Below are 104,758 nucleotides of genomic sequence, written 5' to 3'. Positions count from 1 at the left end.
ATTAGTATTACATAATTGCATATTTGAGGTGCATATTAGAGGGGAATGGCAGTAATAATAGACAAGAATAAACTGAACAAAGTCCATATACCACATAATAAAACAAAGCATAATTCTGAGTTTTCTCTTTTTTTTCAGCTACGTGACAGCCTCCAAAATGCTACTCCTGTGCAAGGGTCTGCAGAGAATAACAGCCCACCACCAGACAGGAGGAACAGTAACCAAAGGGAAAGAGAGAGAGTTGGTGACTGCTCTCTGTGCATCTATGGAAAGAAAGTTCCACAGAATGGAATACAATACCGTTCTCTCAGAAACCACCATAATGGACCCAAGGTTCAAACAGCTGTCCTTCAATGACAACAGAGCTGTTGATGAGGCACCTCAAAGAGTAACAGCAGCAGCAAGATGCAGCCCCAGCAGCCAGCAGGCTACACCACTAGGAGGCCAAGAGGGAGAAGAGGGAGCAGGGGCACTAGAAGTGGAGCCACAAACGTCTGCTGTTTGGAGGTTCTTTGATGAAAGAGCAACAGGAGACACTGCAAGAAGGAATCCCACAGCAGATGCTATACTGGAAGTAAGATCCTATCTTGAAGAGCCCCTTATCCAAAGAGCCACAGACCCGCTGAGCTGGTGGGAGACCGAGGCTTCAGTCTACCCACGACTGGTCAAGGTGATGGCAGGGAGACTCTGCATCGTAGCAACATCAGTCCCTTCAGAAAGAATCTTCTCCAAAACAGGGCAGATAATAACAGAAACCGGATCAGCCCCTGTAAGCTGAGGCACTTAGACTTTCTTAATGCCAGTCTGCACTAAAGACAAGGTCACTGGTAATATATACATCTAGAACTGTTGGATGCTGCCGTTATGCGCATTGTAATTCATTTTTTATTTGTTATATGGTTCCATTTTGAGTGTGGTTTGCTTGGAATGGTTTGTGTTTTGGATAGTTCAATATAAATAAAACGTTCAATACACATGTGTAATAGTGTTTGATGTTTTCACATGATTTACGTTTTTTTTTTAATACAAAACATGTAAATTATGGTATTCTGGAAATTATAAGATTAAGTATAATTACATTGAATAAGTGATGTATGTGCACACATACCAATCATAGGTCCAAACATTGCTAAATTTGCCTGAATTATAAAAGCCAGAAGTGGTACTAAATGAAGAGCCATTTGGGAGCCGAAAGAGCCGGCTCTTATTGCTGAATTGAGCCAAATGGTCTGGCTCACTGAAACCAGCCGGAATTCCCATCACTAGGACAGAAGCAGAGAGAGATGGATTCCTCTGGAGGCTACAGTGAGTGCACCTTTGGTTTCGCTGATTTCCATGGAGTGTGGAAACGTAGAGAAGTTTAAGACGCCAAGCTGCGAGTGATTTCCTGCTGTGCCCACCCCTCTCCCCTCCTTGGATTATAAGCGATCGAGGAAAGACATTGAACATTACAGTGTCTGTTTACATACTGGACCTACTAACCTGGGCGCTGTGTTGCTTGGGTATTCCTCCATGCAGTGGGCAGGGCAGCTGGAAACCGGCAAACAGGGAAACCGGCAAACAGAGAAAGCGAGAAGAGGGTTAACATTAACGTTAACGAGGCTGACCCGGCAGTCCACTGTCCAGATTCCGCCCTGCAGTGAGATGGTGCTGTGGGCACAGGTGCCAGAGTTCCCCCACATAGCGGAATACTGTGTCCTGATCGAGGCTTGGGATGAGGAGCGAGAGCGGCAGGTGGCACGGACCATCACGTGGGTATGCCAGGGTAGGGTCCCGTTGCCAGTGTTAAATCTTTTCCCCTACCCTGTAGATGTGCCCCAGCGCTGCCCACTGGCTAGACTCTCCCGTATAGACCAGCAGGACATTATCACTGAGGATGAGGCGACATTCCAGTTCCGATATCCAGACATGGTAGAAGTGGGGGTCCGTCCGGTCCAGACACAGGGGGTGACAGGGACCGTGGACTGGACAGGGGGAGCCACCGACTTGTCCAGGGAGCAGTGAGGATGGTTAGGCCCTGTTGCAAAAGTGGTGTTGCGTCTAGTAATGTAACCATTCCTTATATCCCAGGACATTAGTTTATAGACACTGTTGCACCGTTTGTAGTAGAACACTTGCATTTACTCATAAGGCAGTTCCCTAATCTCAATCCCTTACACTGGTTTATTTATGGACTTCCTTCCTAATTGATAGGGTATTACTGTTTGTGAAAGAACTATTTCCATACAGTCAAAGTTTCATGACATTAGACTTTAAACTAACTCATATCTCATTCAATTATTTATTCATTTATTCTACATCAAGTTATATCTTCAGTAACGTCCGTATTTTCCCACGTTTCATTCAATCACCATCAGAAGCTCTCTGTGCTAAAAGTGGCAGCACATTTGTCTCACACACATCAAACTCGCCTTTTCCTGCTTCCCAAGCCTTATCAACTTACTCAGACCCTCGTCAACTTACTCAAACCCTCTTCAACTTTGGTCAACATTGCTCTGCATTCTAACAGCTATTCTTTCTCCTATTCTTAATTTCTTACAAGAAATGTATTCAGGTTTTTTTATCAATATGTTTTATTTATATTTATACAGATGTCACTCCATTATTCGTTTATTGAAGTCATATATGTACCTAACAAAATATTAGCCAATAGGCCATTGATCTCAATAATGATTCCCATAATCCTAGGACACCTTCTCTTTTACTCTTCCTTTCCATTCTTACTTTTCTCCTGTAAAGCATTTTATATTACTTGAGCTTACTTATTCTATAGTTGTAATCTTATACTTCTGCGGTATCTTACCCTTTTCCTACATCACTCATCTTAAAACCATGGTCTACTTTGACTTTCATTTCAGGTATTATATGCTAGGCACCAATAACCAAACATTTTCTGAAAGACTGTAACATGTCACCAGACTGTTTACATTCTCCTGCTTTCACAGGCTGCACCAGGCTCTCTTCTAGCCTTTCGTTTCCTTGAATTTGACTTTTGACAGAGCTTGTCCATAACATGATGTTTAACAAACAAATTCTGGTTCTTCTTGTGGAGACACCATGACTATTTATGTATTACTATTATTATCCATCTGTTTATTCAATGTATATTTTGGATTACTTTTCTTATAATAGTCTTTCTTTCTGATTTCTGATGCTTGAGGCACTCTGTATAGAGCCAAAGATCCTCATGAATATGATAAATCTGTTGTTACATTTTTAAATATAATTCTAAAATGATTGCCAAAACATAGACATTTACCTTATATCACCTTCAAACTATACATATACATAAACACACAAAGCACATACACATTGATATCTAAAGATAATTCAGATATCCGATCTGTGGCATGTTTTATTGACCCTGCAGTGTCTCAAACAGCCCTTATAACTTATTATTTAAGCTTATGATTATTTAGAATAAAATGTCAAATAATCCCACTCGATTATTTCATTATTTCACTATCTCAGTTTTCTTGATCCATTGTGAAAAAGTTCTGTTATTTCCTCCTCATCTGTAGAGGCTACATTAGCCCACTCCCCGGTCTGATATTCTCGTAGTAACTGTATCCAAATGTTGGGCGGACATTTAGCCTTCACGATGATGTGTACATCGTGCGGGTGAAGGAGGTGAATAACCATCTTTTCATCTAGAATATCCCAAAAAGTTGTGTTACCCTGGTTTGGTTTTAATTTTGGGAGGGACGCCCATATCATTTCTTTTTCTCCTGGGGAGAAGGGGACATGGGTTTTAGTCGTATAGACTATTGATTGACCTTCCTCTTTACTCTGTCTAGTTTTGACTTGCATGGGTGCAGCTGGGACCGTTTTCAGAGCGGTCAGATCTGGATACAATGTATTATTATAACCAAAATCAGTGATTGATTTATATTCCGGATTATATGGGGGAGGAGCGCTAGCAAAACCTCCTTTTTCATATTCCCATGCTTTGCGATCTAAATCATCCCAATCGGGCCTGTCGTCCTCGGAGTGATCTGTGTCGCGACGCGCTCCTAACACGGCAGCACATCGCGCACCTACACCTTCACCTTTTCTGACCACTTTTCTTGCCCTTCTAATTTGCCTTGTAGTTCTATTAATTCTATCGTATTTTTCACAACTTCTGCTCTCAATTCACATTACTGTTTATGATGATCTTCCATTTCTGTTATTTTCTTTTCTTGATTCTCACCAACCTGACACAATATCACAATTCCTTTCTCTGTCTTATCTGGTTGTTGTTGCTTCCACCAGTCCCGGTGCTCCTTCGAAGACCAGTCTTTCTCCCAACTTCCTTCCAACATTTTCTTCTCTACATTCTGTTTTTTTATTTCTCAAAAAACCAATAATGCTGGTGTCACTCATTGTGACGATTTATCTGAAATATTACATTATTATATATTATAATATATATATATATATATATTATAATAAAAACAAACACTCTAGTAAGGTACGGACACCCGTACATGACACTGGCTAAGGTAAGGGAACCCATAAACAACCATAAGCACCCCCGGACCTAGGACAGCCTGTAACTTGCTAACTTGCTGTTTTGTTTGCTTCTCATCGCTTGCTGCTAGTTGCATGCCAAACGAGTTCGTTCTGTCCAAAATATAAGCTTTTTTTCTTCTAATAAACTCAATACAAATACAGTGCACTAGCAACTATTTCCCTTTCAAAAGTTGTAGTCCCGTTTCAGTTAAAACAAAATGTGTGCTTCAAAGAAAGAAAATACTATTGCTGCTGACTTGTGTTTCTTTTCCCTCTTTACCTGCTCTTATCACAAAGCTTCTCAACACAATCTCAGGTGCAGGTGCACTCTGCGCTATCCTTTGCCCGAGCTTTGTCCAGGAAAACTCACTGTAGCCATCTTAGTTCAACACGGGCTCTCCTTACCTGCGAGTCACACGGGTCCAGTTCACTTTGCAAGTGAACAGTCTCTTCTCAGAAACAATAAGGAAACTTGGAAAGAAACACAATCCCAGGTCGGTGTTAAAAAAAAGTTCTTTGTTTTCATATTAAAAGAAAACATTTGTATTTTCTCTGCACACTTCACAGCTCCAATTAGCACACTCAACTAATCCCTGCCCCCCTCAGAACCGTCACTAAAGAAAGGTACTCACAGTCATTTTAAATATGACATCCTGTAGTGTTTCATTTCAAAATATGATCTTATTATCACTTGAACCAAATAAATCCTTTGACCCACTAATACCAAATTACAGTTAGGGGGGCCACAGGTGTGATTTGAAAATACGATCTTCCATGTCTTTCTGTTGTGTTTTGACCTGGGGATCTGTAATTGTCCAAGTGGCTACTGCACATGTACTTATTTAATATTAAATGTGTTATTTAATTAGGCTTGGTTCTGGTGAGCATGTACAAGACGTCAGCTTTTTAAATAACTGTGTGTATTGGATCATACACATTTTAGAAATACTCTCACAAACTTCCCGCATTGGTACCTCACCAGGGAGGTAGAAAACAGCAATAGCATTGAAAAAGTGTGATTGTAGTTCTGCTCTTCTGCAATATATTTCTACAAGATCTTTAACATCTTCTTTAACATTGTTTTAAAGGCTGGGACCAATATGGTGGAATATCTCCAACACACGGACATTGAGAGACTCGACCCCTTTGTGCTGCTGCTCAGAGACCAACTCTCAGTTGTCTCTGAGTAGGCTATGGATCAACTTCCTTTCCTAATATGAAGGAGACAATGGATACAAAACCTATAGGCAACTATGAAAAACAGGCGATTATTGTTATTCTTCTCATTATAAACTACTTAATACATCTCTCGCATAAAGTACAACAGGATAGTGGTGACGTCATTCAGGATTGGATTGCCACTGGTCAAAAGCCCTCTGAGAGAAATTGTGTGGCGACACTCCACACTCTTAGAAGAAATTGTTCTGCACAGAACCATAAAGGGTTCCTCGAGTAATCGCTCTGGTGGATCCCTTTATGGTTCTATGTAGAACCCCTTCAAAGGGGTTACATGAAGAACCCCCAAACATAGCGTTCTATACAGAACCATTCGTTTTAAAATGTTATATATAGAACCCATTCAAAAGGGGGACACGTGCTATACCTGAATTTGTTTTCCAAATACAATCTTTAAAAAATGTATGAGTTCATATATACAAACACACATACACAACGTAGAAATCACACTACTAGTGAAGTAACTTCATTTACATTATATGCCACAACTCTTCAATTTGGAACGCAAAAACAAGACATCTGATGTAAAAGTGTAAACTAATTACGAACAGCACTTTTGATTTTTATCTTCAATTCAGGGGCTACTTATTCGAACAGTAAACTGTATTCTCTCTTCAGAGTGACTGGAATGTTTTTGCCTACATTCAACTTAAATATGAAAGTTTCCAAAAACGGCATAGTTTTCTTTAAGGCTATTCAATGCCAAACACAAAATTCTCTCTGCTTTCAGTGCTTGTCCTTCAGCACAATTACACAGGTTCATGATGTTCTCATTTCAATACATTGTTTTCTTATTTAAACTATTTGACTTTGAGCTTACATTGAGAATAAAATCACTTTTGCAAGTAAAACCTGGCCAAGAAAGGAAGCAGCACTACAATAAAACAATACACAGAATACAAAGCAGTTCCTTCAAAAGTGAAAGTGATAAAGAGTGATGTCTGTCAGTAAATTACGTTGAGATACATATTGGTTATTTTGAATTAGGAGTCCAACTTCAATATCTTCTATTAACAAGCCAAAATACAGATCAGAATTACGGGTAATTGAAAAGAATATGTAGCGCCTAGGTAAGCTTGGATGTGTTCAGAGAAACACTAAAAACGGATTGGCTTTATTTGTGGAATGCAATCCTGGAGAGTATTTGATATTTTGGGTAATAAGCTGACCGAAAATATTAGGAGAGCCATATGCACAAAATAGTATAGTCTCCTAGTGCACGTCACCGCCCTCTATTGCATAATCTACAACACCTTATACATCAAACCCAATTTACTAATATTATTGTTATGCATTCATTTGTCACATCTGCCTTTGTTGGTTAGGATAACAGTACAGGATCATCAAAATGTACTGTAACGAAACCTGTCCTAGTAAGGTCGTGTCCTAACTGGATTTGACAGAGGAGCGTGTAGCTGCCACCACCTTTGGTTTACCGGACGGTCCGGTCGAATAACCCTGGAAGCTAAAATTAGTGATGTTAAAGGGAGAGTGAAAAGCCAAGAGGAAGTATATAACCAAGTCTTTTTAATAACCAATTTAATACGCTGGGTACACAATGTGCAATTTAGGCAAATAGAATAACAATCACAGTATCACTAAACAATCCATAAAAAGTAAATATCCATTAAACAGTTAAGTTAATTTCTCCCTCAAATACATACGACCAATTATTATAATAAAACCGCAATTGACCTTCATTAAAGAAATACTAAAATAAACCATACAATAAACACCAATGTAAGTGAAAAGAAACCACAATATAAACATCAGATAAACCATACAATAAACACACCAATATAAGTTACCACAATTACAACAGCAATTTCAACTATAAAAGCAAAATACAAACTCTTCAATGTAAAGCCAAAAAAAAACAAAAAACGGGTTAATTGTTGTTTTAGATCAATTGATTGGAATATAGCTAATAGGATCAGCACAATCCAATCAATCAATCACTCACTTGGCCCCGTTACACAGACTGATTAATAGCAGTATGTTTAAGTCTAACCATAAATTCATAAATTAAAGCAAAGAAACTGTTACTATGTTTAAACTTGGTTTTATACAAGTCCTTGCCCAATGAAAACATGTAATCAAATACACATAATCCCACAAACAAACACATATAGATTTAAAATAGAGTCAGAGAGCTCCCGTCAACTGAACAGCTCCCCAGCATTTGGCGCACAATGCACACTGCACACTGCACACTGCACACTGCACACTGCACACTGCACACTGCACACTGCACACTGCACACTGCACACCGCACAAACAAGCAGCCCCCTATTATCTGCACACAAACCAACACAAGCAATGCTAGCCGTAGAAAGAGTCTCTCTTGTGTCTTCTGAGCACTGCTTATATCCCCATCTGCTCCCGGTATGACATCCCGTGATTGGTCGCAATGCTCAGTCCAATTAGGGTTAATAAGAGCCAATTCAATCAGTGACAGAGCCGACTGGCTCATCACAGTACTACTATATTTACAGCATGACATAACAGCGCGGCGCTGGAGCGGGAAAGTGCGCTTCTTTTTGCACATCGTCTACATGCGCGAAAAGCCTGGACACTTGGGCTAAAAAAAAGACAAACATAGAAAGTGTGAAATATGAACGTTAACATTGTAGCGCAAACATTGGGCTTCGAGCCACGTGTAACAGACAGTGCGATTCAGAACAAAGTCAAAAATAGCTTCTGCACAACAATACAACTCTTAGCTAGTAAATTCATGTGGAAAATGGACGCCCCGTCTACAGGGCTGCGGCAAGTCGTGGCCTATTTGTTGGGGAAGGATGTTGAGCTCGGTTTTCCAAACGAGCCGCTGCATATTGACCTATGTCTATTGTCTAAATGTCTATTTATTTATTGATGTATTCATTTATTTCTTTCAACATGTATTGATTCATTGATGATTTTCTCTGTGTATTCATTTTTAATTCTGGCATGGATTATCCTGCATACAAAAGCAAAGGCCCGGGACAGTGCGAGCATGACTTATACAGCGCAGTGCAATCATGGTCGCTGCTTGACATCGTCCTGCAAATAAAAAAACATTGGCTGGATGTCAAGTCACACATTGCCGGGCCAGACCTCGAACCCGGATCCTCCGGATCGTCACCCTGCTGCTCTCCAGCTGAGCTACTCCGGCAACGGAACATCGGCGCGGAAGGGCGCTAGTAACTGTGCGCTGTTTCTGCCGTCACTCATCTCCTGCAATGCCGTGTTTATGTGAGAGCTGTGACGCGCTGTAGCAGCAACTACATGTTTACTACATCTCATCTCCTCTGGGGTTTCAGTGTTTGTGAGACGGTGACACTAAACGCTGAAGTATAATGTCGGCCAATAAGCGCACTGGACACCGCCCACTGGCTGTGATTGACACAGCGGGCTTGTATGACGTCATTCACTGCTACAATGATCGAGCGCAGAAATACACCGTGGTCGTGCAAAAATGCTTTTTCTACTCTTGCGGTTTTTATTTTACACTACAGGAATAAATAACTAAACCAATATTAAATACATAGATACATGTCCCTGCCGATTCCAATGTTGGCGATTCATTGAACATGTAGCACTATTTGCACATGCATGTATTTATTGTCTCACATTAGAGATGAGATGTAGAAAACATGTAGTTGCTGCTACAGCGCGTCACAGCTCTCACATAAACACGGCATTGCACATGCCTGTAGCCAAAGTCCGTTTTTTTGTCTTCATTAAAATGATCCTTTACAGGAGTATTACATGCGAAGCCAAGGCCGGCCCTATCGGAACAGGCAAATGCTAGGGGCGCCCGAAAGAGTGAACATTTGTACGGAGGTTTGTTGCACTCAGTGCTTGTTATTGTGTGGAACCAAGTCACAGCAATTCCTGGTTATTAGCCAATAGGATGTGAGTGTTAATATGGGATGTCCTGTATAGAGCTGCTGTTAGGGAGTCAGTCAGTGAGTTGCACTGGGCAACAGCGGCACTTTGTACTGTCAAAAACAACACAAACACAGCTATTGGGTTTTGCTGATTTCTATACATAAGCAGCTCAAATTGGACATTGTCAACCTCGCCTCTAAAATATAAAAGTGCGCACACGACCGGGGGTCACGGTGCCATAGCTTGTGTTCACCTAGAAACTCGTCCGGCAGCGGCGGACGCAGCGGATTTCAGTGCAGACGCGTTTCAGCAGCGACACGTTTCCATCACACCCACCGGCACCGCGTCCAGTTTGCATATATAATGTTGCTTGATATGGGATTTTCCGCTGCTGATGTGTGGTTGTGAAGCAAAGATATGTTTGAGTCCAAATCTGCCTGATTTCATGGAGATTTTGAGCTGTTTTTTGACTTGTCTCCAGTTGTTAAAATCTTCCCCAGAACCCGCACCCTGAATTACTCAATCGTCTTCGCCCTCATTTTTCAACACTAATTTTGTGCAGTGCACAGTGGGACAAAGGGAAATGCTACAGACTTTAATCTAATAAGACACAAAATGCTTGAAAGTTTCTATTATGTTTATCTATATGACTACAATAATCTTTAACAAATTAAAAAATGTAAGTGGTCTGAAACCGTTTTAATACAAATATATACATTTATTTAACCAGTTGATTTTTGTACTTTGTGAAATGAATGTACTAAATATAAGCAACGGGGTAAATGACTAATTCACAGATTTAGTCCATGTCTGGACCTTGATTATACCTTGACCAAGAAATGTGGACCCTGACACAACATAATTGACTACCCCTGCTGTAGAACATTGCTACATTATGCATATTGCACTAAGGTGTCTGTAATATCGTTTTTTCGTGCAATACTTTTATAATACTGTATTTATAATTCATTTTATGTCACTTGTTTCTTTAATACTGTTTTTATACTGTTTGTGTGGGGGTTTTGTTTCTAAAATAAAGAAGATCTCAAAGACATAAAGCTATGCAGTCTGTGAGTGTATGAACACAATGACCCTGCGATGCAGGGGGCACCACTTAAAATCTTGCCTAGGGCACCAAATTGGCCCTGTGCGCAGCAACTGACGTTATGCAAACGACATCAAGCTGGATAGTGAGTATGGGGTGAAAAGAGCAGGAGAGACGGGAGAGAAAGCAGGCAGCGGCGTCATTGTCGCAGAATATTGAACATATGTTCAAAAACACTGCCAAACAGGGTAAGGTTGTTATATTTACTACCTAATCTAACAGTTGAGATAGATAACGCTAACTACGTGCTAGCAAACAGTCGTCAACTCCACGCAGAAGGTAGCTAATGTTTTTACTCGTGTGTGTCTGTGTCTGTCAGATTACACAAAAACTACAAGACCGATTTTCACGAAACTCAGTGGAGGGGTGTAGCATGGGTCAAGGAAGAACACAGTAAATTCTGACCATTATCCATCCAGTGGGACTAGCTAGCTACAGTGACCGATTCAGAAGATTTTTACCCTGAATATGTGTGATGTGTCGGCGCTCCATTCACGTGTGTGTGTGTGTGTGTGTGTGTGTGTGCGCATGTGTCTGTGTGTCTGCGTGCGTGCATGCGTGTGTTTGGACTGAAAAAGGTGGTACATGATCTTGGTAAGCAATTTGACAACATTGTAGTAAATATTTTCGGTGCATCAAAAAGCGTCCTCGTTAAGATACCAGCAGACAAGCTAATCCAGCACAAATTAGTGCATAAAAAGTAACCAAAATGAAGTATTTAAACCTCATAATTGAATACAAAATGAGGGGAAAAACTGCAAAAAGGTCCACTTTTTGAAAAAAAGAACCCCCCTTCCACTAGGCTGGCTATGGGCCTGTTGCAGGAGATGAGTGACAGCAGAAACAGCGCACAGTTAATAGCACTCTTCCGGGTCTTTCCGGAGTTGCCCGAGTAGCTCAGTCGGGAGCGCGTCAGACTGAAGGTATGAAGCCCCAGGTCCGATCCCTGGCTCTGGCAATGAGCTACACTGTTTCCACTTCCACACTTTTACTCTGCACAACAATCTGACGCAGAGCAACCATGATTTTACAGCAAAGTGAAATCATGGTCACTCTGCTTCAGATTGTTCTGCAAAGTAAAAGCTTTCATTTCATGTTGTGTAAAAAAAGTGCAAAAGTCCAAAAGTGTCTTGACAAGTGTTGAAATTAAAGCTAGACCCACGCTAACGCGATTCTTTAAATCCCAGACGATATTTAAAATGGTGGGCTGCTCACATTTAACGACAGGCAGGATTTCACGGAATTTAGGTCTTTTGCATCATGATGCCCCAAAACAACTATTGTTATTTGAGGTATTTGAATCAATACTTATGAAAGTCAAAATCAAAAACTCAAAATAATGTAACTTGTTTTCGTGGATGTGCTCGACTCTCATTGGCTGCTGCCGGTCTCGGACCCGAGTCGCATCTTTAATATGAATTGTGTTGGATCTACTCGCCTGCCTGGCGAGCTGCAGGTTTGAGCAGAGGGCAGCGGCTCATCGGTTAGGCCCCGACCTGCTGCTTTCTGTTCAACCGGACACTCAATGACTCCATTGAATGAACAACCGGCTTAGATTGTACTTTTCAAATTGTGTAAAAAATAGTTGGTTCTTTAATGTTATTCATACAATTCTATGCTTAACTTAAACCCTCTACAGTTAAAAATAATGAAAATGCTCTGATTAAGGTTCAATTAAGCAATCGAGAGCTCTGTTGGAACAGATACCACAGGCAGTGCCCATCTTGCCCATCTTGCCAAAGACTATCAACATCAATATTATTAGCATTAGTAATGTAACTATTCTCAATTTCCCAGCTGAGCTCACAGACACTTTCACTGACCCCCCCCTCCTTCCTGGGGGGTGAATCCCTTCCTAATTGATAGGGTATTTCTGTTAGTGAAAGGACTATTTCCATACAATATCATGACTTTAGACTTTAAACTATATCTCATTCAATGATTTATTTATTTTACATTAAGTTATACCTTCAGTAACTTCCTTATTTTCCCTCATATTCCATTCAACCACCTTCACAACTCTCATGCTGAAAGTGGCAGCACATGTCTTTCACACATATCAAACTCCCTTTTTCCAGCTTCCCAAGCCTTATCAACTCTTAAACCCCTCGTCAACTTCCTCAAACCTTCCTCAACATCGCTCAGACCCACTAAATTGCTCTGTATCCTAAAAGCTGTTCTTTCTCCTTTTCCTAATTTCTTACAAGAAAATTCAAGTTATATTTATTGACATGTATTATTACTATTTATACACACATTTCACTCCATTATTTTAACTAAAATATTTACTTAACAAAATATCTTTTAGAAAATAAGCCTTTTAATTGATTTCAATAATGATTCCCAGGTACCTCAGGAAAACAAAGTTTCAAAAAATGTGTCCAGTCAATGATTTCCCCAATGAAGAGTTTGCGTGGGCACTAAGACTGTCCACCTGCGCGGCTCATATGTCCTTATTGTGTCAACTTCCTCCTATTGAAGTCCAATCTACACCGGTACATGTTCAGAAGAACTGTTCCCGAAACTAGGTTGAACTGATCAATAGTTAATTTCTTACCTACACATTGTATTTAGGGATCTTATATCTGGGAATTTCAAAAACTCTTCATTGTGGAACTCACAGCTACCAAACGACCCTTTAATTTCCTGGAGTATCTGGTTATCTATTGAAGACTCTGTATAGGAAGTTGAAGAAAGTGTTTTGTGATAATTATATAATGTTTTATATTAATACTAGCATTAGAAGTAGTTTGTATACAGACTGAGCAGATTAGATTTAGCAGCACAAGTAAAGGGTCAACAAGGTTGATTTGTTAGAAACTCCTGTCAGAAATGAAAGATCACCCAGTGCCGAAATAGCCTACAGATGTCTGCTGAGAATTTGTTTATGACTTAATCGTTTCTCCAGATAGGCAGGAATTGTTTCTGTTAACGAGCGATTGACACTAGGTAAATGACGACCGTGGGATCGCATCTTCCTAGTGCACATCAAAGACGGACATCTGCTTTGGATCCATCACCTCTTCACGGGAGGACAGATCATAAAACGGACCCGGACCTGTATCTTCTGATTGGATGAACGGCCATAAGATGTTACGTCATTTTCCTATAAAGCTGCACTCATGTTGGTAAACATTAAGTTCTCACTGAAGGAATTATTCCTGACGTGGGGCTTCCGAGCGGCTTGATTAAAGTTCTATTTGCTTTATCTCCACGATTTCTCCACTTATTTGCGAGACGGTTCTACATCTATGTATTCATATCTTCACCATATTTTACTGTTTCCTCAGATTCCCATTTCAGAAATTAGCTCAAATTCAATTTTCAACATTTTATTTTGTATTTCTGGGTTGTAAAATAGTATTTTATTTTTATTTTCTCCTTTAAATGGTTCAATGTTAATTTAGCTCACTTCTTCAATGCTTGTCATTTTATATTTCTATAGTATCCTTCAAATTCGTACCCTTTGACTACTTCACTCATCTTAAATCCAAGGTCTAATTTATTTCAGGTATTTTATGCTGGCCCCAAACATTTTCTGAAAATAAGACTATAATATATCACTATTCTGTTTACATTCTCCTGCCTGGATTTTACATCAGGCTGTCAGGGCTGCACCAGAGTGCTGCTCCTGTGGATGTCAGCCTTTCATTTCCCTTTAATTTGACTTTATAGAATTTGTCCATAATATGATTTTTAACAAACAAATCCTTGTCCTTCTGGGTCTTAGACGACACCATTACTATTTATTTACTTTATTATTACTTTATTTTTATTATTTAGTGTATATTGTGTATTACTTTAACATTATTCTCATAATAGAATATATAATTTATTTATAATTTGTGATGCCTTATGCACTCTATATACAGTTAAATGTTTAGATCCAGCCTGGAGCTGAACCTCTGGAGCCACTGGGGAGCTGTTCAGTTGACGGGAGCTCTCTGACTCTATTTTAAATCTATATGTGTTTGTTTGTGGGATTATGTGTATTTGATTACATGTTTTCATTGTTTAAACTTGGTTTTATACAAGTCCTTGCCCATAGTAACAGTTTCTTTGCTTTAATTTATGAATTTATGGTTAGACTTAAACATACTGCTATTAATCAGTCTGTGTAACAGGGCCAAGTGAGTGATTGATTGATTGGATTTTGCTGATCCTATTAGCTATATTCCAATCAATTGATCTAAAACAGCAATTAACCCGTTTTTTTTTTTTTTTTGGCTTGTTGTGAATTTTGGCTTTACATTGAAGAGTTTGTATTGTGTGCTTTTATAGTTGAAATTGCTGTTGTAATTGTGGTAACTTATATTGGTGTGTTTATTGTATGGTTTATCTGATGTTTATATTGTGGTTTCTTTTCACTTACATTGGTGTTTATTGTATGGTTTATTTTAGTATTTCTTTAATGAAGGTCAATTGCGGTTTTATTATAATAATTGGTCGTATGTATTTGAGGGAGAAATTAACTTAACTGTTTAATGGATATTGACTTTTTATGGATTGTTTAGTGATACTGTGATTGTTATTCTATTTGCCTAAATTGCACATTGTGTACCCAGCGTATTAAATTGGTTATTAAAAAGACTTGGTTATATACTTCCTCTTGGCTTTTCACTCTCCCTTTAACATCACTAATTTTAGCTTCCAGGGTTATTCGACCGGACCGTCCGGTAAACCAAAGGTGGTGGCAGCTACATGCTCCTCTGTCAAATCCAGTTAGGACACGACCTTACTAGGACAGGTTTCGTTTCAGTACATATTGATGATCCTGTACTGTTATCCTAACCAACAAAGGCAGATGTGACAAATTAATGCATAACAATAATATTAGTAAATTGGGTTTGATGTATAAAATGTTGTAGATTATGCAATAGATCTCAACGTAATTTACTGACAGACATCACTCTTTATCACTTTCACTTTTGAAGGAACTGCTTTGTATTCTGTGTATTGTTTTATTGTAGTGCTGCTTCCTTTCTTGGTCAGGTTTTACTTGCAAACGTGATTTTATTCTCAATGTAAGCTCAAAGTCAAATAGTTTAAATAAGAAAACAATGTATTGAAATGAGAACATCATGAACCTGTATAATTGTGCTGAAGGACAAGCACTGAAAGCAGAGAGAATTTTGTGTTTGGCATTGAATAGCCTTAAAGAAAACTATGCCGTTTTTGGAAACTTTCATATTTAAGTTGAATGTAGGCAAAAACATTCCAGTCACTCTGAAGAGAGAATACAGTTTACTGTTCGAATAAGTAGCCCCTGAATTGAAGATAAAAATCAAAAGTGCTGTTCGTAATTAGTTTACACTTTTACATCAGATGTCTTGTTTTTGCGTTCCAAATTGAGGAGTTGTGGCATATAATGTAAATGAAGTTACTTCACTAGTAGTGTGATTTCTACGTTGTGTATGTGTGTTTGTATATATGAACTCATACATTTTTTAAAGATTGTATTTGGAAAACAAATTCAGGTATAGCACGTGTCCCCCTTTTGAATGGGTTCTATATATAACATTTTAAAACGAATGGTTCTGTATAGAACGCTATGTTTGGGGGTTCTTCATGTAACCCCTTTGAAGGGGTTCTACATAGAACCATAAAGGGATCCACCAGAGCGATTACTCGAGGAACCCTTTATGGTTCTGTGCAGAACAATTTCTTCTAAGAGTGTGGAGTGTCGCCACACAATTTCTCTCAGAGGGCTTTTGACCAATGGCAATCCAATCCTGAATGACGTCACCACTATCCTGTTGTACTTTATGCGAGAGATGTATTAAGTAGTTTATAATGAGAAGAATAACAATAATCACCTGTTTTTCATAGTTGCCTATAGGTTTTGTATCCATTGTCTCCTTCATATTAGGAAAGGAAGTTGATCCATAGCCTACTCAGAGACAACTGAGAGTTGGTCTCTGAGCAGCAGCACAAAGGGGTCGAGTCTCTCAATGTCCGTGTGTTGGAGATATTCCACCATATTGGTCCCAGCCTTTAAAACAATGTTAATGAAAGGTACTCACAGTCATTTTAAATATTACATCCTGTAGTGTTTCCTTTCAAAATATAATCTTATTATGACTTGAACTAAATAAATCCTTTGACCCACTAATACCAAATTACAGTTAGGGGGGCCACAGGTGTGATTTGAAAATACGATCTTCCATGTCTTTCTGTTGTGTTTTGACCTGGGGATCTGTAATTGTCCAAGTGGCTACTGCACATGTACTTATTTAATATTAAATGTGTTATTTAATTAGGCTTGGTTCTGGTGAGCATGTACAAGACGTCAGCTTTTTAAATAACTGTGTGTATTGGATCATACACATTTTAGAAATACTCTCACAAACTTCCCGCATTGGTACCTCACCAGGGAGGTAGAAAACAGCAATAGCATTGAAAAAGTGTGATTGTAGTTCTGCTCTTCTGCAATATATTTCTACAAGATCAAGAACGGGCTCTGAAAACACTGAGGGTACAGGACGAGGACAGCGAAGCAATGAGCAACACTTGATACAGGATAAGAGCAACGGATACTTATTTATATAATATATAATTTATAGGTGTAGGCCCCGTAGTAAAATATTCCCATCCGTTTTCATGGTACAATACTTTGATAATGACCCCCAATAGTCTTTCAAATGCCTGAATATCTGATAAACATTTTTTTTTCTGAATTGAAAACCCCAGCTGGCTATGCATTCGTTTGGCACCATATAACATTTCGGAATCTGTGCATTCTTTACCCTTCCACAGGCGGTACACACTGGCAGCAAAACATAAATTGTTACCTTGGTTTATGTCTATTATTTTACTAAATAATATACCTTTTAAGCGCCTCCGCGCACCACCACCACCTTGCATATTTCTAATCACAGTGACCGTTATTCGCAAACTCACATGTGATAGAATTTTGTTGTGACTTTGTAGTAAATTAGCTATGCTCTCTAAGAAATCTGCAGCGTCCAGCTCCCCCACATTTCGCCTCCTCGATTAGAAAGGATTATTTAATGACCCCGAGCTCGGTCTCAGCTGTACAAAATCATTAGGACCCACATTGTGTGATATTTCATTTAGCAATCCTTGCACAGCTCCATGCACAATACGGACAGCATTCATATAAGATTGTACCAGATCCAGGTTCACAAACCTGAATTCTTCATAAAACTCCATAGCCCGAAACCTATTAATTTCTCGGTCATAGCGACGAATAATCTCCAAAAACCCCCGAGGAGGGTCCCCGCCAACGCCACCCTCAGCCATTTGTTCATCATTTTCATTATTCATCTCTAACATTGCAGCATCACCACCCCCGAACTGATTATCATTGTTATTAGCTACCGATGCTAGTTCCTTAGATACATCCTGATCTATATATTCCTGAATTTCCAAGTTTACCGGATGGCCTCCCGTCTGGAGAGTGTGCAACAGTGTCTGTGACCGTGCTAATTGTGACACATTTGTTCTAAATTTAAGCCTACGCAGCATTCTTTTCGCAGCATTAATTTTATTTCGCATTACCCCCCTAATTACACAAGCAGACTGACAGTTTTTGCGCTTCTCCTTTTTCATTGTTTGTCAATTGTTGTTTTCAGAATTGGTTGTTTTTTGTAACAACCCTTCTCGATCTTGCAGAGACTGATTGATTCACAGTGTGAATTACAGATTCATCAAACTCTCATCAGAAACGGGTCAATTCCCTATTTGTTTTAACAAATTTGTCAAAACATGTATTTTGCACTGAGCGGTGTTTAACGCCTCCACAAGCTGACTGCATATCTTGCTAAACACCAGGGCCCTACAATCACCAGGGGTCTGTATGTCAACACAGGGTGATTGATCACATTTCATCTCAGTATCCCCACTAGTGGTGGCTTTAACCGTGCTTTTACCCCGTTTACCTCTTTTTACAGTAGCGGAGCTCGGTCGGTTCACTTTCACACATTGCACCCCCACATCGGTGGTGTCGTGTGCCACCCGGTTTGTCTTACTCAGGGCTTTTCTGGGCGCTGTGTTTCCCCTTTGTGTGACTGGTGGCTGTCTCCCCCGCTGTAGAACGGACCTCCCTTTATCAGCACGATCGGATCTCTTCAGCTGTTTTCCACTTGACACGCCTCTCAAGCAGGGCAATGCAGGCTGTGCCGCATTTTTAGCTATAATAAAACAAACATGTCAATTACACTTTATACAGTGACTTTTCACTACATTTCGAACAAATACAAAATATAATATTATTATTATTATTATTATTATTATTATTATTAATAACATTGGTAAAAACGGTGAATGTTACACACCTCCATTCAAAGTTTGCTCTGTGACTTGGGGTGGGTGGGGGAGTGTGTAGTTATGTGGGTTAAACAACTGTCAAATCAAAAAACAAACATTGGTCACATAAATGTACACGATATTATGTTTTAGAAGATGTAATTAATTCATAATATGTAACAACTTGTTCTATGGCATACCATGAAATCTGAATAAAACTGGCCATTAAACACATTGCTTTGGCCCACCTTCAGAACACGTGTCTCCTGCGGTTTGGAAGGCGCTGTTCGGGACGTAGGCGTTGGGGGTTGTGAGTTCCACTCTCCGTGGTCCCCTGCGGGGTGCTCGGCCCGACAGTCTCGGCTCTGTTATTCTGTGCTGTAATATCTCGGTTCTCTCTCACCTTAAATTATACAAACCATGAACTATGCATGATATACTAACACTTTTAAACCCAACTCTATTACTATAAAAAACATGTGTTTAAAATGTTGTAAAATGCATTGACAAACATATCTGAAGGCGAGTAGATTTCCCACTACAGCTGGTCATGTTGTTTTTAAATGCTGCCCGTGAACTGAACAATGAACGAAGTCACCATATCTAAATATTCACAACAAACACCCTTTCGACATGAAACCAAGAAATGAGAGCAATGCTTTCACTGCTCGCCATAGCGTCTCAATGTTAGTGTCCCTCAGCAGGATATGTCGCCCATTTTAGGTTTACAGGCATTCTATAAATTAGCAGCCTGGCATTAGTACTGTCAGTAAAATATTATGCATGGCTAATAATTTTATGTCATAATAATATATTCATCTGTAGCCTATGGAGATGGCTTCCATCTCAAGACACCAATATAAATCTAAGCACAACAGCAATGCTAAAATGTAATGTATTATTGTGTCTGTAAAAGTGAAAGGAGCATACAGGTAGATGGTGGGGTGGGTTGTGAACACTAGCTTTAATCTTGATGAACATCCTGGGAATTAATAACAGTCAAAACAGCTTGCCATATTGTTGAACAAGAATATCAACATTTAGAGTAAAACAGGTTTCTTTTGGTACACACTTTGCTTATGATCACTCAAATTTGGATTCTTTCCCATTTGTTACAGAATACCAACCAATCAAACCTGGTGTCTTCAGGTCCCTCAAATGACCATGTCACAGATGCCAGTTGGCTGAACATCCTCGCATTTTCCATGAAGCACAATGTAACAGAGGCTTTAATGGAGGACCTACTGAAGCTGTTAAGGTTATGTAGTGGGGATGCTGCAAGCATCCCAAGTAGCAAGTACATGATAGAGAAGGAGTTTAAAGATTATGTGGACAAATCAGAATACCATCTGTGAGACAAAGTTTAGAGCTGGGTCAATTTTTTATTTGTATACCTTTGAGGAATCAACTTCAAGCTCTTTTGGAGAATGAGCCTATTCCAAATATTTACAATGACCAAAACAGATGGAATAACAGATTTTTCAGATGGGAAGTTGTACAAATATCTGAAATCAGTTAGTGATTCATTCTTTTCCCTGTCTTTCAATTGTGATGGAGTGCCAGTGTTCCAGTCATCTAAATACAGCATATGGCCCTTACTATGCTCTGTTAATGAATTACCCCCAGAGGAAAGAGATACAAATGTCATACTATGTGCCTTGTGGTTTGGGTCATCAAAACCACAAATTACTAGCTTCCTCAAACCTTTTGTGGAGGAATGCAAAAGTCTTGGACAAACAGGTCTTCAGTGGCAGGATCCAGTAGATCACTCAATCAAAACGACAAAGGTCTATGCATTATGTGCCATATGTGATGCTGTTGCACGACCTTTACTGCAAAATTTCAAGCAGTTTAATGGAGAGTATGAGTGTGGGCACTGTCTTCATCCAGGTGTTCCTTAGATATCATGACACAACTGTGCAAATAGGTGAGATTGCCAAAAATAATGAACAGAGCATTTTGGGCATAAAAGGGCCATCTCCAATTGTGGACTTGCCAGATTTTGACCTGATCAATGGTATGGTCCCTGATTACATGCATTGTGTGTTGCTGGGGGTTTGCCGGCAAATAGCCACTTTATGGTTTGATTCCAAAAGCTATAGTAAACCATGGTATGTTGGTTTGAACACTGTAACAGTGGATGTAAATCTTTTAGCAATCAAGCCTCTAAGCATTTTTTCCAGAATCCCACGGTCTATTGTTGAGCTAAGGTTTTGGAAAGCTCACGAATGACAGAACTGGCTTTTATATTACAGTTTGCCAGTCCTGGAGGGGATACTTCCAAACAGGTATCTTTGCCACTGGGCTCTACTTGTGGAGGGTGTGAGCATTTTGCTAGGTTCAGACATTAGCCAAGAGGATATTGACCATGCTCATGAGGCTCTTGAGCTTTATGTTAAATCAGTTCAGTCTTTGTATGGCGAAGATCAGGTGACCTACAATATGCATTCACTTCTGCATTTGACTAAGAGTGTTGAGAATTTGGGTCCTCTCTGGGCCCAGTCTGCTTTCATGTTTGAGAGCTATAATGGCTACTTGCTCAAGCAAGTCAAAAGCAGTAATGCAGTGCCTCAGCAGCTTTGCAAAAGAGTAGCATGGTCTCGGGCATTGCCACGCATAGCTAAGGCCTGCTCATCCAATGATGTTTCACCTGAAATTAAATCATTCTACACAGAAATGACCTCTGGTAAACGTCATGTAAAGAATTATACTAGATATGACTTGCACTTGGAGTGCCAAAGATTAGGCCAGTGTCTGAAAATAATATGAATGCATTGCATGCATTGCTAGATGTACCTGGGACCTCTATTGGCAGGTACTACAACAGAATAGTTATCAACGGAGAGGTCATTCAAAGCCAAACATACACAAAGACAAAGAAAAGGAACAACTCGGTTGTGATATTGAAAGATGGCAGTATTTTCACGGTTTCACACTTTCTCTGTGTCAGTGATGACCAATATCACTTATATGCAGTTGGCAAATTTGGAAATTGTACAGTGCAGAAACTGGTTCGAGGATCTGCTGTCAAAATATCACTGACCTTTATGCGGACTGTTCATTTTCCTACAGGATTTGAAAGAGCAGTTGATCTACGGTTGATTATACAGTATATGACCATGTTTGATTATAGGCATAGGGCTCCACTTAGGACAAGGCAAGAGCATGAGTTAAGTACAGCCTTATACTGCTAAACTGCACTGTGTTTTATACATGTCTTCATATGCTGGACATTCATATTAAATTTGCACTATTTTCCTATGTTTTTACTTCATCAAAAACTATATGCCTTTAGTTGTATGTAGGACATATATGATTAAAAATACATTAATATTATGCAATTTATATATGTGTTTTTTGCAGCATATATGTCCCTTACAATATTCGGTTTGAACATATAAGAATCACAGGTTTTTTTAGGAAAAGGAAAGGATCCAAGTGCAGGCTTTAGAGTTGAAGCAGATAATCCAATAAGGGCAAAACGAGAGAGCATAAACAGGGACAGTCCAGGTCAAACGATCAAGCGAACAGGCTAGTAGAGAGATCCGAAAGGGGTAAACGAGAGAAGGAAGCAAGAGGTCAAAAATACACGGGAAGGCAATCAAGAAACAAGGCTTAGAATTGATTCAGGAGAGAATGCAAGACTTCGCGATGAATCTAGGAAACAGAGGGGTACTGTGTACTGTGAAGGAGAGAGGGATTGAACGAGGTGAATGAAGGATTGACCAATGATAGGAGAGGAGGACAGAACAGGTGCACCTGGTAGGGAAGAATGTGGAAAGACTGGTTTGACTGGACAAAGGACAAGAGAAGCACTAAACTAGTATTTGGGAGAGGGAGACCTCTGGTGGTGAACTAAGGTAGAAGCAGGGGAGACCGTGACAGTCTCCAAGGTTCTCATCGTAAATAACAAACAGAAATCAAACTACCTTCTGGCCTGACCTTCTAGCTTGACCTTATCTTTCTTAAGTATACAAGAGAGATTAACAGGTGTGAGAAAAGAAATTCTAACTTTCCTTCCACACATACATACATACATACATACATACATACATACATACATACATACGGAAAATAAATAATAGAATTTTGAATCACAATAAGATGTTATCAAGTACAGAAAAAGAAAATGTAATAAAATGTGATCTTAAATACATACAAATAAAGAAAATTGGTTTACTATTTCCAGATTCCTTTTTTGAAATACAATGACATGCATTACAAATGAGTATTTACATTATATTTACAGCCGGTGCTCGTGTGTCACTGTGTCCCTCAGGCTGTGGTAGGCGCTGACATATTGGGCAGCCAGGGTGGCTGTGTGTCCCTCCCCCAGGAGGACTGACCGTTTTTCTTTTTTCTAAGTTTTGTCACAGGTTGGGTGGGCATCCATTATGTTGTTACAGAATGTGTCCCTTATTTTGGGCTAAAGCTTTCCGTGGAGGGGAACGTGGATCAGTTTGTACCATTTTTGGGAAGATCTGCCTTGTTGGGGCGGAGCTGTGATCCAGGTGAACAGCAGATCGGGCATAGGTGGGCATGTGGGCAGAGGAGTAGGAAGGCCGGTCAAGCAAATAAGCTTGCTAAGGTACGCAGCAGCAGCAAGCAGCCCCCCCATCCAGCCAGCCAGCCAGTCTGGCTAGCAGTGACTGAGTGGTTGACAGACGGCAAGCAACGGAATGTACGTGCTCTGTGATGTCATAGCAGTCAGCTGAGAGAGGCTCGTGATGTCATCGCTGAGCTGTCTGTCTGTCTGTCTGTCTCTCTCTCTCTCTCTCTCTCTCTTCCTCTCAATTCAATTCATTTGTATTGTCAAAGCAATTGGACATACATACATACATACATACATATATACACTCACCTAAAGGATTATTAGGAACACCATACTAATACTGTGTTTGACCCCCTTTCGCCTTCAGAACTGCCTTAATTCTACGTGGCATTGATTCAACAAGGTGCTGAAAGCATTCTTTAGAAATGTTGGCCCATATTGATAGGATAGCATCTTGCAGTTGATGGAGATTTGTGGGATGCACATCCAGGGCACGAAGCTCCCGTTCCACCACATCCCAAAGATGCTCTATTGGGTTGAGATCTGGTGACTGTGGGGGCCAGTTTAGTACAGTGAACTCATTGTCATGTTCAAGAAACCAATTTGAAATTATTCGACCTTTGTGACATGGTGCATTATCCTGCTGGAAGTAGCCATCAGAGGATGGGTACATGGTGGTCATAAAGGGATGGACATGGTCAGAAACAATGCTCAGGTAGGCCGTGGCATTTAAACGATGACAATTAGCACTAAGGGGCCTAAAGTGTGCCAAGAAAACATCCCCCACACCATTACACCACCACCACCAGCCTGCACAGTGGTAACAAGGCATGATGGATCCATGTTCTCATTCTGTTTACGCCAAATTCTGACTCTACCATCTGAATGTCTCAACAGAAATCGAGACTCATCAGACCAGGCAACATTTTTCCAGTCTTCAACTGTCCAATTTTGGTGAGCTTGTGCAAATTGTAGCCTCTTTTTCCTATTTGTAGTGGAGATGAGTGGTACCCGGTGGGGTCTTCTGCTGTTGTAGCCCGTCCGCCTCAAGGTTGTACGTGTTGTGGCTTCACAAATGCTTTGCTGCATACCTCGGTTGTAACGAGTGGTTATTTCAGTCAAAGTTGCTCTTCTATCAGCTTGAATCAGTCGGCCCATTCTCCTCTGTCCTCTAGCATCAACAAGGCATTTTCGCCCACAGGACTGCTGCATACTGGATGTTTTTCCCTTTTCACACCATTCTTTGTAAACCCTAGAAATGGTTGTGCGTGAAAATCCCAGTTACTGAGCAGATTGTGAAATACTCAGACCGGCCCGTCTGGCACCAACAACCATGCCACGCTCAAAATTGCTTAAATCACCTTTCTTTCCCATTCAGACATTCAGTTTGGAGTTCAGGAGATTGTCTTGACCAGGACCACACCCCTAAATGCATTGAAGCAACTGCCATGTGATTGGTTGGTTAGATAATTGCATTAATGAGAAATTGAACAGGTGTTCCTAATAATCCTTTAGGTGAGTGTATATATATATATATATATACATACATACATACATCCATACATGCTAGAAAGTCATTACTATGTTATCTTAAAGGCTAACTAAGCAGAACATATATCATTATAGAACAGAGTTCATAGGTCAACACATGGTTTTAGGGAACAGGCACATAGGTCAAACCGTTTGACATTGTCTCCAAGGTTCTCATCGTAAATAACAAACAGAAATCAAACTATCTTCTGGGCTGACCTTCTAGTTTGACCGTATCTTTCTTAAGTATACAAGAGAGAAAAACAGGTGTAAGAAAATAATTTCTAATTTTCCTTCTACACATATATACATACATACATACATATGTAGCGTTATGTTGGGTGTATTTGGATAAGAGCATTTGGGCTCTGAGCTGAAGCACGGATCTAAAGAAGACCTCTCCCCCCCCAAAGTTATCAGATTTCCTTAGCTCATCAGCTTGGAACTGGTTTGCATCAAAGTGACAGTTTTGGGGAGGATGGCACCGAGAAGAGGCCAAATAGTTTGGAATTCTGCTATGAGATGTCTGGAGAAAGGGGCCTGTAGGTGATAAAAACTCTTTGAAGTGGATGAGAGCCGAAATCCCGACATAGAGCTACGAACCCGGGCCAACCGGCATTTCCAAAAGATGGCATGGATTGACATCAGTCATAAATCAAGCCCCCCTCCAATAGGACACTGGGGGCTGAAACCGAAATCCAATCTCAAGAACTCAGGGACCAATCACCTACTGATCTGACAGACTTTAAGGAACAGCGGACAGTCTTTCTCTCTCTCTTTCTCTCACCTGAACCAGAAACTCGCTGCCACAGCTCAACCTGTAGCTCTGTTGCCAGAACCGGAATCAGAAACCAACCTAGTCTTTGCCGGCAACAGAAGAGTTAAACTGGGAGAAGGAGATTGAGCCGTACGAAGAATTCTTTTAAAGGACTTTATTAAATAAATAACTTTACAGACCCACCTGATCAGTGGAGTTTTACAGCTGGACAATTGACTAAGTCGACTGAATACGAAAGTGTCAGTCACTTAAATAGCTATTTGAGTCTTAAGAAACTTGACCCTTGGAACAAACAGGGCCCTGCTTTCCTCAAAGACTTCGTCTTCAAGTAACTACGGTGGAACCCTGCTTACAAAGAAGATTTTGTGCACAGTCTTGGAGCCTTCAAACCAGTGGAAAATCTGTTTGGAAAAGACTCTACATTCCCGAAACCCCAACTTCCAGGTGCATCGACTGAGTGGAAGTTCATGGACAAAGCCGAACCAGACTGCCTTTGTTCCAAACCACACAGACCTCGTGCCGTGTGCTGTTATCTGAGCCCGAAGCCAGAGAGGCCTCTCTGCGACGAAGTTCAGATAAGTTTAACAGTTTGGAGTTTGTGATTCATGACATTTGAGAAATCAATTAGAAATGTTAATCTGTGATTCATAACTCTAGAATGTGTAATATCATTTAGTTTTCTTAAATATAAATGTGTGTTGCATTAAACTGTTTTGTTGATAATTTTAGAAATAAAATCTGTCAACGCCGAGAAATATCTTCTCATTCCTGTTTAACTGTTTAGTCTGAAATTGACACAAGTTAATAGACATTAGATTATTGGTGGCCCTGCCTATCCTTAATCATTGAATAATAATCAGTTAAGGGAAATTGTGGTAACAAATAGGATCTTTCTCGGCACCTAAACGTAAATGAGACTGATATATATATAACGAGAAGTTACCTGACATAAATACTAACCTGCGTAGTTATTTAATGTCTGACTAATAATACTAACGAGAGACTCACCTTCGTCTTACTAACCGGTATTGTAGTCAATGTGTTTATAACCTTTTTTGTTTAACGATTAGTTAAACGGAATGTACGTGCTCTGTGCTGTCATAGCAGTAAGCTGAGAGAGGCTCGTCATGTCATCACTGAGCTGGCTGGCTGGCTGGCTCTCTGTGTGTGTGTGTGTGTGTATGTGTGTCTCTCTGTCTGTCTGTCTGTCTCTCTCTCTCTCTCTCTCTCTCCCTCTCAATTCAATTCATTTGTATTGTCAAAGCAATTGGACATGCATACATACATACATACATATATATGGAAAATAAACAATATGTGTACATCTCTTTCGGCATTAGTGGTGCCCTCACAGATGTGCAAGTTACATGACAGACAGACAGACAGACACACACACACTTTCACACACAGACAGACAGACACACACAGAAACACACACACATACTTTGACAGACAGACAGACAGACACACGCATATTATGGGTCTTTGTTGGGTAGTGAAATGGATAGCATCAGTCGCAGTGTGGGTAATGTCAGGGAGCCAATCATAGTCCCCGTTATTTGCATATCGTGGCGCAAAGCATTCTGGGAAAAGCAACTAAACACGTTTAGTCATGTATTTGTCCATAGTTTACACATGAGATGAAAGAGACAGTATGACATATTGAGCACCTGGGATTCCTCATGTGTATGTGAGGGGCAGAGGAACCGGATCCCAAGTGTGCGTCCCAGGTGCTATAGGTTTCAAAGCATGCAGGGGAATAGGCACCCCACCCTGACACCTATAGAAGACTGGATAGGGAGATATAAATAGCAATGGGGAGACTCTTGTACTTGGTGTGGCTCTATCCATATAGTGGGGCCAGCAGCCACTTAGCAGGTGCAGCAATAGAAGCTCAGCCTGGGGAGACTGGATTTAGCATTTCCTCTCCATTTTGATAACTATCCATAATCATTTCTGCAAAATACTTCTATGATACCTATGTATGTTTTTTACTTGTACTATATTATACTATCAAGTATCAGTGTACACATACAATGTGACCTGTTACATTAATACAGAGGCCAGATCTCTAATAGCCACTGTCCCCTGATATTACACTTTTTTACAATCACTTTGGCACTCATTTCAGAACCTTGATGTCATTTTTCAAAACTCTAGACACTAAACTCACACCCGATGATCAAAATTCACATTTTTCAAAACTCTAACACTTTTTTACAATTGCTTGGATACAATACACATCAACCTCAGATCATTTGTTCATTGAACTAAAATGACACAACTTAACATCAAAGTATTACCATTTCAAAATGCAATTCACACATTACATCTGAGATCACTGTCTATTCATTTCATTACAAAGATCTAACTATCAATTGATACAGCTGCTCAAAATGATAAGTGACTGTTGCATTACTCTTAATGCATAGTTTTATGGAAACTGACAAACAGTATTCCATGTTTCGATCATGAAAGTTTCAGGATAATGAGATCCATTGACACCAATAACCGAGGAGCATGGTTTCTTAGGGTTACCATAGACTTGACTGTGTCTTCTTGTTTGTGAAGGAACAGGACTGTGTTTTCCTGTCTGGGTTCCCGCAGGCTTAAGTGTGTTTGTAAACTGCAGCGTAGGTTTGACCTACTATTAGAAAAAAAAAAAAAAAGGAGCGCTAATTAATTGTTCAATATCTGATACGCCGGTGATAATATAAAATAACGTGTTTATAGTTTATAGAAGTTTATAGTGTTTATGGTAAATGAAGAAAAGTCATTAAGTTATATACAAGTTCTATAAATGCAAACATTGAAAAGCATGTTTGTTGTTATTCCTATATAGGATTTAGTATTATTTGTGTTTTCTTGTTTTTTGCTATGTTTTCTCCCCTGTCGTTTATTGTTATTTTGCGGGCTTGCACGCCTTGGTTGTTGTGTACAAAACGATACATAGAAAATGGGAAAACGTGTTACTGTGTGGGAACAGCTCTAGTAAGACGGGCGACCCGCCACTTAAAGGTACACATGTAAGGTACATGTATGATAACTATGGAGTGAAGCGGTGCGTTTGACTGGACAATAGGTGACAGAAAATTAAGGTTTCCAGAAGATGGGACTTTTGATTCAGATAGACTTGAGCACCTAAAAACGGTTTTGCAAAATAGGAATACAAAGCATTAAGAAATGAGAAACCAAAGCTAGCTATCTTAAAACATTTGTTAGAGAAAAGAAAGAAAAGACAACAGGCATAATTCAATCTGAATGCCCCGAAGACAAATTAAAAATATATATATATGTTTTTCAGTATAAATGACAGTCCTCAAGATACTGAAGGAAAATTACTAGATAAGTAATAAATAAGGGTAGTTTGAGACACTGCAGGTCAATATAACATGCCAACCAAAACCATGGTATCTGAATTTACTATGGATATAAATTAATATGTGTCTCTTTGTATGTTTGTACGTTTTCAGTTTGCGCAAGGTAAATGTCCATATTTTGACTTTTTCATGTACTGTATAGTCCAGAATATGACTAAGAGAGTCATAAGTCACAAATAGTTACAGAATGATAGCTAAAAAACGCCAGTTAAATATGTTGTAATAACAGACCTACAAGAAAGTCAGCATTTAACTGTACACAGAATGCTATTGCAAACAGAAATAATAATACAAAATTAAGTTATTTAAATAGGTCTTACGAATACAGAAGTTAAAAGTAACATGTTAGAAATGGAATTAGAGCCAAATTTAGAAATAGGAATCCGAGGCAACCACAAACATTCGGTGAAGGTTTCTTACATATTGATAAATAGATAACCAGATACTCCAGGAAATTAACGATGTGCTCATTTGGAAGCTATGAGTTCCACAATGAAGAGTTTTTAAATCCCTAGAAATAGATCCCTAAATACAATGTGTAGGTAAGAAATTAACTATTGATCAGTTCAATCTGGATTCGGGAACAGTTCTTCTGAACCTGTACTGGTGTAGATTGGACTTCAATAGGAGGAAGTGACACAATAAAGACATGAGCCGCGCAGGAGGACAGTCTTAGTGCCCACGCAGGTTCTTAGTTGGGGAAATCATTGACTGGACACATTTTTTGAAAATGTGCTTTCCTGAAGTACCTGGACATCATTATTGAGATCAATGAAAAGGCTTATTTTCCAAAGATTAAATACATTCATTAACTACAATAATGTAGTGAAATGTATATAAATAGTAATAATACAAATCGATCAAATATAACTTGCATTTTCTTGTAAGAAATTAGGAATAGGAGAAAGAACAGCTGTTGGGATGCAGTGCGATGTTATCCAAAATTGAAAGCGGTTGAGAAAGGAGAGTTTGTTCTGTGTGAGACAAATGTACTGCCACGAGAGACTCTGATGGTGATTGACTGGAATATGAGGGAAAATAATGAAGTTACTACAGGTATAACTAAAGGTGTAACATAACTAATTTAATGAAACATAGTCATGGCAAGTTATAAAACTGTTTGGAAATAGTCCTTTCACAAACAGAAATACCCTATCAATTAGGAAGAGGGGGGCAGGGGGCAAGGGCCGTATGTGCTCCTCTGCTCCCCCTGTTCGCCTGAGCAGACAAGCAGCCTGAGATGAGAGAGAGAGGGAGAGAGAGAGAGAGAGAAGTCAGAGACAAGGCAGAGACTGTAAGTACGTGTAAGGGTTCATAACTTATTACAAACAGAGCAAGAGTGTAATGAATGGTAATTTACACTGCTTGTATTAATAATGATAATAATATTGATGTTGATACAGACGAATACATCACATACTAGATGACAACCGCATAAAACTAATAATAATGAAAATAGGAATAATAGGAGTATGGAAATAATTTCAAATTATGGTTTATTGGTAAAAAATGAATTGAGAAACAAAGATTAATAACTGCCATCATTTACCCAACTACTATTAACTATGGTGTTGAAGGAGCTGCTGTAATAGTTATTGTAATGTTCTCAGGTATTTAAGTTAGATAAAAGGACAAAGATAAGCACATTGTTTTGAAACTTTGACAACTCCACACAAAAAGAGTATCTACACTAGGAAGTAAAGCTGATTCAATAAACACAGGAGATATGATGCTGCTGACGACAGCTGAGTGCTGTACTGAAATAATTTGATAAATGAGATAAATTGGAATCAAGATTATTATTATTTTGAATTGTCCCTTTACTAGAAACCTTATAGATTGTGCGAATGTCAACTAATGTGATAGAGATGCCTTTTATAAGGACGATCTCTGATGTTGTGTGAACCACACATTGTGTCTTCAGACTGATTTATTCCACATGGCAGATATGCATATTATGAATCGTGTCCTGAAGGAACCGATGTCTGACCCATATGGAGAAGATGCTGGTGTTCTTGTTGAGACACAGTAGGCCGAGGGCGCGGCTTTAAAGACAGCCTCACAGCAACTTGAACAGACCAATGCTGAGGTCCACTACGCTGAAGTGATGCTTGACTCAGTGGAGAAATAAGTTAAAATACTATAATTAAAGGTTTTCCAGATTATAGGAATCTACAATATATTGTGAAACTGCTCAGATGACGTCCGCAGTAGCACATATTCTTCTATTGATAGTTTAATTTATAATGTACTATTAGTGGAGATGTCACATTATTCAAATGAATAGAATGACAGCCATGAAGTCAGAATCAGTCCATTGCCCTTCACTTAAGATTTGTACAATGTATAATGTTTATAAATCAAAACGCAACAAATATATGTACAATACAGTTTACAAACTGAATTTGTAAAAAAGAATGTTTTGCTGACTTTTGTATTCTCTTTGAAGCAACAAAATGTATGTGTTATGTATGTCGTAACTAGGGTTTGACTTTTATGACCTGGGGCTGGATGAAATTTAATTTGAGATGCACTGTAAAAGCTCCAGGAAATTGCAACTGGCCACTGCACCTTCCATAAGAGAGCTCAAACATTTGCTAATGCATTGGTTGCCTCACAGGCACTCTTTCCCTGGTTTGCCCATGTGGCGCATGGTGTTGGCCACACGGGCAAAGGGGGGATGTGTGCATCAGTCTTTTAAATTGGTTTGCCCCAGGTTTTATAGTAACAGCTTAGCAATATTGTAGAACTTGCCACATTTGTCAAGCTCATAATCCTGCAATATGCAAATAGATTGTGTTCAAAAGCTTAAATGTTGTGGATATGAATATATACTTGTAATAATATATAGGTGTTCTAAATGGGTTGAAGCCTATCCCGTAGGAAGGCTGAAGTAGTAAAAGTAGCAAAAATACAGTTAAGGGATGTTATATGTAGATTTCGCATTCCAGGGAAATTTCCAGTGATAGGAACACTCACTTCACTGGGACAATAGTGCAGGAACTATGCAAAGCCCTGCGAGGTAAACAACATTTTCACTGCCCCATCAGGCTCAGTCAGCTGGAGCAGTGGAGAAACAAAATGGGATATTAAAGAATAAGCTGTCTAATATATGCAAACAAACAGGACTCAAACGTCCAGATCCCCTTCCTATAGTCCTAATGACAATGAAATCGTCAGCAAATTGAGAAAAACAGGTCTTTCTCTGTGTGAGATTATTATGGGATGACTTATGAGACTCTCCATCACTCCTCCATTGTCTGTAAGGGAAATGGACATCCACTTGATGGATGATGCTCTGTTGTCTTTTTGTATGGGACTAACACGTGCTTTCGAAGCTGTCCATTCACAGATGAAAGCCGCCCAGACTGAACCATCCCAGCAGGTTTACCACCCCTTCCAGCAAGGTGACTGTGTATATCAAAGCACACAAGAGAAAGTCCTCCCAACAGCCCAGGTGGACAGGGCCCTACCAGGTGCTCCTGACCACCCACACAGCTGTGAAGTGCCTAGGAACGACGACATGGATCCACTCCTCACACTGCAAACTTGCCAATCGAGGCGAACAGCACAACCCTGGTGGAGAACAGAGGGATAAAGGAATTGTTCTTCCACATCAGATTTGACATTACTGTATGTATGCAGGCCCTTGTAATTGCTTTTCCAATACTGCCAACTGGTTATTGATGATTGATTTCACATTGTGGTACGAGTATCGAGTGAAATGAGTGCTATCCACCTCAACAACACAGCGATAACATGGAGCCGGCAGGTGATCCAGGTCACAATAGAGGTCAAGCAGTGGGAGGAGGAAGACGTGGTGGTCAAAGGTGTAGCGTAAGGTACACTTATAAAATTCAATTAAAGAAGTGAATTTATAGTATCACCTTATCACGAATCCTGGAATCTTGTAGAACTCAATTTCTGTAATAATTGGACGCAGACACCAATTCCAAAGATATAAATTGTCAAATTTATTCAAAAACAAAGACTAAATGTAGCACTACACTAATTATACAAAAGGGAAAAACTAATTAAAATTCAACTCTAGATCAACAAATCAAAGACAAATCACTTCCGTGACCAAATCAAAGACCATGGGATCGCATATGATAACACACAAATCATTAAACAAAAAAGGTTATAAACACATTGACTACAATACCGGTTAGTAAGACGAAGGTGAGTCTCTCATTAGTATTGTTAGTCAGACATTCAATAACTATGCAGGTTAGTATTTATGTCAGGTAACTTCTCGTTATATATATATCAGTCTCATTAACGTTTAGGTGGAGAGAAAGATCCTATCATTACTTGTTACCACAATTTCCCTTAACTGATTATTATTCAATGATTAAGGATAGGCAGGGCCACCTATAATCTGGTGTCTATTAACTTGTGTCAATTTCAGACTAAACAGTTAAACAGGAATGAGAAGATATTTCTCGGCGTTGACAGATTTTATTTCTAAAATTATCAACAAAACAGTTGAATGCAACACACATTTATATTTAAGAAAACTAAATGATATTACACATTCTAGAGTTATGAATCACAGATTAACATTTCTAATTGATTTCTCAAATGTCATGAATCACAAACTCCAAACTGTTAAACTTATGTGAACTTCGTCACAGAGAGGCCTCTCTGGCTTCGGGCTCAGATAACAGCACACGGCACGAGGTCCGTGTGGTTTGGAACAAAGGCAGTCCGGTTCGGCTTTGTCCAAGAACTTCCACTCAGTCGATGCACCTGGAAGTTGGGGTTTCGCGAATGTAGAGTCTTTTCCAAACAGATTTTCCACTGGTTTGAAGGCTCCAAGGTTGTGCACAAAATCTTCTTTGTAAGCAGGGTTCCACCGTAGTTACTTGAAGACAAAGTCTTTGAGGAAAGCAGGGCCCTGTTCGTTCCAAGGGTCAAGTTTCTTAAGACTCAAATAGCTATTTAAATGACTTTCGTATTCAGTCGACTTAGTCAATTGTCCAGCTGGATGGCTGGGCACAGGCGGGCAGCGCAGTCTGTAAAGTTCTTTATTTAATAAAGTCCTTTAAAAGAATTCTTCGTACGGCTCAATCTCCTTCTCCCAGTTTAACCCTTCTGTTGCTGGTAAAGACTTAGTTGGTTTCTGGTTCCGGTTCTGGCAACAGAGATACAAGTTGAGCTGTGGCAGCGAGTTACTGGTTTAGGTGAGAGAGAGAGAGAGATGCCGTGCGTTACCCTTTATACGCCTGTCAGATCAATAGGTGATTGGTTCTTTAGTTTGTGAGATTGGATTTCGGCTTCAGCCCCCAGTGTCCTATTGGAGGGGGGCTTGATGTATGACTGATGTCAATCCATGCCATCTTTTGGAAATGCCGGTTGGCACGGGTTCGTAGCTCTGTGTCGGGATTTCGGCTCTCGTCCATTTCAAAGAGTTTTTATTTCCTACAGGCCCCCTTCCCCAGACATCTCACAGCAGGGATTCCAAGCTATTTGGCCCATTCTTGGTGCCATCCTCCCAAGACTGTCACTTTGATGTAAACCAGTTCACATGCTGATGAGTTAAGGAAATCTGATAAATTTGGGGGGGAGAGGTCTTCTTTAGATCAGTGCTTCAGCTCAGAGCTAAAATGCTCTTATCAGAATACACCCAACATAACGCTACACTGGTTAATTCTGTTCTGGGAAAACCACAATCCTGCAGGTTTAATAAGTCTCTCTACACATCAGTCCCTGAGTACCTTCAACCAATGGTCATTTTGACCAATTAAGCCCAAGAATTGAGTCAATTAAGTTGTCATGGACTACCCAGTGAAGACGTGAACTCACGACTAGGTCACACTGTGAGCTCACCAGAGCAGACATTACACTGAGCTCACTGTGAGCTCACTTAGCGCTTTTCCAGCGACATGGTGCCGGTGCTGGAGCCGGAGCTGCTGCTCGGCCTGGGATCCAGCTGATCTTTTTTGAACCGGCCCGCTTTTCCACCGGTTTTGACGTCACTGGATGTGGGCGTTCCCAAGCATGGAGTAGAAGTGGAGAAACACAGCAATAGTAATCAGCACCGAGGCGACTGCGTCTTTAAACCCCATTTAACATCACAATCAAACTCATTCCGCGTCTATGGCAAATCGTAACCCTAATGTTACAAATGTTCCCTAAACACCTATTTTGCAGGATCAATAAAAAATTATTAGGATTTTTTAAACTTTTACTGACACACATAGTTAATAGCAATGTGTTATAACTTTACCGAAAATAATAATCTGTATATCTTTAATTGTTTAGACGTTATTAAGATATAATGCATCTTTCACATAGGGAACATTTGTAACATGTTAGGAAAAACAAACAAATGATTTGAAAATATTCATAATTACAGCATACAATTTGTCAGGCTTCATAACAATGGTATTTATAACATACTCTGTAAAAATCAAGCAAATAGCATTTGTGGTTCACGAGAAAATATGTATATATAATCAAAGCTATCAGACTATAGCAGCCGGTGTATGAAGACACATACGATTATACAGCATTATTTGGCAGCTTCGCAAGACCTAATTTTAAACGTTGTTGGTAAGTTAGATAATTAGTGGGGACCCGCTATTTGCAGTTCTTCCCCTCCATAATTGCTAAAATAAAGTTTTACTGACATTTTATTGACCCTACCACTGCATAGGGCACATCTGTAACATGAACGCTACTGAATGGCACATACATTGAAAACTACGGAGAACTGAGACAAATCCACTTTACACTTCATAAATAATCTTAAAACGTTTCCAACCAAGGCAACACCCACTTGAAATACGTTCATTCTCATTTTTGGTAAACAAAAAGAGAGATTGTTACATATGTTCCCTATGATGCATCTACAGAGAGAGAGAGACAGACAGACACTAACTCTCTCTCTCTCTCAGCTGGGAGTGTGTGGGAGGGGTCTGCAGTGAGCGGGAGTGCTGCTGAGAGCTCTGTCCTTTGGCTGCGTTTTTTTGTTGCTTTACTTTTTTCAGTTTGTTTATTTTGTCTTCTGTTTTCAGTGCTTTTCTTATTGTGGGGGAACAGGGGAGGGGAGGGGGGAGTACCGGTAGTTCTTCCCGGGTCGGGGGGTCGGACCCCCTGAATGCGTCTTTTGAAAAACTGACCCGACGCCATGGAGTCAAGATCGCTCCGTTGCAGTTCTGCCCCCTAGAGCAGTGTGTGTTAGCGGTTGGGGAGGTAGCAGGGTGTGAAAATATCAAGTCTGCTGCCATTGTTATCTTCTTAAAAACCACTGATCTGGTCAATCAGCTAGTGGCTAATGGCACAGTGTTAGACGACACTTTCACCCCGGTGTTGCCGCTCGCTGCTCCTGCCCGGAAGGTAACGCTGTCTAACGTCCCTCCGTTCATCCGCACCGGCTCGGGCAGCTGATGTCCGGCATTAAGAGGGTCCCGCTGGGCTGCAAAGCCCCGCAACTGAAACACGTCGTGTCCTTCCGAAGGCAGCTGTATATGATCCTCAATAACATCAATGAGGATCTTAATGTCTCCGAAGTTGGATCTCTCTTGCTGCCACCACCACGAAGATTGCTCTTTAGTAATGTTGGAAAGTCAAAGACAGCAACCGTCAGGGTTCTTGCATATGACATATTCGATGCTGCACCTCTCTGCAAGGATCCAGGACAGTTTGTCAATGTAAACTCCAGTGCCTGGGAATATTTCCACCTAAAAGACAATGGTAAATAAAAAACAAGTTTATCCCCAAACTATTCTTATATTATGTTAAGTGGAATACATTATCAGTAAGGCTGTGATTTTGTTACAGAAATGTGTTATTAAAGACCACAGTATGTCTCAATTCTAAGTTTATTAATTTACAGACATAATAAAGTCAGTGAATCTGTGACACCCATAATTCAATTACATTCTTATTATCAACTATAACTATGAATATAACTGATAATGTAGCATCATTAGATTGTTTACAACCAATATTTGTTTTCAATATATATATTTTTACCTTGTCTTTGTAATATTGTAGACCAAGAGTGTTATACCTGTTTTGGTGATTCTTTGTCAGATTCAGAACAATTTGCTGTGGGGCTGTCAGAACCACTTGATGGTGACACACTTTTGTCTTCATTGCTGATAAATGTGGCTTTTGTTACAATTTTTTTCAGATTGTCCAAAAGGTCTGGAATCTCTGGAGAAAAAAACCTTAGTATTAAATGATAATCATTTCTAGTAATATATTTAATGCAAAGTGAAAACAAAACCATCAATGCCTGCAATTATACTTGAGAGACTTGCTCTATGTTATTGGCAAACTGACCTTTTTGTGGGTCATTAACATTAGCTACGAAAAAAATAAAAAAGATAAAACACAAGAATTTCCAGGTCTAATGTAATGCATATAGTCATTAATGTAGGATTATGAAGTTATGTTGAAAAACTTTATTTAATAATCAGTATTATTAAACTATTAGACAGTGCACATTAAGAGTCTGTATTGTGGTTCTAGATTACTTCAGTATGATCAACTATAATACATTACTCTGGAATCTAAATTACTGAAGAATAACATTTATCAAGGTAAGGAATTATTTGCTATAAATAAAAAAACTTACCATCAACCATACGGTTTCGAAGACATTGGTTTTCATTTTTAAGTCTTGTGTTTTCCTTTTCGAGCTGCTTAACGTTTTGCTGTAGCTCAACTTCACTGGACTCTTTAAATGTCTGTAGAATATGACGGGATCTAATTCTTGAAGCTCCATCGGTTTTCTTTCTTATTTTGTGCTGTATTCAGAGAGGAAAAGAGTTTAAAATGAAAATATATATATATATATGAATATGATTAAAAAAAAACAATCCTGCAATACATTTATTTAATATTTGCAGTAATTATCTCACCGGTAACTGTGGTTCATCAAGGTCACTATCATCTGAAACTTGAAGTTTTTTGTTTGGTTTAGGTACTCTCTTCATTTTAGGACAGGGCATTTTTGTTAGGTCATTAAGTTTTCTTCTTAGTTCGCCTTCTTTTCCTAAAATAAAAATAAAATAAATAAAACCCTGCATTATGTCCACAGATATTTGGGGATTATATTTATTTGTCATAAAAATACTGTGCTTTGACCATACAAATTAAGATGAACAGCCAACACTGAATCAAAACTGAAGTTAAATTATATCTGGTTTAATTTATTTTGTGATTTGGGGGATTTTATTGTAAAGCACAACACACAATAAATCGTTCTTACAAATGCCAGTCAAGTATGACGAGTTTTTAGCGCCCTCACCACCACCTACCATGTTATAAGAGTATGTTAGACGTACAACACATTAATAACTTAAACATTCATTTCAAATATACTGTGATTGTATATATCAAATAGCATGTAAAGACTTTAATGTTTTTTTTTTTTTTAAATAAACATTGTTACCAGTCATAATGATCTGCGCTTCATGGACAGGCCATCCACCTTTTGGAGGTTTGTTCGTGTCTCTCCACTCTGCTCTGAAGTTTCGAGTCGTCTCTTCGTCATCATCAGCAATGCTGAATAAATCAAAATTGCGAAAGCAAGCAGTGGGAATCACGCTGTAAGAGTCTTTGTCGACCCCGCTTTCCCACTTCACCAACGCGTGCATCACCGCCATACTACCTTCACCTTCTCGTCCGTTTTTCCCCCGACAAGTCACGGCACAAAAAACAGTCCCGCTCTGCATTCTGGTACTTGGCGTTCTTAATAACACCAACAGGGTGTAATCGCATAGACCACTCGAGTATAAAGTACTACATATCCCATCTGTTACAGTTTTTTTTCTTCTTCTGAAACTGCAAGCGCACTACATAAAGTTTGGCAAATGAAGAAATTTGGATGATGAGTTTACAATCTTATAAACAGTATTTAAGTAAACCTAGATATGCAATTCCAAAAAGAACAGCATCGAGATGGAGAAACAGGATACAAAAATAATAATACAATGTTTATACTTTTTGTATTTTAATTACAGTATGTAATTATTGCCTTTTGATTTACATTTACAGAAAAAGAACGGCGGCAAACGTGGACTACCCAACAAGAAGCAACAAAGTTACTAAAATATCAGATTCTCAGGTAAGCTTCATGCAGCCATACATGTATAATTATAAAATCAATCCAAAAAATAGACCTTGTTTACCCTACAACTGATTTGAGTGTTAATTCTATTTAAGATATAAAAAAATATTTTATTTTCTGAACTAATAATCTGTGAACATTCTATTATCTCTATAATTTTAATTAATACATTTATTTTATTATTGGTGGAACATTATGTTTTTCAGCTCAGATGATTTCACGTACCATCAATTTTTCTGTTAATAAATGTGCAAAAACAAATCAGATGGATAGGCCCCTACATATGAACATTAAGTTAAAGGTCTAGAGTGAGTGTTCTTCACTTCCAGTCATGGCGGGCCACAATCCAGCTCTTTGTAACTCATCAACAACCAAAGACCTGGGAAAAGGGTTAAATGGCTTCAGTTAAGCCAATTAGGTAATTAAGAGCTCAACTGGAAAAAAAACAGCAGGCATAGGGGTACTTTAGGACCACAGTCACTGATATAACCTACAATGTTGTTGTAATGAAAATCAGCAGACAGTGGGCCTCCTCCAGGACTAAGGTTGAGAAGCACTGGTCTTGAAGACCACAATAACAATCGACCTCAAGGGCTAGGGATATTCGAGGTGATGCTAAACCAGTCCTGAATGTTTAAATATAATGTTATTTTCTTGTAGTGTGCCGTTGCTGTTAATGCAACCAGTTATATTGAGCCATCAAATACAGAAGCTGACGAAAGACATCAACATGTAAATTTAGTTGTAAATTTAAAGTGTGTGTGAAAAGTATTTTGTATATGGAGATTAACCCATAGTTTCACAGATAAATTGTGGACCAGTGATATTCAGGATCTTCAAAACAAGTCCTGAATGCTCAAACTTAACACTTCTTTTTTTAGAGTGTCGTTGCTGTCAATCCAGCCAGTGATGTGGAGCCATCAGATACAGAAGCTGATGAAAAACAACATGTAAATTTCCTAAATTAATATGGTGCATCAAAATACTTATTTAGCACTTTCAACTGTTTCTTTGTGATTCCTAAAATTACTTTACAGGCTGGGGCTGGGGGAAGACACTGCGCCCGCCTGGAGAAGCCTGTACAAGCCCCCCTCAATAAGAGAGCTGGCAATCTGCAGTGGAGGGTGTTACACACCATTATTGCTGTCAATTCTTTTATTACTGTTCTTAACCCTGCTGTGTCCGACGCCTGCCCATTCTGTGCTCAGAGAGAGACCGTGTTTCACTGTTTCAGCACTTGCTCTCGGTTGTCACCCATTTTTAGTCTTTTAACTCGTCTTTTTACTGATCTTAACCTGATTTTTAACACAAAGGTTTTTATTTTAGGGGCGCGATACACCAGAAAGACCAAACATGTGGACCAGCTGGTAAACTTCTTGCTGGGCCAGGCTAAAATGGCCGTCTATAAGACTAGGAAGAACAGAGTGTGTGGGGAGGGCAGTGAGGATGCAGTGAGAGTGTTTGCCATGCTGGTCAAGTGCAGAGTCAGACTAGAGTTTAACTATTACAGGCTGATGAATGATTTGGAGAGTTTTGAACAGGTCTGGTGTATTAATGATGCCCTTTGTGAATTGTATGACGGGGAGTTGGTTTTTATTATGTAATTCATTTATAGGGTTTAGTATTTGATGGTTGTTTTGTTGTGTGTATTGGGTTGCTTTCTTTAAAAGTGTACAGATCAGTGGCGGAGTTAATGCTTGTTGGGGGGAGACAAACAAAGGGGAACACTATTTTTTATTTATTTATTTATTTTCTTTTGTATGAATTATTGCGTGTTGCAAACAGGCAATGAAGTCTGATAAAAGTCAAAAAGTCTCTCTCTCTCTCACACACACACACACAGCCAGCAAGACACACAGAGCCAGCCAGCTCAGCGATGACATCACAAACATCTCTCTCAGGTGACTCCTATGACATCACAGAGCACGTACATTCCGTTGCTTGCCGTCTGTCAACCACTCAGTCACTGCCAGCCAGACTGGCTGGCTGACTGGATGGTGGGGCTGCTTGCTGCTGCTGCGTACCTTAGCAAGCTTATTTGCTTGACCGGCCTTCCTCCTCCGCCCACATGCCCACCTATGTCCGATCTGCTGTTCACCTGGATCACAGCTCCGCCCCAACAAGGCAGAGCCTCCCAAGAATGGTACAAACTCACCCACGATCCCCTCCACGGAAAGCTATAGCAAAAGGCAAAAGCATTATACGTAATGAAGAGGAACCCGAGTCCAAGACGCATCCGACCAGCCATACATATTTGTGTGTATTAAAGATCACATTTTATTACATTTAGATTTTCTGTACTTTATTACATCTTTTTGTGATTTTTAAATGTATTGTTTCTTTTCCTTATATATGTATGTATGTATGTATGTATGTGTGTGTGTGTCTGTGTGAAAGTGTATGTGTTTGTGTGTCTCTGTGTGAAAGTGAGTGTGTGTGTGTCTGTCTCTGTGTTTGTGTGTCTGTCTCTGTGTGAAAGTGAGTGTGTGTGCGTGTGTCTGTCTGTGAAAGTGTGTGTGTGTGTGTGGGTGTGACAGTGTGTATGAGTGTCTGTCTGTCATGTAACTCGCACATCTGTGAGGGCACCATTTTTGCAGAAAGAGATGTACACATTTTGGAGCAACATATGCTGCCATCCAGACATCGTCTTTTCCAGGGACATCCCTGCATTTTTCAGCAGGATAACGCCAAACCACATTCTGCCCAGATTACAAGCGCATGGTTGCGTAGGCAGAGAGTGCGGGTGCTAGCATGGCCTGCCTGCAGTCCTGACCTGTCTCCGAATTGAGAATGTGTGGCGCACTATGAAGTGCAAATTAAGACAACGAAGGCCCTGTGCAGTTGCGCAGCTGAGGAAATGCATAATGGATGAATGGGGGGAAATCCCACTTGCTAAACTTAACCAAGTGGTGTCTTCAGTGCCCAAGTGCTTAATAAGTGTTATTAAAAGAAAAGGTGATGTTACATAGTGGTAAACAGTCGACTGTCCCAACTTTCTTGGTTTCTTTTCACTGCTAATGAGATGCTGTAGAGTGAGTTAGTTATATTGCTTTCAGGAGCTCTAATCGTATTGATGAGTTCATGCAGCATTTGTAATTGAATTTCAAAAAGAAATCCTTGCTGTCTGGCCTGTGTGTATGAGATGTACTCTGTCAATCTTTGGCTAACAACTGAAACATTGGTAGAACAGAAATGGCAACATAAAAAAGAAAAGTACATTTTAAAAGAGCACATTAAATAGGATGAATATACAGTTTTTTACAATCACTTTGTCACTAATTTCAGAACCTTGATGTCATTTTTCAAAACTCTAGACACAAAACTCAAAACGGTCATCACTTGTAACACAGGCTGTCCAATGTTCAAAACATTGCATTGTGCATTCATATCTTTAAAGAAACCTTGCACTTGCAGACTTGTTGGTTCAAATAATTCATTTATCATGAAATACCATAGTAACATTTATTTAGATCACCCACACAGAAGATACCGATAGTTTCACTGTGTAGTTGTTCGTACAATCATTAAATATTGTAGTACAAAATATGTGATACATGTTTCATTATGGTACTACACATAAATACATCACTGTAAAAGGACTAGTAGAGAGAATACTACAGACACAGTGGAATCATTGAACAAAATCTGAAATGTATTGATGCAATACAATCAAATCACACCATAGGTTTCTTTGAATCCATGCAACAATAATTAGCTACAAAAAAGAACAAAACTACAGTAAAATGTCAACTGCAGTGTTCCTCACCTGGCTTAGTGTAAAACAAAGGATTGATTACTGTACTTCTGAATTTCCATCAGCCCTGTGTTCAGGTTCAGGTTCTCACAACCATTTTTCACAAGAGGCATCTTGAAACTGAACATACCTGAACATACTCAGTCATCAGCTGCTTCACTCTGTCTGCATTTCTTTCAAAAGGCACACTATACTCTGTGCTACACATTGGTATGCAGTATACAGTCATTTGACAATTGAGAGTAGCCTAATGTTTAGTGCATGCTGAAGACTTGCCGCTTCTCAGTACGGAAATTTCTGATGATTGAGGCCACAGTTGATCCTGAGTTGATTCTGAGGTTTGATTGAATCATTGTAGCTGCCTCAGTCATGGTCATGCCATGATTTACAACATGCTCTACAACTATTTCTCGGATTTCACTGGACACTATTTGCTGTTGCTGCCGCTGTCTGGTCCGTGGCCTTGTCCTCTACCACGTTCCCCCAACACCTCTCAAATGAGGCCCATGGCTGCCTCTCTGGTGAGGCCTAAGCCCTCCTCTATGACGAGGCCCACGACCACCTCTCAGAAGGGGTGCATGTCCCCTTCCATTCCTTTGACCACCACGTCTTCCTCCTCCCACTGCTTGACCTCTATTGTGACCTGGATGACTTGCCGGCTCCATGTTATCACTGTGTTGCTGGGGTGGATAGCACTCAATTCACTCGATACTCGTACCACAATGTGAAATCAATCATCAATAACCAGTTGGCAGTATTGGAAAAGCAATTACAAGGGCCTGCATACATACAGTAATGTCAAATCTGATGTGGAAGAACAATCATCTTCAACCAGGTTGGAGCGTTAGTTGCAATGCCTTTAATACACGCAGCGTGGAGAGGAACAGTGACTCAAGTAGATCCCAAAGTCGCTCTGCCTTCATTTTAACAGTCAGAGCTTTTATACACAAAAATCAAAGAGCTGGTTATAATCAGAAAGTCATTACTATGTTATCTTAAAAGTTAGCTAAGCAGAATTTATATCATTATAGGACAGAGTTCATAGATCAACACATGGATTAGGGAGCAGGCACTTCAATCATACTGTTTGACATTGTCTCCAAGATTCTCATCGTAAATAACAAACAGAAATCAAACTACCTTCTGGCCTGACCTTCTAGCTTGACCTTATCTTTCTTAAGTATACAAGAGAGAAAAACAGGTATTAGAGAAAGAATTTCTAACTTTCCTTCCACACTGCAAACATGGTGTGGAAAAGTGCTACATGATGATGAATGATGATGAAATATTACATCCATAGATAATGTAGTCCAACTGGTTCATGCTCCTCGTTTATTGATGTCAATGGATCTCATTATCCTGAAACTTTCATGATCGAAACATGGAATATTGTTTGTCAGTTTCCATAAAATTATGCATTAAGAGTAATGCAACAGTCACTTATCATTTTGAGCAGCTGTATCAATTGATAGTTAGATCTTTGTAATGAAATGAATAGACAGTGATCTCAGATGTAATGTGTGAATTGCATTTTGAAATGGTAATACTTTGATGTTAAGTTGTGTCATTTTAGTTCAATGAACAAATGATCTGAGGTTGATGTGTATTGTATCCAAGCAATTGTAAAAAAGTGTTAGAGTTTTGAAAAATGTGCATTTTGATCATCGGGTGTGAGTTTAGTGTCTAGAGTTTTGAAAAATGACATCAAGGTTCTGAAATGAGTGCCAAAGTGATTGTAAAAAAGTGTAATATCAGGGGACAGTGGCTATTAGTGATCTGGCCTTCCATGGCCTCTGTATTAATGTAACAGGTCACATTGTATGTGTACACTGATACTTGATAGTATAATATAGTACAAGTAAAAAACATACATAGGTATCATAGAAGTATTTTGCAGAAATGATTATGGATAGTTATCAAAATGGAGAGGAAATGCTAAATCCAGTCTCCCCAGGCTTAGCTTCTATTGCTACACCTGCTAAGTGGCTGCTGGCCCCACTATATGGATAGAGCCACACCAAGTACAAGAGTCTCCCCATTGCTATTTATATCTCCCTATCCAGTCTTCTATAGGTGTCAGGGTGGGGTGCCTATTCCCCTGCATGCTTTGAAACCTATAGCACCTGGGACGCACACTTGGGATCCGGTTCCTCTGCCCCTCACATACACATGAGGAATCCCAGGTGCTCAATACGTCATACTGTCTCTTTCATCTCATGTGTAAACTATGGACAAATACATGACTAAACGTGTTTAGTTGCTTTTCCCAGAATGCTTTGCGCCACGATATGCAAATAACGGGGACTATGATTGGCTCCCTGACATTACCCACACTGCGACTGATGCTACCCATTTCACTACCCAACAAAGACCCATAATATGCGTGTGTCTGTCTGTCTGTCTGTCAAAGTATGTGTGTGTGTTTCTGTGTGTGTCTGTGTCTGTCTGTCTGTGTGTGAAAGTGTGTGTGTGTCTGTCTGTCTGTCTGTCATGTAACTTGCACATCTGTGAGGGCACCACTAATGCAGAAAGAGATGTACACATATTGTTTATTTTCCATATATATGTATGTATGTATGTATGCATGTCCAATTGCTTTGACAATACAAATGAATTGAATTGAGAGGGAGAGAGAGAGAGTAAGAGAGAGAGAGAGAGACAGACAGACAGACAGACAGAGAGACACACACACACACACACACACACACACAGAGAGCCAGCCAGCCAGCTCAGCGATGACATGACGAGCCTCTCTCAGCTTACTGCTATGACATCACAGAGCACGTACATTCCGTTTAACAAATCGTTAAACAAAAAAGGTTATAAACACATTGACTACAATACCGGTTAGTAAGACGAAGGTGAGTCTCTCGTTAGTATTATTAGTCAGACATTAAATAACTACGCAGGTTAGTATTTATGTCAGGTAACTTCTCGTTATATATATATCAGTCTCATTTACGTTTAGGTGCCGAGAAAGATCCTATTTGTTACCACAATTTCCCTTAACTGATTATTATTCAATGATTAAGGATAGGCAGGGCCACCAATAATCTAATGTCTATTAACTTGTGTCAATTTCAGACTAAACAGTTAAACAGGAATGAGAAGATATTTCTCGGCGTTGACAGATTTTATTTCTAAAATTATCAACAAAACAGTTTAATGCAACTCACATTTATATTTAAGAAAACTAAATGATATTACACATTCTAGAGTTATGAATCACAGATTAACATTTCTAATTGATTTCTCAAATGTCATGAATCACAAACTCCAAACTGTTAAACTTATGTGAACTTCGTCGCAGAGAGGCCTCTCTGGCTTCGGGCTCAGATAACAGCACACGGCACGAGGTCCGTGTGGTTTGGAACAAAGGCAGTCCGGTTCGGCTTTGTCCAAGAACTTCCACTCAGTCGATGCACCTGGAAGTTGGGGTTTCGGGAATGTAGAGTCGTTTCCAAACAGATTTTCCATTGGTTTGAAGGCTCCAAGGTTGTGCACAAAATCTTCTTTGTAAGCATGGTTCCACCGTAGTTACTTGAAGACGAAGTCTTTGAGGAAAGCAGGGCCCTGTTTGTTCCAAGGGTCAAGTTTCTTAAGACTCAAATAGCTATTTAAGTGACTGACACTTTCGTATTCAGTCGACTTAGTCAATTGTCCAGCTGTAAAACTCCACTGATCAGGTGGGTCTGTGAAGTTATTTATTTAATAAAGTCCTTTAAAATAATTCTTCGCTCAATCTCCTTCTCATAGTTTAACTCTTCTGTTGCCGGCAAAGACTTGGTTGGTTTCTGATTCCGGTTCTGGCAACAGAGCTACAGGTTGAGCTGTGGCAGCGAGTTTCTGGTTCAGGTGAGAGAGAGAGAGAGAGAAAGACTGTCCGCTGTTCCTTATAGTCTGTCAGATCAGTAGATGATTGGTCCCTGAGTTCTTGAGATTGGATTTCGGTTTCAGCCCCCAGTGTCCTATTGGAGGGAGGCTTTATTTATGACTGATGTCAATCCATGCCATCTTTTGGAAATGCCGGTTGGCCTGGGTTCGTAGCTCTATGTCGGGATTTCGGCTCTCATCCACTTCAAAGAGTTTTTATCACCTACAGGCCCCTTTCTCCAGACATCTCATAGCAGAATTCCAAACTATTTGGCCTCTTCTCGGTGCCATCCTCCCCAAAACTGTCACTTTGATGCAAACCAGTTCCAAGCTGATGAGCTAAGGAAATCTGATAACTTTGGGGGGGGAGAGGTCTTCTTTAGATCAGTGCTTCAGCTCAGAGCCCAAATGCTCTTATCCAAATACACCCAACATAACGCTACATATGTATGTATGTATGTATATATGTGTAGAAGGAAAATTAGAAATTATTTTCTTACACCTGTTTTTCTCTCTTGTATACTTAAGAAAGATACGGTCAAGCTAGAAGGTCAGCCCAGAAGATAGTTTGATTTCTGTTTGTAATTTACGATGAGAACCTTGGAGACATTGTCAAACGGTATGACCTACGTGCCTGTTCCCTAAAACCATGTGTTGACCTATGAACTCTGTTCTATAATGATATATGTTCTGCTTAGTTAGCCTTTAAGATAACATAGTAATGACTTTCTAGCATGTATGGATGTATGTATGTATGTATATATATATATATATATATATATATATATGTATGTATGTCCAATTGCTTTGACAATACAAATGAATTGAATTGAGAGGAAGAGAGAGAGAGAGAGAGAGAGAGAAAGAGAGAGAGAGAGACAGACAGACAGACAGACAGCTCAGCGATGACATCACGAGCCTCTCTCAGCTGACTGCTATGACATCACAGAGCACGTACATTCCGTTGCTTGTCGTCTGTCAACCACTCAGTCACTGCTAGCCAGACTGTCCCTAAGACAAAGTGTACAATACTTCAATTATATCTCCTCCAGACAGATAAAGAGTATTAAGAGCTACGATGAAGATACCCAGGAGACGTAAAAAGCTTGCATCACCTGGTATTTCCTGGAGGTCACCCATCCAAGTACTAACCAGGCCCTGGCCCGTTTAGTTTCCAAGGTCTGACGAGACCGGGCACGTTCAGGACGGTGTGGCCGCAAGCCGAAATGCCTGGCTGCATGATGTCTCTTAAAGGCTGACGGGTGTTGACGGAATTTCCAGCAAAAAATAAAAAATAAAAAAATAAAAAAATGGAGGGAAAAATAACAGTGCAGGAAAGGGTGTTGAAAGTAGCCGGGAACGTGTACAATTCTTCAATTATATCTCCTCCAGACAGAAAGAGAGTATTAAGAGCTACGATGAAGTTACCCAGGAGACGTAAAAAGCTTGCAGCACCTGGTATTTCTAGGAGATCTCCCATCCAAGTACTGACCAGGCCATGCCCCGTTTAGCTTCCGAGATCTGACGAGACGGGGTGCGTCCAGGACGGTGTAGCCGCAAGCCGAGAGGCCTGGCTGCATGATGTCTCTTAAAGGCTGACGGGTGTTGACGGAACTTCCAGCAAATAAAAAAAGAAAAATGGAGGGAAAAATATCAGTTCAGCAAAGGGTGTTGAAAGTAGCCGGGTACGTGTACATTTCTTCAATTATATCTCCTCCAGACAGAAAGAGAGTATTAAGATCTACGATGATGTTACCCAGGAGACGTATAAAGCTTGCAGCACCTGGTATTTCCAGGAGGTCACCCATCGAAGTACTGACCAGGCCCTGCCCTGTATAGCTTCCGAGATCTGATGAGATCGGTCGCGTTCAGGACGGCATGGCCGCAAGCCGAGACACCTGGCAGCATGATGTCTCTTAAAGGCGGGCGGGTTTTGACGGACCTTCCAGCAAAAAAAAAAAGAAAAAAGAAAAATGGAGGGAAAAATATCAGTGCAGGAAAGGGTGTTGAAAGTAGCCGGGTACGTGTACAAATCCTCAATTATAACACCTCCAGACAGAAAGAGAGTATTAAGAGCTACAATGAAGTTACTCAGGAGACTAAAAAGCTTGCAGCACAAGGTATTTCCAGAAGGTCTCCCATCCAAGTACTGACCAGGTCTTGCCCCGTTTAGCTTCCGAGATCTGATGAGATCGGGCGCGTTCAGGACGGTGTGGCCGCAAACCTAGAGGCCTGGCTGCATGATGTCTCTAAAAGGCTGGCGGGTATTGACGGAACATCCAAGAAAATTTAAAAAAAAAAAAATAGAAAAATGGAGGGAAAAATATCAGTGCAGGAAAGGGTGTTGAATGTAGCCGGGTACATGTACAATACTTCAATTATATCTCCTCCAGACAGAAAGAGAGTATTAAGAGCTACGATGAAGTTACCCAAGTGACGAAAAAAGCTTGCAGCACCTGGTATTTCCAGGAGGTCACCCATCCAAATACTGACCAGGCCCTGCCCCGTTCAGCTTCCGAGATCTGACGAGATCGGGCGCGTTCAGGACGGTGTGGCCGCAAGCCAAGAGGCCTGGATGTATGAAGTCTCTTAAAGGCTGGCGGGTATTGACGGAAGTTCCAGCAAAAAAAAAAGAAATAAGAAAAATGGAGGGAAAAATATCAGTGCAGCAAAGGGTGTTAAATGTAGCTGGGTACGTGTACAATACTTCAATTATATCTCCTCCAGACAGAAAGCGAGTATTAAGAGCTACGATGAAGTTACCCAAGTGATGTAAAAAGCTTGCAGCACCTGGTATCTCCAGGAGGTCTCCCATCTAAGTACTGACCAGGCCCTGCCCCGTTTAGCTTCCGAGATCTGACGAGATCGTGCGCATTCAGGATGGTGTGGCCACAAGCCGAGATGCCTGGCTGCATGATGTCTCTTAAAGGCTGGAGGATATTGACAGAACTTCCAGCAAAATAAAGAAGAAAAAAGAAAAATGGAGGGAAAAATATCAGTGCAGCAAAGGGAGTTGAAAGTAGCCGGGTACGTGTACAATTCTTCAATTATATCTCCTCCAGACAGAAAGAGAGTATTAAGAGCTATGATGAAGTTACCCAGGAGACGTAAGAAGCTTGCAGCACCTGGTATTTCCAGGAGGTCTCCCATCCAAGTACAGAATAGACACTGCCCCGTTTAGCTTCCGAGATCTGATGAGATTGGGCGCGTTCAGGACGGTGTGGCCGCAAACCAAAAGGCCTGGCTGCATGATGTCTCTTAAAGGCTGGCGGGTATTGACGGAACTGCCAGCAAAAAAAAAAGAAATAAGAAAAATGGAGTGAAAAATTTCAGTGCAGCAAAGGGAGTTGAAAGTAGCCGGGTACGTGTACAATTCTTCAATTATATCTCCTCCAGACAGAAAGAGAGTATTAAGAGCTATGATGAAGTTACCCAGGAGACGTAAGAAGCTTGCAGCACCTGGTATTTCCAGGAGGTCTCCCATCCAAGTACTGATCAGGCCCTGCCCCGTTCAGCTTCCGAGATCTGACGAAATCGGGCACGTTCAGGACGGTGTGGCCGCAAACAAAGAGGCCTGGCTGCATGATGTCTCTTAAAGGCTGGCGGGTATTGATGGAACTTCCAGCAAAAAAAATAAGAAAAAAGAAAAATGGAGAGAAACAAATCAGTGCAGCAAAGGGTTTTGAAAGTAGCCGGGTACGTGTACAATTCTTCAATTATATCTCCTCCAGACAGAAAGAGAGTATAAAGAGCTACGATGAAGTTTCCCAGGAGACGTAAAAATCTTGCAGCACCTGGTATTTCCAGGAGGTCACCCATCGAAGTACTGACCAGGCCCTGCCCCATTTAGCTTCCGAGATCTGACGAGATCGTGCGCATTCAGGATGGTGTGGCCGCAAGCCGAGAGGCCTGGCTGCATGATGTCTCTTAATGGCTGGCGGGTATTGACGGAACTTCCAGCAAAAAAAAAAAAAAAAAAAAAAAAAAAGAAAAAGAAAAATGGAGGGAAAAATATCAGTGCAGTAATGGGTTTTGAAAGTAGCCGGGTACGTGTACAATTCTTCAATTATATCTCCTCCAGACAGAAAGAGAGTATTAAGAGCTACGATGAAGTTACCCAGGAGACGTAAAAAGCTTGCAGCACCTGGCATTTCCAGGAGGTCACCCATCCAAGTACTGACCAGGCCCTGCCCCGTTTAAATTCCAAGATCTGATGAGATCGGGGGCGTTCAGGACGGTGTGGCTGCAAGCCAAGAGGCCGGGCTGCATGATGTCTCTTAATGGTTGGCGGGTTTTGACGGAACATCCAGCAAAAAAAAAAAAGAGAAATGGAGGGAGAAATACCAGTGCAGCAAAGGGTGTTGAAAGTAGCCGGGTACGTGTACAATTCTTCAATTATATCTCCTGCAGACAGAAAGAGAGTATTAAGAGCTACGATGAAGTTACCCAGGAGACGTAAAAAGCTTGCAGCACCTGGTATTTCTAGGAGGTCAGCCATCCAAGTACTGACCAGGCCCTGCCCCGTTTAGCTTCCGAGATCTTACGAGATCGGGCGCATTCAGGACGGTGTGGCCACAAGCCGAGAGGCCTGGCTGCATGATGTCTCTTAAAGGTTGGCGGGTATTGACGGAACTTCCAGCAAAAAAAAAAAAAAAAAAAAAAAAAGAAAAATGGATGGAAAAATATCAGTGCAGCAAAGGGTGTTGACAGTAGCTGGGTACGTGTACAATACTTCAATTATGTCTCCTCCAGACAGAAAGAGAGTTTTAAGAGCTACGATGAAGTTACCCAGGAGACGTAAAAAGCTTGCAGCACCTGGTATTTCTAGGAGGTCAGCCATCCAAGTACTGACCAGGCCCTGCCCCGTTTAGCTTCCGAGATCTTACGAGATCGGGCGCATTCAGGACGGTGTGGCCACAAGCCGAGAGGCCTGGCTGCATGATGTCTCTTAAAGGTTGGCGGATATTGACGAACTTCCAGCAAAAAAAAAAAAGAAAAATGGAGGGAAAAATATCAGTGCAGCAAAGGCTGTTGAAAGTAGCCGGGTACGTGTACAATTCTTCAATAATATCTCCTCCAGACTGAAAGAGAGTATTAAGAGCTACGATGAAGTTACCAAGGAGACGTAAAAAGCTTGCAGCACCTGGTATTTCCAGGAGGTCACCCAACCAAGTACTGACCAGACCCTGCCCCGTTTAGCTTCCGAGATATGATGAGATCAGGCGCGTTCAGGACGGTGTGGCCGCAAGCCGAGAGGCCTGGCTGCATGATGTCTCTTAAAGGCTGGCAAGTATTGACGGAACTTCCAGCAAAAAAAAAAAAAAAAAAAAATAGAAAAAGGGAGGGAAAAATATCAGTGCAGCAAAGGGTGTTGAAAGTAGCCGGGTACGTGTACAATTCTTCAATTATATCTCCTCCAGACAGAAAGAGAGAATTAAGAGCTACGATAAAGTTACCCAGGAGACGTAAAAGCTTGCAGCACCAGGTATTTCCAGGAGGTCTCCCATCCAAGTACTGACCAGGCCCTGCCCCATTCAGTTTCCGAGATCTGACGAGATCGGGCGCGTTCAGGATGGTGTGGCCGCAAGCCGAGATCCTGGCTGCATGATGTCTCTTAAAGGCTGGCGGGTATTGACGGAACTGCCAGCAAAAAAAAAAAAGAGAAATGGAGGGAGAAATACCAGTGCAGCAAAGGGTGTTGAAAGTAGCTGGGTACGTGTACAATACTTCAATTATATCTCTTCCAGACAGATAGAGAGTATTAAGAGCTACGATGAAGTTACACAGGAGACGTAAAAAGCTTGCAGCACCAGGTATTTCCAGGAGGTCTCACATTCAAGTACTGACCAGGTCCTGCCCCGTTTAGCTTCCGAGATCTGACGAGATCGGGCGCGTTCAGGATGGTGTGGCCGCAAGCCGAGACGCCTGGCTGCATGATGTCTCTTAAAGGCTGGCGGGTATTGACGGAACAGCCAGCAAAAAAAAAAAGAAAAATAGAGGGAAAAATACCAGTGCAGCAAAGGCTGTTGAAAGTAGCTGGGTACATGTACAATTCCTCAATTATAACACCTCCAGACAGATAGAGAGTATTAAGAGCTACGATGAAGTTTCCCAGGAGACGTTAAAAGCTTGCAGCACCAGGTATTTCCTGGAGGTCTCCCATCCAAGTACTGATCAGGCCCTGCCCCGTTTAGCTTCCGAGATCTGACGAGATCGGGCGCTTTCAGGACAATGTGGCCGCAAGCCAAGAGGCCTGGCTGCATGATGTCTCTTAAAGGCTGGCGGGTATTGACGGAACTTCCAGCAAAAAAAAAAAAAAAAAAAAAAAGAAAAAGAAAAATGGAGGGAAAAATATCAGTGCTGTAATGGGTTTTGAAAGTAGCCGGGTACGTGTACAATTCTTCAATTATATCTCCTCCAGACAGAAAGAGAGTATTAAGAGCTACGATGAAGTTACCCAGGAGACGTAAAAAGCTTGCAGCACCTGGCATTTCCAGGAGGTCACCCATCCATGTACTGACCAGGCCCTGCCCCGTTTAAATTCCAAGATCTGATGAGATCGGGGGCGTTCAGGACGGTGTGGCTGCAAGCCGAGAGGCCTGACTGCATGATGTCTCTTAATGGTTGGCGGGTTGTGACGGAACATCCAGCAAATAAAAAAAAAGAGAAATGGTGGTAAAAATATCAGTGCAGCAAAGGGTGTTGAAAGTAGCCAGGTACGTGTACAATTCTTCAATTATATCTCCTCCAGATTGAAAGAGAGTATTAAGAGCTACGATGAAGTTACACAGGAGACGTAAAAAGCTTGCAGCACCTGGTATTTCCAGGAGGAAACCCATCCAAGTACTGACCAGGCCCTGCCCCGTTTGGCTTCCGAGATCTGACGAGATCGGGCGCGTTCAGGACGGTGTGGCCGCAAGCCAAGATGCCTGGCGGCATGATGTCTCTTAAAGGCTGGCGGGTATTGACGGAACAGCCAGCAAAAAAAAAAAGAGAAATGGAGGGAAAAATATCAGTGCAGCTAAGGCTGTTGAAAGTAGCCGGGTACGTGTACAACTCTTCAATTATATCTCCTCCAGACAGAAAGAGAGAATTAAGAGCTACGATGAAGTTACCCAGGAGACGTAAAAAGTTTGCAGCACCTCGTATTTCCAGAAGGTCACCCATAAAAGTACTGACCAGGCCCTGCCCCGTTTAAATTCTGAGATCTGACGAGATCGGGCGCGTTCAGGACGGTGTGGCCGCAAGCCGAGAGGCCTGGCTGCATGATGTCTCTTAATGGCTGGCGGGTATTGACAGAACTTCCAGCAAAAAAAAAAAAAAAAAAAAAAGAAAAAGAAAAATGGAGGGAAAAATATCAGTGCAGTAATGGGTTTTGAAAGTAGCCGGGTACGTGTACAATTCTTCAATTATATCTCCTCCGGACAGAAAGAGAGTATTAAGAGCTACGATGAAGTTACCCAGGAGACGTAAAAAGCTTGCAGCACCTGGCATTTCTAGGAGGTCACCCATCCAAGTACTGACCAGGCCCTGCCCCGTTTAAATTCCAAGATCTGATGAGATCGGGGGCGTTCAGGACGGTGTGGCTGCAAGCCAAGAGGCCTGGCTGCATGATGTCTCTTAATGGTTGGCGGGTTTTGACGGAACATCCAGCAAATAAAAAAAAAGAGAAATGGTGGTAAAAATATCAGTGCAGCAAAGGGTGTTGAAAGTAGCCAGGTACGTGTACAATTCTTCAATTATATCTCCTCCAGACTGAAAGAGAGTATTAAGAGCTACGATGAAGTTACCCAGGAGACGTAAAAAGCTTTCAGCACCTGGTATTTCCAGGAGGACACCCATCCAAGTACTGACCAGGCCCTGCCCCACTCAGTTTCCGAGATCTTACGAGATCGGACGCGTTCAGGACGGTGTGGCCGCAAGCCGAGATGCCTGGCTGCATGATGTCTCTTAAAGGCTGGCGGGTATTGACGGAACTGCCAGCAATAAAAAAAAGAGAAATGGAGGGAGAAATACCAGTGCAGCAAAGGGTGTTGAAAGTAGCCGGGTACGTGTACAATACTTGAATTATATCTCCTCCAGACAGAAAAAGAGTATTAAGAGCTACGATGAAGTTACCCAGGAGACGTAAAAGCTTGCAGCACCAGGTATTTCCAGGAGGTCTCACATTCAAGTACTGACCAGGTCCTGCCCCGTTTAGCTTCCGAGATCTGACGAGATCGGGCGCGTTCAGGATGGTGTGGCCGCAAGCCGAGACGCCTGGCTGCATGATGTCTCTTAAAGGCTGGCGGGTATTGACGGAACTGCCAGCAAAAAAAAAAAAGAAAAGTAGAGGGAAAAATACCAGTGCAGCAAAGGCTGATGAAAGTAGCCGGGTACGTGTACAATTCCTCAATTATAACACCTCCAGACAGATAGAGAGTATTAAGAGCTACGATTAAGTTTCCCAGGAGACGTAAAAAGCTTGCAGCACCAGGTATTTCCTGGAGGTCTCCCATCCAAGTACTGACCAGGCCCTGCCCCGTTTAGCTTCCGAGATCTAACGAGATCAGGCGCGTTCAGGACAATGTGGCCGCAAGCCAAGAGGCCTGGCTGCATGATGTCTCTTAAAGGCTGGTGGGTATTGACGGAACTTCCAGCAAAAAAAAAAAAAAAAAAAAAGAAAAATAGAGGGAAAAATACCAGTGCAGCAAAGGGTGTTGAAAGTAGCCGGGTACGTGTACAATTCTTCAATTATATATTCTCCAGACAGAAAGAGAGTATTAAGAGCTACGATGAAGTTCCCCAGGAGACGTAAAAAGCTGGCAGCACCTGGTATTTCCAGACGATCTCCCATCCAAGTACTGACCAGGTCCTGTCCCGTTTAGTTTCCGAGATCTTCCGAGATCGGGCGCGTTCAGGACTGTGTGTCCGCAAGCCGAGAGGCCTGGTTGCATGATGTCTCTTAAAGGCTGGCGGATATTGACGGAACTTCCAGAAATAATAATAAAGAAAAAGAAAAATGGAGGGAAAAATATCAGTGCAGCAATGGGTGTTGAAAGTAACCGGGTACGTGTACAATACTTCAATTATATCTCCTCCAGACAGAAAGAGAGTATTAAGAGCTACGATAAACTTACCCAGCAGACGTAAAAAGCTTGCAGCACCTGGTATTTCCAGGAGGTCTCCCATCCAAGTACTGACCAGGCCCTGCCCCATTCAGTTTCCGAGATCTGACGAGATCGGGCGCGTTCAGGATGGTGTGGCCGCAAGCCGAGATCCTGGCTGCATGATGTCTCTTAAAGGCAGGTGGGTATTGACGGAACTGCCAGCAAAAAAAAAAAAGAGAAATGGAGGGAAAAATAACAGTGCAGCAAAGGTTGTTGAAAGTAGCTGGGTACGTGTACAATACTTGAATTATATCTCCTCCAGACAGAAAGAGAGTATTAAGAGCTACGATGAAGTTACCCAGGTGACGTAAAAAGCTTGCAGCACCTGGTATTTCTAGGAGGTCTCCCATCCAAGTACTGACCAGGCCATGCCCCGTTTAGCTTCCGAGATCTGACGAGACGGGGTGCGTCCAGGACGGTGTAGCCGCAAGCCGAAAGGCCTGGCTGCATGATGTCTCTTAAAGGCTGACGGGTGTTGACGGAACTTCCAGCAAATAAAAAAAGAAAAATGGAGGGAAAAATATCAGTTCAGCAAAGGGTGTTGAAAGTAGCCGGGTACGTGTACATTTCTTCAATTATATCTCCTCCAGACAGAAAGAGAGTATTAAGATCTACGATGATGTTACCCAGGAGACGTATAAAGCTTGCAGCACCTGGTATTTCCAGGAGGTCACCCATCGAAGTACTGACCAGGCCCTGCCCTGTATAGCTTCCGAGATCTGATGAGATCGGTCGCGTTCAGGACGGCATGGCCGCAAGCCGAGACACCTGGCAGCATGATGTCTCTTAAAGGCGGGCGGGATTTGACGGACCTTCCAGCAAAAAAAAAAAGAAAAAAGAAAAATGGAGGGAAAAATATCAGTGCAGCAAAGGGTGTTGAAAGTTGCCGGGTACGTGTACATTTCTTCAATTGTATCTTCTCCTGACAGAAAGAGAGTATTAAGAGCTACGATGAAGTTACCCAGGAGACGTAAAAAGTTTGCAGTACCTAGTTTTTCCAGGAGGTCACCAATCCAAATACTGACCAGGTCCTGCCACGTTTTGCTTCCTAGATCTGACAAGATCGGGCGCGTTCAGGACGGTGTGGCCGCAAGCCAAAAAGCCTGGCTGCATGATGTCTCTTAAAGGCTGGCGGGTATTGACGGAACTTCCAGCAAAAAAAAGAAAAATGGAGGGAAAAATACCAGTGCAGCAAATGGTGTTGAAAGTAGCCGGGTACGTGTACAAATCCTCAATTATAACACCTCCAGACAGAAAGAGAGTATTAAGAGCTACAATGAAGTTACTCAGGAGACTAAAAAGCTTGCAGCACCAGGTATTTCCAGAAGGTCTCCCATCCAAGTACTGACCAGGTCTTGCCCCGTTTAGCTTCCGAGATCTGATGAGATCGGGCGCGTTCAGGACGGTGTGGCCGCAAACCTAGAGGGCTGGCTGCATGATGTCTCTAAAAGGCTGGCGGGTATTGACGGAACATCCAAGAAAATTTAAAAAAAAAAAAATAGAAAAATGGAGGGAAAAATATCAGTGCAGGAAAGGGTGTTGAATGTAGCCGGGTACATGTACAATACTTCAATTATATCTCCTCCAGACAGAAAGAGAGTATTAAGAGCTACGATGAAGTTACCCAAGTGACGAAAAAAGCTTGCAGCACCTGGTATTTCCAGGAGGTCACCCATCCAAATACTGACCAGGCCCTGCCCCGTTTAGCTTCCGAGATCTGACGAGATCGTGCGCATTCAGGATGGTGTGGCCACAAGCCGAGATGCCTGGATGTATGAAGTCTCTTAAAGGCTGGAGGATATTGACAGAACTTCCAGCAAAATAAAGAAGAAAAAAGAAAAATGGAGGGAAAAATATCAGTGCAGCAAAGGGAGTTGAAAGTAGCCGGGTACGTGTACAATTCTTCAATTATATCTCCTCCAGACAGAAAGAGAGTATTAAGAGCTATGATGAAGTTACCCAGGAGACGTAAGAAGCTTGCAGCACCTGGTATTTCCAGGAGGTCTCCCATCCAAGTACAGAATAGACACTGCCCCGTTTAGCTTCCGAGATCTGATGAGATTGGGCGCGTTCAGGACGGTGTGGCCGCAAACCAAAAGGCCTGGCTGCATGATGTCTCTTAAAGGCTGGCGGGTATTGACGGAACTGCCAGCAAAAAAAATAAGAAAAAAGAAAAATGGAGAGAAACAAATCAGTGCAGCAAAGGGTTTTGAAAGTAGCCGGGTACGTGTACAATTCTTCAATTATATCTCCTCCAGACAGAAAGAGAGTATAAAGAGCTACGATGAAGTTTCCCAGGAGACGTAAAAATCTTGCAGCACCTGGTATTTCCAGGAGGTCACCCATCGAAGTACTGACCAGGCCCTGCCCCATTTAGCTTCCGAGATCTGACGAGATCGTGCGCATTCAGGATGGTGTGGCCGCAAGCCGAGAGGCCTGGCTGCATGATGTCTCTTAATGGCTGGCGGGTATTGACGGAACTTCCAGCAAAAAAAAAAAAAAAAAAAAAAAAAGAAAAAGAAAAATATCAGTGCAGTAATGGGTTTTGAAAGTAGCCGGGTACGTGTACAATTCTTCAATTATATCTCCTCCAGACAGAAAGAGAGTATTAAGAGCTACGATGAAGTTACCCAGGAGACGTAAAAAGCTTGCAGCACCTGGCATTTCCAGGAGGTCACCCATCCAAGTACTGACCAGGCCCTGCCCCGTTTAAATTCCAAGATCTGATGAGATCGGGGGCGTTCAGGACGGTGTGGCTGCAAGCCAAGAGGCCGGGCTGCATGATGTCTCTTAATGGTTGGCGGGTTTTGACGGAACATCCAGCAAAAAAAAAAAAGAGAAATGGAGGGAGAAATACCAGTGCAGCAAAGGGTGTTGAAAGTAGCCGGGTACGTGTACAATTCTTCAATTATATCTCCTGCAGACAGAAAGAGAGTATTAAGAGCTACGATGAAGTTACCCAGGAGACGTAAAAAGCTTGCAGCACCTGGTATTTCTAGGAGGTCAGCCATCCAAGTACTGACCAGGCCCTGCCCCGTTTAGCTTCCGAGATCTTACGAGATCGGGCGCATTCAGGACGGTGTGGCCACAAGCCGAGAGGCCTGGCTGCATGATGTCTCTTAAAGGTTGGCGGGTATTGACGGAACTTCCAGCAAAAAAAAAAAAAAAAAAAAAAAAAGAAAAATGGATGGAAAAATATCAGTGCAGCAAAGGGTGTTGACAGTAGCTGGGTACGTGTACAATACTTCAATTATGTCTCCTCCAGACAGAAAGAGAGTTTTAAGAGCTACGATGAAGTTACCAAGGAGACGTAAAAAGCTTGCAGCACCTGGTATTTCTAGGAGGTCAGCCATCCAAGTACTGACCAGGCCCTGCCCCGTTTAGCTTCCGAGATCTTACGAGATCGGGCGCATTCAGGACGGTGTGGCCACAAGCCGAGAGGCCTGGCTGCATGATGTCTCTTAAAGGTTGGCGGATATTGACGAACTTCCAGCAAAAAAAAAAAAGAAAAATGGAGGGAAAAATATCAGTGCAGCAAAGGCTGTTGAAAGTAGCCGGGTACGTGTACAATTCTTCAATAATATCTCCTCCAGACTGAAAGAGAGTATTAAGAGCTACGATGAAGTTACCCAGGAGACGTAAAAAGCTTGCAGCACCTGGTATTTCATGGAGGTCACCCAACCAAGTACTGACCAGACCCTGCCCCGTTTAGCTTCCGAGATATGATGAGATCAGGCGCGTTCAGGACGGTGTGGCCGCAAGCCGAGAGGCCTGGCTGCATGATGTCTCTTAAAGGCTGGCAAGTATTGACGGAACTTCCAGCAAAAAAAAAAAAAAAAAAAATAGAAAAAGGGAGGGAAAAACATCAGTTCAGGAAAGGGTGTTGAAAGTAGCTGGGTACGTGTACAATACTTCAATTATATCTCTTCCAGACAGATAGAGAGTATTAAGAGCTACGATGAAGTTACACAGGAGACGTAAAAAGCTTGCAGCACCTGGTATTTCCAGGAGGAAACCCATCCAAGTACTGACCAGGCCCTGCCCCGTTTGGCTTCCGAGATCTGACGAGATCGGGCGCGTTCAGGACGGTGTGGCCGCAAGCCAAGATGCCTGGCGGCATGATGTCTCTTAAAGGCTGGCGGGTATTGACGGAACAGCCAGCAAAAAAAAAAAGAGAAATGGAGGGAAAAATATCAGTGCAGCTAAGGCTGTTGAAAGTAGCCGGGTACGTGTACAACTCTTCAATTATATCTCCTCCAGACAGAAAGAGAGAATTAAGAGCTACGATGAAGTTACCCAGGAGACGTAAAAAGTTTGCAGCACCTCGTATTTCCAGAAGGTCACCCATAAAAGTACTGACCAGGCCCTGCCCCGTTTAAATTCTGAGATCTGACGAGATCGGGCGCGTTCAGGACGGTGTGGCCGCAAGCCGAGAGGCCTGGCTGCATGATGTCTCTTAATGGCTGGCGGGTATTGACAGAACTTCCAGCAAAAAAAAAAAAAAAAAAAAAAGAAAAAGAAAAATGGAGGGAAAAATATCAGTGCAGTAATGGGTTTTGAAAGTAGCCGGGTACGTGTACAATTCTTCAATTATATCTCCTCCGGACAGAAAGAGAGTATTAAGAGCTACGATGAAGTTACCCAGGAGACGTAAAAAGCTTGCAGCACCTGGCATTTCTAGGAGGTCACCCATCCAAGTACTGACCAGGCCCTGCCCCGTTTAAATTCCAAGATCTGATGAGATCGGGGGCGTTCAGGACGGTGTGGCTGCAAGCCAAGAGGCCTGGCGGCATGATGTGTCTTAAAGGCTGGCGGGTATTGATGGAACTTCCAGCAAAAAACAAAAGAAAAAAGAAAAATGGAGGGAAAAATATCAGTGCAGTAATGGGTTTTGAAAGTAGCCGGGTACGTGTACAATTCTTCAATTATATCTCCTCCAGACAGATAGAGAGTATTAAGAGCTACGATAAAGTTACCCAGGAGACGTAAAAGCTTGCAGCACCAGGTATTTCCAGGAGGTCTCCCATCCAAGTACTGACCAGGCCCTGCCCCATTCAGTTTCCGAGATCTGACGAGATCGGGCGCGTTCAGGATGGTGTGGCCGCAAGCCGAGATCCTGGCTGCATGATGTCTCTTAAAGGCTGGCGGGTATTGACGGAACTGCCAGCAAAAAAAAAAAAGAGAAATGGAGGGAGAAATACCAGTGCAGCAAAGGTTGTTGAAAGTAGCCGGGTACGTGTACAATACTTGAATTATATCTCCTCCAGACAGAAAGAGAGTATTAAGAGCTACGATGAAGTTACCCAGGTGACGTAAAAAGCTTGCAGCACCTGGTATTTCTAGGAGGTCTCCCATCCAAGTACTGACCAGGCCCTGCCCCGTTTAGCTTCCGAGATCTGACGAGATCGGGCGCATTCAGGACGGTGTGGCCACAAGCCGAGAGGCCTGGCTGCATGATGTCTCTTAAAGGTTGGCGGGTATTGACGGAACTTCCAGCAAAAAAAAAAAAAAGAAAAATGGATGGAAAAATATCAGTGCAGCAAAGGGTGTTGACAGTAGCTGGGTACATGTACAATACTTCAATTATATCTCTTCCAGACACATAGAGAGTATTAAGAGCTACGATGAAGTTACCCAGGAGTTGTAAAAGCTTGCAGCACCAGGTATTTCCAGGAGGTCTCACATTCAAGTACTGACCAGGTCCTGCCCCGTTTAGCTTCCGAGATCTGACGAGATCGGGCGCGTTCAGGATGGTGTGGCCGCAAGCCGAGACGCCTGGCTGCATGATGTCTCTTAAAGGCTGGCGGGTATTGACGGAACTGCCAGCAAAAAAAAAAAAAGAGAAATGGTGGTAAAAATATCAGTGCAGCAAAGGGTGTTGAAAGTAGCGAGGTACGTGTACAATTCTTCAATTATATCTCCTCCAGATTGAAAGAGAGTATTAAGAGCTACGATGAAGTTACACAGGAGACGTAAAAAGCTTGCAGCACCTGGTATTTCCAGGAGGAAACCCATCCAAGTACTGACCAGGCCCTGCCCCGTTTGGCTTCCGAGATCTGACGAGATCGGGCGCGTTCAGGACGGTGTGGCCGCAAGCCAAGATGCCTGGCGGCATGATGTCTCTTAAAGGCTGGCGGGTATTGACGGAACAGCCAGCAAAAAAAAAAAAGAGAAATGGAGGGAAAAATATCAGTGCAGCTAAGGCTGTTGAAAGTAGCCGGGTACGTGTACAACTCTTCAATTATATCTCCTCCAGACAGAAAGAGAGAATTAAGAGCTACGATGAAGTTACCCAGGAGACGTAAAAAGTTTGCAGCACCTCGTATTTCCAGAAGGTCACCCATAAAAGTACTGACCAGGCCCTGCCCCGTTTAAATTCTGAGATCTGACGAGATCGGGCGCGTTCAGGACGGTGTGGCCGCAAGCCGAGAGGCCTGGCTGCATGATGTCTCTTAATGGCTGGCGGGTATTGACAGAACTTCCAGCAAAAAAAAAAAAAAAAAAAAAAAGAAAAAGAAGAATGGAGGGAAAAATATCAGTGCAGTAATGGGTTTTGAAAGTAGCCGGGTACGTGTACAATTCTTCAATTATATCTCCTCCAGACAGAAAGAGAGTATTAAGAGCTACGATGAAGTTACCCAGGAGACGTAAAAAGCTTGCAGCACCTGGCATTTCTAGGAGGTCACCCATCCAAGTACTGACCAGGCCCTGCCCCGTTTAAATTCCAAGATCTGATGAGATCGGGGGCGTTCAGGACGGTGTGGCTGCAAGCCGAGAGGCCTGGCTACATGATGTCTCTTAAAGGCTGGCGGATATTGACGGAACTTCCAGCAAAAAAATAAAATAAAAAGAAAAATGGAGGGAAAAATATCAGTGCAGCAATGGGTGTTGAAAGTAGCCTAGTACGTGTACAATTCTTCAATTATATCTCCTCCAGACAGAAAGAGAGTATTAAGAGCTACGATGAAGTTACCCAGGAGACGTAAAAGGCTTGCAGCACCTGGTATTTCTCGGAGGTCTCCCATCCAAGTACTGACCAGGCCCTGCCCCGTTTAGCTTCCGAGATCTGACGAGATCGGGCGCGTTCAGGATGGTGTGGCCGCAAGCCAAGATGCCTGGCTGCATGATGTCTCTTAAAGGCTGGCGGGTATTGACGGAACTGCCAGCAAAAAAAAAAAAGAAAAATAGAGGGAAATATACCAGTGCAGCAAAGGGTGTTGAAAGTAGCCGGGTACGTGTACAATTCTTCAATTATATCTCCTGGAGACAGAAAGAGAGTATTAAGAGCTACGATGAAGTTACCCAGGAGACGTAAAAAGCTTGCAGCACCTGGTATTTCTAGGAGGTCTCCCATCCAAGTACTGACCAGGCCCTGCCCCGTTTAGCTTACGAGATCTGACGAGATCGGGCGCATTCAGGACGGTGTGGTCGCAAGCCGAGAGGCCTGGCTACATGATGTCTCTTAATGGCTGGCGGGTATTGACGGAACTTCCAGCAAAAAAAAAAAAAAAAAAAAAAGAAAAAGAAAAATGGAGGGAAAAATATCAGTGCAGTAATGGGTTTTGAAAGTAGCTGGGTACGTGTACAATACTTCAATTATATCTCCTCCAGACAGATAGAGAGTATTAAGAGCTACGATAAAGTTACCCAGGAGACGTAAAAGCTTGCAGCACCAGTATTTCCAGGAGGTCTCACATTCATGTACCGACCAGGTCCTGCCCCGTTTAGCTTCCAAGATCTGACGAGATCGGGCGAGTTCAGGATGGTGTGGCCGCAAGCCGAGATGCCTGGCTGCATGATGTCTCTTAAAGGCTGGCGGGTATTGACGGAATTTCCAGCAAAAAAAAAAAAAAAAATGGATGGAAAAATATCAGTGCAGCAAAGGGTGTTGACAGTAGCTGGGTACGTGTACAATACTTCAATTATAACTCCTCCAGACAGATAGAGAGTATTAAGAGCTACGATAAAGTTACCCAGGAGACGTAAAAGCTTGCAGCACGAGGTATTTCCAGGAGGTCTCCCATTCATGTACTGACCAGGTCCTGCCCCGTTTAGCTTCCGAGATCTGACGAGATCGGGCGCGTTCTGGACGGTGTGACTACAAGCCAAGAGGCCTGGCTGCATGATGTCTCTTAAAGGCTGGCGGATATTGACGGAACTTCCAGCAAAAAAATTAAATAAAAAGAAAAATGGAGGGAAAAATATCAGTGCAGCAAAGGGTGTTGAAAGTAGCCTAGTACGTGTACAATTCTTCAATTATATCTCCTCCAGACAGAAAGAGAGTATTAAGAGCTACGATGAAGTTACCCAGGAGACGTAAAAGGCTTGCAGCACCTGGTATTTCTCGGAGGTCTCCCATCCAAGTACTGACCAGGCCCTGCCCCGTTTAGCTTCCGAGATCTGACGAGATCGGGCGCGTTCAGGATGGTGTGGCCGCAAGCCGAGATGCCTGGCTGCATGATGTCTCTTAAAGGCTGGCGGGTATTGACGGAACTGCCAGCAAAAAAAAAAAAAGAAAAATAGAGGGAAATATACCAGTGCAGCAAAGGGTGTTGAAAGTAGCCGGGTACGTGTACAATTCTTCAATTATATCTCCTGGAGACAGAAAGAGAGTATTAAGAGCTACGATGAAGTTACCCAGGAGACGTAGAAAGCTTGCAGCACCTGGTATATCTAGGAGGTCTCCCATCCAAGTACTGACCAGGCCCTGCCCCGTTTAGCTTCCGAGATCTGACGAGATCGGGCGCATTCAGGACGGTGTGGCCGCAAGCCGAGAGGCCTGGCTACATGATGTCTCTTAATGGCTGGCGGGTATTGACGGAATTTCCAGCAAAAAAAAAAAAAAAAATGGATGGAAAAATATCAGTGCAGCAAAGGGTGTTGACAGTAGCTGGGTACGTGTACAATACTTCAATTATAACTCCTCCAGACAGATAGAGAGTATTAAGAGCTACGATAAAGTTACCCAGGAGACGTAAAAGCTTGCAGCACGAGGTATTTCCAGGAGGTCTCACATTCATGTACTGACCAGGTCCTGCCCCGTTTAGCTTCCGAGATCTGACGAGATCGGGCGCGTTCAGGATGGTGTGGCCGCAAGCCGAGATGCCTGGCTGCATGATGTCTCTTAAAGGCTGGCGGGTATTGACGGAACTGCCAGCAAAAAAAAAAAAGAAAAATAGAGGGAAATATACCAGTGCAGCAAAGGGTGTTGAAAGTAGCCAGGTACGTGTACAATTCTTCAATTATATCTCCTGGAGACAGAAAGAGAGAATTAAGAGCTACGATGAAGTTACCCAGGAGACGTAAAAAGCTTGCAGCACCTGGTATTTCCAGGAGGTCTCCCATCCAAGTACTGAGCAGGCCCTGCCCCGTTTAGCTTCCGAAATCTGATATGATCGGGCGCGTTCTGGATGGTGTGGCCGCAAACCGAGATGCCTGGCTGCATGATGTCTCTTAAAGGCTGGCGGGTATTGACGGAACTGCCAGCAAAAAAAAAAAGAAAAAAGAAAAATGGAGGGAAAAATATCAGTGCAGCAAAGGCTGTTGAAAGTAGCCGGGTACGTGTACAATACTTCAATTATATCTCCTCCAGACAGATAGAGAGTATTAAGAGCTATGATGAAGTTTCCCAGGAGACGTAAAAAGCTTGCAGCACCAGGTATTTCCAGGAGGTCTCCCATCCAAGTACTGACGAGGCCCTGCCCCGTTTGGCTTCCGAGATCTGACGAGATCGGGCGTGTTCAGGACGGTGTGGCCGCAAGCCAAGAGGCCGGGCTGCATGATGTCTCTTAAAGGCTAGCGGGTATTGACGGAACTTCCAGCAAAAAATTAAAAATAAATAAATAGAAAAATGGAGGGAAAAATATCAGTGCAGGACAGGGTGTTGAAAGTAGCCGGGTACATGTACAATTCTTCAATTATATCTCCTCCAGACTGAATGAGAGTATTAAGAGCTATGCTGAAGTTACCCAGGAGATGTAAAAAGCTTTCAGCACCTGGTATTTCCAGGAGGTCACCCATCCAATTACTGACCAGGCCCTGCCTAGTTTCTCTTCCGAGATCTGACGAGATCTTGCGTCTTCAGGACGGTGTGGCCTCAAGCCAAGAGGCCTGGCTGCATGATGTGTCTTAAAGGCTGGAGGGTATTGATGGAACTTCCAGCAAAAAACAAAAGAAAAAAGAAAAATGGAGGGAAAAATATCAGTGCAGCAAATGGTGTTGACAGTAGCTGGGTACCTGTACAATTCTTCAATTATATCTCCTCCAGACAGATAGAGAGTATTAAGAGCTACGATAAAGTTACGCAGGAGACGTAAAAGCTTGCAGCACCAGGTATTTCCAGGAGGTCTCACATTCAAGTACTGACCAGGTCCTGCCCCGTTTAGCTTCCGAGATCTGACGAGATCGGGCGCGTTCAGGACGGTGTGGCCGCAAGCCGAGATGTCTGGCTGCATGATGTCTCTTAAAGGCTGGCGGGTATTGACGGAACTTCCAGCAAAAAAAAAAAAAAAAAGAAAAATGGATGGAAAAATATCAGTGCAGCAAAGGGTGTTGACAGTAGCTGGGTACGTGTACAATACTTCAATTAAATCTCCTCCAGACAGATAGAGAGTATTAAGAGCTACGATAAAGTTACCCAGGAGACGTGAAAGCTTGCAGCACCAGGTATTTCCAGGAGGTCTCACATTCATGTACTGACCAGGTCCTGCCCCGTTTAGCTTCCAAGATCTGACGAGATCGGGCGAGTTCAGGATGGTGTGGCCGCAAGCCGAGATGCCTGGCTGCATGATGTCTCTTAAAGGCTGGCGGGTATTGACGGAACGTCCAGCAAAAAAAAAAAAAAAAAAAAAAAAAAAAAAAAATGGATGGAAAAATATCAGTGCAGCAAAGGATGTTGACAGTAGCTGGGTACGTGTACAATACTTCAATTATATCTCCTCCAGACAGATAGAGAGTATTAAGAGCTACGATAAAGTTACCCAGGAGACGTAAAAGCTTGCAGCACCAGGTATTTCCAGGAGGTCTCACATTCATGTACTGACCAGGTCCTGCCCCGTTTAGCTTCCGAGATCTGACGAGATCGGGCGCGTTCAGGATGGTGTGGCCGCAAGCCGAGATGCCTGGCTGCATGATGTCTCTTAAAGGCTGACGGGTATTGTCGGAACTGCCAGCAAAAAAAAAAAAAAAGAAAAATAGAGGGAAATATACCAGTGCAGCAAAGGGTGTTGAAAGTAGCCTAGTACGTGTACAATTCTTCAATTATATCTCCTGGAGACAGAAAGAGAGTATTAAGAGCTACGATGAAGTTACCCAGGAGACGTAAAAGGCTTGCAGCACCTGGTATTTCTAGGAGGTCTCCCATCCAAGTACTGACCAGGCCCTGCCCCGTTTAGCTTCCGAGATCTGACGAGATCGGGCGCATTCAGGACGGTGTGGCCGCAAGCCGAGAGGCCTGGCTGCATTATGTCTCTTAAAGGTTGGCGGGTATTGACGGAACTTCCAGCAAAAAAAAAAAAAAAAAAGAAAAATGGATGGAAAAATATCAGTGCAGCAAAGGGTGTTGACAGTAGCTGGGTACGTGTACAATACTTCAATTATATCTCCTCCAGACAGATAGAGAGTATTAAGAGCTATGATAAAGTTACCCAGGAGACGTAAAAGCTTGCAGCACCAGGTATTTCCAGGAAGTCTCACATTCATGTACCGACCAGGTCCTGCCCCGTTTAGCTTCCAAGATCTGACGAGATCGGGCGAGTTCAGGATGGTGTGGCCGCAAGCCGAGACACCTGGCTGCATTATGTCTCTTAAAGGCTGGCGGGTATTGACGGAACTGCCAGCAAAAAAAAAAAAGGAAAAATAGAGGGAAATATACCAGTGCAGCAAAGGGTGTTGAAAGTAGCCTAGTACGTGTACAATTCTTCAATTATATCTCCTGGAGACAGAAAGAGAGTATTAAGAGCTACGATGAAGTTACCCAGGAGACGTAAAAGGCTTGCAGCACCTGGTATTTCTAGGAGGTCTCCCATCCAAGTACTGACCAGGGCCTGCCCCGTTTAGCTTCCGAGATCTGACGAGATCGGGCGCATTCAGGACGGTGTGTCCGCAAGCCGAGAGGCCTGGCTGCATTATGTCTCTTAAAGGTTGGCGGGTATTGACGGAACTTCCAGCAGAAAAAAAAAAAAAAAAGAAAAATGGATGGAAAAATATCAGTGCAGCAAAGGGTGTTGACAGTAGCTGGGTACGTGTACAATACTTCAATTATATCTCCTCCGGACAGATAGAGAGTATTAAGAGCTATGATGAAGTTACCCAGGAGACGTAAAAAGCTTGCAGCACCTGGTATTTCTAGGAGGTCTCCCATCCAAGTACTGACCAGGCCCTGCCCCGTTTAGCTTCCGAGATCTGACGAGATCGGGAGCGTTCAGGATGGTGTGGCCGCAAGCCAAGATGCCTGGCTGCATGATGTCTCTTAAAGGCTGGCGGGTATTGACGGAACTGCCAGCAAAAAAAAAAAAGAAAAATAGAGGGAAAAATACCAGTGCAGCAAAGGGTGTTGAAAGTAGCCGGGTACGTGTACAATTCTTCAATTATATCTTCTCCAGACAGAAAGAGAGTATTAAGAGCTACGATGAAGTTCCCCAGGAGACGTAAAAAGCTGGCAGCACCTGGTATTTCCAGGAGGTCTCACATTTAAGTAGTGACCAGGTCCTGCCCCGTTTAGCTTCCGAGATCTGACAAGATCGGGCGCGTTCAGGACGGTGTGGCCGCAAGCCGAGATGTCTGGCTGCATGATGTCTCTTAAAGGCTGGTGGGTATTGACGGAACTGCCAGCAAAAAAAAAAAAGAAAAATAGAGGGAAATATACCAGTGCAGCAAAGGGTGTTGAAAGTAGCCGGGTACGTGTACAATTCTTCAATTATATCTCCTGGAGACAGAAAGAGAGTATTAAGAGCTACGATGAAGTTACCCAGGAGACGTAAAAATCTTGCAGCACCTGGTATTTCTAGGAGGTCTCCCATCCATGTACTGACCAGGTCCTGCCCCGTTTAGCTTCCGAGATCTGACGAGATCGGGCGCGTTCAGGATGGTGTGGCCGCAAGCCGAGATGCCTGGCTGCATGATGTCTCTTAAAGGCTGGCGGGTATTGACGGAACGTCCAGCAAAAAAAAAAAAAAAAAAAAAAAAAAAAAAAAAAATGGATGGAAAAATATCAGTGCAGCAAAGGATGTTGACAGTAGCTGGGTACGTGTACAATACTTCAATTATATCTCCTCCAGACAGATAGAGAGTATTAAGAGCTACGATAAAGTTACCCAGGAGACGTAAAAGCTTGCAGCACCAGGTATTTCCAGGAGGTCTCACATTCATGTACTGACCAGGTCCTGCCCCGTTTAGCTTCCGAGATCTGACGAGATCGGGCACGTTCAGGATGGTGTGGCCGCAAGCCGAGATGCCCGGCTGCATGATGTCTCTTAAAGGCTGGCGGGTATTGACGGAACTGCCAGCAAAAAAAAAAAAGGAAAAATAGAGGGAAATATACCAGTGCAGCAAAGGGTGTTGAAAGTAGCCTAGTACGTGTACAATTCTTCAATTATATCTCCTGGAGACAGAAAGAGAGTATTAAGAGCTACGATGAAGTTACCCAGGAGACGTAAAAGGCTTGCAGCACCTGGTATTTCTAGGAGGTCTCCCATCCAAGTACTGACCAGGGCCTGCCCCGTTTAGCTTCCGAGATCTGACGAGATCGGGCGCATTCAGGACGGTGTGTCCGCAAGCCGAGAGGCCTGGCTGCATTATGTCTCTTAAAGGTTGGCGGGTATTGACGGAACTTCCAGCAGAAAAAAAAAAAAAAAAGAAAAATGGATGGAAAAATATCAGTGCAGCAAAGGATGTTGACAGTAGCTGGGTACGTGTACAATACTTCAATTATATCTCCTCCAGACAGATAGAGAGTATTAAGAGCTACGATAAAGTTACCCAGGAGACGTAAAAGCTTGCAGCACCAGGTATTTCCAGGAGGTCTCACATTCATGTACTGACCAGGTCCTGCCCCGTTTAGCTTCCGAGATCTGACGAGATCGGGCACGTTCAGGATGGTGTGGCCGCAAGCCGAGATGCCTGGCTGCATGATGTCTCTTAAAGGTTGGCGGGTATTGACAGAACTTCAAGAAAAAAAAAAAAATAATAAAAAAAAAAAAATGGATGGAAAAATATCAGTGCAGCAAAGGGTGTTGACAGTAGCTGGGTACGTGTACAATACTTAAATTATATCTCCTCCGGACAGATAGAGAGTATTAAGAGCTACGATGAAGTTACCCAGGAGACGTAAAAGGCTTGCAGCACCTGGTATTTCTAGGAGGTCTCCCATCCAAGTACTGACCAGGCCCTGCCCCGTTTAGCTTCCGAGATCTGACGAGATCGGGCGCATTCAGGACGGTGTGGCCGCAAGCCGAGAGGCCTGGCTGCATTATGTCTCTTAAAGGCTGGCGGGTATTGACGGAACTGCCAGCAAAAAAAAAAAAGAAAAATAGAGGGAAAAATACCAGTGCAGCAAAGGGTGTTGAAAGTAGCCGGGTACGTGTACAATTCTTCAATTATATCTTCTCCAGACAGAAAGAGAGTATTAAGAGCTACGATGAAGTTCCCCAGGAGACGTAAAAAGCTGGCAGCACCTGGTATTTCCAGGAGGTCTCACATTTAAGTACTGACCAGGTCCTGCCCCGTTTAGCTTCCGAGATCTGACAAGATCGGGCGCGTTCAGGACGGTGTGGCCGCAAGCCGAGATGTCTGGCTGCATGATGTCTCTTAAAGGCTGGCGGGTATTGACGGAACTGCCAGCAAAAAAAAAAAAGAAAAATAGAGGGAAATATACCAGTGCAGCAAAGGGTGTTGAAAGTAGCCGGGTACGTGTACAATTCTTCAATTATATCTCCTGGAGACAGAAAGAGAGTATTAAGAGCTACGATGAAGTTACCCAGGAGACGTAAAAAGCTTGCAGCACCTGGTATTTCTAGGAGGTCTCCCATCCAAGTACTCACCAGGCCCTGCACCGTTTAGCTTCCGAGATCTGACGAGATCGGGCGCATTCAGGACGGTGTGTCCACAAGCCGAAAGCCCTGGCTGCATGATGTCTCTTAAAGGTTGGCGGGTATTGACGGAACTTCCAGCAAAAAAATAAAAGAAAAAAAGAAAAAAGAAAAATGGATGGAAAAATATCAGTGCAGCAAAGGGTGTTGACAGTAGCCGGGTACGTGTACAATACTTAAATTATATCTCCTCCGGACAGATAGAGAGTATTAAGAGCTACGATGAAGTTACCCAGGAGACGTAAAAGCTTGCAGCACTAGGTCTTTCCAGGAGGTCTCACATTCATTTACTGACCAGGTCCTGCCCCGTTTAGCTTCCGAGATCTGACGAGATCGGGCGCGTTCAGGATGGTGTGGCCGCAAGCCGAGATGCCTGGCTGCATGATGTCTCTTAAAGGCTGGCGGGTATTGACAGAACTGCCAGCAAAAAAAAAAAAGAAAAATAGAGGGAAATATACCAGTGCAGCAAAGGGTGTTGAAAGTAGCCGGGTACGTGTACAATTCTTCAATTATATCTCCTGGAGACAGAAAGAGAGTATTAAGAGCTACGATGAAGTTACCCAGGAGACGTAAAAAGCTTGCAGCACCTGGTATTTCTAGGAGGTCTCCCATCCAAGTACTGACCAGGCCCTGCCCCGTTTAGCTTCCGAGATCTGATGAGATTTTGCATCTTCAGGACGGTGTGGCCTCAAGCCAAGAGGCCTGGCTGCATGATGTCTCTTAAAGGCTGGAGGGTATTGATGGAACTTCCAGCAAGAAACAAAAGAAAAAAGAAAAATGGAGGGAAAAATATCAGTGCAGCAAAGCGTGTTGAAGGTAGCCGGGTACGTGTACAATTCTTCAATTATATCTCCTCCAGACAGATAGAGAGTATTAAGAGCTACGATAAAGTTACCCAGGAGACGTAAAAGCTTGCAGCACCAGGTATTTCCAGGAGGTCTCACATTCAAGTACTGAACAGGTCCTGCCCCGTTTAGCTTCCGAGATCTGACGAGATCGGGCGCGTTCAGGACGGTGTGGCCGCAAGCCGAGATGTCTGGCTGCATGACGTCTCTTAAAGGCTGGCGGGTATTGACGGAATTTCCAGCAAAAAAAAAAAAAAAAAAATAGAAAAATGGAGGGAAAAATATCAGTGCAGGAAAGGGTGTTGAAAGTAGCCGGGTACGTGTACAATTCTTCAATTATATCTCCTGGAGACAGAAAGAGAGTATTAAGAGCTACGATGAAGTTACCCAGGAGACGTAAAAAGCTTGCAGCACCTGGTATTTCTAGGAGGTCTCCCATCCAAGTACTGACCAGGCCCTGCCCCGTTTAGCTTCCGAGATCTGACGAGATCGAGCGCATTCAGGACGGTGTGGCCACAAGCCGAAAGGCCTGGCTGCATGATGTCTCTTAAAGGTTGGCGGGTATTGACGGAACTTCCAGCAAAAAAAAAAAAAAAAAATGGATGGAAAAATATCAGTGCAGCAAAGGGTGTTGACAGTAGCTGGGTACGTGTACAATTCTTCAATTATATCTCCTCCAGACAGAAAGAGAGAATTAAGAGCTATGATAAAGTTACCCAGGAGACGTAAAAGCTTGCAGCACCAGGTATTTCCAGGAGGTCTCCCATCCAAGTACTGACCAGGTCCTGCCCCGTTTAGCTTCCGAGATCTTACAAGATCGGGCACGTTCAGGACGGTGTGGCCGCAAGCCAAGAGGCCTGGCTGCATGATGTCTCTTAAAGGCTGACGGGTATTGACGGAACTTCCAGCAAAAAAAAAATGGATAAAGAAAAATGGAGGGAAAAATATCAGTGCAGCAATGGGTGTTGAAAGTAGCCGGGTACGTGTACAATACTTCAATTATATCTCCTCCAGACAGAAAGAGAGTATTAAGAGCTACGATGAACTCACCTAAAGGATTATTAGGAACACCATACTAATACTGTGTTTGACCCCCTTTCGCCTTCAGAACTGCTTTAATTCTACGTGGCATTGCTTCAACAAGGTGCTGAAAGCATTCTTTAGAAATGTTGGCCCATATTGATAGGATAGCATCTTGCAGTTGATGGAGATTTGTGGGATGCACATCCAGGGCACGAAGCTCCCGTTCCACCACATCCCAAAGATGCTCCATTGGGTTGAGATCTGGTGACTGTGGGGGCCAGTTTAGTACAGTGAACTCATTGTCATGTTCAAGAAACCAATTTGAAATGATTCGACCTTTGTGACATGGTGCATTATCCTGCTGGAAGTAGCCATCAGAGGATGGGTACATGGTGGTCAAAAAGGGATGGACATGGTCAGAAACAATGCTCAGGTAGGCCGTAGCATTTAAACGATGCCCAATTGGTACTAAGGGGCCTAAAGTGTGCCAAGAAGACATCCCCCACACCATTACACCACCACCACCAGCCTGCACAGTGGTAACAAGACATGATGGATCCATGTTCTCATTCTGTTTACGCCAAATTCTGACTCTACCATCTGAATGTCTCACCTCTTTTTCCTATTTGTAGTGGAGATGAGTGGTACCCGGTGGGGTCTTCTGCTGTTGTAGCCCATCCGCCTCAAGGTTGTACGTGTTGTGGCTTCACAAATGCTTTGCTGCATACCTCGTTTGTAACTAGTGGTTATTTCAGTCAAAGTTGCTCTTCTATCAGCTTGAATCAGTCGGCCCATTCTCCTCTGACCTCTTGCATCAACAAGGCATTTTCGCCCACAGGACTGCCGCATACTGGATGTTTTTCCCTTTTCACACCATTCTTTGTAAACCCTAGAAATGGTTGTGCGTGAAAATCCCAGTAACTGAGCAGATTGTGAAATACTCAGACCGGTCCGTCTGGCACCAACAACCATGCCACGCTCAAAATTGCTTAAATCACCTTTCATTCCCATTCAGACATTCAGTTTGGAGTTCAGGAGATTGTCTTGACCAGGACCACACCCCTAAATGCATTGAAGCAACTGCCATGTGATTGGTTGATTAGATAATTGCATTAATGAGAAATTGAACAGGTGTTCCTAATAATCCTTTAGGTGAGTGTATATGTATGTATGTGTATGTATGTCCAATTGCTTTGACAATACAAATGAAATGAATTGAGAGAGAGAGAGAGAGAGAGAGAGAGAGAGAGAGAGAGAGAGAGAGAGAGAGAGAGAGAGAGGAATATGAGCTCCTAAAAAACATTTGTTTTTATACATAAGCGGATTTAATTTGTGATTTACAAATGAATATATAGCACTATAAACATACACAGAAGACATGGAATAGAAATTCAGAAGAAAAAGTATTCAAAAAATAATAATTTTAAGAGAAACACAAAAAGAAGAAAGCAGAGAGACAGTTCAGGAAGAAAAGTCAGAAAAGAAAAGCTGAAGACAAGAATTGGAGGTAAGAGACAAATAATTAAACAAAAAAATATGTATTAATAAAATAAATAAGCATTCTCAGTAGTTGACTCAGCCAATGAAAATGCAGAGCTCCGATTTGAATAGAGTGACAGTAGGAGAGAGCCCAACTGCCACTGAGACTGATAGAAATCTATCGAACAGCAGTCTGACTGCAGAGCTGCCTTTTGAAATCCGATACCCTGAAGACATTCGCTCTGCACAGGCTAAGAAGGACTACAAACAAGCTGTGATGAGAGCATCTCCTGAGACCCTCATCCTAGACTACACCGGTAAAGGAGAAAACAGGGTCAAGAACAATCTACTGTTCTACACCGCCTTTCACAAAACCCTGTGCCAGACATACCCCAATAACAACAAGAGGGGCATTAGCAGAGGCAGGCAGATCTCAGTGCTGGTAGAGAAAGACACAGACAGTGTGATGCTCACTTTTAATGTATACCACAACGGGACCATCATGGTGCAGGGCAGCGAGAGCAGCCTGGACCAATTAGCTCTCGGCTTCCACACCTCAAAGCAGCAGACTGAGGTAGAGAAACAAGAGCCAGAGCCGGCCACCCTGCAGTCTGCCCCCAGCCACACGGAGCCAGACAGTGCCCCATCTCCCACAGACTGCCCCCCTGTCTCCCCAAAACTCTCCAGCAACATTAAAACACTAAAGGAATGCCTATCAGTGCTGGAGCTGGAGTTTGCGGAGTTCAGGGAGCAGACCTTGAGCACCCTGGCCCAGACCTCCTTGTGTGATCAGCTCCGGGATGAGATGCACAGACTAAAGATGCAGCACAAGGCTGAGATCCATGAGCTGAGAGCAGCAGTGAGAGACCTGGAGGAGCAGAGCCAAACCCTGAGGACGGAGCTGCGCAGAGCGAGGGAGGAGCTGACCTGGACACCCCAGCACAGCTAGCTGAGGAGCCTGCAGAGCCAGCTGGAGGAGCTAAGAGAGGAGCTACACATCACTGGAGCACAGAGACTGCACTGCACTGACCCCACAACACCTCCAACCCCTGACGCACCCACTGATCCACCCACACTCCCCACCACTCCTGACACACCCACTATCACCAGACCTGCCACTAATACACAACCCCCTGAAACGCCACTCCCCCAAAACACACCCGCTGCCCCCACCACTCCCGACGCAAACCCGGAGTGGCAGGTCAACGCAGAGGTGGTCATTCTGAGCGAATCCAATGGGAAGTTCCTGGTTGAGAGGCGCCTCTTCCCTGGGCGAAAAGTGAAAAAGCTTTGGTGCTCCACAGCACAGAGAGCCCTGGAGCTGCTCTCCAAGAGGAGGCTTTGCCAAGTCAAACACATCCTCATCCACACCGGCACTAACGACCTGAGTGCCCGCAGGGGCGATGTGGCCTCAGCCCTGAGACAGGTAGCAACGAAAGCCACAGAGGAATTCCCAACTGCCAAAATTTCCATCTCCACACTGCTGCCCCGCACAGACGTGCCCCTGCACATCATCCAGGCCATCAACGCAGAAGTGTCCCGAAGATGTGCCCTCCTCCCCAACGTCCACCTGGCACACCACTGAGACATCCAGCCACATCACCTGTATGACCACGTCCACCTCAACAAGACGGGTGTGAGGATCATCTCAAAGGTCCTCAAGGACACAACCCTGGGCCGAAACCCAACACACCCCCACATGGAGACCAGGAGCAAACCCCCCAGCCCCCGGCCACATCCCCAGCCACCGGCTCCACCCCAGCCCCAGCCCCTGAGACCCCGCGGCCCCATTCCCCACCCCCCCATCCCCAGAGGGCCCGTCCAGCACAGCAGAGCGGACAGCCGGGGACCAGCACAGCCACACAGCCACGCAGCAGCGGCTTCCAGAGCCTGGAGGCCCGATGCTGCCCAGCTGGCCCAGATAAGGCAACTCCTCAGTGTCATCTGTTCCACACTGCTGAGTTAACTGAGCCTCAACACACATATATATGGTTGTGGAGATGGAGAGTAAGAAAAAATGTGATTTAATTATTCTGATATTTTGATGCAAACATAAAATCTTTGAGTGATTATTATGTATATCCATATATAATTATTAATAGTAATATAATATCAGTTGTAGACCACAAATTAAACTTTCTTATGTAGAAGAGACAAGTATAATAAAATATATTAACATGTCCTTTAAAATAAGCAGTTGGAATATGCAGGGTTTACGCTCCTCAACTTTTGGAATGAAGAGCACAGGCCCTGAACTGATCAACACTGTAAATAGTTCAGATGTTTTCATTCTTGTAGAGACTTGGTGCTGTGCAGATATGTCTATACACTGGATGGATACAATGGATACAGGGAGCTGATTGTGCCCTCCTATAAAAAACCCAAAGTCAGGTGTGGCAGGGCCTCGTGGGGGATTATCGTGTGGTACAGGGAGGAGCTCCGAGCAGCCCTATGCCCAGTACAGAGAGGAGACACACACCTGTGGATGAAAATCAGAAAAGACACCCTACAAAATAACACAGATATATACCTATGTGCAATTTATATGCCACCCGCAGACTCCCCCTACTATAATGAGGAAGGCTTTCATGAGCTTCAAAACGAAATCTGCCACTTCCAGACCCTGGGCTCTGTACTGCTGTGTGGCGATCTCAATGCCAGGACTGGCAGAGAGATGGACTACATCAATACAGAGGGGAACACACACCTGTTCGGAGACTCCCCGCTGTGCCACACACACACCTCCACACTGACACAGCCACGACAGCGTGGTAAACAAGAGCAGGAAGCAGGTAGTGCGCCTATGTAAAAGCCTGGGTCTATATATCATCAATGGCAGGACCAGGGGGTACTCTCTGGGGAGATTCACATACTGCTCGGCTCTGGGCAGCAGTGTGGTGGACTACGCCATAACTGACCTGGACCCACAAGCCAACAATGCGTTTATAGTCAGACAACAATCTCCACTATCAGACCACAGCCAAATAACACTTTACCTAAAAAGATCAGCGCAGCCACAAGTCAGAGCCAAACTTCCCACAAAACTGGTCTCCCTGCCACCCAGTTAGAGATGGTCAGAGCCCAGCACAGAGAACTACACAAGAGCCCTGAATAGTGATGAGATTGAAAACATGTTAGACAGATATCAATCCTCACACTATCAAATAAACCAAAACGGAATAAACTCAGCCACCAAAACACTGAATGAAATATTTGAGAGACTGGCTTTAAAATCAAACATTAAAACAATTAAAAACCAAAATATGAAATCGTCTAAAAGAAAAAAAGAACAGTGGTGTGACCAGGAGTGTGAAACTTCTAGGAAACACCTGAGACATCTCTCCAACACTAAACACAGAGAGCCCGACAACCAGGAGGCTCGCCTCAGCTACTGCCAGGCCCTGCGGCACTACAAGCAACTCCTCAGTAAGAAAAAAGACCACTATATGGGCAGAATAAATACCCCAAAAACAAAAAATGAAATACCAATTCAAAATGGAGAAATCTGGAAAACACACTTTGAAAAACTTTACCAAAATGTTGAAAACAATCCAAAGCCAGAACAGGTTAAAATATTAAAAAACCTAAATAAATTGGAAGAAATCATTAAGAATAACCAAAATCCCTTAGATAACCCATTTACAATACAGGAACTAAAACATCAACTCAAAATCCTCAAACCCAGGAAAGCCAGCGGCCCCGACAGCATCAGCCCTGAGATGCTGAAGCACAGCAGCCCGCAGCTGCAGGAGGCTCTGCTCAAACTCTTTAACCTGGTGCTGAGAGCCGGGTGTTTCCCTGAGGTCGGGAATCAAGGATTGATCACCCCGATTTTTAAAAGTGGAGACAAATTAGACCCCAATAACTACTGGGGCAGCTGTGTGAGCAGTAACCTGGGGAAGGTGTTCTGCAGTATCATCAACGCCCAGATACTGGCCTTCCTTACCAAGCACAGTGTCCTGAATAAGAGTCAGATTGGCTTCCTACCAAAACACCGCACAACCGATCATATTTACACTCTACACACCCTCATAAATAAATATACCCAAAACAATAAAGGAAAAATATTTGCCTGTTTTGTAGACTTTAGAAAGGCATTTGACTCAATCTGGCACAAGGGATTATTTTATAAACTTCTACAGAGTGGTGTAGGGGGTAAAGTTTATGACATCATTAAATCAATGTATTCTGAAAACAAATGCGGAGTTCAAATTGGCAACTCAAGAACAGAGTTCTTCACTCAGGGGCGGGGAGTGAGACAGGGCTGCAGTCTGAGTCCAACACTGTTCAACATCTACATCATCGAGTTGGCCACAGTGTTGGAGCAGTCTGACGCCCGCAGCCTAACTCTCCATGACACAGAGATCAAGTTCCTGCTCTATGCAGACGACCTGGTGCTGCTGTCGCCCACAGAGCAGGGGCTTCAGCAGAACCTGGCGCTGCTAGAGCAGTACTGTCAGAAATGGGCCCTGGCAGTCAATCTGGACAAGACCAGAGTTATGGTTTTCCAGAAAAAAGCCCCATCTCAGGGAAACAGGTACCGCTTCACTCTGGGCAGCACTGGATTAGAGCACTGCACCAGATACAACTACCTTGGCCTGACCATCAGTGCGTCAGGGAGCTTCAGCCTGGCTATAAACGCATTAAAAGACAAGGCACGCCGGGCATTTTATGCCATAAAGACACAATTTGGGAAAACAACAATACCAATAACTATTTGGATTAAAATATTAAACTCCATCATCCAACCAATCCTGCTATATGGGAGCGAAGTGTGGGGTCCCCTCATGAACCTCAATAACAACAATTGGGACAAAAGCCCCATGGAAATATTCCACCTAGAATTTAATAAAAACATCTTACACGTACACAGAAACGCCCCCACGGCTCTGAGGCTCACAGAGCCCGAACACACAATGACCAAAACAACAACAATTGGGAAAATTGACATGTACCTGAAAAGCAAATACACAAAAGATTAGAGACACGAATTAGAATTACAAAACAAATTGGAATGCTACCGGGCCCTGAATAGAAACATTACATTGGCTGAATACTTAAAAATCCAAAATATAAAAGAGAGACAAAATCTAACTAAATACAGGCTCAGTGACCACAGCCTCGCCATTGAAAAAGGCCGCTACAGAAAATTCTGGGTTGCCAGAGAAGAGCGGCTGTGCAGCCAGTGTGACCTAGGGGAGGTCGAAACACAGGCGCATTTCCTGCTGTCCTGCCCTAAATACACAAAAATCAGGGAGACATACTTTAAAATATTAAAAATGCATATCCCTGAGTTCAGCATGATCCCCGATTGCTGCAAACTCCCCGTCCTGCTGGGAGAGGAGGAGCGCACTGCCTTCTTAGCAGCGCAATATGTATCCACCTGCCACAGCCTGCGAGACAGTGTGTAGACACCAGCCTGTGGCACTCCATTTGCAAAACAAAATAAAAACAGTGATTTTTCTGATGTCATGACACAAATTTTGATACAAACAACAAATATGGTTTATATCCTACTTAATTTTATTTCAATGTGTACTATATTTGTTCCACTGAATCTTGTATTGCAATGTTTTGTCTTGATTGATAGAACATTTGTATCTGCTTTGGCAATATTGTGATAGATCATGCCAATAAAGAACCTTTGAATTGAATTGAAATGAATTGACAGACAGACAGACACACGCACACACACACACACACACACACACACACACAGAGCCAGCCAGCCAGACAGCCAGCCAGCTCAGCCATGACATCACGAGCCTCTCTCAGCTGACTGCTATGACATCACAGAGCACGTACATTCCATTGCTTGCCGTCTGTCAACCACTCAGTCACTGCCAGCCAGACTGGCTGGCTGGCTGGATGGGGGGGCTGCTTGCTGCTGCTGCGTATCTTAGCAAGCTAATTTGCCTGACCGGCCTTCCTACTCCTATGCCCAAATGCCCACCTAAGCCTCGTTTGTAATGCATGTCATTGTATTTCAAAAAGGAATCTGGAAATAGTAAACCTATTTTCTTTATTTGAATGTATTAAAGATCACATTTTATTACATTTTCTTTTTCTGTACTTCATTACATTATATTGAGATTCATAATTCTATTATTTATTTTCCGTATGTATGTATGTATGTATTATTGTATGGAAGGAAAGTTAGAAATGATTTTCTCAAACCTGTTTTTCTCTCTTGTATACTTAAGAAAGATAAGGTCAAGCTAGAAGGTCAGGAGGCCATAAGGTAGTTTGATTTCTGTTTGTTATTTACGATGAGAACCTTGGAGACAATGTCAAACGGTATGACCTACGTGCCTGTTCCTTAAAACCATGTGTAGATCTATGAACTCTGTTCTATAATGAAATATGTTCTGCTTAGTTAGCCTTTAAGATAACATAGTAATGATTTTCTAGCATGTATGTATGTATGTATGTATGTCCAATTGCTTTGACAATGAATTGAATTGAGAGGGAGAGAGAGAGAGAGAGAGAGAGAGAGACAGACAGACTGACAAACACAAACAGACACACACACACACACACACACACACACACACACACACACACACAGACACACACAGCCAGCCAGCCAGCCAGCTCAGCGATGACATCACAAGCCTCTAACAGCTGACTGCTATGACATCACAGAGCATGAACATTCCGTTGCTTGCCGTCTGTCAACCACTCAGTCACTGCCAGCCAGACTGGCTGGCTGGCTGGATGGGGGGGCTGCTTGCTGCTGCTGTGTACCTTAGCAAGCTTATTTGCTTGACCGGCCTTCCTACTCCTCTGCCCACATGCCCACCTATGCCCGATCTGCTGTTCACCTGGATCACAGCTCCGCCCCAACAAGGCAGATCCTCCCAAAAATGGTACAAACTGATCCACGTTCCCCTCCACAGAAAGCTTTAGCCCAAAATAAGGGACACATTCTGCCCAATATGTCAGCGCCAACCACAGCCTGAGGGACACAGTGACACACGAGCACCGGCTGTAAATATAATGTAAATACTCGTTTGTAATGCATGTCATTGTATTTCAAAAAAGGAATCTGGAAATGGTATACCTATTTTCTTTATTTGTATGTATTAAAGATCACATTTTATTACATTTTCTTTTTCTGTACTTCATTACATCTTATTGTGATTCATAATTCTATTATTTATTTTCCGTGTATATGTATGTATGTATGTATTGTGACAAACCAAGGGGCAGGGTCATACATGGCAGATATGTCAGGCCAGGTCTGCTGCAAGGTGTGTACTCTAGGGTAGAATACCGACCCTAGGCAACTACACTCCCCAGAAACCCTCAGGCAGCCATTCTAGCACCTAATGTGGTCACTTGGTGTTACTTCCTCAATTATTCACCAGGTATATAAGGCGGGCCTGAGAGAGAGAGAAGTGAGAGACAATAGGGTGAGTTATCTGGAAAACAGAGGTAGCTCATAAGGAGAAAGCCAAGACTTATTTATTCCAGACTTTGTTTAAAATAGAATGATTATGTAAGATTAGTTACAACTCCAGTGTGAGTTAGGTTTTGTTTTCAGATTTGTTTTGTTTGAAGTAAACATACAGGCACAGCCCTGTATTTGCAACCTCCTCCCTGGGTCATGACTGGTTTTTACTCCTAAGAAGATCACAGAGAAGACCCGCACATGTGTACAGCCAAGGCGTTTTGTCACATTTGGTGTAGAATGCGGGCAGCACCTCATGAAACCCAGACTGGCTGAGTGAATTTTTTTATCCAAAAAAAAAAAACTACAGGCTGTAATAGCCCAACAGGAAGCGACCAGGGTGCAGCAGGTGGCTCACCAGGATGCTATGCGGATGCATCAGGAAGCACTGCAGGTCCAGCATGATACAAATAAAATGTTTAGAGAAGAGCAGGAAAAGGTGACTAAAGAGCTGAAAGAGAGTGTTGAAGCACTTGCAACCAGGATTGGGCCACAGGGGGCTGCAACCCATTCCACTCCCCGCACCAATCACTTTCTGCAGAAAATGACAAAACAGGACGATGTTGAGGCCTTCCTTATGACCTTTGAGAGGACAGCGGAGAGAGGGATGGCCAAAAGATTCCTGGGCAGGGCTTGTGGCACCTTATCTGGCAGGGGATGCACAGAAAGCGTACTTTGATCTGGAGCTGAAGGACGCCCAGGACTATGATAAATTGAAAGCGGAGATAATGACCCGATTGGGCGTGACCACCGCAGTGAGGGCACATCGGTTTCAGCAGTGGGCCTACCAACCAGGACAACCAATCTGAACGCAGATGTTTGATCTGATCCATCTGGCCAGGAAATGGCTACAGCCAGAGGTCCATTCATCAGCCGAGGTGGTGGAGGCCATAGTCCTTGACAACTACCAACGCTGTTTGCCCAAGGACGTTCGACGCTGGGTTGGCCAGAATGAGGTGCTGTCCGCTGACACCTTGGTGGCCATTGTAGAGCGGTTCTATACAGCCGGAGCAGCAGAGCATGTACCGGAGGTTAAAAACTCGTTCCCCAGGCCATGACGAACCAGTGGACCGGGTAAGATGGTTCCAAAGTACTCTGGGAAACATGACGCGCTGGGTTGGAAGAAAAGAGCAAGACTGGGGGGGGCAAAGGTGGGGCCTAAAGCCGAGACTAAGGGTTATAGGGGGTCACCATCACAACCAATTGTCTGCTACAATTGTGACAAAGTAGGACATATTGCGGCCCACTGCCCAGGTAGAGAGGAACCAATGCAATGTAATGTGTGTGATATGGGGAAAGAGAAACCGGTATTTTATGCCTGCCCTGTTGGGACGGATGTTTTCATAGGCGGAGTACCTAATCCAAAACACATGTGTACAGTGATAGTCGATGAGAAAGAAGTGGCTGCTCTACTCGACTCTGGCAGTATGGTTACACTGGTCACAGAAAAATTAGTAGCGACCAACAAGCTGGATAGACATCAGGAGCTCAGTATCACATGCACACATGGTGACACACGCCCCTATCCCACAGCCCTTGTAAACATACAGACAGAGGCCGGGAAACTAGATTACGAAGTCGGTGTGGTACCCAACATGCCATATGATGTGATACTGGGACGATATTTTCCTAATTTTGGAAAACTAGATAGAAAACATAGTAAATTGGAAATGCACACTGAAAACTGTAAGCCAGAAGTTGCCTCGATCCCACAACTAGAGCTAAAAGTAGACCTGGTTCCAGTTGAGTCGACAGTGAAGGTTTTGGTTGGGGAAAATTAAACTGAAAACATAGGGGTGGAATGTAGTGACGTAGATGACCCTATGGAGGGTGAGGAACCCAGCACTAGCAGGGTGGGTGAGAATCCATTCATAGAGACCCCTGAAGCTGACAATGTAGAAGTGTCAGTGTTAGAGGGACTCCCCACTGATTTTGGCAGCGCACAGGTGCGAGATCTCACTCTACACTATGCTAAAGAAAATGTGAAGGTAGTAAATGGGACCCCTATGACTACTGCAGACCCGCCAACAGCTTATCCTTATTTTATGGTAAAAAATGACCTATTGTACCGTGTAAATAAGATAGGGGTGGACATTGTGGAGCAATTGCTAGTTCCCACCCCATTCAGACGAACAGTTCTCAATCTGGCACATGGGCATATCCTGGGGGGACATCTGGGGATGGACAAAACCAAGGATAGACTCCTGAGGAGGTTTTACTGGCCAGGCGTACATGCAGACGTGACAGAACATTGTAGCTCATGTCCTGAATGTCAACTACATGCTCCTAAACCAGCCTTCAGAAGCCCACTGGTCCCTTTGCCCATCATAGAGACCCGCTTTGCTAGGATAGCTATGGATGTGGTGGGACCTCTCCCGAAATCAGCCAGAGGGCATCAGTATATACTGGTTATTTTGGATTATGCCACCAGGTACCCAGAAGCCATTCCACTGCGGACCATGGCTTCAAAAGGTATTGCAAAAGAGCTAATGTTGATGTGTAGTAGGGTGGGGATACCGAGGGAGATATTAACAGATCAGGGCACACCCTTTATGTCTAAGGTTATGACCGATCTGTGTAAATTGTTGCAGGTTAAGCAGTTGAGAACATCAGTCTACCACCCACAAACAGATGGGTTGGTTGAGAGATTTAATAGGACCCTGAAGTCCATGCTAAGAAAGGTAATCGATAAGGATGGGAAAAATTGGGAATTCATGCTGCCCTACTTGATGTCTGCCATTAGGGAAGTCCCACAGGCTTCCCTGGGCTTTTCGCCTTTTGAACTGTTATATGGGAGGCACCCCAGGGGGATATTAGACATAGCCCGTGAAACGTGGGAACACGATTCCACTCCTTTCCGGAGTGTAGTCGAGCACATCAATGCTATGCAAGAGAGAATAGCCACAGTCACTCCCATTGTGAGAGAGCACCTAAGGCAGGCACAGGAACACCAACAATTCGCCTATAATCGTCAGGCTACACTGAGGGTGTTCCAGCCTGGTGATAGGGTGTTGGTGTTGGTTCCCACTGTAGAATGTAAATTTCTGGCTACGTGGATGGGACCTTATGAGATTATAGAGCGAATACGGGAAGTGAACTATAAGGTTCAGCAACCCGGCCGCCGACCCCCAGAACAAATATATCATGTCAACTTAATAAAAGCCTGGAAGGACAGGGAAGTGTTGATGTTGACTTACCCCCCTCAGCCACTAGGGACACCGAAGGTGAATATTGCAGCTGCCTTGTCACCTGACCAGTTGAAGGAGGTGAACGACTTGATAATACGTAATAGGGAAGTTTTCTCAGGCATACCGGGGCGTACCCATTTAGTCTCTCACAACATTGTGTCTCTCCCAGGAAAGAAGGTAAATATGAGGCCTTACAGGGTACCAGAAGCTCGCAGGAACACTATTAGAAATGAGGTTAAGGAAATGCTGGAGGCAGGGGTTATTGAAGAATCCCACAGTGAGTGGTCCAGCCCTATAGTCATGGTTTCCAAACCTGATGGCTCCTGGAGATTCTGTAATGATTTTAGAAAAGTTAATGAAATTTCAAAGTTTGATGCATACCCAATGCCCCGAGTAGATGAATTGTTAGAGAATATTGGGAATGCTCGCTATATTTCAACTATTGACTTAGCCAAGGGCTACTGGCAGATTCCCTTGACCCCGGGTGCCAAAGAAAAAACAGCCTTTGCAACCCCAGATGGTTGGTTTCACTACACAGTGATGCCCTTTGGCCTGCATGGTGCTCCTGCCACCTTTCAAAGGTTGATGGACCACATACTTAGACCACACAGGACGTATGCGGCAGCATATTTAGATGATGTGGTCATTCACAGTCCAGATTGGGAATCACATTTGTCTCAGCTCCAAGCGGTATTGGATTCAATACATGCAGCAGGCCTGATGGCTAATCCAACCAAATGCAATTTGGGGTTGGAAGAGGCCAAATACTTGGGCTATACAGTAGGGAGGGGTATGGTGAAACCCCAAATATCCAAGGTTGAAGCCATAAACTCTTGGCCTAGGCCTGTCAATAAAAAGCAGGTTAGGGCATTTTTAGGGTTAACTGGGTATTACCGGAGGTTTATTCCCAACTATGCTACCTTAGCGGCCCCTCTGACTGATATGACTAAGGCTACAGAACCCAATATGGTTAGATGGGGTGATACAGCAAACCGGGCTTTCCGGAGCCTACAGGAGGCGCTCTGCCGCAACCCCGTTTTAATGGTACCTGACTTTCAGAAAGAATTTATAGTCCAGACGGACGCCTCTGAGGTGGGGATCGGAGTGGTTTTGTCCCAAAGAATGGGTGATCACGAACACCCGGTGTTGTTCCTTAGCAGAAAGTTGGAATCCAATGAAATAAATTATTTGGTAGTTGAAGAAGAATGTTTGGCAGTGAAGTGGGCTTTGGACAGTCTTCGATACTATTTGTTGGGCAGGCACTTCACCCTGATCACTGACCATGCCCCCCTCACTTGGATGCATCGTTCGAAAGACAGGAATGCCCGTGTGATGAGGTGGTTTTTGAGTCTCCAACATTTTCATTTCACCCTGCAGCACAGGCCAGGGAAGGCCATGGGGAATGTTGATGGGCTGTCCCGGGTGCATGCTTTTTTGCGGCTGTCGCTCGACCTATGGGGTCGCAGCTGGGGGGGAGGATGTGGGACAAACCAAGGGGCAGGGTCATACATGGCAGACATGTCAGGCCAGGTCTGCTGCAAGGTCTGCACTCTAGGGAAGAAAACCGACCCTAGACAACTACACTCCCCAGAAACCCTCAGGCAGCCTAATGTGGTCACTTGGTGCTACTTCCTCAATTATTCACCAAGTATATAAGGCGGAAAGATAGAGTCAAGCTAGAAGGTCAGGCCAGAAGCTAGTTTGATTTCTGTTTGTTATTTACGATGAGAACCTTGGAAACAATGTCAAACGGTATGACCTACGTGCCTGTTCCCTAAAACCATGTGTAGACCTATGGACTCTGTTCTATAATGATATATGTTCTGCTTAGTTAGCCTTTAAGATAACATAGTAATGACTTTCTAGCATGTATGCATGTATGTATGTATATATATATATATATATATATATATATATATATATATATATATATATGTATGTATGAATGTATGTATGTCCAATTGCTTTGACAATACAAATGAATTGAATTGAGAGGGAGAGAGAGAGAGAGAGAGAGAGAGAGAGAGAGAGAGAGACAGACAGACTGAAAAACAGACAAACAGACACACACACACACACACAGACATACACACACACACACAGAGCCAGCCAGCCAGCCAGCTCAGCGATGACATCACGAGCCTCTCTCAGCTGACTGCTATGACATCACAGAGCACGTACATTCCGTTGCTTGCCGTCTGACAACCACTCAGTCACCGCCAGCCAGACTGGCTGGCTGGCTGGATGTGGGGGATGCTTGCTGCTGCTGCGTACCTTAGCAAGCTTATTTGCTTGACCGGCCTTCCAACTCCTCTGCCCACATGCCCACCTATGCCCGATCTGCTGTTCACCTGGTCACAGCTCCGCCCCAACAAGGCAGATTCTCTCAAAAATGGTACAAACTGATCCACGTTCCCCTCCACGGAAAGCTTTAGCCCAAAATAAGGGACAAATTCTGTAACAACATAATGGATGCCCACCCAACCTGTGACAAAACTGAGAAAAAAGAAAAACGCCAGTCCTCCTGGGGGAGGGACACACAGCCACCCTGGCTGCCCAATATGTCAGCGCCTACCACAGCCTGAGGGACACAGTGACACACGAGCACCGGCTGTAAATATAATGTAAATACTTGTTTGTTATGCATGTCATTGTATTTCAAAAAAGGAATCTGGAAATAGTAAACCTATTTTCTTTATTTGTATGTATTAAAGATCACATTTTTTTACATTTTCATTTTCTGTACTTCATTACATCTTATTGTGATTCATAATTCTATTATTTATTTTCCGTGTAGATGTATGTATGTATGTATGTATGTATGTATGTATGTATGTATATGTATGTATGTCCAATTGCTTTGACAATACAAATGAATTGAATTGAGAGGGAGAGAGAGAGAGAGAGAGAGAGAGAGAGAGAGAGAGAGAGAGGAATATGAGCTCCTAAAAAACATTTGTTTTTATACATAAGCGGATTTAATTTGTCATTTACAAATGAATATATAGCACTATAAACATACACAGAAGACATGGAATAGAAATTCAGAAGAAAAAGTATTCAAAAAATAATAATTTTAAGAGAAACACAAAAAGAAGAAAGCAGAGAGACAGTTCAGGAAGAAAAGTCAGAAAAGAAAAGCTGAAGACAAGAATTGGAGGTAAGACCTTTCACCTATAGAGACAAATAATTAAACAAAAAAATATGTATTAATAAAATAAATAAGCATTCTCAGTAGTTGACTCAGCCAATGAAAATGCAGAGCTCCAATTTGAATAGAGTGACAGTAGGAGAGAGCCCAACTGCCACTGAGACTGATACAAATCTATCGAACAGCAGTCTGACTGCAGAGCTGCCTTTTGAAATCCGATACCCTGAAGACATTCGCTCTGCACAGGCTAAGAAGGACTACAAACAAGCTGTGATGAGAGCATCTCCTGAGACCCTCATCCTAGACTACACCGGTAAAGGAGAAAACAGGGTCAAGAACAATCTACTGTTCTACACCGCCTTTCACAAAACCCTGTGCCAGACATACCCCAATAACAACAAGAGGGGCATTAGCAGAGGCAGGCAGATCTCAGTGCTGGTAGAGAAAGACACAGACAGTGTGATGCTCACTTTTAATGTATACCACAACGGGACCATCATGGTGCAGGACAGCGAGAGCAGCCTGGACCAATTATCTCTCGGCTTCCACACCTCAAAGCAGCAGACTGAGGTAGAGAAACACGGCCGGCCACCCTGCAGTCTGCCCCCAGCCACACGGAGCCAGACAGTGCCCCATCTCCCACAGACTGCCCCCCTGTCTCCCCAAAACTCTCCAGCAACATTAAAACACTAAAGGAATGCCTATCAGTGCTGGAGCTGAAGTTTGCGGAGTTCAGGGACTAAAGATGCACCACAAGGCTGAGATCCATAAGCTGAGAGCAGCAGTAAGAGACCAGGAGGAGCAGAGCCAAACCCTGAGGACGGAGCTGCACAGAGCGAGGGAGGAGCTGACCAGGACACCCCAGCACAGCCAGCTGAGGAGCCTGCAGAGCCAGCTGGAGAAGCTAAGAGAGGAGCACAGAGACTGCACTGCACTGACCCCACAACACCTACAACCCCTGACGCACCCACTGACGCACCCACTGATCCACCCACACTCCCCACCACTCCTGACACCCCCACTATCACCAGACCTGCCACTAATACACAAACCCCTGAAACGCCACTCCCCTAAAACACACCCGCTGCCCCCACCACTCCCGACGCAAAACCCGGAGTGGCAGGTCAACACAGAGGTGGTCATTCTGAGCGACTCCAATGGGAAGTTCCTGGATGAGAGGCGCCTCTTCCCTGGGCGAAAAGTGAAAAAGCTTTGGTGCCCGACAGCACAGAGAGCCCTGGAGCTGCTCTCCAAGAGGAGGCTGTGCCAGGTCAAACACATCCTCATCCACACCGGCACTAACGACCTGAGTGCCCGCAGGGGCGATGTGGCCTCAGCCCTGAGACAGGTGGCAAAGAAAGCCACAGAGGAATTCCAAACTGCCAAAATCACCATCTCCACACTGCTGCCCCGCACAGACGTGCCCCTGCACATCATCCAGGCCATCAACGCAGAAGTATCCCGAAGATGTGCCCTCCTCCCCAACGTCCACCTGGCACACCACTGAGACATCCAGCCACATCACCTGTATGACCACGTCCACCTCAACAAGACGGGTGTGAGGAAGGTCCGTTTTTAGTGTTTCTCTGAACACATCCAAGCTTACCTAGGCGCTACATATTATTTTCAATTACCCGTAATTCTGATCTGTATTTTGGCTTGTTAATAGAAGTTATTGAAGTTGGACTCCTAATTCAAAATAACCAATATGTATCTCAACGTAATTTACTGACAGACATCACTCTTTATCACTTTCACTTTTGAAGGAACTGCTTTGTATTCTGTGTATTGTTTTATTGTAGTGCTGCTTCCTTTCTTGGCCAGGTTTTACTTGCAAAAGTGATTTTATTCTCAATGTAAGCTCAAAGTCAAATAGTTTAAATAAGAAAACAATGTATTGAAATGAGAACATCATGAACCTGTGTAATTGTGCTGAAGGACAAGCACTGAAAGCAGAGAGAATTTTGTGTTTGGCATTGAATAGCCTTAAAGAAAACTATGCCGTTTTTGGAAACTTTCATATTTAAGTTGAATGTAGGCAAAAACATTCCAGTCACTCTGAAGAGAGAATACAGTTTACTGTTCGAATAAGTAGCCCCTGAATTGAAGATAAAAATCAAAAGTGCTGTTCGTAATTAGTTTACACTTTTACATCAGATGTCTTGTTTTTGCGTTCCAAATTGAGGAGTTGTGGCATATAATGTAAATGAAGTTACTTCACTAGTAGTGCGATTTCTACGTTGTGTATGTGTGTTTGTATATATGAACTCATACATTTTTTAAAGATTGTATTTGGAAAACAAATTCAGGTATAGCACGTGTCCCCCTTTTGAATGGGTTCTATATATAACATTTTAAAACGAATGGTTCTGTGTAGAACGCTATGTTTGGGGGTTCTTCATGTAACCCCTTTGAAGGGGTTCTACATAGAACCATAAAGGGATCCACCAGAGCGATTACTCGAGGAACCCTTTATGGTTCTGTGCAGAACAATTTCTTCTAAGAGTGTGGAGTGTCGCCACACAATTTCTCTCAGAGGGCTTTTGACCAATGGCAATCCAATCCTGAATGACGTCACCACTATCCTGTTGTACTTTATGGGAGAGATGTATTAAGTAGTTTATAATGAGAAGAATAACAATAATCACCTGTTTTTCATAGGTTTTGTATCCATGGTCTCCTTCATATTAGGAAAGGAAGTTGATCCATAGCCTACTCAGAGACAACTGAGAGTTGGTCTCTGAGCAGCAGCACAAAGGGGTCGAGTCTCTCAATGTCCGTGTGTTGGAGATATTCCACCATATTGGTCCCAGCCTTTAAAACAATGTTAAAGAAGATGTTAAAGATATTGTAGAAATATATTGCAGAAGAGCAGAACTACAATCACACTTTTTCAATGCTATTGCTGTTTTCTACCTCCCTGGTGAGGTACCAATGCGGGAAGTTTGAGAGAGTATTTCTAAAATGTGTATGATCCAATACACACAGTTATTTAAAAAGCTGACGTCTTGTACATGCTCACCAGAACCAAGCCTAATTAAATAACACATTTAATATTAAATAAGTACATGTGCAGTAGCCACTTGGACAATTACAGATCCCCAGGTCAAAACACAACAGAAAGACATGGAAGATCGTATTTTCAAATCACATCTGTGGCCCCCATAACTGTAATTTGGTATTAGTGGGTCAAAGGATTTATTTGGTTCAAGTGATAATAAGATCATATTTTGAAATGAAACACTACAGGATGTCATATTTAAAATGACTGTGAGTACCTTTCTTTAGTGACGGTTCTGAGGGGGGCAGGGATTAGTTGAGTGTGCTAATTGGAGCTGTGAAGTGTGCAGAGAAAATACAAATGTTTTCTTTTAATATGAAAACAAAGAACTTTTTTTTAACACCGACCTGGGATTGTGTTTCTTTCCAAGTTTCCTTATTGTTTCTGAGAAGAGACTGTTCACTTGCAAAGTGAACTGGACCCGTGTGACTCGCAGGTAAGGAGAGCCCGTGTTGAACTAAGATGGCTACAGTGAGTTTTCCTGGACAAAGCTCGGGCAAAGGATAGCGCAGAGTGCACCTGCACCTGAGATTGTGTTGAGAAGCTTTGTGATAAGAGCAGGTAAAGAGGGAAAAGAAACACAAGTATTTTCTTTGTTTGAAGAACACATTTTGTTTTAACTGAAACGGGACTACAACTTTTGAAAGGGAAATAGTTGCTAGTGCACTGTATTTTTATTGAGTTTATTAGAAGAAAAAAGCTTATATTTTGGACAGAACGAACTCGTTTGGCATGCAACTAGCAGCAAACGATGTGAAGCAAACAAAACAGTTAGCAAGTTAGCAAGTTAGCAAGTTACAGTCTGTCCTAGGTCCGGGGGTGCTTATGGTTGTTTATGGGTTCCCTTACCTTAGCCAGTGTCATGTACGGGTGTCCGTACCTTACTGGAGTGTTTGTTTTTATTATAATATATATACATAAAATAATATATAATAATGTAATATTTCAGATAAATCGTCACAGTGAGTGACACCAGCATTATTGGTTTTTTGAGAAATAAAAAAACAGAATGTAGAGAAGAAAATGTTGGAAGGAAGTTGGGAGAAAGACTGGTCTCCGAAGGAGCACCGGGACTGGTGGAAGCAACAACAACCAGATAAGACAGAGAAAGGAATTGTGATATTGTGTCAGGTTGGTGAGAATCAAGAAAAGAAAATAACAGAAATGGAAGATCATCATAAACAGTAATGTGAATTGAGAGAAGAAGTTGTGAAAAATACGATAGAATTAATAGAACTACAAGGCAAATTAGAAGGGCAAGAAAAGTGGTCAGAAAAGGTGAAGGTGTAGGTGCGCGATGTGCTGCCGTGTTAGCAGCGCGTCGCGACACAGATCACTCCGAGGACGACAGGCCCGATTGGGATGATTTAGATCGCAAAGCATGGGAATATGAAAAAGGAGGTTTTGCTAGCGCTCCTCCCCCATATAATCCGGAATATAAATCAATCACTGATTTTGGTTATAATAATACATTGTATCCAGATCTGACCGCTCTGAAAACGGTCCCAGCTGCACCCATGCAAGTCAAAACTAGACAGAGTAAAGAGGAAGGTCAATCAATAGTCTATACGACTAAAACCCATGTCCCCTTCTCCCCAGGAGAAAAAGAAATGATATGGGTGTCCCTCCCAAAATTAAAACCAAACCAGGGTAACACAACTTTTTGGGATATTCTAGATGAAAAGATGGTTATTCACCTCCTTCACCCGCACGATGTACACATCATCGTGAAGGCTAAATGTCCGCCCAACATTTGGATACAGTTACTACGAGAATATCAGACCGGGGAGTGGGCTAATGTAGCCTCTACAGATGAGGAGGAAATAACAGAACTTTTTCACAATGGATCAAGAAAACTGAGATAGTGAAATAATGAAATAATCGAGTGGGATTATTTGACATTTTATTCTAAATAATCATAAGCTTAAATAATAAGTTATAAGGGCTGTTTGAGACACTGCAGGGTCAATAAAACATGCCACAGATCGGATATCTGAATTATCTTTAGATATCAATGTGTATGTGCTTTGTGTGTTTATGAATATGTATAGTTTGAAGGTGATATAAGGTAAATGTCTATGTTTTGGCAATCATTTTAGAATTATATTTAAAAATGTAACAACAGATTTATCATATTCATGAGGATCTTTGGCTCTATACAGAGTGCCTCAAGCATCAGAAATCAGAAAGAAAGACTATTATAAGAAAAGTAATCCAAAATATACATTGAATAAACAGATGGATAATAATAGTAATACATAAATAGTCATGGTGTCTCCACAAGAAGAACCAGAATTTGTTTGTTAAACATCATGTTATGGACAAGCTCTGTCAAAAGTCAAATTCAAGGAAACGAAAGGCTAGAAGAGAGCCTGGTGCAGCCTGTGAAAGCAGGAGAATGTAAACAGTCTGGTGACATGTTACAGTCTTTCAGAAAATGTTTGGTTATTGGTGCCTAGCATATAATACCTGAAATGAAAGTCAAAGTAGACCATGGTTTTAAGATGAGTGATGTAGGAAAAGGGTAAGATACCGCAGAAGTATAAGATTACAACTATAGAATAAGTAAGCTCAAGTAATATAAAATGCTTTACAGGAGAAAAGTAAGAATGGAAAGGAAGAGTAAAAGAGAAGGTGTCCTAGGATTATGGGAATCATTATTGAGATCAATGGCCTATTGGCTAATATTTTGTTAGGTACATATATGACTTCAATAAACGAATAATGGAGTGACATCTGTATAAATATAAATAAAACATATTGATAAAAAAACCTGAATACATTTCTTGTAAGAAATTAAGAATAGGAGAAAGAATAGCTGTTAGAATGCAGAGCAATGTTAACCAAAGTTGAAGAGGGTTTGAGTAAGTTGACGAGGGTCTGAGTAAGTTGATAAGGCTTGGGAAGCAGGAAAAGGTGAGTTTGATGTGTGTGAGACAAATGTGCTGCCACTTTTAGCACAGAGAGCTTCTGATGGTGATTGAATGAAACGTGGGAAAATAAATAAACTTGATGTAGGATAAATGAATAAATAATTGAATGAGATATGAGCCGCAGAGACCTCCCACATTGGAAAGTGGACTACAGCAGATAATCCTCTCCTCTCCCAGGGCAGGGTGATTAAGTGGGGACGCGTGTGAAGAGTGCAGGTGGACCCAGGTGAGTTGTGAAAGAAAGAAGAAACAAAAATAATAAGGCACGCGTGCAAACAATCAAAATAATACTAAGTGAATAACAAATTAAACAATAAAGTGAAAGATAATCAACACACAAAATAATGGCAATATAGAACCAAACAAAATACACAAGCCATATTGCATAAAGTGAAGTGAAATATAAATATAATAAGTAATGGTGATTAAGGAGCTAATTAACACCGTCCGTGACATTTACATTGGTTGGGTGTGTGGATACCAGTAATAATTTTTGTTTTATTGAAATACAAAATAATTCTATTTTTCCGAAGTGCTGAACTTTAATACAGTCTAGAAAGATTAATATTTTTTGTCTTGGGCTATATTATTATTACCATAGTTTTTCTATTGTATAAGTATCTTGGAGTAGAGGCATAGGTGGGCATGTGGGCAGAGGAGTAGGAAGGCCGGTCAAGCAAATAAGCTTGCTAAGGTACGCAGCAGCAGCAAGCAGCCCCCACATCCAGCCAGCCAGCCAGTCTGGCTGGCAGTGACTGAGTGGTTGACAGACGGCAAGCAACGGAATGTACGTGCTCTGTGATGTCATAGCAGTCAGCTGAGAGAGGCTCGTGATGTCATCGCTGAGCTGGCTGGCTGGCTGGCTGGCTGGCGGGCTGGCTGGCTCTGTGTGTGTGTGTGTTTGTGTGTGTGTCTGTTTTTCTGTTTGTCAGTCTGTCTGTCTGTCTCTCTCTCTCTCTCTCTCCCTCTCAATTCATTTGTATTGTCAAAAGCAATTGGACATACATACATTCATACATATATATATATATATATATATATATATATATATATATATATACATGCATACATACATGCTAGAAAGTCATTACTATGTTATCTTAAAGGCTAACTAAGCAGAACATATATCATTATCGAACAGAGTTCATAGGTCTATACATGGTATTAGTGAACAGGCACGTAGGTCATTCTGTTTGACATTGTCTCCAAGGTTCTCATTGTAAATAACAAAGAGAAATCAAACTACCTTATGGCCTCCTGACCTTCTAGCTTGACCTTATCTTTCTTAAGTATACAAGAGAGAAAAACAGTTGTGAGAAAAGAATTTCTAACTTTCCTTCCACACATACATACATACATACATACATACATACATACATACATACATATAAACCAGAGGCATGCAAAAAAATATAAAGAGGAAGAAAATGTTGTATAGCACATACAAAAGGGATGGTGATGAAACAAAATACATAGAATATGTTGAGCTGCAAAGAGATCTTAAGAAAGGGATCAGGAAAGCAAAGAGGGAAATAGAAAGAAACATAGCTCTTGGAGCTACAACCAATGCAATGAGCTTTTTTCAAAATTACAACAGCAAGCGGTCAATTAAGGAGGAGGTGAAACAGATAAAGGGCAAAAATGGAGGTATCTTGGAAAATGAACAAGATGTGGCAAATATTCTAAATGAGTATTTCACAGAGGTTTTTACAAAAGAAAAAACAGATGACATGCCACAGGTTGACAATCAATCCAGTCAAACCCTAAGAGAGATCAGGATAAATGAGGAGGAGGTACTAAAGGGACTAGCAGAATTAAAATCAAACAAATCACCTGGGCCAGATGGGATATTTCCAACAGTACTTAAAGAAATGAGGGAAATTATGTATAGGCCGTTAACTCGATTATTTCAAATGACACTTAGAACAGGGGATGTTCCCACTGACTGGAAGACAGCAAATTTCATACCAATCCACAAGAAAGGGGACAAAACTGAGCCAGGAAATTACAGACCAATCAGTCTCACCTGCATCACCTGTAAAATGTTGGAAAAAATGATTAGACAGAAAATAGAGGAGCATCTCAATGAAAACCATATTCTTGGAGATAGTCAACATGGGTTTAGACGAGGCAGATCATGTCTTACTAACTTAATACATTTTTTTGAACATGCAACTGCAGCTGTAGATCACGTGAAAGCATATGATATGATATACTTAGATTTCCAAAAAGCTTTTGATAAGGTTCCACACCAAAGACTGATCCTCAAATTGGAAGCTGTAGGCATTCAGGGTCATGTAAGTAGATGGATTATGAACTGGTTGATGTATAGGAAACAGATTAGAGGAGTCACTTCTAACTGGAGTGAGGCTGTTAGTGGAGTTCCACAGGGATCAGTACTAGGGCCTTTGCTTTTTCTAATCTATATTAATGATCTGGACTCTGGGATACTTAGCAACCTTGTCAAATTTGCAGATGATACTAAAATAGGTGGCTTAGCAGATACAATCTTGGCAGCACATGCTATTCAGAGGAACTTAGATAAATTCAGTTGTGGGCTGACACCTGGCAAATGAAATTCAATGTGGACAAGTGCAAGGTAATACATGCAGTAAAACAAAAATGTCCACTATAATTACACTATGGGAGGTACAGATCTAGATGAAGTAATGCATGAGAAAGACCTAGGAATCTATGTGGATTCACTTTCTCCATCCAAACAATGTGGGGAAGCAATACAAAAGGCATACAGAATGCTAGGGTATATCGTCAAAAGTGTAGAATTTAAGTAATGTTAAGACTGTACAATGCGCTAGACCTCATCTGGAATACTGTGTACAGTTCTGGGCACCACACTTCAAGAAGGATATTGCTGCTTTAGAGACAGTTCAGAGGAGAGCAACCAGACTTATTCCAGGTCTGAAGGGAAAGTCCTACTCGGAGAGACTGAGGGAACTGAACCTTTTCACCCTGGAACAGAGGAGATTACGTGGGGACTTGATCCAAGTCTTCAAAATCATGAAAGGTTCCTCAAACCAGAGGAGCTTTTCCAGATCAGCAGGGACACACGCACCAGGGGACAACAAATGGAAATTGGGCTTCAAGGCATTCAAGATGGAAAGTGGTAGAAGCTGAAAGTTTGGGAACATTTAAAAATAGACTGGATAGGATCCATGGATCACTTAGATATTAATGGACACCAAACGAGCATGATGGGTCGAATGGCCTCCTCTCGTTTGTAAACTTTCTTATGTTCTTATGTTCTTATGAATGTTCCCTAAGCATGTTTCAAATGTTCCCTAATTTATGTTACAAATGTGCCTTAGCACCTCTCTCTCTCTCTCTCTCTCTCTCTCTCTCTGTCTCAATTCAGTGCATTTGTATTGTCAAAGCAATTGGACATGCATACATACATACATACATACATACATATATATGGAAAATAAACAATATGTGTACATCTCTGCATTAATGGTGCCCTAACAGATGTGCAAGTTACATGACAGACAGACAGACAGACACTCACACACACTTTCACACACACACACACACACACACTTTCACAGACAGACAGACAGACAGACACAAACACACACACACACACACACACTTGTATACCTGACACGTATAGAAGACTGGATAGGGAGATATAAATAGCAATGGGGAGACTCTTGTACTTGGTGTGGCTCTATCCATATAGTGGGGCCAGCAGCCACTTAGCAGGTGTAGCAATAGAAGCTCAGCCTGGGGAGACTGGATTTAGCATTTCCTCTCCATTTTGATAAGTATCCTTAATCATTTCTGCAAAATACTTCTATGATACCTATGTATGTTTTTTACTTGTACTATATTATACTATCAAGTATCAGTGTACACATACAATGTGACCTGTTACATTAATACAGAGGCCACGGAAGGCCAGATCAGTAATAGCCACTGTCCCCTGATATTACACTTTTTTACAATCACTTTGGCACTCATTTCAGAACCTTGATGTCATTTTTCAAAACTCTAGACACTAAACTCACACCCGATGATCAAAATGCACATTTTTCAATTGCTTGGATACAATACACATCAACCTCAGATCATTTGTTCATTGAACTAAAATGATACAACTTAACGTCAAAGTATTACCATTTCAAAATGCAATTCACACATTACATCTGAGATCACTGTCTATTCATTTCATTACAAAGATCTAACTATCAATTGATACAGCTGCTCAAAATGATAAGTGACTGTTGCATTACTCTTAATTCATAGTTTTATGGAAACTGACGAACAGTATTCCATGTTTCGATCATGAAAGTTTCAGGATAATGAGATCCATTGACACCAATAACCGAGGAGCATGAACCAGTTGAACTACATTATCTATGGATGTAATATTTCATCATCATTCATCATCATGTAGCACTTTTCCACACCATGTTTTCAGTGTGGAAGGAAAGTTAGAAATTCTTTCTCTAATACCTGTTTTTCTCTCTTGTATACTTAAGAAAGATAAGGTCAAGCTAGAAGGTCAGGCCAGAAGGTAGTTTGATTTCTGCTTGTTATTTACGATGAGAATCTTGGAGACAATGTCAAACAGTATGATTGAAGTGCCTGCTCCCTAATCCATGTGTTGATCTATGAACTCTGTCCTATAATGATATAAATTCTGCTTAGCTAACTTTTAAGATAACATAGTAATGACTTTCTGATTATAACCAGCTCTTTGATTTTTGTGTATAAAAGCTCTGACTGTTAAAATGAAGGCAGAGCGACTTTGGGATCTTCTTGAGTCACTGTTCCTCTCCACGCTGCGTGTATTAAAGGCATTGCAACTAACGCTCCAACCTGGTTGAAGATGATTGTTCTTCCACATCAGATTTGACATTACTGTATGTATGCAGGCCCTTGTAATTGCTTTTCCAATACTGCCAACTGGTTATTGATGATTGATTTCACATTGTGGTACGAGTATCGAGTGAAATGAGTGCTATCCACCCGAGCAACACAGTGATAACATGGAGCCGGCAGGTCATCCAGGTCACAATAGAGGTCAAGCAGTGGGAGGAGGAAGACGTGGTGGTCAAAGGAATGGAAGGGGACATGCACCCCTTCTGAGAGGTGGTCGTGGGCCTCGTCATAGAGGAGGGCTTAGGCCTCACCAGAGAGGCAGCCATGGGCCTCATTTGAGAGGTGTTGGGGGAACGTGGTAGAGGACAAGGCCACGGACCAGACAGCGGCAGCAACAGCAAATAGTGTCCAGTGAAATCCGAGAAATAGTCGTAGAACATGTTGTAAATCATGGCATGACCATGACTGAGGCAGCTACAATGATTCAATCAAACCTCAGAATCAACTCAGGATCAACTGTGGCCTCAATCATCAGAAATGTCCGTACTGAGAAGCGGCAAGTCTTCAGCATGCACTAAACATTAGGCTACTCTCAATTGTCAAATGACTGTATACTGCATACCAATGTGTAGCACAGAGTATAGTGTGCCTTTTGAAAGAAATGCAGACAGAGTGAAGCAGCTGATGACTGAGTATGTTCAGGTATGTTCAGTTTCAAGATGCCTCTTGTGAAAAATGGTTGTGAGAACCTGAACCTGAACACAGGGCTGATGGAAATTTAGAAGTACAGTAATCAATCCTTTGTTTTGCTTTTTACACTAAGCCAGGTGAGGAACACTGCAGTTGACATTTTACTGTAGTTTTGTTCGTTTTTGTAGCTAATTATTTTTGCATGGATTCAAAGAAACCTATGGTGTGATTTGATTGTATTGCATCAATACATTTCAGATTTTGTTCAATGATTCCACTGTGTCTGTAGTATTCTCTCTACTAGTCCTTTTACAGTGATGTATTTATGTGTAGTACCATAATGAAACATGTATCACATATTTTGTACTACAATATTTAATGATTGTACGAACAACTACACAGTGAAACTATCGGTATCTTCTGTGTTACTATGTTACTATGGTATTTCATGATAAATGAGTTATTTGAACCAACAAGTCTGCAAGTGCTAGGTTTCTTTAAAGATATGAATGCACAATGCAATGTTTTGAACATTGGACAGCCTGTGTTACAAGTGATGACCGTTTTGAGTTTTGTGTCTAGAGTTTTGAAAAATGACATCAAGGTTCTGAAATTAGTGACAAAGTGATTGTAAAAAACTGTATATTCATCCTATTTAATGTGCTCTTTTAAAATGTACTGTTCTTTTTTATGTTGCCATTTCTGTTCTACCAATGTTTCAGTTGTTAGCCAAAGATTGACAGAGTACATCTCATACACACAGGCCAGACAGCAAAGATTTCTTTTTGAAATTCAATTACAAATGCTGCATGAACTCATCAATACGATTAGAGCTCCTGAAAGCAATATAACTAACTCACTCTACAGCATCTCATTAGCAGTGAAAAGAAACCAAGAAAGTTGGGACAGTCGACTGTTTACCACTATGTAACATCACCTTTTCTTTTAATAACACTTATTAAGCACTTGGGCACTGAAGACACCACTTGGTTAAGTTTAGCAAGCGGGATTTTCCCCCATTCATCCATTATGCATTTCCTCAGCTGCGCAACTGCACAGGGCCTTCGTTGTCTTAATTTGCACTTCATAGTGCGCCACACATTCTCAATTCGGAGACAGGTCAGGACTGCAGGCAGGCCATGCTAGCACCCGCACTCTCTGCCTATGCAACCATGCGCTTGAAATCTGGGCAGAATGTGGTTTGGCGTTATCCTGCTGAAAAATGCAGGTACGTCCCTGGAAAAGACGATGTCTGGATGGCAGCATATGTTGCTCCAAAATGTGTACATCTCTTTCTGCAAAAATGGTGCCCTCACAGATGTGCGAGTTACATGACAGACACTCATACACACTGTCACACCCATACACACACAAACACACACTTTCACAGACAGACACACGCACACACACACACACACACACACACTTTCACAGACAGACAGACAGACACACACACTTTCACACACAATCACTTTCACAGACAGACACACACACACACTTTCACACAGAGACAGACACACACACACTTACATACATACATACATACATACATACATACAGTGAGGGAAAAAAGTATTTGATCCCCTGCTGATTTTGTACGTTTGCCCACTCACAAAGAAATGATCAGTCTATACTTTTAATGGTAGGTGTATTTTAGCAGTGAGAGACAGAATAACAACAAGAAAATCCAGAAAAACGCATTTCAAAAAAGTTATAAATTGATTTGCATGTTAATGAGGGAAATAAGTATTTGATCCCCTATCAATCAGCAAGATTTCTGGCTCCCAGGTGTCTTTCATACAGGTAACGAGCTGAGATTAGGAGTGCTCCTAATCTCAGCTCGTTACCTGTATAAAAGACACTTGTCCACAGAAGCAATCAATCAATCAGATTCCAAACTCTCCACCATGGCCAAAGAGCTGTCCAAGGATGTCAGGGACAAGATTGTAGACCTACACAAGACTGGAATGGGCTACAAGACCATCACCAAGCAGCTTGGTGAGAAGGTGACAACAGTTGGTGCGATTATTCGCAAATGGAAGAAACACAAAATAACTGTCAGTCTCCCTCAGTCTGGGGCTCCATGCAAGATCTCACCTCGTGGAGTTTCAATGATCATGAGAACGGTGAGGAATCAGCCCAGACCTACATGGGAGGATCTTGTTAATGATCTCAAGGTAGCTGGGACCATAGTCACCAAGAAAACAATTGGTAACACACTATGCCGTGAAGGACTGAAATCCTGCAGCGCCCGCAAGGTCCCTCTGCTCAAGAAAGCACATGTACAGACCCGTCTGAAGTTTGCCAATGAACATCTGAATGATTCAGAGGAGAACTGGGTGAAAGTGGTCTCAGATGAGACCAAAATCAAGCTCTTTGCCATCAACTCAACTCGCCGTGTTTGGAGGAGGAGGAATGACCCCAAGAACACCATTCCCACCATCAAACATGGAGGTGGAAACATTATGCTTTGGGGCTGTTTTTCTGCTAAGGGGACAGGACAACTGCACCGCATCAAAGGGACGATGGACGGGGCCATGTACCGTCAAATCATGGGTGAGAACCCTAAGCCAGGGCATTGAAAATGGGTCAAATACTTATTTCCCTCATTAACATGCAAATCAATTTTATAACTTTTTTGAAATGCATTTTTCTGGATTTTCTTGTTGTTATTCTGTCTCTCACTGCTAAAATACACCTACCATTAAAATTATAGACTGATCATTTCTTTGTCAGTGGGCAAACGTACAAAATCAGCAGGGGATCAATTACTTTTTTCCCCCACTGTACATACATATATATGGAAAAGAAACATTACAAGTATAAATCACAATAAGATGTAATAAAGTACAGATAAACAAAGTGTAATAAAATGTGATCTGTTTGAAAATGCAGGGACGTCACTGGAAAAGATGATGTCTGGATGGCAGCATATGTTGCTCCAAAATGTGTACATCTCTTCTGCAAAAATGGTGCCCTCACAGATGTGCGAGTTACATGACAGACAGACAGACAGACACTCACACACACTGTCACACCCACACACACACTTTCACAGAGAGACATATACACACACACACACACACACACACTATCACACAGAGACAGGCACACACACGTACAGACACACACACTAACTTTCACACAGAGACAGACAGACACACACACACACACACACACACACACATACATACATACATATGGAAAAGAAACAATACTTTTATAAATCACAATAAGATGTAATAAAGTACAGAAAAACTAAATGTAAGAAAATGTGATCTTTAATACACACAAATATGTATGGCTGGTCGGATGCGTCTTGGACTCGGGTTCCTCTTCATTACGTATAACGCTTTTGCCTTTTGCTAAAGCTTTCCGTGGAGGGGATCGTGGGTGAGTTTGTACCATTCTTGGGGGGCTCTGCCTTGTTGGGGCGGAGCTGTGATCCAGGTGAACAGCAGATCGGGCATAGGTGGGCATGTGGGCAGAGGAGTAGGAAGGCCGGTCAAGCAAATAAGCTTGCTAAGGTACGCAGCAGCAGCAAGCAGCCCCCCCATCCAGCCAGCCAGCCAGTCTGGCTGGCAGTGACTGAGTGGTTGACAGACGGCAAGCAACGGAATGTACGTGCTCTGTGATGTCATAGCAGTCAGCTGAGAGAGGCTCGTGATGTCATCGCTGAGCTGGCTGGCTGGCTGGCTCTGTGTGTGTGTGTGTCTGTGTCTGTCTGTTTTTCTGTTTGTCAGTCTGTCTGTCTGTCTCTCTCTCTCTCTCAATTCAATTCATTTGTATTGTCAAAGCAATTGGACATACATACATACATACATACATATATGTAGCGTAAGGTACACTTATACATTTCAATTAAAGAAGTGAATTCATAGTATCACCTTATCACGAATCCTGGAGTCTTGTAGAACTCAATTTCTGTAATAATTGGACGCAGACACCAATTCCAAAGATATAAATTGTCAAATTTATTTAAAAACAAAGACTAAATGTAGCACTACACTAATTATACAAAAGGGAAAAACTAATTAAAATTCAACTCTAGATCAACAAATCAAAGACAAATCACTTCCGTGACCAAATCAAAGACCATGGGATCCCATAGGATAACACACAAATCGTTAAACAAAAAAGGTTATAAACACATTGACTACAATACCGGTTAGTAATTCTAGGAATCACTAAGAAACAGTTGAAAGTGCTAAATTGCAGTTTCAGAAGATGAAAAAAAACTGTAACTGATGGGATATGTAGTACTTTATACTCGAGTGGTCTATGCGATTACACCCTGTTGGTGTTATTAAGAACGCCAAGTACCAGAATGCAGAGCGGGACTGTTTTTTGTGCCGTGACTTGTCGGGGGAAAAAGGCGCAGAAAAAACGGACGAGAAGGTGAAGGTAGTATGGCGGTGATGCACGCGTTGGTGAAGTGGGAAAGCGGGGTCGACAAAGACTCTTACAGCGTGATTCCCACTGCTTGCTTTCGCAATTTTGATTTATTCAGCATTGCTGATGATGACGAAGAGACAACTCGAAACTTCAGAGCAGAGTGGAGAGACACGAACAAACCTCCAAAAGGTGGATGGCCTGTCCATGAAGCGCAGATCATTATGACTGGTAACAATGTTTATTTAAAAAAAAAAAACATTAAAGTCTTTACATGCTATTTGATATATACAATCACAGTATATTTGAAATGAATGTTTAAGTTATTAATGTGTTGTACTTCTAACATACTCTTATAACATGGTAGGTGGTGGTGAGGGCGCTAAAAACTCGTCATACTTGACTGGCATTTGTAAGAACGATTTATTGTGTGTTGTGCTTTACAATAAAATCCCCCAAATCACAAAATAAATTAAACCAGATATAATTTAACTTCAGTTTTGATTCAGTGCTGGCTGTTCATCTTAATTTGT

The 104,758-nt window shown here is 42.3% G+C and overlaps 19 non-coding genes and 58 pseudogenes across 19 annotated transcripts; 1 reads left to right on the top strand and 76 right to left on the bottom strand.

Moving 5' to 3' along the window:
• Positions 1–41,415: 41,415 nt before the first annotated feature.
• On the bottom strand, positions 41,416–41,530 carry LOC136762311 (U5 spliceosomal RNA). Its single transcript, XR_010820515.1, has one exon. It is a non-coding gene; the product is annotated as a U5 spliceosomal RNA (small nuclear RNA).
• A 6,503-nt stretch (positions 41,531–48,033) lies between these two features.
• On the bottom strand, positions 48,034–48,152 carry LOC136761339 (uncharacterized; annotated as a pseudogene).
• A 221-nt stretch (positions 48,153–48,373) lies between these two features.
• Positions 48,374–48,492, bottom strand: LOC136761793 (uncharacterized; annotated as a pseudogene).
• A 209-nt stretch (positions 48,493–48,701) lies between these two features.
• On the bottom strand, positions 48,702–48,820 carry LOC136762607 (5S ribosomal RNA). Its single transcript, XR_010820801.1, has one exon. It is a non-coding gene; the product is annotated as a 5S ribosomal RNA (ribosomal RNA).
• A 215-nt stretch (positions 48,821–49,035) lies between these two features.
• Positions 49,036–49,154, bottom strand: LOC136761160 (uncharacterized; annotated as a pseudogene).
• A 220-nt stretch (positions 49,155–49,374) lies between these two features.
• On the bottom strand, positions 49,375–49,493 carry LOC136760657 (5S ribosomal RNA). The gene has a single exon (XR_010820275.1). It is a non-coding gene; the product is annotated as a 5S ribosomal RNA (ribosomal RNA).
• Positions 49,494–49,708: 215 nt separating this feature from the next.
• Positions 49,709–49,827, bottom strand: LOC136760913 (uncharacterized; annotated as a pseudogene).
• Positions 49,828–50,043: 216 nt separating this feature from the next.
• On the bottom strand, positions 50,044–50,162 carry LOC136761947 (uncharacterized; annotated as a pseudogene).
• Positions 50,163–50,377: 215 nt separating this feature from the next.
• On the bottom strand, positions 50,378–50,496 carry LOC136761062 (uncharacterized; annotated as a pseudogene).
• A 216-nt stretch (positions 50,497–50,712) lies between these two features.
• LOC136760881 (uncharacterized) lies at positions 50,713–50,831 on the bottom strand (annotated as a pseudogene).
• A 231-nt stretch (positions 50,832–51,062) lies between these two features.
• LOC136760709 (uncharacterized) lies at positions 51,063–51,181 on the bottom strand (annotated as a pseudogene).
• A 210-nt stretch (positions 51,182–51,391) lies between these two features.
• LOC136760691 (uncharacterized) lies at positions 51,392–51,510 on the bottom strand (annotated as a pseudogene).
• A 223-nt stretch (positions 51,511–51,733) lies between these two features.
• Positions 51,734–51,852, bottom strand: LOC136760689 (uncharacterized; annotated as a pseudogene).
• Positions 51,853–52,061: 209 nt separating this feature from the next.
• LOC136761109 (uncharacterized) lies at positions 52,062–52,180 on the bottom strand (annotated as a pseudogene).
• A 220-nt stretch (positions 52,181–52,400) lies between these two features.
• LOC136761018 (uncharacterized) lies at positions 52,401–52,519 on the bottom strand (annotated as a pseudogene).
• A 209-nt stretch (positions 52,520–52,728) lies between these two features.
• On the bottom strand, positions 52,729–52,847 carry LOC136760795 (uncharacterized; annotated as a pseudogene).
• Positions 52,848–53,056: 209 nt separating this feature from the next.
• LOC136762653 (5S ribosomal RNA) lies at positions 53,057–53,175 on the bottom strand. The gene has a single exon (XR_010820847.1). It is a non-coding gene; the product is annotated as a 5S ribosomal RNA (ribosomal RNA).
• A 227-nt stretch (positions 53,176–53,402) lies between these two features.
• LOC136761127 (uncharacterized) lies at positions 53,403–53,521 on the bottom strand (annotated as a pseudogene).
• Positions 53,522–53,732: 211 nt separating this feature from the next.
• LOC136762538 (5S ribosomal RNA) lies at positions 53,733–53,851 on the bottom strand. The gene has a single exon (XR_010820735.1). It is a non-coding gene; the product is annotated as a 5S ribosomal RNA (ribosomal RNA).
• Positions 53,852–54,060: 209 nt separating this feature from the next.
• On the bottom strand, positions 54,061–54,179 carry LOC136761769 (uncharacterized; annotated as a pseudogene).
• A 226-nt stretch (positions 54,180–54,405) lies between these two features.
• LOC136760938 (uncharacterized) lies at positions 54,406–54,524 on the bottom strand (annotated as a pseudogene).
• A 211-nt stretch (positions 54,525–54,735) lies between these two features.
• Positions 54,736–54,854, bottom strand: LOC136761991 (uncharacterized; annotated as a pseudogene).
• A 208-nt stretch (positions 54,855–55,062) lies between these two features.
• LOC136760794 (uncharacterized) lies at positions 55,063–55,181 on the bottom strand (annotated as a pseudogene).
• Positions 55,182–55,391: 210 nt separating this feature from the next.
• On the bottom strand, positions 55,392–55,510 carry LOC136760956 (uncharacterized; annotated as a pseudogene).
• Positions 55,511–55,729: 219 nt separating this feature from the next.
• On the bottom strand, positions 55,730–55,848 carry LOC136762190 (uncharacterized; annotated as a pseudogene).
• Positions 55,849–56,064: 216 nt separating this feature from the next.
• LOC136761001 (uncharacterized) lies at positions 56,065–56,183 on the bottom strand (annotated as a pseudogene).
• A 209-nt stretch (positions 56,184–56,392) lies between these two features.
• Positions 56,393–56,511, bottom strand: LOC136761559 (uncharacterized; annotated as a pseudogene).
• A 209-nt stretch (positions 56,512–56,720) lies between these two features.
• LOC136762606 (5S ribosomal RNA) lies at positions 56,721–56,839 on the bottom strand. Its single transcript, XR_010820800.1, has one exon. It is a non-coding gene; the product is annotated as a 5S ribosomal RNA (ribosomal RNA).
• A 216-nt stretch (positions 56,840–57,055) lies between these two features.
• On the bottom strand, positions 57,056–57,174 carry LOC136762223 (uncharacterized; annotated as a pseudogene).
• Positions 57,175–57,379: 205 nt separating this feature from the next.
• Positions 57,380–57,498, bottom strand: LOC136760638 (5S ribosomal RNA). Its single transcript, XR_010820257.1, has one exon. It is a non-coding gene; the product is annotated as a 5S ribosomal RNA (ribosomal RNA).
• Positions 57,499–57,718: 220 nt separating this feature from the next.
• On the bottom strand, positions 57,719–57,837 carry LOC136761322 (5S ribosomal RNA). Its single transcript, XR_010820344.1, has one exon. It is a non-coding gene; the product is annotated as a 5S ribosomal RNA (ribosomal RNA).
• Positions 57,838–58,053: 216 nt separating this feature from the next.
• LOC136761946 (uncharacterized) lies at positions 58,054–58,172 on the bottom strand (annotated as a pseudogene).
• A 216-nt stretch (positions 58,173–58,388) lies between these two features.
• On the bottom strand, positions 58,389–58,507 carry LOC136760880 (uncharacterized; annotated as a pseudogene).
• A 217-nt stretch (positions 58,508–58,724) lies between these two features.
• On the bottom strand, positions 58,725–58,843 carry LOC136760708 (uncharacterized; annotated as a pseudogene).
• Positions 58,844–59,053: 210 nt separating this feature from the next.
• LOC136760688 (uncharacterized) lies at positions 59,054–59,172 on the bottom strand (annotated as a pseudogene).
• Positions 59,173–59,395: 223 nt separating this feature from the next.
• On the bottom strand, positions 59,396–59,514 carry LOC136760687 (uncharacterized; annotated as a pseudogene).
• Positions 59,515–59,723: 209 nt separating this feature from the next.
• On the bottom strand, positions 59,724–59,842 carry LOC136761550 (uncharacterized; annotated as a pseudogene).
• A 220-nt stretch (positions 59,843–60,062) lies between these two features.
• Positions 60,063–60,181, bottom strand: LOC136762537 (5S ribosomal RNA). The gene has a single exon (XR_010820734.1). It is a non-coding gene; the product is annotated as a 5S ribosomal RNA (ribosomal RNA).
• A 209-nt stretch (positions 60,182–60,390) lies between these two features.
• Positions 60,391–60,509, bottom strand: LOC136761768 (uncharacterized; annotated as a pseudogene).
• Positions 60,510–60,735: 226 nt separating this feature from the next.
• Positions 60,736–60,854, bottom strand: LOC136760936 (uncharacterized; annotated as a pseudogene).
• A 215-nt stretch (positions 60,855–61,069) lies between these two features.
• LOC136761017 (uncharacterized) lies at positions 61,070–61,188 on the bottom strand (annotated as a pseudogene).
• Positions 61,189–61,397: 209 nt separating this feature from the next.
• Positions 61,398–61,516, bottom strand: LOC136761986 (5S ribosomal RNA). The gene has a single exon (XR_010820419.1). It is a non-coding gene; the product is annotated as a 5S ribosomal RNA (ribosomal RNA).
• Positions 61,517–61,727: 211 nt separating this feature from the next.
• On the bottom strand, positions 61,728–61,846 carry LOC136760793 (uncharacterized; annotated as a pseudogene).
• Positions 61,847–62,057: 211 nt separating this feature from the next.
• LOC136762536 (5S ribosomal RNA) lies at positions 62,058–62,176 on the bottom strand. The gene has a single exon (XR_010820733.1). It is a non-coding gene; the product is annotated as a 5S ribosomal RNA (ribosomal RNA).
• A 210-nt stretch (positions 62,177–62,386) lies between these two features.
• Positions 62,387–62,505, bottom strand: LOC136761767 (uncharacterized; annotated as a pseudogene).
• A 227-nt stretch (positions 62,506–62,732) lies between these two features.
• Positions 62,733–62,851, bottom strand: LOC136760935 (uncharacterized; annotated as a pseudogene).
• A 216-nt stretch (positions 62,852–63,067) lies between these two features.
• On the bottom strand, positions 63,068–63,186 carry LOC136762390 (5S ribosomal RNA). The gene has a single exon (XR_010820590.1). It is a non-coding gene; the product is annotated as a 5S ribosomal RNA (ribosomal RNA).
• Positions 63,187–63,396: 210 nt separating this feature from the next.
• On the bottom strand, positions 63,397–63,515 carry LOC136760895 (uncharacterized; annotated as a pseudogene).
• Positions 63,516–63,740: 225 nt separating this feature from the next.
• On the bottom strand, positions 63,741–63,858 carry LOC136762083 (uncharacterized; annotated as a pseudogene).
• A 208-nt stretch (positions 63,859–64,066) lies between these two features.
• On the bottom strand, positions 64,067–64,185 carry LOC136761650 (uncharacterized; annotated as a pseudogene).
• Positions 64,186–64,401: 216 nt separating this feature from the next.
• Positions 64,402–64,520, bottom strand: LOC136762389 (5S ribosomal RNA). Its single transcript, XR_010820589.1, has one exon. It is a non-coding gene; the product is annotated as a 5S ribosomal RNA (ribosomal RNA).
• A 211-nt stretch (positions 64,521–64,731) lies between these two features.
• LOC136762571 (5S ribosomal RNA) lies at positions 64,732–64,850 on the bottom strand. Its single transcript, XR_010820767.1, has one exon. It is a non-coding gene; the product is annotated as a 5S ribosomal RNA (ribosomal RNA).
• A 208-nt stretch (positions 64,851–65,058) lies between these two features.
• Positions 65,059–65,177, bottom strand: LOC136761673 (uncharacterized; annotated as a pseudogene).
• Positions 65,178–65,387: 210 nt separating this feature from the next.
• Positions 65,388–65,506, bottom strand: LOC136761311 (uncharacterized; annotated as a pseudogene).
• A 216-nt stretch (positions 65,507–65,722) lies between these two features.
• On the bottom strand, positions 65,723–65,841 carry LOC136760818 (uncharacterized; annotated as a pseudogene).
• A 221-nt stretch (positions 65,842–66,062) lies between these two features.
• Positions 66,063–66,181, bottom strand: LOC136762212 (uncharacterized; annotated as a pseudogene).
• A 215-nt stretch (positions 66,182–66,396) lies between these two features.
• On the bottom strand, positions 66,397–66,515 carry LOC136760846 (uncharacterized; annotated as a pseudogene).
• A 214-nt stretch (positions 66,516–66,729) lies between these two features.
• Positions 66,730–66,848, bottom strand: LOC136761724 (uncharacterized; annotated as a pseudogene).
• Positions 66,849–67,072: 224 nt separating this feature from the next.
• Positions 67,073–67,191, bottom strand: LOC136761185 (uncharacterized; annotated as a pseudogene).
• Positions 67,192–67,404: 213 nt separating this feature from the next.
• On the bottom strand, positions 67,405–67,523 carry LOC136762478 (5S ribosomal RNA). Its single transcript, XR_010820676.1, has one exon. It is a non-coding gene; the product is annotated as a 5S ribosomal RNA (ribosomal RNA).
• Positions 67,524–67,738: 215 nt separating this feature from the next.
• Positions 67,739–67,857, bottom strand: LOC136762062 (uncharacterized; annotated as a pseudogene).
• A 211-nt stretch (positions 67,858–68,068) lies between these two features.
• On the bottom strand, positions 68,069–68,187 carry LOC136760909 (uncharacterized; annotated as a pseudogene).
• A 216-nt stretch (positions 68,188–68,403) lies between these two features.
• Positions 68,404–68,522, bottom strand: LOC136761240 (5S ribosomal RNA). Its single transcript, XR_010820336.1, has one exon. It is a non-coding gene; the product is annotated as a 5S ribosomal RNA (ribosomal RNA).
• Positions 68,523–68,732: 210 nt separating this feature from the next.
• Positions 68,733–68,851, bottom strand: LOC136761910 (uncharacterized; annotated as a pseudogene).
• Positions 68,852–69,061: 210 nt separating this feature from the next.
• On the bottom strand, positions 69,062–69,180 carry LOC136761016 (uncharacterized; annotated as a pseudogene).
• Positions 69,181–69,406: 226 nt separating this feature from the next.
• LOC136761394 (uncharacterized) lies at positions 69,407–69,525 on the bottom strand (annotated as a pseudogene).
• A 211-nt stretch (positions 69,526–69,736) lies between these two features.
• On the bottom strand, positions 69,737–69,855 carry LOC136760908 (uncharacterized; annotated as a pseudogene).
• Positions 69,856–70,070: 215 nt separating this feature from the next.
• Positions 70,071–70,189, bottom strand: LOC136761393 (uncharacterized; annotated as a pseudogene).
• A 221-nt stretch (positions 70,190–70,410) lies between these two features.
• On the bottom strand, positions 70,411–70,529 carry LOC136762466 (5S ribosomal RNA). The gene has a single exon (XR_010820665.1). It is a non-coding gene; the product is annotated as a 5S ribosomal RNA (ribosomal RNA).
• Positions 70,530–70,739: 210 nt separating this feature from the next.
• LOC136761589 (uncharacterized) lies at positions 70,740–70,858 on the bottom strand (annotated as a pseudogene).
• Positions 70,859–71,068: 210 nt separating this feature from the next.
• Positions 71,069–71,187, bottom strand: LOC136761157 (uncharacterized; annotated as a pseudogene).
• A 224-nt stretch (positions 71,188–71,411) lies between these two features.
• On the bottom strand, positions 71,412–71,530 carry LOC136761706 (uncharacterized; annotated as a pseudogene).
• A 210-nt stretch (positions 71,531–71,740) lies between these two features.
• LOC136762023 (uncharacterized) lies at positions 71,741–71,859 on the bottom strand (annotated as a pseudogene).
• A 215-nt stretch (positions 71,860–72,074) lies between these two features.
• Positions 72,075–72,193, bottom strand: LOC136761085 (uncharacterized; annotated as a pseudogene).
• A 219-nt stretch (positions 72,194–72,412) lies between these two features.
• LOC136762513 (5S ribosomal RNA) lies at positions 72,413–72,531 on the bottom strand. The gene has a single exon (XR_010820710.1). It is a non-coding gene; the product is annotated as a 5S ribosomal RNA (ribosomal RNA).
• A 209-nt stretch (positions 72,532–72,740) lies between these two features.
• Positions 72,741–72,859, bottom strand: LOC136760898 (uncharacterized; annotated as a pseudogene).
• Positions 72,860–103,154: 30,295 nt separating this feature from the next.
• LOC136762257 (U5 spliceosomal RNA) lies at positions 103,155–103,269 on the top strand. Its single transcript, XR_010820463.1, has one exon. It is a non-coding gene; the product is annotated as a U5 spliceosomal RNA (small nuclear RNA).
• The last annotated feature ends 1,489 nt before the right edge of the window (positions 103,270–104,758 follow it).

Source organism: Amia ocellicauda, chromosome 10 (genome assembly GCF_036373705.1).
Source record: "Amia ocellicauda isolate fAmiCal2 chromosome 10, fAmiCal2.hap1, whole genome shotgun sequence".
Taxonomy (NCBI): Eukaryota; Metazoa; Chordata; class Actinopteri; order Amiiformes; family Amiidae; genus Amia; species Amia ocellicauda.
This window is presented reverse-complemented; position numbering and strand designations above follow the sequence as displayed.